The sequence below is a fragment of the Myotis myotis genome, unplaced genomic scaffold, assembly GCF_014108235.1.
Source record: "Myotis myotis isolate mMyoMyo1 unplaced genomic scaffold, mMyoMyo1.p scaffold_m19_p_9, whole genome shotgun sequence".
In the NCBI taxonomy this organism is placed as follows: domain Eukaryota; kingdom Metazoa; phylum Chordata; class Mammalia; order Chiroptera; family Vespertilionidae; genus Myotis; species Myotis myotis.
In genome coordinates, this window is record NW_023416401.1 from 52,447,469 (window position 1) to 52,591,647 (window position 144,179).

At 43.5% G+C, this 144,179-nt stretch overlaps 1 protein-coding gene across 12 annotated transcripts; it reads right to left on the bottom strand.

The window, feature by feature from the left end:
* Positions 1–15,832: 15,832 nt before the first annotated feature.
* Positions 15,833–111,456, bottom strand: ZNF532 (zinc finger protein 532). Of its 12 annotated transcripts, none has more exons than XM_036322065.1 (12): positions 111,146–111,456; positions 109,498–109,579; positions 109,295–109,362; positions 63,986–66,342; positions 53,430–53,611; positions 49,030–49,206; positions 43,713–43,875; positions 39,991–40,272; positions 24,819–24,905; positions 21,261–21,373; positions 19,418–19,565; positions 15,833–17,802 (listed from the first exon to the last, which is right to left on the bottom strand). In XM_036322065.1, the coding sequence occupies exons 2-12, from the start codon at positions 109,509–109,511 to the stop codon at positions 17,311–17,313; spliced, it is 4,083 nt and encodes a 1,360-aa protein (XP_036177958.1). In that variant the 5' UTR covers positions 109,512–109,579; positions 111,146–111,456; the 3' UTR covers positions 15,833–17,310. The 12 variants fall into 12 exon arrangements, with proteins under 12 accessions (XP_036177958.1, XP_036177962.1, XP_036177956.1 ...); XM_036322069.1 differs by having other exon boundaries at positions 109,295–109,404; positions 111,146–111,455; XM_036322063.1 differs by lacking the exon at positions 111,146–111,456 and adding an exon at positions 110,425–110,584 and having other exon boundaries at positions 109,498–110,116.
* Between the last annotated feature and the right edge of the window lie 32,723 nt (positions 111,457–144,179).

Genomic DNA, 144,179 nt, shown 5'->3' on the forward strand with positions numbered 1-144,179 from the left:
TCACTGTAAGATCCCAGTCTATCCACGTTCCCATTGAGAATATTGCTCCCAAGTTTCCCGACGGAGTCATACACTGAATTTCAAAGCAAAAGAAGTGGGCAAAGTTAGCTTCCTTGTGTCATGTTCAAATGAATTTATTGGCACTCAGTTCCACCATTTAAATCTATCAAAGTTAAATGACCAAAACAAGAGACAGGTATGTTCAGATGTCACTCCCTGAGCCTGTGAAAGGACAGAACAGGACTGATAGCTGTGTCCCTAACCCCTCTTCCAAGAAAAAGCCACAGAATGTATCAGTTACTCAGCCTGCCCTTATCTCGGCCAATGGGAAAGTGGGGGAAACTAGCCCAAGGCCAAAAGTATGTTAGCCACCCCCCTGTCTTTGTGTAACCAGACCCTAGCTGCACCCTGCCCTTGCATCACTAGCCCCCGGCCCTCACTCAACCACCGGAATCGGCCAAATCAGTGGTCCGAGTGCGCCCCCACCCCCCGACCCCAAGCCCTATAAATTCTTTGTTCTCATGGGACTCGGGGCTCTCTCGCACCCTATCGCTGTGTGGGTAGGGGAGGCAGAGGGACCAAGCCCCGGGCTTGAATAAAGACTCTATGCTTTTGCATCGGACTCGGCGCTTCCTGGTGATGTCCTTTGGGGGATCTTGAAATCTGGGCATAACACCTGCATTTTGCATCCGAGGTCTTTCTCATTGTTGAGGGAGAACAATGGTGCATGCTCTCATGTTGTCCGATGTGTACCCTCTCATTTGTAGGTGTTCTTGCTCTGGGTAAGTGTATTTTTAATTTCTAGAGATGACTTTGTGCCTCAGATCTCCTGCTTCTACATCTGTCACTCAGTGCTACATGGTACCAAACCCTATGTATAGCACTATGTGTTTTTTCTATACATGCAAACCTATGATAAAGTTAAATTAGAAACAGCAAGAAATTAAGAACAATAACTCATAATAAAATAGAACAGTTATAACAATATACTGCAATAAAAGCTAAGTGAATGTGGTTTCTCTCTCAAAACATCTTATTGTATACTATACTCACTTTTCCACTTGAAGGAAGCACTTTACAGCTTCTCTTTGGCAAATCCGAATTGCCAGCACCACTGCTCTTGCGCTTTGAGTCCATTATGAAGTAAAGTAAGGGTGACTTGAACTCAAGCACTGAGATCCCACAGCAGCCTATCTGATAACCTGGCGAACCTACTACTACTAAGTAACTAACAGGCGGGAGTGTCTACAGCGTGGAGATGCTGAACAAAGGGATGCATTACGGTCGGTGGGATGCAGCAGGACCACTCAAGATTTCATCACATTACTCAGAATGGCCCCAAATGGGAAAACCTATGAATTATTTATTTCTGGAGTTTTCCATTTAATATTTTCTAACCAAGGTTGAGCACAGGTAACTGAGACCATAACAGCAAAACTGAGGCTAAGGAGAGACTACCGCCATAAACAACAAGCCATTGGAGGACAGCCATCTCCCTCCTTGACACAGGGCCAGTGCTGCTTTCACAATCCAGGCATGACTCAGCGATGCTGCAAGCTGGTTCTGGGTCGCCACAATACAGCGAGTATCACAATAAAGCGAGTCGTAATCTTTTTGCTGGTGGAAGGTCTTGCCTGCAATTTGTAAAAATCACAACATCTGTGAAGCGCAATAAAGCTAAGTGCAATAAAACCAGGTAGGCCTGTATGGGACTCAGTAGTTTCAACAGAGGTTGGACGGCCCACAAAACCGAAAGCATTTACTATCTGGTCCTTTGAGGAAAACTTTGCAGACCTCTTGTCTAGAGCTGTGATTCTCTATCCTGGGCAGACATTAGGATCATCTGGGGCATATTTTAAAACTCCAAATGCCCAGGCCCCACCTTCACAAAGTTGGTCAGGGTGGGGCTTGGGAATGAATTGTTTTTTCAGAATTTCCCAGGTGATCCCCGGTGCAGCCAGGCTTGGTCACTGTAATCTTTAGGATTAATTCCAGGCTCCTGAGCATGGTTTCGAAGGCCCTTCGTGACCAGACTTGTTTCTCCAGTCTCATCCTCCCACCCCCGTTTCCTCTGCTGTTGTACAGGATGCACCAGGCCTGCGCTTGCCTCTCCTTCTGCCTGGAATGTCCCTTCTTCCCACCTCCTGGAAAATGCTGAGTCATCCTTTGAGGGCTGGTTGAAGGGTGCTCCCTCTCCCCCCACACCAGGAAAGATTCCAGACTCTTGCTTAGTGTATCACACCGAAAGGCACATTACTATTTACCTGTCTGTCTCTCATGTGAGTGACAGGCTATGTCCTCATTAAAAAGAAACAGAAGAGGAGCTCAATAAACATTTGCTGACTTGAAATAAACTTTGAAAAAATTTAGTTCAATACCCCAAATCCAAGTCCACAAATGTATTTCGAGGTCCTCCCCATGTCAAGAAAAACAACAATTTTGAAAGCTGGATGTAGTTATTATAAATAGACTAAATAATTTCCCAATTCCCTTCTCCATTACTATCTGAGTATCCCGAATTCTGTAGCCTGCAATTCACGGCTCTGGAATTATAGGAGTTGACGGAGACAGAAACAAGAGAGGTGCCAATACTGAGCTTGTCTTCGCCATTAGGTAAACACCTGAAGGATGAATACGAATACAGAGGGATAGTCCATTCTTCACTTTGGAAGAGTAAAGTCTAGTTTTCTTTCCAATTGGTGTTTTGCTCTGTGAACTGGTTCTCTTGGATTGGATTTAAATGATTTTCCAGCTGAGGTTATTTTGTATGCTATACAACTTTTCAATTGCATTAGCTTCCTTTCTGGTTATAAATGCAAATGGACAGGTTGCCCTTTCCCTGCCTTACCCTTAATTAGTTTCTGTCTAGGATCTGAGATGCCTGGCCATGGGCACCATCCAAATCAAAATCCACTGTGATCGTCTCGGGAGGGAGGGACAGAATAAAATAATGATCAATCCCACCTGCTACTTCACATCAGATGGCCGTTGGTCCAAGTTTTCATTACGAAAAGATTAAAAAGAACTCATTTCAATTCTGCTGGGCTAATTGGCAGACAAATTTTCTTTCTCACATGATGGCAATGATATATGGGTATTAAAATGCAGAGTTGATTAATTTCTGGGTTTAAGTGGAGGAGAGCAAGACCTCAACCAATGGTCTTAAAATATGGATGCACTGCTACCATGATGTTAAAGGTGGCAGAAGCTTCTAGAAGGCTAAGCCACAAACAGAACCTGAAAGTGATGATTATCTTCAGCATTAACAGCAAATATGTATTAAGCACCTATCAGATCACTGTGCTATACTGGAGAATTTTAAAAATGAGAACTGAATAGTCCTTGTCCTGTAGCTGATGATACAGGGCATATGCAAAAAAATGCTAACCATCTGTTGCCAGAGATCTTGTTGGTAAGAAAACAATCTGAATGTGCTAGCAATTTGATTTCCAACTTCCTGAAGCAGGCTCTTTGCAAAAAAACCTCCTGGAAGTCCCCCTTGTATCTGGTCAACTATTAATCTTAGACTTGCACAACAAGTATAGCGTGTGTATCGGTGACTGCTGTAACAAATTTCCACAAACTGGGCAGCTTTAAACCACAGAAATGTATTTTCTCGTGAGTGTAGAGGCTGGAAGTCCAAAATCATCATCACTGGGTTGAAATCAAGGTGTCCCCAGGGCTGCACTCCTGCAGGCTCCAGGGGAGAATCTGTTCTTTGCCTCTTCTAGCTTCTGGTAGCCGCCGGCATCTTGGCTCACGGCCACATCACCTTGTCCTGTGTGTGTGTGTCAAATCTCTCTCTGCCTCCCTCTTCCAAGGATCTATGTGATTGCACTTAAGGGCCCACCTGAATAATCCGAGACAATCTCCCCATCTCAAATTCTTCAGCTTAAGTACATCTGTGAAGCTTCTGTTTCCATATAAGGCAACATTCTCAGGTCCCAGGAGTTAGAATGTGGTTATCTTGGGAGGGCCATGTTTCATAATCCAGTTAGCCCAGAAATTTCAGTGGAGCTGCTGTGTCTCCCTTTCTCTAGGATGGGATTCACTTGGTGCCAGCCACTTTTCTGTGCCCCGCTCCAGCACCCGCGAGGAGGCTGGCCTGAGTGAGGCGCCCTCCAGACTGACAGCTGGACAGGAAAAGAGGCAACTTCCGAGAATGCAAATCAAGTAGACAGTCCTCCACTGATGACCGGAGGAGAACAAAGGCCAGCCCAGTGAGTGACTCCCTGTGACTGTCTCCTCTCACAAGGGCATACACCACAGGCCCGGGCTTCCGGGACAGAAGACGAGACACACAGGAGGCAGGAAATAATCATTCCAGAAGACAAATGAGGAAGCCCAGGGGAGCAAGTGATCAGAGTAGGAAGCTCAGCAGCCCAGCCTCCAGAGGGACCTGATGGACCTGGTACGGGACCAGGGAGAAGGGACCTAAAGGGTTAAGAAAGTTTTACAGCAAAAGTAGCTGCTTGGGGAAGATTTCAAGGATGTTAGGAGATGAAAGAAAACAGGAAATGAAGAACCCTGCTGCAGGCTGCTGGGAACCAGAGGTCTCCTCCTCCCCCCTCATTCCATCCCTGAGGAATAAAGGGCAGGAAAATGCAGAAATCATGTGAAACCACAGGGGCCTCAGTATGATGAACACAGTTTTCATTCCACATAAACAGCCGCCCGTGAGAGGCCCCTGGCGCAGACAGCACTCCGAGTGGGTCTGGTTGGACCGTGAGAGATGGCCAGGGGTGGACCTGGTACACCTTAGGAAAAATGAGTTCCAGGGCCTGAGAGTGATTTGCTTTTGTTTTCATCTCAGATCACAAATGCATGCTGTTTATTCCAGCGGGTGTGTCCAAGAGGCCATAGTTCTCTGAGTTTGTTTCCTAGGGCTGTCTTAACAAATTTTCACAAACTGGTGGCTGAAAACAACAGAAATCTGTTGTCCCCCAGCCCTGGAGATCAGAAGTCTGAAATCAGGATTGGTTCCTTCTGGAGGCTCGCAGGAAGAATCTTCCATGCCTCTCTCCTAACTTCCAGTGGTGGCTGGCAATTCTTGGCTTTCCCTGACTTATAGACACATCACTCCAATCTCTGCCTCTGTCATAGAGGGCATCCCTGTGTGTCTCTATTGCCCTCTTATAAGAATACGAGTGGCCCAGTGCATGAAATTCATGCACATTAAAAGGGAATTAATTAGAGGAAATACTTTAATATTGCTATTTTCCCTTTCTCTATAATAAAAGTGTCAGATGAAAGAAAATTAGTAAAATGTATAGGAAAATCTCCCACCTGTCAGAGTCTGGGGCATGCCACGGGACCCAGAGTCAAGTCCCTGCCCACCTGCTTGCACCTCGAAATCACGCGAGACCCAGACCCGGCTAGCCCCACCCCCATCAAGCCCTGCAGGGTGGGGAGCACAGCCTCAGATCCCCCAGCCCGGCACCAGGAGAGGGGCACAGGCTCAGGTCCCCCGTCAAGCCCCACCAGGCAGGGGGTGCAAGGGCATGAAGGCGTGATGACCATTTGCATATTAGCTCTTTATTGTATAGGATCAGCCACTGGATTAGGGCACTCCTTAATCCAGTAGGACCTTCTCTTAATTTGACCATGTCTACAAAGACCCTATTTCCAAAAAAGGTCACATTCGCATGTCCTCTGTGTGTCAAATCTCTCTCGCCTCCCTCTTCCAAGGATCTATGTGATTGAACTGAGGGCCCACCTGGATAATCCAGGGGTTAGGGTTTCACCGTGTCAATCTAGAGGACAACCTACCACCCTCTCCAAGTGGCTATTCTAAATGCTACTAGTTAGCTTGTGAGGCATGGCTGGAGAGGCTCTGGGCCATGGCAAGAAGCTCGGGGAAGGTGTGACAAGTCTATGGAGAGATGGGATCCCTGGGTGGCCGAAGTCAGAGAACATCAGCTCGAGTCCTCTCTGCCAGACCACACGTCTCTGCCTGAATTCCATCCACCCTCTCTCTGCACCTTACTCCCCAGAGCCCCGTCCACTACCAGAGATCCCGCCACTTATCACCTCTATGCTTTGCCTTGGGGTGGAGTTTTAAAATATTATGCAAATTGAACATATTAAAAAGGCATAAGAAAAAAATAATGAAACGCCTATGTTCCCATCGCCCAGCTTAAAAAATAAAACTTGACCCATCATTTGAAATCTGCTGGGTCCCCTGTGGCCTCCCCACCCTAAGCACCCTCCTCTCCGAGGCAGCCTCTGGCTGAATGTGGAGATTCCATTCTCAAGCATTCCTTCCCATCAGCACCACATGGGCGTCTCCCTAAGCAATAGAGCACCATCATTTCCATTTTTAAAAAACTTATATATTGTACATATTCTTCTACAACGTCTTTCTTGGTGTTATTTCTGTGTATTCCCTCCTTACTGATACATGTTGCTCTGCCTCATTCCTTTTGCTGCTGGTTTGTTTGTTTTTTTCCTCCTTTTTTCTCTTGTCACTTATTTTAGGCAGAGATGGAAAGTACAGGCTTGGGAACAGATGACCTGGACTCAAATCCTCTCTCTGCCATTTACTTCAAGCAAAACACATCTCTGTGGCTCCATTTTCTCATTTATAACATGTGGATGATAAAAACTCCCTCCCCATAGTGGGGGTGGGGTGCTAACTGAGACAACTCCTGCCCAGGGAGCAGTGCCTGCCATGAAAAAGTACTCTCTAGGTACCGACTCCTTATTTTTCCTCAGTGTAAAGAAAACAACGCCGAGAACGAAGACCAGAACAACTTGCTGGGCTCTGACGCCTCAGGCAAGATGTCCAGTGTTTTCTGGTGCATTAGAATGAAAATCAGTTAAAACAACCGGAGTTAGTAGTATTTATCATGTATTAAATTAAGCAATTGTCATCTGTCCCATTATGTAAGTCATTCAATTCTGCCTTGGACCATTCATCTTGGGGAAGTTTTCTTAACTAAAAAAATAAAGACTTTTAATTTTCAGGCTCCTACAGCTGGAACATCATTGGCACATGGCTAGAGGGACTTTTAGGGCAAATAAAGCATTAACAAATAAAACTGGGACTAATAATGGCAAGATGTGCCTCCACCTCATCACCGGGAATCCGAGGCAGTCACTGTACCTTCTGGATTTGCTGCCTAGCTTATTGGGCCTAGGTTTGTCAGAATCTTCCCTGTCAATATCACTGAGAGTCGCAGCAAAACATCAGTACCAGCATGAAACTTGAAAATAGCTTTGGGATTAGGAGGATTTATCTTTTCCCACCATCTCATTAAATATCAACTGTAGAATGGCATTTGCTTCAAACCATGTGCTATTTTGAATTACCCAATATTAAGCCCAAACTTTGTTTATTTGTATGATGTGTATTATGCTACTGAATGTTTCCCAATACCAAAATCAATGTGGTCAAAATGGAAATGGAAATCGCTATGATCAGTTTTCTGGCTTTGGAAAGAGTGAATTTCTACATTTTCCCTTGTTAGTGGTTTTCATCAGCATCAACAATTAATCATTCCCTCCACAGAAGTTACCTCACTGAAAGCGAATGTGATTTCCTGCCTCCTTCTGGCGGGAAGGTTACGTGTCCCTTTAGTTGGGAGAATAATTTTGGGAAAACTACAAAAATAAATAAATACAGCAGCCTGACATCCATCCATATCTCATGCAAAGAGGTCTGGAGACTACCGAACATTTCCCAGCCTGAGCCAGTCCACTCACTAACACACGCCTCAGAACTGACGATGGAATATATAACAGGCAAGACTGGTTCCCTGAATCATGAAGCAACTCATTCTCCAAAGCGGATGAAACGTCTAGAAAAAGGAGCAACGCAGGCTATCTTACACGCCAGTGAAACGTTACCAACTTCAATAACAACAAACAGCATCAGACAATATACAGACCATTTCCATCGTAGTCAGAGGTTGGTCTCCAGGAGACTCCTTCTGGCTAGAATTGATACCACTATCCCTATTGCCTTCTGCAAGAAAAATTCTGCCTCCCGCCCCCATTCTTGGCGCAATTTGTAAACTGAGGCTCGTCTTGTGTTCCCCACTGGGTTCTGTGCTTTAAATTCTCGGGAGTTTTTCTGGGATGCCCAGCACTAACCTGAGACTGCCCTGTGTTCACCTACCCAAGGGGCCAGGGAAACCCACTTACTTCTCAGGGCGTATTCTTTGGGCTCCACTGAATTCAGATCAGAAAGGAATTCATCAGTGTCGCGCATGCACTTGAGAGAAATGTTTCTTGCAGGAAAAACAAAGGGTAATTGAAACTGAAAAGAAAACAGAAAAAATAGTAAAGTTGGGGCCATCATTGTCCCTTAACCTGTCAGGATAAAGCTCCCCTCTTGGACAAAGAGCCTTATATTTATGAAACACTGGCCTATAACATGTTGGCGGGGGGGGGGGGGAATGTGACATCGCTCGGTCCTTAACACACAGCGACAAGCTGTGTCTCCTCAGCCACCTGCAAAGCGGCCGAGATGAACACACCATGGAAACCGATTTATACACAACTGGTTATTGTCGAGGAAAGTGGTGCTGCGGCTGTGGGGGCCGCTGGCCACCTGGCTCCTTTAGTTATGCAGATTAACGTGGACGAGGCTAGATTTTCTCTAGTTGGCCCTTCTTGCGTATACCTCTGGGTTTAAAAAATATATTGAGGGTGTTAAGTGGCAATATTTGATTTTCTCCGGAAATGATTATGAATCCAACCTATAAAACATTCGGATAAGTGACCAGCGAAGAAGGGCTTCTCCGTGATCATCCAGGTTTTTCATGCATCTGTTAATGTGTTTGTGGACTTGAGAGCCCCACGGTGTGGGAGGGATGAACTCCCCCACGGAAAGAGCCGCATTGCAGTGGGACCAATAAGCAGGCGCGTCATCTCCTGGGGCTTAGGACTCACATCCTGGGAAGGAAATGAGGCTGACAGAGGTCCACAGGGATGGTGTTCATCTCCTTTAAGAAAACATAGCATGTGTGGGTCTGGATTTCTCAGGGTGTAAATATTGTCTTTCCAGAAAGGCTTTCTTTAAATAGCAACCTCCCTAACTACAGTGAAAATATGACACAAGCCTTGATTACACCATGGGAACAAGTCCGCACCTGTGGGTGGCTGGGACTCCTGGACTTCCTGCGGCCACTGGCTTCCCAGGGGCCAGAGCGTCCCAGACCCCGGCCCTTTGTTTGAGTCCACTGGGGCTGCTGAGCAGAATCCCGCAGACCAGGTACCTGATAACAACAGGCATTTATTGCGGGCACTTCTGGAGCCTGCAAGTCCAAGATCAAGGTGAGGGCCCTGGGTGATCAAAAAGAAAAACCTCTAAAACCTGGAGTAATTTCCAAGCCAGCTGTTGATATAGTGAAGTTATTGAAAATATGAAATTGCTTTTAGCATTCAGTGTTAATTATCCCATCTTTTGTTACCTGGGGGAGGGGACGATATACAATGAGCAGAACACAAAGCCACATTTTAATCTTTAGTAATAGAAACTAAATGGTTTTAAAATACCACCTAAATAAAAAGAAAAAAGATAATCTTACTTTTGGAGAACTAAATAGCCCAACTCCTAAGAAATAAAATTATGATTAATCAAGGTTTAAGGAGACTCATTTGTTTTATGAAGACATTTTAAGCACCTGTATCATGTAAGGAAATTCACTGGGCATAAAAATAGGATAGGAAGCCCACCCGGCATGGCTCAGTGGTTGAGCGTCGACTCTGTATGAACCAGGAGGTTAGGGTTCGATTCCTGATCAGGGCACATGCCCAGGTTGTGGGCTCTATCCCCAGTGCAGGGTGTGCAGGAGGCAGACAATCAATGATTCTCTCTCATCATTGATGTTTCTCTCTCTCTCCCTCTCCCTTTCTCTCTGAAATCAATAAAATATATATATTTTTAAATAGGACAGGGAAAAAAAGCCTCCCTCACATCATTTCCTGTGGCAGCAGCAAGCAGCTCCCGATGCTGTTAGTAATGCCACAGTCATGTGAATCAAGTCACTAGCTCTATAGAAAAGGAAAAGGCATTAGGCATCTCATGGTTTGGTGATGCATTTGTGGAAGCAAGGATTTGTCTTGTCTGACAAGAACAAGGACCAAGCCACCTGCTGGGGAAATGGCAGCTCATGGCTGCAGAATGAAAACGCCTCTTGCGGTGAGAGGAAAGGGCGACCGCAGATTAGAAAGCAGGTGGAGTCCGTGGACCAGCTCAGGATCTTTATCCAGAGGACGGCAGGCCATTCACAGATGAGCATATGTCAGGAGTGGGAAGTGCCAGGAAGGAAAATCATGCGGCGTAAGGAGATGGAGGGTGGTGAGCTGGGTGTGTGCTATTGGTGGGGCAGGCACATTCCAGCAAGGCGACCACAAAGGCTGTCTCTAAGCAGGTGACTTCTGAGCCCACCGGAAATTAGTGAAAAATGTCCATGTGAGAATAACAATGTAGGGAAGAGCATTCCAGGCAGAGGGAACAGCCAGGTCCAGGTTCTGGGAAGGGAATGTGCAGAGTGAATGAAAGGAACAATCAGGAAGAAGTGGGAGAAGGTGAGGTTGGCGAGGTGACAGGATGTGGGGGATGGAAGGTCTGCTGGCGTCTTGTGGTTATTGCTAGCACACACTTCCGCTTCTCCTGGTAAGTCTCTCCTACAGGAACTGACATTGCCACGCTGCTGGGACAGAGTCTCAGAGGGAAGGAGGCATCTCAGCTCTGGCTGTCCCACCATGAGGCTGCAGTCCTGGGTCCAAGAAGGTTCAGAGGTTCCTTGAAAGCAGGCAGTGGGCAGAGAGGCTGAGGGAGGCCCACATTCCTTCCTCCCACATCTTGGTCCTGTCCTTTTCCTTACCAGCAAGTACGCTTCACAAGGTAACTCTCTGTAACCACTATGCCCATTGCCACCTGCCACCAGAATGAACGCATTGGAACTGCCTGCCTCTTTGCATTGCCTGCTGGAGAGTGCAAGCAGGAGCATCGTTTTGGCCATGTCTTGGCCACCCCAGGTCTGCGGTTAGGCTGCCACGGGTCAGGGAGAGTGACCTCTGGCTTCCAGAGCAGAAGACAAGGTCCATTTCTTTATTTTAAGCCTCACTCAAGGATATGTTTTGTATTTATTTTTTTGAGAGAGATGGAAAGAAGAGAAAAAGAAAAACATCAGTGTGAGAGAGAAACATCAATGGGTCGCCTCCCATATGCTCCCCGACTGAGAATGGACTCACAAGCTTGGTACATGCCCTGACTGGGTATCGAACCCACAACCTTTCAGTGTCCAGGACAATCCTCCAACTGACTGAGCCACCCGGCCAGAGTAAGGCCCATTTCTTGCCGAGAGTCATACAATGGCAGCACCTCCAACACTGGAAGGGGATCAGATACTGAACTGACAAAATCAAGAAAATGTCCATTACCCCTGCTACTTAGAGACATCTACGCTTCCCAAGAGAGGGCGGCTCCCTTTGACACATACAGCTCTGCTTCTCCTTACTCTTGTCAACATCACACCATCCTCTCCAATCGGCTGACCTATGCCTTCCTTGTTCTTTTTCATCAAACAAATGACGTGTATTCTCCAGAAATAACCAATCCAATTAAACTTGACTGGACCTGAAGGTCAGAAAATTACCCGTGGGCTAAACTCACCCCTTCTGGAACCGAGCTGGAGGTGTGACACAGTGGATTCTGATCCTGGAGCTCCCCTCGATAAAAATACAGTCCCGCAAAGTACCGTGCTTGGAGCAGACTTGCCACGGTGGCGAAACTCACCACTGTCACTAGCAGGAAAGCTCCAGGACAGCAGCATGCAATAAAACAGCCCAGCAAATCAAATAATCAGTTCCTTTAATGCTACGAAACACTGTAAAGAGTGCTGCTTGGAGTCAGAACTAACCTCACAGATTGAATTTAGAAACTAGCAAAGAATGTGCTCTTCTGTTTCCTTACATGAAATAGCCACTAGGGGAAGGGTATAATTCCAGGGTAAACCTGCTGGGGTTACTAGAAAGAAAAGATAAAAATGGAATGGACAGTCCCTGTTCCAGCTCACAGCCTGCCTATAGCGGGTAAAATGCATGTTGACAAGAAGACAGGCATAGCGCAGACACTTCTGAAAGCATGTGCTAGGCCTCTATGGTCACTGCGATGGCTCCCACTGGTACCCAGATCCATCATGCATCCCACTGTGTCCTGCTTGCTGACATTGCAGACTAGCCAGTGGGAGGTGCAGGCAGGAAATCTTTGCGTGTGATGGGACAGCTACCCTGTGATTTCCCTCACACACCCTCCCTGCTTCACTGGGGCTCTGGCTTATGAAGAGGCCTGGGTCCATGACACCAACTCTGACCTTGAGGGTAGCAATGGCTCCCACCATGGCTAGTCCACCATGGCTAGTCCCCGGGGGTCTCAGCATCTTTTGGTCCCCTCCTGAACTTCTTTAAAATTAAACCTTTGCTATGGTGTTGTGTCTTGCTAAGACCCTAATTCATACAGGATCTAACAGGGGGCACCCCCAGATCTACCTTACCAACAAGGGCAGTGAGCGAGCAAACTCCCAGAAAAACACAGGCTAAGATGATGAAAGCTCCATCACCCAATCAATTGAGCCTTTACTAAGATGTTCACCAAAATCTATTGGGACAGTAGAGAGGGGAAGTGGATGTGCAAAAGGAATGTTGACTCCAATTCAGCCTCACACCCCAACCAGGTGGACTGAGGCTGGGCTCTTCAGAATAAGTTTGGGGTAATGGAGACTAGAGTAACATGTGGCTAGTGCAGAGCTGTGGTAGCTGGAAGAGAGGCTCTTTGCAGAAACATGAGTTTGCATTGTCATATCTCAAAGGTTTATGATGACCTCTGTTGGGTGTGAGATTTATAATTTCAAAAAGAAACCTGAAGTAAACAAGAAGGTGCAAGTGTCCATTTAAGCAAAGAATGAATCATGCATGAGCAGGAGCCCAGTTCTTAAAGTCACTAAATCTAATTCTAAGGTGTAGGCTTACAATTAGGAGCTACAATCCAGTACACTGACAGCATCTGATGGGGGTGTGTGTAACTAAGGGGCGCAGATAGCATTCCACATTTGATGCAACCCTCTATTCTCAAACCATTTTGGGGCTAAATGAATGGTTCTTTTAAGTCATACTTTATTTTCACACACCTTTCCCTCTTCTCCCCTTTTAAAAAGAGATCACAGCATGATGATTATATTAATGGGAATAATAATATCTTAGTCTTGGCCGAAGTTTTCAACAAGAAATTTCTCTGTTGGTCAATGATCTTGGGCTGCAACTCACTAGCCCACTGACCCGGAGAGAAGCGCTGGTCAGAGCTTTGGGTGGGACTGACTCTTTAGACTGGAGTAGGAGTGAGGAATTTGCAGAACGCGTTTCTGGGAGGAAGTGGTCCATGCCATTGTAGCCTAGGTCTACAGTTTCCTGTTTCTCATCAGAAGTCTTTATCACTTTGCTGGCCTTCTTTACTGCAGCACCATTACTTAATGATTGATAGAATCATACAACCACACATTCAAACAAAAAACATGTCTTGTATGTATATCTAAAGTGCAAGCTCTAACTTTGACTTTCACATATCTAAGTAATAATGTAAGTCTTTTGGGCCCTGGCCAGAGTGGCTCAATTGGTGGAGCATCCTCTTATGCACAGAAAGGTTGCCAGTTTGATTCCCTGGTCAAGGCACATATCTGGGGCTGCTGGCTCAATCCCTAGGTAAGGCATGTACTGAAGACAACGGATAGATGTTCCTCTCTCTCCCTCCTTCTTTTAAGCATGTATTTGACTGAGGATTTTAAAAAAATACCTAGGTTTGGACTTCCAGGCTTATCCTCTTTGTTTCTGTCTCCCACAGCATGAAACTCTCTTGATGCTACTTCTGAAATGCTACCTACAACGGCAGCCTCTTCCCAAGGCTACTCCCACCCCTAGGTTAAGCCTTTATGCCACGTGTGTTAGCATCGCTGCTACATTGATTTCAACTTTATTCCTGTCGTGGTCATTGATGCTGTCCAAATATTTCCAGCTTTCTGTCTTTTGGGCATCTGGTAGGATTGCACTTCCTGTTTTCCTTGTGATTTTGTGGGACCATATGACTGGTTTGAGCCAATGAGTTGTGAAAAGTGACAGGGGTCAAAGATTTAGCTGTCCTTTCCCTCTGTGACAGTGAGATAAGGGGAAAAGCAGATTTGAAACACTGTTTCCAATAAGTCCACAATGGACATGGAATGTGAGCAAGAAATACATCTTAAGATTTAGGGTTGTGCCCTGGCCAGTTTTTCTCAGTGGAGAGAGCGTCAGTCCAAGGACTGAAGGGTCCTCGGTTCGATTCTGGTCAAGGGCATGTACCTTGGTTGCGGGTCAATGCCCAGTGCGGGAGGCAACCAATCAGTGTGTCTCTCTCACATCAATGTTTCTCTCTTTCTCTCTCTCTCTCCCCCTCCCTTCAACTCTAGAAATCAATGGAAAAATATCCTCAAGTGAAGTTTAACAAAAAAAATTTAAGGTTGCAACCGTAGCATAACCTAACTTATCCTGATACACTCTCTCCCACCACCCTTCCTAAACACCGTTTCTGGTTAATCTGGTTATGTTGCTCTCCTGTCCAAAGAACTCATCTGTATTGGAGTAAACGCCTTAGTCCATTGTTGAAAGCTTTTTGCAACCTGACCTGAGCTCTGTCAGCCTCAGCAACCACAGCCCCACCAGAGGAAATGGGCTTCCTAAGGATTCATGGAACAAGCCCAGGTTTCTGCCTTTGGTCCGACTATATCCTGTTTCTCTAATGCCCACACCTACAACCACACCCAGCATCTACAATTAGTGAAGAACAGGTAGAATTCACAAGTTCCAATGTGGCTTACTGCTCAGTGTTCACCTTAAATGAAGAATTCATGTCTTTCGTTGGAGCTAAGAATTTTCCACAATGTCCCTTCCCAATTCTGTTTCCCCACTCTGGAACAATTATTAAACTTGTTAGATCTTCTCCTTAGGTCATTCTTGACTTCTAATCTTTGTTATATATTTCATCTCATCTCTGGGCTGTATTCTTGGTAATGTCTTCATGACCTATCTTCCAGTTCACCAGTTCTCTCTTCAGCTGAACCATCCAAATCTCCTAGGGAGACAGCATCCTGTGTTCTTTTTCTACTCTGGGTTTCATATCTTCATTTTGGACCTCAGCACATTTTTTTAAAACTTTCTTGGAGGGTTAACTAGGCATTTAGTAGATGCTAATTTCATATTACCAGGCATTCTTAGGTATTTAAGAGTAGATCAACTTCCAGGTTATCTTATAAAAGTCATAGTGCCACGAACAAAAATTCTAGTAGCATGTTTTGCACATACTTTTTATTTGTTGAATAAATGAATATTTGCCAATATGTACATAAACACAGAGCGAGACTAGATTTAGAGCAAGAATATGGGTTCTAATACGCAAAGCCACTTACCAGCTATGAGGGCTTAGGCAAAGAATTTAATCGGAGCTCAGCTTCCTCAACTGTGAAATTAGGCTAGTCAGACCTGTGCAGCCCACCACACAGGTTTATTGCAAAGTTCCAATGCAGAAACATATGAAAGTGCTATGAATACAACTCAGAGCAATACAAGTATAAATATAACAACAGCAATTGAATGTCAAGTTGAGGAATACTTAATCATGCCCTTGGGTTACATCAATGACCTGATGGCATCAATAAGAAGTGACAAACAGATAATTGCTAATGAGAATGAATATGCCATTCTTCTGCAATATCCTGTAGCCTGTCCCTGAAATTAATCACTTCCTAAGCTTCAGGAAGATGTCACAGTCCCACCATCAATAACTCTCTCACAGAAGCACAAGGGCCAAATGTCCCACATTTATTTACAGATGAAATGTGTTGAATACAGTTCTGATGGATGTAGTGCATAACACTGGACAGCAGCAAGACCTTTTTGAGGAACCAAACATTGACTACAATATATCATGCAAGTATCTATATGTACACAAAAGAATTCCTTTTCTTAAAAAAAAAAAAAAAAAGTACAAAACATGTTTAGGGATAAATACAAGATATAAAATGCCAAAGAAAACATAAACAAACAAACAACAAAATAGAACTCTCCCAGAGAACTGTGAATGGAAGGGACAGAAGAGGACTCTACTGCGCTCCCAGTGAGCAGAGCCCCCCAGTAAGTGTACTTATTGAAATGAGGGACTAAACCCGGGGCTCAGCGCTGATCTCGCGCGGCCAGTGGCCACGCGCAGGCTGCTGCACTGGAAAGTCGGTGGTTGGAGTTGTGCATCCCAACTCTAAGTACCAGAATGTTTGGCAGTAGCACCCAGAACAAAAACGCCAACTCTTTAGACAGCCAAGGGTTAATCAACTAGGAATTTTGTCTTCCTGTCAAGAGCCAGAGAAATACTTGATATCTTTAGTTGTGTCTTTATAATAGTTAATAAATTACATGACAAAAACTTGACTATAGAAATCTATTGGTCTAACGACGTATTTGTAACTTTTACAGTAGTCCAGCCCTTTCGTAACTTTATCTCCTTGTGCTCTTGAAGCCAGCCTTGCGAATCTGACCCGAAAATCACCAGCCCCCACTTTGACCTTGAGGATAGATACCTTTTCCCCGTAAGATGGAATTAAGGAAATCCTCCTTCGTTTGGGTTTCTGGCCTAAGTTTTTATTCACCTGCAAGGCTGCTGCTTTGAACAGGTTGGCATGGCCCGGAAGATGCCACGCGCTGCCCGAGTGCGCTCGCGTCTGCAGTGTGAGCTCACAGACTAGAGCAGGCACGTTGAGGATGGTGCTAAGACACTTAAAAGTCCCTAGGTGTTTGGAGACCAACAATCACCTACAATGTATGTAGTGAATTCTAAAAATTAAAAACACTAAAAAAGGCCTTATCTTAGCCTGTAATTAGTTAACCCTTTTAAATCCATAACATACAAAATGGTTTATTTGAATTCAGGAACTGCCCCTGTTACTAAGAACTCTGTTTTAAAGGAACAATACAAAAAGAAAAATGCTAACCGCCCCCCAAAAAAACCCAAACTCAAAACATTTGCTACTAAATACTGATACAAACATGTAACAAAGAGTATAAAAAGTTTTCCATTTAAATATATACAAACTCTTTTAAACTCAAATACTGCTTTAATACTTATCGAGGATATACATGACGAGGTGAAGAGGGGATGTTGAAAGAGAATATATTGCAACGGCCTAGACAGTACTGTTAACTATTATACTGCAAACTTTTTGTAACAAAAATGTCTTTTGTATTCCAATGTGGACAGGGATCCCCCTTCTGGAAGGTCTGGGGCTATTTCTCAGCCGAATTCACTCTTTTGGATTTAATGAAGGCCATGCCATGTGTCCGCATGTGAGCGTTTAAGGCAGCTTCCGTTTCAAACGTTTTTGCACACACTTTGCACTTCCTGTCAGACACGGCGCCGTCGGCTGCCTCATGCTCGGGGCTGGGCTGGCTCTGCTGGTTCTCCTCCCCGGCCCCGTTCTGCTGGGACACGGGCTGCGGCTCCTTCAGCTTGTGCACAATGAACAGGTGCCTGGACAGGGACACATGCGATGTGTAGCAGAGGCCGCACTCCCGGCACTGGTAGGAGGAGCCGTCGGACTTGTGCTGCGGGATATGTTCGTGGAACTGGAGCAGGTTTTCGGTGGTGAAGCCGCACACAGCACACTTGTGAACCTTAAACACATTTATCTTGAGCTTTTTCAGTGGTTGAGTAATCGCTCCCCTGGGAGGCCTGAATTCTAAAACTGGTTCTTCCAACTTCCGCTTGGGGCTGGGAACCTTTGGGAAAAAAAGACACAACTGAAAGCCGTTCTGCTGGGTGGGTGACAAAGGACCAGCTCCCTTGGGCTCCGAGCTGCCGGGAAACGTGAACTGTGAGTTCCAGGATCGGGGTTTTGTCACGGCCGTGTCTGCCACCCCACTCGAGGCTCGGGCCTTCCCACCCGTTTCACAAATCTGAGTTCCCGTGTTGCCAGGCAGCGCTCCAGCCCAGGGCCCAGCAGGGGACAAACCAGTCCCTGCCTTCATGGAAGGTGGGCTCCAAAGGAGCGAGACAAGCAGCAACCAAGGAGTCCATCTACAGTGTCACACCCAGGAAAACAAAGCAGAGTGTGGAGGGTTGGGGAGAGAGGGGGGTGAAGTTACACATGGTGTGACAGTGACATCTGGACAGAGGCCTGTTGCAGGAGGACGTGAGCCATGGGCCACATGGGGTAAAGGGTCAGACACGGGGGCTGTGCAAAGCAAAGGCCAGAGGCAGGGCCTGTGCCTGGGTGACAGCAGGAAGGCTCCTGGAGCTGGAGCAGGGTGACCGGGTGGGAGCAGAGATGAGGCCAGGGAGGCGCAGGGGCTGGGGGACGGAAGAACCCTTGTGGCAGAGAAAAGGCAGGTATCTTGCCTTTTCTGTGACCGAGATGGAGAGTCACTGGAAGCCCCAGTGGTCTAGTATCTGCTCTTTCCTGCCCCTTCCCCAATAGGTCATACCTTTCTCCTCCCTTTCCAGCTTTCTAGATCTGACCCACATCAAATCCCTCATTTTGCGATCTCCAAAAATCCAAACCAAAGGGACTCTCCCTCCTCCCAGCTGCATGGCCCGACTTTTCTGCCTTGTTCATCTCTGATACACCTTGACCTGCCACTCTACCTCCATTCTTTAAAAAGGCAAAAGATTTATACTCTGAAGAGAAACACTCTTAAATTTCCCTTCCCTCTCCCCTTCCCTTTGGACATCTCTTGAGGAAAAGGATTACAATCTAATGCGACATTTGTCTGGCCTCGACCCAGTGATTAACTCCTTGAAAACACACACAGGCTTTACCCAGGTACGTTCCAGACACAGCACCGTGCCAGAGACAGCAGGATCCCTTAGCCACCAGCTGAACTCTTGGTTACCCTAAGAGCTCTTGGCACCCACATGCCATGTACACAGGTTATTATAGATAGTGCTGTCTAATCCAAGTTCACTATCCACTGATGTAAGAATAAGGCACGAAGTCACCATTCTGTCTTCTTTCATTATAAAGAGAAGAGAAAAGGAACCATCCATAACTTTTATTAGGACCCTATCACAACCACTATGTTTCCAGCTTTATACCTCCCTTCTGGCTAAGAGGCAATTTCTGAGTCAACATCAAATTTTAAAATTTATTTATGTAAGTAGATCCCTAAAGCTATTTCTGGAAGGACACAGACAAAACTTAACAAAAATTACCTTTTAGGAGCAAGAGGAAAGGTCAGTGTGGGTGTAGAGGAAGACTGCCTAGTATTTCATACTTTCATGCATAGTCAGAACTTTTTAAATTGTGTAACTTTAGAAAGTTTTAAATGAAAAGAATGAATGAAAAAAGCAAGTCAACACAATTCTGCCGTAAAGAGAACATCTGCCATGTCTGACCTTGGTATCTTCTTTTATTTCTATTTCCTCCTCGTTGGTGGCTTCTGTCATTTCTTTCAAGTCGGGATCCTTAATCCCATGCATGAGCTGGATGTGCTTCTCCAGCATCAGCCGCTTGGTGAAGGTCCGCCTGGAGTCTGGGCAGTGCCTGTGGAGCCAAAGACAAGGGGGTGACCTGCTTGCTGAAAGGGAACTCACGGTGAGGGTTGCCGTCGCGGCCGAAAGACCTTCACCACCAACAGTACACACAGGGGTCAAGGTGATCTCTGTGAACACCACAATGCTCCAAAGTGAAGTAACAACTTTGGTATAAATCGTAGTTTCCAATTTGTGCAAAAAAAATTTGGCAGCTTTTGTAAAAAGTTTTCTGACCATTTTTGTGTCCATATAGGATCAGTGTGATTTGGTTCAGACGGAGTATGTCTTTTCTAGATTTGGATTATGCCCTACCAGACTTTCTTTTCATCTTCTTCCCAGTCCAGGCCTTCCTTCCAAATTCTGATTCTTTCAATACAATCTCAACAGCTTCTTTTTACAGAGGTTCTCATCTCTCCAAAATCACTCCCAGCTTTAGTGTCACTGAAGAAGCGTCTACGTCCCCGTTTTCCTACCCAAGAAACGTTCCCTAATAGCCAAGCCCACTGGCCCCACAGCCACCCTTCACGGTGCCCAGAGCCACATGGTGCACACGAGCTACAGACGGCCTGTACAGCTTCTATGTGGCTTATGAAAAGTGCCTTAAAGTAACCTTTCATAGCAACTCGCTTTAGGCATGCTCTGTTTGAGTGTGGGATAAAGCTTTTTCACTAATAACCGGTTCAGATCAGCACATACTAAGTAGCTCATGAGCATCTTGAGTGGTGTGACTATCCAGTGTGTTGGCCACGCAGTCCCATGCTTTTGGTGTCTCGGCCAACAGCGTACCGAGACAGAGCTGCCCTGCATGGGCAAGCGGAACTGACTCCAGGACCAGACCCAGCCCATCAGGGCCTCTCTGAACCACTGAGTGGGTCAAACTAACTCCACCGTACAACTGCGACTCAATCACTTGTCCAAAATCCTCACTGATAAAACAGACACCTGTGGGTTAACAGCCAAGAACACAGGAACCCACACAGGCTCCTTTCTAGTTTAACATTTTAACTGCTACAGTCCAATGAAGAAACTGCATGTCGCCCTAGCCCAGTGATGGCGAACCTTTTGAGCTCGGATGTGTCAGCATTTTGAAAACCCTAACTTAACTCTGGTGCCATGTCACATATAGACATTTTTTGATATTTGCAACCATAGTAAGACAAAGATTTATATTTTTGATATTTATTTTATATATTTAAATGCCATTTAACAAAGAAAAATCAACCAAAAAAATGAGTTCGTGTGTCACCTCTGACACACGTGTCATAGGTTCGCCATCACTGCCCTAGCCTGTTTGGCTCCGTGGATAGAGCGTATGCCTGTGGACCAAAGGGTCCTGGGTTTGATTCTAGTCAAGGGCCCGTACCTTGGTTGCAGGCTCCTCCCTGGCCCGGCAACCAGGGCCCGTGCAGGAGGCAACCAAGCGATGTGCTTCTCTCACATCGATGTTTCTCTCTGTCTTTCCCTCTCTTTTCCACTCTCCCTAAAAAAAAAAAAAAAAAAAAAAATCACTGGAAAAATAACCTGGGGTGAGGATTAAAAAAGAAGAAGAAACTGCATGTCAAAACAACAGAATACAATTAAGAAATGAAATCTATAAACTATGGAACAGAGAGGATGGGGATGGAAAACGAATGGTAACATATGAAAAACCTCGGTGAGATCCGCTCAGCCCGCCTGTGATCCCACATGAGAACCCAGAACTTACGAGCAGGTGTAAACTTTCCTGATGCCTTTGTGCTTGATGCGGTTGTGCCGGCACAGGCTGTGTGAGGAGCTGAAGGACTTGTCACACTGGCGGCACGGGTGCTTCTTCATTTGCTGTGTTAGGGACAAGAGAGAGACAGCCACTCAGAGGACGGAAACAGAAAACACTTTAACATTAGGAACAGCTCCTTCCTGGGAGTGTAACTTACATGCTCATACCTGTTAGCAACATGGGCCGGGGTAGCCATGAAGAGGCTAACTTCTACAGAATGAAGCAATCTTTATCACGAGAGTAAAAAATGACAAATATATTTCCCCAAAACACTTGTTTTTGATTGAGCACTCTCACTTATTTAAGAGAAAACATTACATAAATGTTATTTGCAAAAGAGATATAATAAATGTTATTTTTTAAAGCAACTTAATTCTCCAGTAAATGCCAAATCAAGTCATTATGTAATTCATTATCTCCAGAGAGAATATGTCACCTTATCCAATGTGTCATTTTAAATTAAATTTTTGGCTAATGTTAAACCTCTTAACTTTCTCCCACTTCATGATTAAGGAATCATCCCTTATACTATAAGGAAAGAGTTTTCCAGGAGGCCTTTTGTTTTAAATAACACCATTTGGTTCTATCAAGAACACAAATGTTCGAAACCACTTTATGGAGATTTGCCTGTTGGTATATGGAGAGAGAGAGGTGGAGAGAGAGGGGGTGAGAATTGGGGGGAAAACTGGACAGCACAAGAGAAAACTATCAAGAGTCATATAAAAATTTCAAAGTTAAAAGTTTCCCACTTCGGCTAACACATAATTATGTTACCTCGACATATTCCCACGTGAAACATATTAAGTAAAATTAGTGGCTTAACGTTACAACAAATTCTTTGGGTGTGATAAGCATTGCAGTCTGCAATGACACCAGGTATCACGAGTCAATCAGATCAAGAAAGAACTGCCAGCCTAGGAAATGGAACAAAATTTGGCTCAATCCTCATTAAAAATAAGGCTGAAGTTATTCCTAAACCTCTCATGGGAGTATGTTCTCTCAAATAACATTACTATTTTGGGCAATAAAAAGAGATAAGCAAGCAAGCAGCTGATAAGTGGTAACGAAATGATAAATATATCTTTCATAGTGCTTTTACATCCCCTGACAAACCTGTCCCAGTGAAACCATAAACAAAGCTAAGTGGCTGAGAATTTTCAGCATCTACTCCCCCTGGAAGTAGCGGTCACACCAGTGGTCACACCGCTGAGGGGGTGGGGAAGCGGAGGTAAAGTACAGGTTAACACAGAGCTTGGGACACAGAAATCCTCAACAAATTCTCTCTTATTAATAAAAGTAAAGTTACACATCCACATTTCATCTTAAAGGAGTGGAAAATATTGTCTTTAAATAAAGCAAGTCAGCCTGGCAGGTGTTCAAAAGGGTCCTGACCCAGACAAAGGCAAAGGAGGACGATTCTCCTGCTGCAGCTGAAAGCTGGCCCACTGCCTTTCTTGTTTTCCTAAGCGTGTAATCTCTGGGAAAAGGAGGACAAAGCCAATAGCAGCTGGTGCCTCTGAGGCACGCTGTCCCTTCTCCCAAAGGTGTTCCTGCATAAAACACTGTGGTCACACAAAGCAAGCCATCCCAAAACCCCGGTCTCTGAGATTTAGGTGGGCTGAGAACGAACACGACGTTGCATTTAGAATACAGCCGTAAGGGGAGAACCGTCAGTCATGAACTGTGCTTCAATAGTTTTAAATATCTACTAATACATCTAATTCCCTTTGCACTTTGTACATAAGATGGGCAATATCACGATTACCTGGAAGAATCCAACACAAGACATATTTCTAAAAGCAAAGAAGCCTAAAGGAGGAAGGCACTGAAATGTATGTTTCTAACCATACAAGGGGCAAGAGGCCTCAGAGGGACGAACATTGCATTTTCTTTTTAGATGAAGAGCTTAGATTCCACTTTTCATTGTGGTGTAGTTACATTAATAGCAAACCAAAATTTTAATAGAGAAATTTCAATAAAGAAATTCTCAGTAGGTAATAAATTATATGAAGAGCAGTTTAGCTGAATCGGTAATTACTATTTTCAAAGAGATGACAAAATGTGAGATATTGTTCTTTTTCATCATCTTTATTTAAAAAATGCAGAAATGAACTGTGCCAGCCCCAAAACAATGGAGCAAGGTTTCAAAATCACTGGTGACAAGAAAATTACAAGTTTAAATGCCAGTTTCCAAATCAAATCTGCCGTGTTCACAGTACCTAACTAAACAAATGACTTTCTTCTTTGCTAAATTTTAAATGCTAATTTATTTAAAGGTGCTTTAACCTAACTTATTTTCATAACGACATCTTCAATATTATAACAGTTCACATTGTGACTTTATACACAGAAAGCAATTTTTAACAATCAAACAAAAATGGGGGGGAAAAACAGTATTAAGAAAGTGTAAAGTTTATCATGGTTCTATTTTCAAAACTTTTAAGGTCATTTACTTCCTTCTGGCTCCAATATAGGGTAAGCTGATATTAAGGGAACCATGGCCTTTTTATAGTTAACTAAAATCAGAAAATAGTCATGTTTTCCCATTCAATGATTGCTTTGTTTTTACTTGGAACTCTCTGAAGAAATATTGAACAAATATAATAAGCTGGCAGGGACTGAACATTTTTGTAAAACCTTATAGTAAGATATGAAACACTTGGGTCCACTTCCTCCCTGTTTTCCAGTTGTTGACTCTTATCGTCACATTTTGGGAAAGAGAGCATTTGTCCCTCTTAGCAAATTCCTTTGCTCTGAATGCTCTGGCCTGGGCCTCACGGTCTGAACTCCAGGATTTAAAAGGCCCAGAAACCCACTGTTTTCTATGGCACTTGGTGGAAGTGTCTAGGGTTGCCTTTGGCTCTGTCACAGTCATTCATTCTCCGGGCTGAGAACTAGTCCCTCCTTGTCTCTTGGCTTGAAGGCCTCTCTGTGTGCAAGAAGTTAGGGAAGAAAAGTCCCATCTTCACAAATGCAATTGGCTAGCCATCCTCTTCCCCTCTTCCTGATATTGCTGCCTCCTGAGGCTCTGCCTTGCCCCAACATGCAAAAAGCCTCCTTTCTGACCCTCGTGCATCCAGAAACACCCACAAATTTAAGATTATGAGGAACAATTATTCCCAAACCATGCTGACACTTGTCAGCTCTACCCTCTTCTATGAAAAAGGAAAAATCAACTACATAATTTAAATGTATCATAGCAGCAATCCCTCAGAATATAACTCCTAACTGGGCCCTCCCACCACCTGGAAATCTATTCTGCTGATAGACCCACACACGGTACAATCAGTTCTGCTATAATGCTGCAATGTACATATAACACATTATAAATCACTGCACTATGCAACATCAGTCATTAAAAACTACAGGGCTTCCAGCCAAAATTAAGCTAGGGCATAATACTCAAAAAAATCAGTCAGTGGCATATTAATAAAACAGTAGCATGGTTTTATACATGTCAAATGATTGAGAAATATAAGATACTGCAACATCAAAACGACACTTTACCTTGTAAAAGGCTTGCAGTTTGCTTGTGGAAGTGGGGTCCCAGGGCTGTGGCTTTTGAGTTTTGTGAAGTGGTGGAAGAAGGGTTATCTGAAATCGGAGGGTCGGAGGGAAGTTGTAACACCAGGTGTGGACCAGTGTGACTCAACACAGGGAGATGGGGTCGCAGGGGAAGCCTGAGGTGGGGTGTGTTTGCTTATTCCTACACAACTCCAATCCAGTTTTCCATACTCACCTAGTGTTTCTCAGGGATGAAGTCACGTATGAGCAAACTCAGACTTCAGGTTATGCTGCAACTGTCCCCTGATGTATCAATTGCATTGGAACAGATTTGTGTTTCCAGTACAAGAGTTATAATAGCACTGCCTACATATGCACAGTTATTCCCTGCAGCACTGTGTACAAAGGAGAACAAATCTGGGTCCATCAAAGGAGACTTGGTCAAATATAGTCTATACCCTGACACAACAACATTTGTGCCATGTGGTGACAGAAAAGAATGGAAGATCTAAATGCAATGGTATGAAAAGAACTGTAACATATATCATATTGAGAAAAGACTGGAAATTTATGTTCACAAGCTGTGTTCTGTTAGAAATTGTACAAATGAGAACATCTATCTATAATAATAAAAGTGTAATATGCTAATTAGACCGGACGTCTTTCCAGACATTCTTCCGGATGAAGCCCGAGTCCCTGGTGCCTGCCGGCAGCCAGAGGGAAGCCTGGGTCCCGGTGCCGGAGGGAAGCCCGGGACCCAGGTGCCAGAGGGAAGCCAGTGCCAGCAGCCGGGAGAAAGAAGGCTTATTACTCTTGCACGAATTTCGTGCATCGGGCCTCTAGTATATATATAAAAGCCTAACTGACTGCCTGACCCTTTCACCGGTAGCTATGACGCACACTGACCACCAGGGGGCAGACACTCAACGCACAGGCATGGAAACATGGAACAAACTGATGAATCTCAGAGGGAAGGGCGGTGGGAGGAGGGCAGAAAGAGATTAACCAAAGATCTTATGGGCATACTAGAGGCCTGGTGCATGGATTCGTGCACCGGTGGGGTCCCTTGGCCTGGCCTAAGGGGATCAGGCTGAAACTGGCAGTCCGACATCTCCCAAGGGGTCCTGGATTGAGAGAGGATGCAGGCCAGGCCAAGGGACCATGCACCGGGCCTCTAGTATGCATATAAGATGATACTTACATATAGAGAACCTTCAAGATGCATGAGAAACCTGGTGATTTTAGCTAGCAAGGGTAGGGATGAGGCTTTTCACTCTATTCCTTCCTTCATATTGTTTGGATTTATAAAACACGTGAATATGGCACATATCAAAAAAATTTGGTTGCCTCAAAAATAATGTTACGTTTGCTGCAGTATAATCCACAAAGTGTAAAATACACTCTTTTTAATGTAGAGTTCTAGGAGTTTTGATAAATGGATACACTTGAGTAATTGCTGCCACTATCAAGATATACAATTCCATCACCCCCAAATCCCCACATGCCCTTTTATAGTCAACCCCTCTTCTTACACCCAGTTCTTGGTAACTACTGATCTGTTTCTATCCTACATGTTTGCTTTTCCTTTCAAGTGGAACCATACAGCACAGCAGGTAGGTTTTTGAGTCTGGCTCCTTCCCTGGGCACAATACATCTGTAATTCATCCACGCTGCTGAGTGTGTCGGCTGCCCGCTTCTTCTCACTGTGGAGCAGTCCTCCATCATATGGACACTCTCCAATTGGTTTACCCATTACGAGGGGAAGGACGTCGAGGCTGTTTCCAGTTTGGGGAAATTATGAATTGAAACCACTGCCATGTACAGGTTCTGGTGTGAACTCATGATTTTATTTCTCTTGGGTGGACACTGAGGAATGGGCTTACTGAGTCATGTGGTAAATGAAATAAGGAACCCTCACACTGTTCCAGATTGGCTGTGCTTTGCCTTTCCACCAGCAATGGGTAAGGATGCCAACTGCTCCGCAACCTTTCCAACAGTCGGTGCTGCCATTTATTTTCTTGTAGCCATCGTAGAGGGTGGTCAGTAGTATTTCACTGGGCTTTTGATGTGTATTTCTCTAATGACTGATAGTACTAAGGTTAAAAAAAAATCAATTAACAGATGAAACACCTACTATTATAGCTCTTCCTCCAAAGAAAAACCTTAAACTTTACAAGTTTGGGGGGGGGGGGGGGCGGTATTTTCATATCAGGGTGAATTTCAATGCCCTGTAATTTCATTGAAAACAGAAGCTGTGGCCCTGGCCGGTTTGGCTCAGTGGATAGAGCGTCGGCCTGCGGACTCAAGGGTCCTAGGTTCGATTCTGGTCAAGGGCATGTACCTTGGTTGCGGGCACATCCCCAGTGGGGAGTGTGCAGGAGGCGGCTGATCGATATTTCTCTCTCATCGATGTTTCTAACTCTCTATCCCTCTCCCTTCCTCTCTGTAAAAATTCAATAAAATATATTAAAAAACAAAAACAAAAACAAAAAACAGAAGCTGTGAGCCATCATCTCTGCATCCCTGGCCTTCAGCACACAGAAAATACTTATGTGAATGAATTGAATACAGAAAAGAATAACTGACCACACAATTATCTACTGGAATACTATGAGCAGATTCTACCAAGTAATCACAGAGTAACAAATTTAGGATAAAGTGCTGGATACAGAGCAAGTAAGCACTGCTTAGATTTTGGAAAATGGGTGAGCCATGAGCATGTTCAAATACTGAAGATATAGAGGACAAAGGTAAAAGATGAGTCAATGAGCGGGGAGGAATCCAGACAGAAGGAAGAACCAAACTTCCTGTGGCCGGAGATAAGTCGCTATCCACAGACAGGTGCAATGCTTGTTATGGTCAGCAGTGGGCAGGTGAGGAAGGGACCAGGAAATTGAAAGAATTCCTGCCAGGCAGCCTCCGTTTTCCAAGTGAAGAAAAAATGGTGCATCTAGACCAGCCGTGGGCAAACTACAGCCCGCGGGCCGGATCCGGCCCATTTGAAATGAATAAAACTATTGAAAAAAAAGACCGTACTCTTTTATGTAATGATGTTTACTTTGAATTTATATTAGTTCACACAAACCCTCCATCCATGCTTTTGTTCCGGCCCTCCGGTCCAGTTTAAGAACCCATTGTGGCCCTCGAGTCAAAAAGTTTGCCTACCCCTGATCTAGACAATGCAGCCTGTTTTCCTTTCTCTTATCTCTTCCAATTATAAATAACAATGCTTATTGCAAAATAAGAGTAAAGACTGCTTCTAATCTCACCAACTGAAGTCAATTTCTAGCTATAGATCCTCCCCACTTACTTCTTTTCTGAACATGTTTATGTGTATTTACAATGAGTCTATATTATACATATTGGTTTGTATCCTGATTCTTTTCACTTGTAAAACACACAGCTACACATTTGGATGTTTCTACGTTCTTCTCAATGCATGCATAGTACTCTCTTGTACAAATGAGTCATAACTTAGATGTTTTCTATTAATGATTTAAGTTGTTTCAGCTTTCCAGTAATTACAAATAAAAACCTTAGTAGTCAACAACTGTTTCCTTTGTACAAATTTCTAAAAGTAGACTTTCTAGTTTAGAAATTGTAAACATGTTAAGGCTCCTTGAAGCTTCTTGCAAAACTGTCCTTAAAAGGACACCACCAACCTAAGGCGGGGCTTGTTCACCAAGCGCCTGCGACATCAGATCACCAGTCATCGACTTGCCAAAGTAATGGGTACAATATTACAGAGCACTCTGTCTTTCTCTCAATGCCTCGTGACATGGACATCTGCCTGCATATCCCTGAGCCACTTGTATTTCTCCACTGAACTGCCCAATCATATCCTCTCTGCAGTTTTCTGTGGAGTGACGGTGGGGAGAATGGCAGGCGAGGAAGTCAGACAGCAGACTGTACAGCCTTGTAAACCAAGGCGAGGGCTTTGGATCATCCACAGTGTGATGGGAGGACACTGAAGGGTTGAGCAGAATACTATGACCAATGTACTTTCAATGGGTCACTCTGGCTGCCAAGCGTGAGAGCAGAGACCCAGTGCAGAGACTGTCTGCAACAATGTGGGGCAGATGTGCCGTGTGCTGGGCTTGGAAAGTAAAGGTGACATAAGTGGTTGGATTTCATATCTCTAGCAAATGCAGAGCTAATAGCATTTGTGGAAGGGCTAGATGTGGGTGACAAAGGAGAAAAAAGAGGGAGTCAAGTGTCACTCCAAATTCTCTGGCACCTGGTACTAACTAGGAAAGTAGGGGAGAAGCAGGTTTAGGGAAGGAGAGAAATCAAAGGTTATGTCTGAGAGAGGCCCACTGGAGATCTTCTAAGTAGAGATGCTAAATGGGTGGTTAAATTCTAGTCTGAACTCGGGGGAGAGGTCCAGGCCAGAGAAATAAATATGTGAGTCACTAGGAGATGAGCACTAGTAGATGGGTGGCTTTTACAATCATGGGCCTGGATGAGAACTTTCTGAAAGTAAATGGACACATCAACATTCATAAGGCTAGAAAGATGAGCAAGACTGAGAAGTGCGGTCAATGAAGCAGGATAAGAACTAAGAGAAAAGTGTCCAGGAACCTAGCAAAGAAAACAACTGCTTCAGACAGGTCAGACACGATGCTGAGAGAGCCAAGACCCCTGGCTTGGTGACACGGAGTCACTGGGGAGCCCGACAAGAGCAGGCTGTTGCGTGTGTTTTTAATCCTTACCTGAGGATATATTTATTGATTGTGAGAAAGGGGAAGGCAGCAGGGGAGAGAGACAGAGAGAGATTGATGTGAGAGAGAAACCTCAATGTGAGAGAAACATCAACTGGCTGCCTCCCGTACCCATCCCGACTGGAGATTAAACCCGCAACCTACTCATGTGCCAACTGGGAATCGAACCCACAACCTTTTTGGTGCGTGGGACGACATTCCAAACAACTGAGCCGCCTGGGACTGAACAAGAGTGATTTTGGCAGAGTGATAAGAAATTCATAAAATGGAGAAGACCTGGGGAGTCCCAGCAGGAAAGCGATTTCAGGGGGGGTTGTGGTAAAGGGACGCAGAGAAAAGTGGGTTAGGAAGGTAACCTTGTTTGGTTACAACAAGAGGTCCCATGGCCCTCTGTGACTTTGAGAATGTCAGGGAAGAGCTGAAGATGCAGGAGAGAGGGCAGGAGTGTGGCTGCGATGTCCTCCAGAGGCCTGCAAGGGGGCTGAGTGGAGCCCACAGACCATGGGCTGTCCTCCTGGAGGGACAGTCACCCTTAGCAGGGGAGAGGGCAGCACATGTGCAAGTGGATGTTCATTGTACCGAATCTCCTCAGGTGTTACGCAGAATTCAAACTTCTTAACTTTCGAGACTGTCCACAATCTACTCATCAACCCATCACTTTGACTATGTCTCCTAGGACTGCATACACGTTCCACTTGAAACCCCTCAAATTCACATCTCAAGACAATGACACCGTCCTCCCCTGCCCTTCCGAGACAGTCTTCCCTCCCCTGGAGGCTCATTCAGACCCTTCCCACCCTCGGGCCAGCTCACCTCTCAGCTCCTTCCCGACCTCTCCAGCCACCATCCTCCCCTTCTCTTGCTCACATCGCACACAATTACCACAGCCAACCAATGGAAACACACAACACAACATGTTCTTTCTCTGCCTAAAACCCAGCCATTGTTCTCTGGGAGCTCAGGGAGTGGGGCCTTTGGACTTGCTACTAACCACCCCATCCTCCCTTCACGCCCTCCGGAGGGCATCGCCCTCCAGAACTACCCGCTGGCAGTCACCTAGCCTGTGGTGCTGGTTAGTACCAGATCCACACTCTTCTTGCCACTCTGTGCCTGGGGCAAATTCCCTTGTGTCTCCTCCAATACTTCTGGGTAGTGTCTCTTCAGTGAAGTCTTCCCTGAACCTCCTAAACCAGGGGTGGGCAAACTTTTTGACTCGAGGGCCACAATGGGTTCTTAACTGGACCGGAGGGCCGGAACAAAAGCATGGATGGAGGGTTTGTGTGAACTAATATAAATTCAAAGTAAACATCATTACATAAAAGGGTACGGTCTTTTTTTTTTTAAGTTTTATTCATTTCAAATGGGCCAGGCCGTAGTTTGCCCATGGCTGTCCTAAACCCTGCCACCTCCCACGAAACAGGGATGCTCAAATCTCAGCAACCTAGTACCCTCGGCCTACATCCAATTCTTCTTTTCCACGTATCACACATAATTTTCATTTTTAACTTCACTCTATCCTCCTCCAGCCTCTTTCCAGGCTGAACTATATTCTGTTTCTCACTATTTACAGGGCCTCTGCAAGAACCGAGCCGAAATCTGAACTGAAGGCGCCTTTCCCTTAGTATTCAATTATACACACCTTCCGATGCCTCCGAGACTCTGGCTTTACACCCAAACTCCTACTAGTTTTAGTTTTTAAATTTTTTATGCTTTTTTTTCTACCCATTTGTAAGCACTTGCAAGGCAAGAATTGTATTTTATATTTTATTTGTACTCCACAGCAAATTGATAAATATTTATAGAATAAAAGAAAGGCACATACAAAAGAACAAACACGGTTAAAAGTTAAATATTCCCAAAGTATGAATGAATGGATTGTTCTGAAGAGTATCATAATTGCACATTATTCCTGTAATATTCAAGCACCTGACAGATGAAAGAAAGTAAAGACTGATAACATGAACATGTTAAAAAAGCAATAGTCTGTCTCAGCTTTCCTACAGGAGAAAAAAGAGCTGAGTGCCTATAAATTATAACTCAATACAGTTAATTTTTTAAAAAGAAATTCATTGAAGAAACAGGCAACATCAATAGCATAGCTATTCAATAAATAAAAGGTATAATTTTCATTCTGAGAATTCATGAAACTCTCACCAGGATAAATTTAAAAAGAAATGTTTCACAGGTATTTCAGTTTCTTTGTTTATTCTTACGTTAGATTGGGAATAGTCAATATGTGCCCTCAAAACTAGAAAGGTTGCACTGGCCCATTTGGCTCAGTGGATATGATTGTTGCCCTGTGGACTCAAGGGTCCCAGGTTCGATTCTGGCCATGGGCACATGCCCAGGTTGCGGGCTCGATCCCCAGTAGGAGGTGTGCAGGAGGCAGCCTATCAATGATACCCATCATTGATGTTTCTATCTCTCTCTTCCTCTCTAAAATCAATAAAAATATTTTTTAAAAAAACTGGAAAGCTTCCACTCCCTTTATGTAAATATTCCCTACAGTGATAGATAGTAAATCTTAAGAAACAGAGCTGCTCACCTAAACCACCGATGCTCTCTTAGAAAATGGTAGCACACAGGCAGGTAGCCTTCCCCTGAAGTCTGGAATACTGTGTACATTAATGTGGAAGTTCTTACTGAGAGAATTTAATACCTAGGACACTAGTGAGATTTTTCCAGTTCCTGTCTCACAACATCCAGGAATATATAAACAAATGGGTATTTAGACGAGCACAGAATAGGAAACTCAACTTACACACGTGTGAAAGCACCAAGAAAAATAATTTCTGAATGCTAAATGATCCAAGTTCCTACAAATTAGAACTGAGTGTTTTGGGGAAATATTTAAACACAGAGAATAAACTTAGTCCAGTGGTTGGCAGACTTTTTTCTGTAAAGGGCCAGATTGTAAATATTTTAGGCTTTGCAGACCATAAAGTCTCTGCTGCAACTACTCCCTCCACCTTGTAGTTCAAAAGCAGCCGAAGACAAGGATGTGTAAACGAATGGGCATGGCCTTGTTTCAACAAATTATTTACAAAAACATTAATGACTAAGCTGGGCTGTCAACTATAGTTCAAACCATTCTCTCACATGCTATAGAAAACAGGCAAGTCTCCATCCTTCAGAACCAAATCTATTTAACAAAGGAGGTAATCAAGCTCGGTAAAAACAAGTCCTAACTCTAAACAGGGAGAATGGTGTCCTTCTCATAGGACTTGCTCAGAACATGCCCTGAGGACCACCTGTTGCTCTCCGTGCTATTTGGTGAGACACAGAACTGTAATCAATGCACCATAATGAAAGGTCAAACCGGGACAGAAAGGGGTCCTCCACGGTCGGCCGTTGTGCTCCGGCAACAGGAAGAAGGCAAGTGCAGAAAGAAAGCTGGCTTCCTAATGAAGCTGCCAGGATCCTGGCAGTGACTCTCAGAAATACCTGCCAGGGAGGGTGTCAAGGAGGGACCCCTGGAAGGAACACATAGAATGTTTTTTCTTCTCATGTGATTTTTAATATGACCCTTGTGCCCTTTTTAATTAAAAAGCAATCTAAAGAAAACGAAGTCATTGGGAAGGATTTTTTTTTCCTACAATCACTATTTTATAAAGTGGCAAATACTGCTACAGAATAAAAAATTAAAATATACTGTCTGAACACCTAAGTAGACTCTTTGTAGTATAGTTCCACAAGTCAAGACAAAAGAACTAGTCGGTCCTTCTAAAGATAATCACAGTTTGATCAGATGATCTATAAGGAATCTGTTAATAACTTTAAAAATAAGCAAGCACAAATATAAAAAAGCTAAGCTTAAAACTGACTGACAACAGTCCTGCGTGACGTACTGATTTCCCAGCTGTCTAAATAAACCGTGTTAATTAATGACCTGAAGGTGTGAAGCACGTGATACCACCAGGAGAGAATCCGTCAGATGACTATGGCAGGGCTCCTCTTGTCTTGGTGTTGATCGCAGTTTTGCAATTGCTTGGCTTCAAGTGGATATGAAGGAAAGAGCCTTTCTTCCCTGACAACCTTCCAACTCCTTATCTGCAGCACCAGCGCGGGACCCAGTGGACATTCACGTGGCCCTGCTGCGTTAATGACTTCGAATCTTCTGCCTTGCTCCAGGCTCAACCCAGGCTCCGCTCCTCCCCTGCCAAATAGGAGCTTGTTCCCACTCATAACTTGGGGTGACTGCTGGAGAACCCACACCCGACCCTAAGACGGAGGGGAGGCCTCTGGGTTCTGAGGCAGCCTTTGGCGCAGGATTCACTTCTGAAAAAGGCCTGCAGTCCTTCTGGGTCTGAGGTTTTCCCACCTGTGAGCTGAGCGGGAACTCGTGACCTTCCAGTGTTGTTGATGTTACGATTCCTTATGAAGTCAGCTTCGGCCAGAATGGCCGTAATCCTTTCACATCCCCACTTTTGGCATTTAAAATTATTGTCTGGTTTTGGGGGGCTTTGAGGTAATACTAACTTACAGACACAATCATGTGCTAAATTCTTAAAATCTAAAAACCTGATCTGTGCCAGCTGGATTTAGAACATATTTTCCTAAAGAAATTATAAATTAATGTTGCATTCTTGGGCAAGTACATAAAAGCCTACCCATGTAACAACAGAACCACGAAATTAGACAGATATTCTAAAACCTGACAAGATTTCAGCACCCAGTGAATGAAGAAACCTAATCCCACAGCAAAACTGGGTTCTTTGAGTCATGAAAGAAGCTACTTTCCTCCCTCCCCCCTCTGCCTCAGTGGATCTACACTCCACCTGCCAGGGAGGCCACACCAGGAGGGAACCTGGGCACATCCAGGACTGAGGCTTGACAGGTAACAAGGGGAGGGGCTTAGGGGGCATCGGTCTGGTTCTGGGGCAGGGAACAGGGAGAGGCCAAGACTTTGCCAAAAGGCAAGCTTCCGGTTCTATGTGGCATGAAGAGACAGCAAAATGCCACCTCCAACAAAAAGGGGGAGGAGGAGCTAGACCCACAGCAGCCACGGGACAGTGAAGCAGAGAGGAGGAAAACCGTGACGGTGACAGCAAGGGAAGTCAGTCGCTGGCAGTAGGCGATGTTTTTAATAAGAATATTCTTAAGCCAGCAAGTCCGGGTACATTCACCCGAAGCAGACAGAGACGGCGGCCAAGTCTCCTATTTCTCCTGTCTGGCTATGGCACCAGACCAGCATCAGGGGAGTCTCTACCTCCTGAGGCCGAGGTCCATGTGAGAGATAAACAGGAAGGGCCCAGGGGGAAGTGTCTTTGGCGGTCTCCAAACTACCAGCAGCCCTGGCAGGCGGCGCACTCACAGCAAAAGCGTGCGTGTCTGTAAACACGTTCCTCACTGCCTCCGGCTCTAGCCAGTTACTGCTCACTCACCTGGTGAGGCCTGACTGCAGAGCCACAGGAGCAAACTCCAAGCGTAACACACAACCTGGCATCTGTAGGGCCAGCACGTTAGCTGATCTTCTAATACCTGTTGAACCAGTCTGTGCTGACCCAGTCCCTTTGGGCGGTCATTCAGGCCAAAGGCTCCCATCTGCCAGGCAGCAAGGTAAAAGTGAGCTGCGATCTTTGGTTACAAAAAGGGGTGAGCCTAACTGGCCACACTGCCCATCCGAAAAAGCCTGGCTCACCAGCACTTTAGTGAACTCACTCCGAAGTACTGACTGAGAACACCTGGAGTCAGGCGGGAGCCTCGCTCTCGAGTGTTTCCCCAGAATTCTCTGAAAGTCCTTCTACAGGAAGAGCCTCTGTGTCCCAGGGAGCCCACTCCAGCGACAGCCAGCCCCAAACATGTCCCAGGCAGCGGCTGAGACGCCTGAGCCTCTCCAAAGCACCCACGACTGTGCAGGAAGATTGACGCAGTAAATTAGCAACAGCAAAGCGCTATTAACTACAACTGCAACTCTCCAGTGAGGCGGCAGGTCCCAAGTGAAGAATATAAGGCTGTTACACTCAACATTCTTCCAAAACTACAAACACACATTCGTTTATTTGATGACCGCATAAGCCAGCGGTTCTCAACCTGTGGGTCATGAACCCTTTTGGCGGTCGGACGACCCTTTCACAGGGGGGTCGCCTAAGACCATCCTGCATATCAGATATTTACATTACGATTCATAACAGTAGCAACATTACAGTTATGAAGTAGCAACGAAAATAATTTTATGGTTGGGTCACAACATGAGGAACTGTATTTAAAGGGCCAGAAGGTTGAGAACCACTGGAACAATTTTAACCAAGACTGACCATAACCTTGATCAATCAAAGTGACGATGGATGGAAAGCGCTATTTGCTAACTGTTCTAAATCCATACTGACAGATTCAATGAGACTAAAATTAAGCAATTTTTTGAAATGCCAAGCTTTTCTGCTCTGCAAAGAGCAGACTATTCAGCAGAGCGTTTGAGGAGTCTGGAATGAATCCATGTCTGCTGCTTACAAGCTGCAGAACCTAGGGTAATACATTTCTGAACCTTCCCTGAACTTCCTTTCCTTGTCTGTAAAATGGGATTAGGCACAGCATGTACCTCATGAGCCTGTGTGATGCATAGATGAGATAATAAACAGTGCATGCCACATGGTAAGCCCTCAATCAGTGTTAACCAAACTGTTGTTATCATTGTCATCATCACCTTCCGATTTAGCACAAGGCACCAAAGCCATCCATCGGTATACCATCATAGTTCACTGGCTCGGAACATTTACATGCTGTCCTAACAGTGATGTTACCCTGGGTGACCCAGTAAAACCAGATCTTTCCAACAACTTCCAGCCTGGTGAAGCAAACAACTGGGCTCTCCAGAGGCATTGAGCCAAATACACTTCAAATCCCTTACTGTGTGTAGCATGTTTCATACTTCTCGCTCATCTTAAACCCAGAAGGACTGGCTGGAAGCTGCTCATCACCTCACACGCAGTTCCCTAGATCTTGTACCTACAGCACAGGACACTGTGCAGTCACTAAAGCATGTATGACTTCTTTAAAAAGAAGAGGAAATTACGCTGGATGTCTTCCCAACCAGCACCCATGCTTGATCCACTAATTCAAGAGTTATGTATTGGCTTACTCTGTGCTAGGGAGAAGCTCCTAGAGCAGCCGTGGGCAAACTACGGCCCGCAGGCCGGATCCGGCCCATTTGAAATGAACTAAAAAAAAAAAAAAAAAAGACCGTACCCTTTTATGTAATGATGTTTACTTTGAATTTATATTAGTTCACACAAACACTCCATCCATGCTTTTGTTCCGGCGCTCCGGTCCAGTTTAAGAACCCATTGTGGCCCTTGAGTCAAAAAGTTTGCCCACCCCTGGTCTAATGGGAGAGGGCCCCCTGCACAGAGTTGCAAGCACATATTAGGCGGCACACGCTGCCATGGAAAATGCAGGAAGAGGCCTCGACTCAGTCTGAGGGAACCAAGAAAGGTTTTCCTGATGTCGAGGCTGAGACCTGAAGGGTTAAGAGAAGTTAGCTCCTGAGAGGTGAAGAGATATGACTAGAGAAAGAGTAGATCAGAAGGCAGCCAGGAAGCCACTGCACCACTCTGCGGGCAACAGGGACACCACATTTTACACAATCAGAACTGCTCTTTAAAAACCTCTTTCTGGATACAGTGAAGACAATAATCCAGGCAAGAACACAGATAAATGAGTGAGCTAAAGGGGAGTAAGTGAATGGACGGGGAGAGGGCTGGATACCAAGCTCTGACTGCAGAAGCTTGGGGGTGGGGGTGTAGGTTCCTTGCTGGGCAGGCCTCAGGCTCCTGTGAATGATCCAAGAAGCTGAAACACTTGATAAGCCGTCAGATTCCAGAGACTGGAATGCAGGTAAGAAATCACAGCTGGAGACAGAGACTTGGAAGTTACCTGCACATTTATATGAAAAGTGAAGTTATGAGAGTAACTGAAATTCCTCAGAGAGAGAGACAGTTAAATGTTTCCAGGATAGAAACCATGAAAAACCCAGGAGAGTGCAGTGTTCAACACTTAGGGTAAAAAATGCTTTTAGGAAAAACTGCAAGTTGTGTGAAATAGTGCAGTGGAGTCAGTAGAGGTCAAGTCCAAAATATGTCCACTGGAGTCAACAATGAGGTCATAGGTGAAGTGAGTTTGTTGACAAAGGTGAAGCTGAAACCCAAAGGTGTTCAGATCAGGGGAAAGTGGGAGTGGAAAAGTGCTTGCTTGGCTGTCTGAGAGGAGGAGGAAAGACAAAGTGCAGAAGATTTGAAGTTTGGGGTTTAAATGGAGGAGAGATGACATAAGCATTCTGATAGGAGGGAAGAAGAAGGGGAAGAGATACAAGTGTGTCTGCAGGCAGGGTGTGTGGAAGTGGAGGTTCCAGTCTGGCTCAGCTTGGCAGAACTCACAGGCTAGTGCTAGCTTCTAACTCATGTTTAACCAACCTTCTTTTCAGTTCACCAGCTTATAAAGACACTGCCTTCCCTCCCCCACCTCCCTTTAGTTCTTTCAGGAGGCTATGTGAACCCAATGTGAAACTGTAATCTAATCTGATGTGCCTTATTCCAAAAGGCAGGGTCCCAACTTCTTCAAAGCTAATCCTAAAATCCTACTAAGCCAAACATTTCCTCTGTGATGAATGGCCGCACAGCATGCTGGCGCACACGTCCGGGTCAGGGCAGGCTCCATGCTGCCATCCAAAGCCAATTGTTTAAGTAAGTGTTACATTTCATCTTATAGTCTAGATCCAGTTATTGTCATATGTGTAAGATAAAGACAGTTTGGGAGAAAAAATAAAGAAACAAAGAATTCTGAAAAGTCTAAAACGGTTACAGAAGTCTCAAACGTACAAGAGATGCAAGGACCGGACTGCTGGCTAATTAGATCTGCTTCTGTAGTAACATTTGTGAAATCGGTTTGGGTGCCAAGGAAAGACTTCTAGAATCATTAACACATCCGGCTGTAAAATAACTACTGGTATTTACATAGATGGCTTATCACGTATTGACCCTCAAAAACTACGTAATACTTACAACCCATGTTTTGAGAGACTCTGGCCTATTTAGAGAGCCTGATGTTGAGATGATGAAATGAGCAATGGGCTACTAATGCCATATATATTCCGTAAGCAACACATTTTTATATGAAGAGATACTGAATTAAGTATAGTTAGACCAAATGCAATAAAAACATTTTTATGCTATTTGTGATCACTGTGACTGATGTAGTAAAACGGTAGCTTCGTGAGTAGTTCTAATAAATGATTTCAACAAATGAGATTACAAAGCAATGCTTAAAGCGCTTCATGTAACAGGGATCTAGTATATACCAATTACAAATCAATTCCTAGGCACTCTTTACACAGGTTCCCCAAGGTCAACTATGTGGTTTAACTGGTTTAAGTTAAAGTCGTAAAATGGTTTCTTTCTTTATAGTGTAATGTCTCTGGAGCCACTAATCAATTTTAGAATCACCAGTGGGACAAGCTGGTACTACGTACCTCTGAGTGCAATACATAAAGAATACAGCGCCTGTGATGTATTCCTATCTAAAAATTCAACCTGAATCTAATTAAATTTCTAGATACTATGGGATAAAGAGAAACAAGTTAAACAGTATCAAAAGGAAGCCATTACCCAAATCCAGAAACTCGGGCGACATATATCCAATTTTTTGAACAACTCAACGGCACATTAAAAAATAAGGGGGGGGGATGAGGTCACATAAGTAATACCTTAATCAATAAAGAAATTAAAGATTGAAAAATAAAATAAAATAAAATTGCTATAGAATAAGAGACATTTCAGTTACACAACAACTAATGTAAAGCAGACTCTCTCTGGATGCTGACCAGAACAAACCAACTTTGAGAAGGTCATAATAATATTAAAAAATAATCTTGTTAGTTCAAGTCTAACAATGAGCATTTTTTTAAAAAATTTTATTACTTGGAAATGTGTACTTATTATCTTAAAGAGAGAAAGAATATACAACTCAGATTTATCAGTGATTTTGAGTTCCAGAGCTTCTCCTAGATACTTTACGGATGAGATCCCTCTTCCCACTACCAAACTCAGGAAATAATCACTTAAGTCATAAAATGCTACTAGCAGTTTTCAAAACATCCACTTTCCTTCTCTCCTTTTTTCTTTCGTATTTGTCATGGGGCTAAGAGGTAAATTCACACATTTTTTAACTTTGGTTCACCTTTGTTCTGTTTCCTCACGAATGTGGTAGATAGCTCACAGCCAGCCTTGGTCGGTATAAGTAATGGAAATTATTAGCAAAATCACAGAACAAGATTGGAAGGGCTCGGATATGTCCCTTTTATAGATAAAGAAACTGAGGCTGAGAGACACTGAGTGATTTTTGAGGTCACCCTACTACTTACTGACAGACGCAAGCCAAGAACCCAAGTCCTGGAGGTCTGTTGGTGGGTGCGCTTCCTTACACCCAGGGGGCTGGGGCGGGGGTGGGGCTTTCACGCGTACCTTCCCGTGCTCCTTCCTCACGTGGGAAATGTAAAGATCTCTTTGCGTGAATAGGCGGTCACACTCCCAACACGTCCACCCAAGGCTGGCCACTTTCTTGGGTTCCATTGATTTCTTCACAGGAGACGAGGATTTCTTTTCCAACATCTCTTTCCCGTTCATGGATCTGACGTCCTCCTTGATTTGATTTGCTGAATTTTGAGTTGCGGGCTTAATGCTCAAAGGCAAGTTTATACCCAAGTTTGGAGGCCCTTCAATACTTTTCAACGATCCATGCATAGACTATGTCATAAAAAGAGAAGAAATATCTATCACAAATCACACCACTAAAAGCGAGCGCATGTGGGTTATCTCAATGCATAGGACGTTCACATGTGACTTACATTCACTCAGAAATAAATATTCATATATCAAGAAGAAAACCTAAGCAGAATATGTGCTTTAAAAAGATAAAGAAGTAGTATCTGAAAGTCAACTAAATATGCATTTCTAGTTCAAAACTATTTTTGAAAAGTTATTTGCTTATGCCGTTCTGAAACTGTTTAAAGAAGGACTTCAGTACTGAGTCCAGATTATTCCTGGCACTCCCAGTCGGCACAGGGGTCTTCCTACAACAGAGCACCTCTGGGAAAGAACATTTCACTCTCACATGCTGGTAGGTGTTCGAGGCCCTCAGTTAACCAACTTTAACAAATACCTCAGACCCATACGCTAACAGCAAACCCTTCTCCTCCCTTTCATATTTTTGGAACACTTGTAACAGTTGAGGGGTTTGCTGGAGTTTGGGGGGTCATTTTAATCTCCGTGCACCCTGTCTAAATCCATCCTTTCTTACTGATAGCACCCAGTTTGAACTAACTATACACAGTAGATACTAACTATACACAGTAGATACTCAGAAAGCCTTTTTTGAGTAGATACTCAAAAAGCCTTAGCTATTTATCCTCATTATCCTCAATAGCTATCTTTAGTTAAATGCTCAGGATTTAAAGTTCGAGTGTGTTTGATTCTAAAGAGGGCTCACATTGTTTTTTGTTTTGTTTGTGTTCTAGAAGCACGGAGTAAAAGCAGACAAAGGAAGCGAATCAGCCCATGCCTCCCTGTGGTTTCTCTTTGCCTTGAGCCTCTCCTTAGAGCAGTGTCCAGGCTGTGGCCAGCCTCCAAGTTCTCAGCCGACAGAGACATGACGGGCGCGTCCTCTGAGGCCCCTTAGTGCAGGCAGGTCTCCCAGGTGCTGGCTCCGGCTCACGTTCTCAGGCCGGGTCTTCCCTAAACAGAGCCGAGAAGTAGCCAGCCTTCCTCAGTTCTGCTCACCCCAGAAGGGAAAGGGGTTCTATAACTTTCTCCTGAGCAGAGGTTACAGGTCCACCCTGTCACAGGGGCCTGAGCTGCATGTCCCATGTTCCTTGGCAAAGAGAAATCTGGGGTGAGACGGGATGTCTGGGCTCCCTAATACTGTGCTTTGCTTCCAGCTTCTGGCTTTTTACAAAACAGAAGCCCTATTTTAACAGTTAACCATTTAACCCCCCAAAAACTAAATCCCAGACCTAATAAACTTTCCCTACATTTTTAGGCAAATGCATTTTTACTGAGAAGTTGAAGAAAGTATTAAAGTATTCTTTTATAAAATAACCTTATGGTGCTAGAGAAATTACAGAAAAGCAGCAAAAACTTCTGCAGTAACAACAAGAGAGCAATGGAATGTGTGCTAGAGAATTTCTAACTTACACATCCTATTTTCACATGGTAAGTGAAAATAAGATTATTTAGTTAAAACAAATTTTTTAATAACAGAAATTCAACTTAATTCTTTCAGAGTTGAGTTTTCCTTACCTCCAGTCACAATAAATAACTTGAAAGTTTACTTTGAATGTAAATGCCAACATGGAATAAACCTGCATTTCACTGGAACTAAGAAGTGACATGAACTGGGTGAGACTGGGCAGCTAGAGACCTGCCTTTAACGCATGTGGGGAGACTCTGCTCCTGTGCTATTCCTCCCAATTCCTTCCTCACGACGAACTGACCAGCACGGGCATTAAGGAATGAAAATAAATTCACAAGGGCTATGTACATATCTTAAAAATAACAAAAACAAGGTGCCCCTAAAACTTGATTTTCATTCTCACCCATCCCAAACACACCGAGGCGGGGTAGTATTTAAAATGTATAAAACATACTTGAAATGAGACCATTAAGTGAGCGGTCACTCCCACTATTTTCGTATCATGTCCTATAAAGGTTCGGATGCATGAAAACAATGCTTTCCTCCTGCAGCCACAGATTCTACCCCTCCTCTTCAGCCTCTATTTCTTGGGACCTTGTATTCCTCCAAGTTCACTATTCACACAGGGGAGACCTTAGCCACCAAGTCGATGATGACCCACTTCCAGATGTAAAGGTGAGTTCCAGAAAGCAAACACCTTAAAAGCCTTTTAAGGAGTAACTTTCCTTTGCGTCCCCTCCCCCATATAATATATTAAAATATTTGGGTCTAATCCCAATTACCCTACTTTTTTTTTTAACAGTTTTCAGTTTTTCCTGATCATTCATTATGCACTGTCAAGACAGTTTTATAATTTTAGCAAAACCTTTAAATATCCTAAGAGGATTGCACTGTACTTCAAGTGAGAATGATGAAACACACCACCCGGCCCATGTGCTTTACTGGCCCTAAGAATGTCACACCACCACTACCTTCGCCTGGCCTCTAAGGCGCAGACTCATGAAGACATGAAGTCCTGTGCAATAGGCACTATGCCCATGGGCTCACATATGCACAACACAGGAAATTTCTAGGCTTAACTGCCCATTCATTTAACTAAGATGAGACTAAACTAATTCAGACTTGATTTGCTCTTTCAATAAATGGACCTTTTTGTGTAATATATTAAAACAGAGAAAAACTAAGGAGAAAGAGATTGAATTCATGATAATATTGAATCTGTTGTTTCTCTTTATTTTAAAAAAGTTAAAGTCACTTTAATCTCTGAGAGCTAATGGATATTCTCTCCCAATCACATAGGAATAAATTTGTTTTACCTACCATAGTGGACAGCTAAGAGGCTAGGACTAAGCTCAGTCCTTCGTGAGTTTAAAAGGCTGTAAAAAGATTAAAATGTCCCCTTTGAGGGTTAGAGTTAGTAGTCCAAGTTGGACATTTATTCATTTCATTAACTGAACACCACCAGGTGCTAGGCACTGTGCTGTATCCTGGACATTTCATAGTCAATTTACATGCAACCTTGACAGAAGGGGGGAAAAAGACTAAAGATGCAGGTGCATCAATTACAATGCAAACTTAGTCACTTAATTTCAAGGGAAAACCTTCATTTTTCCAAATACACCAATATTTATACATATCAGACAATTTGTCAGAGTCCCTTTCTATTTCTAAATCCTATACGCCAAGTTTCCAAAAAAGTGAACTCACAGTCATCATTTTCACCTGCCGAAAAAGAGAACCCTATCACTTTATTATGATTTTAAAATCAGTGCATGCATTTGTTACTTTGTGTTGGTCTTTCATGGTATGCAGATGAGGACTTGGGAATAAAAGCACCCTTCAGTGGAGTGAACATGTACATTGCTCATTACCATCCAGCATCCATCCCTTCCCTCGACAGCCCACATGCCTTATGGTAATCTGCTGCTCACCCTTGATTTATGACCAATGGATGGATCTGGGATTCATTTAAAAGACATGAGAGAGACGCACACACCTTGATATGGTCCATCATGAGTTGCTTCTGTGCATATAAAAGAGAACAGTCTGGACACTTGAAAACAGACACCTTCTGGTTTTCGATGTGTTGGTCAAAGTGGCGATACAACAGGGTTTGCAGGGTAAATACGGTGTCGCACATGGAACACTTATATATTATTCTAAAACAGAGAAGTGCATGGACACGTCAGTCAGCCCCCACCGCTCAAACCAAAGGAACTTTCATCTCATCTCAAGACTTCCGGAGGCAGCGGCAATGAGAACACATAAACACGGTAAGAACAAAACAGTTTAGCGTTGAAATAAACTTTTGAAGGCAACTGACATCACTCAAGTGCAGGTCAATCTTAATATTTTGGGCAAGGACTTAGGCACATTTGCTTAGAAGTCTAAATGAATGACCATTTAGGACTTACAGATCTACAATGGACAGGTTTTCATAAGGTCTCACTTGGCAGTTAGTAAACACTGAGCAAAATCACCACTGATGCTTTTTTTTTTTAAGATCAGACAAGGAATGCGGCTCAATGGTGGTGCTCTAACCTGAAAAGATTTTGAGGAATGCACTAAGTAGGCCCACTCCCGTAACAGCCCCGTAACAGCTCAAGCTGTCACTTGTGCCAAGTTTTCACTTGGACTTAGTAGCAATTTTACACTTGAATGTCAACATTCTGTTCTTAACAAAGAAAGCCCACAGAAAGGAAAATCCACACTGCAACACCAGAGTGTGCACTGAGCTTTCACTGGCTTAAAACACGCACGTCCATTGCAAACGATTTCCGTACCTCATGTTACTACCAAGCAGCCTCCTTAAGTTAGTTTTAAGCTAACCTTAAACCTCCTTAAGCACCTTTAACCTTCAGGACATAATACATTCTATCCAATGACACCTTCCACAGAGGCTCAGGCAAGAGCTGTCCAGAGCAGTGAATGTTCCTAGACTCCTGGCCATAACACCTTCACCTCCAGTGAATGTGACGGGTCACCTGTAAACACCCCTGCCCACAGTAGGTCGCCCACTGTTCCAGGTCACCCTGGTCCTTGGGGGAGGTCCTGGAAGACCTCTGTCTCCTTTGAAGAATGATGAGAGTAGGTGCAAAGTTCTAGGGAGCAGCTTAGGAAAATGGCAGAGAAACAGTGACTGAAGGTGAAAGAGATGAAAAGGGAACGCTGAGGTTTCACCTGGTATTTCAGCAGCAAAGCTAAAGAAAGGAATGCCTCTTGTATCCACTTGTCTTTCCTCTCAGGGCCTTTTCAACAGAACACTTCTCATGTACCCTCCACCCTTGCTGTGCATGTATTTGTCCAAAAATTACAGATTTAACTCCCCCCCCCCATAAAATTTATAAATTTAATTGGAGTGAGTGACATGTTTTTACAAGGTCTTGACATGTTAGTTTGGCACAGAGCACAAGCACCCTTGATTGGGACGGGGGCAGTTTATAAGATCAGACACAACTTCACCAGACTGCTCCAAGGTGGTACACTAACATGCCATCATTAACTTCGCCAGACATGGCAAAAATGATCATTTCCTCACTGCCTGAAACAGCTTGGATTTTTTAACAGTCCAGTAAATAAGAGCAACTGTGTAAAAATGTTGAAATTATGTTGCAGACATATACCAATGACATGGAAAGATTTTCATGAAAATTAAAATAACAGGTAACAAGACAGTATGTATGATGTGGTTACACTTTTTAAGGGGGTGTAGAAAAAGAACAGAAGGCATATATCTACCATCATCTCTGCTGGATGGCAATACACGTATTCCTTTCATTGTTCTGCTTATCTGTATTTCCTGATGTTTCTGTAATTAGCATACAGCAATAAGGGAAAAAATAGCCTGAAGAAAAGAAGTAAGATTACTAGGTAGGCTACGAATTTTCTCAGGATTCTATTCTTACTTTTAGAAATAACTACTTCATGACAAATGGCATAGCTCATTTTATACATTCTCCATTCCTTTGGAGTAGGGCTTTGTTTGGTTTCATTTGTTGCCTTCTACTTAATAGCAAGGAAAGTATAAAACAGCAGAGAATCATTTACTTCGGCTTTTTTCAGGGGAACAGGTTGTTAACATATTATCAGAATTCTGCCCCACAAACTGCTCTAAACACAAAGGGGAAATGGTGACACCAACTGCACTAGATGATGCGGTAATGACATCAGCATGACAAGGACTGGCAGGCACAGCGGGTCCCCAGTGTGACGCAGGGAAGATTCCAGCCCAGGGTGCACTTCCTGAGTGCATGAGCAGCTGTTCCAGATGGAAAAACGCTGATGAGACAGGACGATTAAATGCAACATGGGGTCCTGGATAAAAGACAATGTCTCAACCACTGCAGAAATTTTCATGGACTCTGTGAATTGGTTGGGAACGTAATCGATACTGAATCCTGACTGGGAGGCAGAGGCAGAAAACACTCCCATCTTTATGTCATGATGCCCAAGATTCCTACACAGGAGAAAGACAGCCACAGAGAAGGTACGAAATGAATGAAATGGAGATGCTGACAACTGGGGAATCTGAGGGATGGGGTGCAGGGGTTCTCCAGAGTGTTCTTCCAGCTTTTTCCTGTAGGACAGAAATTATTGCACAGTAAAAACTGATGCTAATGAACCGCACAGGGACCTCAGACACACAGGGACAGAATATGAAGATGAAGCCAACACAGTGGAACCACCACAGGAGCCTGCCCGGCAGTGGAGGAAAGGCAGTCACAATGGGAGACCTGTGCTCACAGATCATCTAAACGGGTGCAGCACGGTGAGGAGACCATGAGGAATGCAGGGTGTGGGTTCTCAGGGGTGTGGGAATGGCAAACCAGAAAGTGTGCTTAGTCCTGGATGTCATAAGGCTCAATGAATGGCAGAGGAACTAGACTATAACCAAGGAGGGAAGAAACTGGAAGGGGTAGGGAGAGGGGAAGGAAAGAAGAAATAGAAAGTTAAAACCAAATACCCACACCCAGGTCCACTGGTAGCAACCAAAACTCTCCAGAAAAGAGTGCTGCCCTTGAAATGGGTATGAAAACAAATGAATAAAGGTTCTAAGCTCTGATATCCCTGCCACAAGCCTCCTCCATCACAGACTGAACTCAACCAGGTGCACTGCACTCTCCTGAGCACCACACGCTGCCTTGGGAACTCATGCTGCAGCCGCTTCACAGGACACTGAGGCTCAGCTAGAGCAGTGGTCGGCAAACTGCGGCTCATGAGCCACATGCGGCTCTTTGGCCCCTTGAGTGTGGCTCTTCCTAAGCCTTAGGAGTACCCTAATTAAGTTAATAACAATGTACCTACCTATATAGTTTAAGTTTAAAAAATTTGGCTCTCAAAAGAAATTTCAATCGTTGTACTGTTGATATTGGCCCTGTTGACTAATGAGTTTGCTGACCACTGACATCTGCTTGATGCCCCCTGAATCCCAGGGCCACAGTTCAAATTCTGCTTCGGCCCACTCCAAAGTCCTCTACCCTGCAGCTACAGTGGTTCTGCATGTTTTCTTTATTAGGAACTTGTTCAAAAACTCTTTGTTCTTATACAATTCTAAACGCTGAAGTTCTCATTTACCCACTTACATACATTTGAAGCTGGCAAATAAAAGGACGGCCCAAAGCAGCAACAGAAACTGCTGTCTATCAGATGTTAAGGAAAACACAAAAGCAAACGGACACAAACTGGATCACCATAAAATCCCGTATGGACACTGAAAATGATCTCAAATTACCCAGAAAAGATGAAACAGTGCTCAAAGTTTCCTTGTATACAGCAAGGAAGCATGCCTGACCTTACACTGAGAAGCAAGGAACAGAGCACTGGACAACACCTGGCACATAGTAACACCACATAAACGCATATTATAAACCTGGTGATATGCCTGTCCAGGTGGCTTGGTTGGTTGAACATCGTCCTGTGCACCAGGTTTCGGGTTCAATTCCCAGTCAGGGCATATGCCTAGGTTGTGGGGTCGATCCCAATTAGGGCTCAGCTGATCGATGTTTCTCTCACATCTCTTTCCTCCCACCCCCACCCTCAGGTGAAATCTACAGCTATGTAGATTTCATATACATTTCAGCAATGAATTTGTTTTATTTGAATAAAAAACACAATCTAAAACTTTATTCACTGGAGGGAATGACTATATTACTGTCCAGCAATCAGAAATCTTGCTACCATGAACACTGAAAACTAAAAAAATTCACTAATGTCCATCTTCAGAATCGACACACCAAGTTGTATATGGATCCCCTGACTTATAATCTGTCTCATTTTGAGGATCTACAAAAATTAGAGTGAAGGTCTTATTAGAATAAAATTCCGTATTATCATAGTTTTTAGTAAACATAGTCACTTCTGTAGTTTTAGTCAATAACATTTCCCCAAAACTAAAATTACAATAAAAGCCAAATATATATAATATGGCATATCGACATACTCTCTCCCTAAATTCTCCTTGATTATGGAGTTATGGGCAAATATATAACAACAGATGTGAGGCTGCCAATCTAGTCTCACATAATCATCAAATTCCATACTGCCACAAATAATACAGGGGCAGGGAACCGTGGGCAGGAACTAATGCTACAGAGCCCCCCACACTCCGTACGTGGGGGCTGTGTGCTAGGTAGGCATTTTGAACCTAACCTCATTTTTATCCTCCCTCAAATGCTGGGACATAAGCATTCCCCTCCCTTAACGGGAAAAACGGAGTTTGAGACGAGGGTAAGTGATGGTCCAAGTTCACACAGCTGGTGGGTGGGGGTGGGATTCTGACTCCGGTGCCCATACTCCCTCTTCTTTCCTAAGCCACTTCTATTGTGGGCAGGCAGCCCACAATTGTCTGCTGAAGCACCACTTCATCACGAAAGACACACAAAAAGCAAAAATTGATAACACCAAAAGCGAGACTAAGGCAAAAATGAAATTTACTAATCAAGGACATACACTGGCAATGAAATTAAATTCCATAACCACTGTCTTAAGTTGACTTCGTCTTATCAATGTTCCTATGAAAAGTGTGTACTGTAAGAAAGAAACTATGAAAACATCGAAGGATGACAGTTTTTCATAGTTTTCCTAGAACGTGTTAAAATTATCTAAGGAAAAAGACAGAAGTGATAAATACAATAAGGGACATTTTGGACAAAGATGTCACCAGAAAAGAACTGAAAGATTTAGGGAGCTATGAGCATCAGAATCTGCCTGGTGGCATTGTTTTTCTTATCTTAAGTTGTATTCCATGGAACTCCTACCTCCTCTAAAGCACTAATAAATTAGTGGAGTACAAGTCAAAAGGCAGTGTGACTTACTTTGGCTCTCCTATCTTGATGCCAGGATGTTGTGTGTAGGCATGGGAATGTGTGCTGGGGGCAGACTTAAACGCCATTGGACAAATAGAACACTTGTAGAAGACTTCACAGTGAGAACCTTGGATGTGAGACTTCAGTGCGGCCACATCAGAGTACACAACATTGCAATGTACACATCTGTTAGAAAAATAAACACAGAGTCATTAGCACGAGACCATTACACGGGTGTAACTTAACTGGGTAAAAACTGAGTAAAATGAACACATTTTAAGTTTCCAATAGCTTTCTGGAAGTAGGTTTTGTTTTTTTCTAAAGATAGAACATCAAATTATTTTTATGTAAGGAAGAAGGAAGATCATGAAGAAGAAAAATAAAACTCAAAAGGTCTATTTTTTTTTTAACATCTTTAAAGTTTCTAGAATTGGATGTCCAGACTCCAGACTGTGGTGAGACCAATGGATCATGGGGGCCATGATCAAGGCCAGGAACACAGCAAGCCTGTCTTGACTTCTGGCTTTGGAGGAGGCTCCTACATGCTGGATTATGTAGGAGGGCCCTGAGGTTCCTCCCCACCCCCTTGACCCGATGGCATATCCAGCGGAAGAAATCTCCCTATCTAATCCTATGTGTCATCATGGAGGGACACAGAGGAACACATGAGCGCTGGGTCCGAGGCCAAGGCCACTGTTCCTGGTCCAGACTGCTGTGGTTAATGTATCCGGAGGTTATGGGTGCCCATTAGGTAACGAAGGTCAACCACCTAGTTTGTCTCCTAAAAAATAAATTTAAGTCCACTCCAATTTAAGAAAAGACATGAACGATAAACTTCTGAAAAACCAACATCTTTAAATAAATTGTCTCTAGCTAACCTCTTTACCTCTTGAATTTCTAATAATTCAATTACCTTGTTTCTCGTTCCAATCTACTCCTACAGAAACACACTGTAAAATGTAGATACATTTCTCCCCAACCTCATCTTTAACACTCAAGGACTCCTAGCAACACTGAGTGTGTGTGACCATTTGATGACCTGATTGTCCTTCTCTGTTGACATCAACTATGTGAATGGGAAAGCTGACCTGAGGAATGAAGACTGCAGACAGGGCCTGCCTTCTAGGAGGCAGAGCTTAGTGACGGCTCTATTAATCTAAGGTACTTCTATTCTTAGATCCCCCTTTTGAATTCCTGGAGATACTCCCAAAGCCTCAGGGGAATGGCATGCTCTGAATGACTAGTGTTCTATAAAGCGTGCCATGTTAAGCTTTGCAAGCATTTTATAAAAACCATTATTAATGCATTAGCATTTTAAATGGCTTAAAGCATATTGTTTAGCAGCAAATACAGTAGCAACACTAAATAACATCAGGAAATAATTAAGGAAAGCTCCCCCATCTTGTCTACTTTTATTTTAGGCAATAAAGCCACCCAAGCATACTGAAATTATTCCGGGTTAACCTGAACTTGTGTTGTCTTGAACAGGTTATTATTGATCCTCTCTGGGCTGGTTTCTCATATTAAAATGAGATCTTTTTTTTTTTTTTTTTTTTTTAGTCCTTCCCAACCCCAGAAGTCTGTGAACCCCATGAAAGAGAAAGGTGACATAAAACAAAACCAGATGGGTTACTAATGAAACAGAAGCACCCTCTACACCGTGAGTCATACACAAAAGATTTTTCCCATAAGGGGTAGAAGGGTGGTATTCAAAGGGCAAAAAAACAAGGAAGGGCCTAAAGGAACAAAGAGCTCATTCTCTGAAGTTGCCTGGAGTGAAAGAGTAAATCCTCAAGAAAATCAATAGGATATTAAAGAATCTACAGGTGATAAAGGAGGTGGCTAAGGCTTGGTCCAAACAGCATCATGGAGGCCAAAGGAAAACCCTCTGCAATGGAAGGAAAGAAAGAAGAGAGAGAGTTGCAAAATAACTGCCAAGGCGTGGGAGAAAGGTTCAGGGTAACAAGAGGAATGTAACTAAGACAAACAAAAGTCAGAATTTGAAGGGGCCACACAGTATCCTAATGCTACTAAAAATCAGTCTGTTAATATTTAAATCCTTTGTGTTCTGGGTATCAATCAAGTTTCTCTTAATTTTTTTATTTTAAAAATGTTTACAGTATAGAATCCAATAAAATTCCTCTTTCTAGATTCAGATCCAATGAATCGAGAAGCAGGAAAGTTCAGAGAAATACTTGACTTTTACCAAATCAACCACAAGCTAGAAGCGACCCCCCTCATTCTGCAGGAGACGCAATATGATCAGGAAAGAAAATGTGGCACACTGAACCTGAAAGAGACCAAAGAAGACCTGGAGCGTGTTAGATTCCTCTGCCAAAAGAAAACAAAATAAAACAAAACAAAAAACCCTAGAAAGCCAAAAAGAAGAAAATATACAAGGCCAAGGGGCTGCTGCGTGAGCCCCAGTCCAACATTAGACCGGACCATTATTTAAAACAGCAGGAAAAAAAACTAAGATCAGGCCCAACCTGCGTGGCTTAGTCGTTGAGTGTTGACCCGTGGACCAGGAGGTCACCGTTCGATTCCGGTCAGGGCATATGCCCAGGGTCGCGGGCTCAATCCCCAGTAAAGGGTGTGCAGGAAGCAGCCAATCAACGATTCTCTCATCACTGACCCCTCTCTCCCTCTCCCTTCCTCTCTCTGAAATCAATAAAAACATTTTTTAATTAAAAAATAGTAAGATCAAATTATTTTCTATCATCTAAAGAGGCAAACATGAACGAAACTTCAGAATACACAAATACACAGTATTTTTACAACTACTATAAGCCCCATGTCCAGAAAAAAAAATCTATACTAAACACAAAAAATTTTAGGTAAAATTCAAGACCCCAAATAGAAGCAACTCTGTGAATGTGGCAAAAGGGGGGGGGGGGGGGGGGGGGGGGAGGGAGCTTCAAAGTCTCTGTTTTAAGTAGGAAAGGTATCAGGAATAAGTAAAGTTATCGATGTCCCACTTTCTGTATTCATTCCAAACTAAGTTTACTTTCATTCTATTCAAAAAATAAACAAAGCGTGTGAAGAAAGTTTGGCACCTGTTAAAAGAAGAGCACTCAGAACATGTTGTCCATCACTATCACACAAAGAATCCAGTACAGGGACTTTCTATCCGTGGGGAAAGAACCACGGCATCATTGTGTGCAGATTCTGGGGAAGCAAGGGCACCTCCCATGTGTGACTTTCTTCCTAAGCACTTAGCATGCAGTTGATGACCCTGTTTCACTCTAACATCCCAGTGGAGATGGAGGAAGCATCACACCAATTTTATAGACAGGGCACCAAAGAACAGAGATAACACGAATTAACACATGACTAGCAGAACTGGTACCCAAAAACTCTGGTTTCTTAACTTCGAAACCCAAGGTTTTCTACTAGGGTAAATCCCAACTCATTAAATATTGTGCATCACAAGTCTGGAGGCATGAGGCTAAAACATGAAATAATGATGCCATAACCAAAATTTAACTGAAATAAGACTATCAAATATACCACTGGACTTCATTTTTATAGATCATAACTGTATTACAACTAAAAAAAAGTCACTGTATATTAACAGTCTAACTTTGAAGACACTAGGCAACCAAATACTTAAGTTTAAGACAAACACACAGTACAGTTATACCTCTATTAACAAAGACACTGTGTATCAGCGACTGGTTTTCTTGGTGGGCCTTCACTGGGTCAAAATATAAAAGGCACAGGCATGCATGTTCTCCACTCAGTGGAGAACCAAGTTCAAGTGCCTCATCAATCGATAGTAACTAAATTAACATTAGATTCGTCAGATGTTGCAAAAGACACATCTGAGCATCGTAGGGGACAGTGAAAGGGGCTCTAGTCCAGATGTGTGGAGAGGGAGAAGCCTGGGCAGAGGTGATGGAGAAGACGGACTTGAGAAGGTTACCTGGGGTGGAAGGCGCTTCCACAAAGAGAGATGTTAGGAAAGAACATACACCCAATCTATTATCATGACAAAATAAAAGTAAGGAACCATCACACCCTTTCTGATTGAGAGAGGAAAGATTAAGAAGTACAGACATGCATGGTATTGTTACAGGAGTTAAAAGGCAAAGGAAGACATAAAAGTATGCTGGAAAGGGCACAGAAAGAAAAGGCTGGAACAGTCGATCAAAGCCAAACCTGCCACATGCACACTTTTGCCCGGAAGGCTCCATTCACCTTTAGGTGTGTGTGGGCCAGAGGGCCACGTCCACATTCAAGGATTCAAACAGATCAATTCTACCACAGACGAGCTCAGTTCCCAGAGGATCTGTTAATCGAGGTATCACTGCATGACCCTGGACACAATATGCACAGACCACTCCAAATGCTGTGCGGTTAGTAAGTGAACAAGCTTTACTTGCGCATTAAGTCGACGAAATACTGACCGAAAACCAACTCTCCGCGTGTAGTGCAGACAGTTCTTGGTGACGTGGGTCTGGAAGTGCACCGACCTGCAGATGGCCCCGCACTCGGGGCAGGTGTAGGGAGATTTGTGCTGATGGATTCTCTGGTGGGATGCATAGCTGCACTGGTTGGGAAGCAGCATCTGGCAGATAGTGCAAGTCTTCTAAATAAACCAAAGGGGGAGACAGGGTTGGTCCTACGAAGTACTTTCTAGCACGCAAAGAAGCTTGGTTAGACCTCAAAATCTCTACACAGCGGACATTTCAAATATGACGATAACTGATTCTAAGCCCAAGGAAAAAGCAAAACTGAAAGTCACATGTTCAATGAAAACTTCCTTACCCTGTAAAGTAAAAATAACATTTACTAAGTAGTCAGGCTCATCCCAAAGTATGAAGAGAATGTCAGCTTTAGGTAGAATTCCAATTTTGTTACCTTTGCATTTTAAGTGTAAAGAAGAGGTAGCAGAGAGGTGTTCTTGCAAATTATGTAAGCAAATCAACATGAATGTGTAAATACAAGTTTATGGGCATCTATCTTGACAGTAGTCACAGTTCTCACAACTCAAAAAACGGTCTTTAAAATAATAGAAATGAATTAGAGCCTAATCCAGATTAGATATGTGCATTTTAAATCACCTCAGTTGTTTGCAATCTGAAAAACAGGGATGCAAAAGAATGCCACAGCAATTAGTTGTGTGTTCTTTCTTTTGTTTGTTTGTGGCACATGCACTGATCTCTAAATGGATGATGAACTGGACATTATATGGCTTATAAGTAAAACCAGTGAAGTCAAGTTCAGAAACATAAATTTAGATATTAAACTGAAACTTTAGACAGAGCTTAAAATCTAATCACATATGAAATGAAACGGAGACTGATCATTAAGTAACCAGGGAAAACTGAAACACTATTTTTCATCCCTTAGAGGTAAGCACTAAACATGGCATATTTTTAAAACTTAAAGTAAATATAAACTGAGGGCTTACTACTTCCATTCCAAAAATAAACCTAACACAGCACAAGATAAAATGTGTTGGAACACTATTTGGATCTTCATGCAACAAGTGTCTACTATCTTCTAAAATGTACAATTTGCATTAAAGTCTGTCTTCTTAAAAAGCCTCACAACATAGGCTCTAGCTAAGGTTAAAATGATCTTTTAACTGACAAAAGAATTACAAATTTTTTAAGGAATTTTTATTCTTTTAGCTTTTGAATCAAGCCCAAAAATTAATGTTTAAACTTCTGAGCAACTCAGACTAAGAAAAAAAAAATCAGAAACTCACTTGAAAATTCTTTCTTGTTTTTCTCCTGAAAGAACTAAAATACAAAGTTTATCCCACAAAATGTTTATTATAATCACAGAGTAAGAACATTACAGGCAGCTTTGACGAGGTTAGCATCATTAAAAAATACCATTCCTTTTCTAATAACAATATACCAAAGGTTAAAACAAGCCACGCCAAAGAAAACCAATCAACAGATTTGTTAATTAATTATTAGATCCTGTTAACATCTACCTTATCACAGGTACTCATTTGTTTCTCTGAACTAAAATTTTCTACTTTCACCACAATCATTAATCTCAAGCAGTGAATTATAATGTCTGAATTTCCACAGCATCTTAGAATGTCTTGCACTTACTTGGGAATAAAATCAACATATTCTATACTAAAGGCAAATCATATTTCATTTATATATATATATATAGATACTAACTCCATTCTACCATAAGTCAAATGATGAACTACACACTTTAAATAAATACATTTAAATACAACATCTCATTTAGTTATCATAATAATCTATGAAGTAGACAATATGATGTCATTTTACAGATGAGGAAACGGGGTTTGGAGAAGTTAAGAAACTGCCACAGCCCCACAGTTAGTAAGTAAGAACCAGGATGTGAACTAGACGCTGACTACTTCCAAGGCCTGTGACAGAGTGCTCGTGAGGGGGTGTCATGGGGGTTACAAGGAATGAACAGACACAAATACACAGGAGAAACACTATTAGCCAATACCCCTGAATACCAACGGTGACCATTATGTTAGCATTATAGGTGCTCCCCCTCCCTCCACAGCTTCACTTTATCAAATGCATTGTGGTGAAACTATTTTCATAATAGGGGAAAACAGCAATAAAAAGAAAAATCTACAAAGGAGACAAAGTATGTGTTCCGTAAAAACTGAGAAATCTTTCACATTATCCCTCATCAAGATATGTATATCCTTCACAATACACATAAAATTCACAATGAATTATTTAAATGCTCTTCCCTATTGGACATTTATACTAGTATGTTTATAAAACATATATAACTATATAAAAACTTATGAATGTGTTGGTGAAAAAGCTTTGTTTCTAACAAGTTAACAATAAAGTATCAAAATTATTCAATTCAAAACAGGTTTTGTAAGTTATTAAGTGCTCTTTACAATAGAAACCTGTGACTACAAACACTGAAAAATGTTTAGAGTTTTGGGGTCACCCAAACACCAACATATCAGCCCCAACTTCTCTCACACCAGTTCTTCCTGTCAGACTGTGTACGGGGTGGTCCCCCCACCGCCTTGGGGCTCTGTGAGAGCTGGGTCCAGTTATTACTCCCAGCACCACGCCAGCCACTGACCAGCTACAGGAATGTGCATGATCCACATCCACCAGGCAAGGCTCCCCACCCTCTTTAGACGCAGAAGTACCAGGAGAAAGTGGGAGCCAGTGTGGACTACAGCCTCAAACCAAGATGCTTTCATATTCTGCCATGATTGAAAAGGGAGCACTGGCCACTGGAAATCACGCTGAGGACCTCAGGTTCAGTGTGCACATACACATGCGTATACATCCGTGCACACACACTGTATTTTCTCCCACATCCCTGCTGCCACGCCTCACCTCCATTCCCCTCTGAGAAAAAGCATGCTGTTTGGGTTGTAGACATTTCTCCTAAATGCTTGGTGCGACATCCATAGCTTTAAAGTCACGTAAGCACAGTTCACCAAACTATACGCACAGTTCACCAAACTATACGTCCTCAGATTTTAGTCACCGTGCCTGTTTAGATAACATTGTAATCCCTGCTCCTGAGAGAGTGGTGATGCAAAGGCATGAGTCCCATTAGCTTCTCTGGGATCCTTTGCATTCATGGCCTTGACCCCCTTTTCTGGATTTGGGGGACATATTAGGGCAGAGGAGCAGGCCAGGATTTCTGTGGTCTAAAAGAACATAACTTTCTTTCCATTTTTAATTTAAACAAAGAAACTACAATATATCTTAAAATTCTAACTCCCTACAAGTTGAGGCTATTTATAAGAGGACAAAGCAATTTAATGTGACAATACCTGCCTTTTGATAGAAAAGAGTAAAAGTACTGAAAAGGTTTAAGTGTCTTCTGACATTTTATTTACATCATCTAAAAATGGATAAACGTTTTCAGAATTTAAGCTAATTTCTATTCTGGGGCAGACTCATTTGCTCAGAAAACTGCTACTTTTTCAAGATAGTACTTTTCAAGTCAGGAAACACGAGAAGCTACAGGAAAACAAAGCTGAAAAGTAATCACGATCTACACTTGACAACTACTCGCATTGCGCCTTCTCTGCCCACCTTGACACCGAAATCGATGGCTGCCTCTCTCGTGGGGGCTGTGGGGTCGGGTACCCTATGGCCCTCTTAAGGGTTCAGGGATGTCCAAGTAACAAGGAAACAATTCTATGTGTTTCCATTCATATTTTGTGGAGAAAAATAGGTACAAGGGGAAAAGTGATAAAGGCTAGAGATACGTGAGTTAGTACAGCATATTTATGCCTAAATCCCAGAGATCAAAGACCTGAGACAGCAGGAGACACTGCATCTAAAGGTCAAAACAGCCAGCTTTACAGCCAACCCAGATGCGAAGTAAGCTGTTTCTGCCTCTTTAACAGCAGCTCTATAATCTTCTGTCTATAGCATAATTACCAAAAAATAATAATAATGAAGCACACTTGTTTTCTGGCTTTCACATTCACACATCTTCACAATGACAACGCACAGAAAGCATTTCATTTCCAATATCACTTCAACGGAAATAAGGATTACAGCAGAAATGACTATATGCCTTTGTTCCCAGAGCTCGTTTGGTTGTGATGTTTTTCCCCTCAAATTATTCTGCTGCAGTAAAAATCCCTAGTAAGAGTTGGCAGTAAAATGGGCAAATTTTCAGAAAACAATATGGTCAACGCACAGAATCCATTCAGATAATAATCAGTGGAGTACAGAGTTAAGTGAAAGGTTGATAACACTGAAATATATACTAAGATGGGCCTCACCTGACTAAAATTAAAATGCAGTATTTCAGAGAGCAGGGCCAAAAACCAAAAGTCCTGAGCCTTCAGTTAATGATGTTTGGGGCGGGCGAGGGAACCAAGGCGGCACCAGTTTCCAGAAGCTGCCTAAGCAGAGTATTTCTAGAAACGAGGGCTGGCTGGGCTACTCAAGATAATTTAACGTACTTGGTACATTGTATTGACGATGCCCAGAAAGTTCCTGCACGAAACTGAATCCCTGAAAATGAGGACCAGGACAGGTAAGTCACCTTCACCTGCACTCTTGCCGCTGGCCTGGATGTAACTCACGAGTCAATTCTCAAATGATTCCTACGGTCTCACACCGTAAAATGTTGTGTCTATATCACCGTTATCAGCATGAACCAGGGAAGGAACAATGAATCAGAAGTCATGCCTTGAGTCCCAACTATGCCACACACTGGGTATTTGTATCTTCAACTGTAAAACACAAGGGCTGACCAAAGGACCTATAACATCCAATTCTATGGCTGATGGAGACTCTACAAGAAAACTGATTTTGCCAATTTTTTAGAGGTCACTGAGTGCGCTGCCAGTCTGTACTTGGCTAAATTTAGCCCTGGTTTCACGGAGAGGTGAAGCGATGACATTCTAATACATTTAAATATTAATTATTAAAATTAAAGTTGTCAGCTCTTCAATACTTCATGGAGAGCAGGAAAGCTTCTCTGGCCCCTTCACCTACTCCTCTATTCAATGTGTCCCAAAGCGGGGGTCATTAATCATATAGGTTGGCATACAACTCCAACCGGGGCAGATCAACTGATGTCCAACGTCTGGTCGGTGCCCGTGTGCTCTGTTTTTATTGCACTGCGTGGTCTGGTGCGTCTGGGAAGGGAAGTGATCCCCCCATGATGTCCTGCCACCTCGTCCTCTCCTTCAGCTGCCTGCTCCTGTGAGAGATAAACAGATGCAGGCAGGACAGCTAACCCAGACCTAAGCATGCTCGAAGTATTACCCCATATCATGTACCAGAGTGTGACAGAATTCCACGACTTGGACTCGAGCTCCAGCTAAACCATATATTCCAATCCTACTCTTAGCTTAGACCTGTCCCTGAGGGCCTCTGAGCACAGGGCCAGGTAGTAACAGAGTGGCACTGACCCACTGAGGCAATCATTGCTTTCACAGAACATCTGTAAGAGGAGGAGCTGCTGCTGGCAAGTCAGAATTCAGCAAGTGCCATCATAGCCTTACTCTATCCCATTACATACTGGCCAAGTCCCACAAGGCTAACCACGCAGGTACGAAAGATGGTGAAGGAGATCTGGCATGTACAGACACAGCGGGGCAACCAGAGAGATCCTTGGCTGGTTCAAACACGTACCCTTAGAAAACTCAGAAAAGGATCTGATCAAACCATAAACAGGAGTCCAAATATCAATGAGTAGAAAATGAAAGATACAAAGTGAAGGAAGATGGTGACTGCACTAAACCAAGAAAAGGTTGTTCTCTAGAGGAAGGCTGAGGTCTCCAAGGTTGGAGGCCACAGATGTCAACGGGGTGGAAAACAGCTTGACCGCAGTCCTTTTACAGGTGGAGCTAAGGAAAAGGGATGTGCACTGAGCAAAGGAAATGTCTGAGAGTCAGAAGAGAGACTCGGGGAGTCAGATGGAATGCTGTCCTCCCCGTTGTTTAGTTCCAAAAACAACTGAGCGTCACTGGCTGAAGCCTCGGGCAGAGTCCAATGATGTAATTCCAATTTCTCCTTGAAAACAGCAGCGACTTTCAGGCATTTAAACAACAGAGTGGAACTTTCACTTCCAGGAAGAGATCGGAAGTCCCTTTCCTTATTCCTTCTACTAAGCACAACTCAAACTCCCGGGCATTGTGTATAAAGCAAACACAAGCCTCTGAAAGGCTGGGAGATGGGCAAGCTGGCCAGGGAACCAAGGAATGACAGTGTGTAGAAGACTCATAATTACAAAATAATAAAAGAAATCAAAGAAGATGTAAGTAAATAAAGAAATATTCTATGTTCATGGACTGAAAGACTCAACGTAAGTAAAGATATCAATTCTCCCCAAAACTGATATACAGGTTTAATTTAATTCCTATCAAAACCCCAACAAGATTTTTTATACAGATTGACAAGACTATTCTAAACTTTTTTATATAGAAAGGCAAATAAACTGGAATAGTTAAAATTTCTGAGAATAAAGCTAGAGAAATCAGTCTACTGGATTTCAAGACATTTTACAGTTATAATTCATATGGTGATATTGGTGAAGAGATGGACACATAAATCAATGGTACAGAATAGATAACCCAGAAATACCTACACTAATATGTCCAACTGAAATCTGACAAAGGTGCAAAAGCAATTCAATGGAGGACAGAAAGCCTTCTGGACAAATGGTATTGGAGGAAGAGGACATGCATGGGCAAAAATAAATAAACAAACAAGCCTCAACCCAAGTCTCCTACCTTTTACAAAAATTAACCCCAAATAGATCACAGGCTTAAATGTAAAGCTTAAAACTACAAAACCTTTAGAAAAAAAATAGGATAAAAATTTCAGGATCTAGAACAAAGAGCTCTTATAGTTGAACAAAAGCACAAGCTATGAAAAAAAAATTGATAAACTGGACTTCATCAAAATGAAAAACTTGCTCTACCAAAGGCCTTGTAAAAAAATTTTTTAAAAGCAAGCCACAGACTGGGAGAAAAGACTTGCAACCACATATCCAACAAAAAAGACTAGTATCTAGAATATATCAAGAATTCTTAAAACTCAACAGTGGGGGGAAATATCTAATCTGAAAAGGGCAAAAGACATTAAGAAACACGCCACCAAAAGGATATACAGATGGCAAACAGATGTACGAAAAGATGTTCAAAAGTATCAGCTATTGGGGAATCACACACTAAAACCACAATGAGCTATTACTACACACCTATCAGATGGAGAAAACAGGAAAACACCACCAAATGCTGACAAAGATGCAGATAAACCAGACCACTCAGAAACTGCTCGTGGAATATAAAATAGTGTAGCCACTTGGGAAAGAGGTGTTTTTTTTTAATATAAATATGTAATTACCATATGACCCAACCATTGCACACCTGAGCATTTATCAAAGTGAAATGAAAACCTATGTCCACAAAAAGCCTGTACACAAATGTTTATAGCAGCTCTATTCATATTAGCTCCAAACTGGAAAAAACGCAGCCATCATCCATCCTTCAATGACTGAATGTTTCAACACCCTGTGGTACAACCATATGATCGAATACTATTCAGCAATAAAAAGGAATGAACCACTGATACATGCAACGACTGGAAGAATCTCCAGGGAATGATGCCGAGTGAAAGTCAATTTCAAAAGGTTATAAATGGCCTGGCTCCATTTATACAGCATTCCTGAAGTGAAAAATTAGAAACGGAGAATAGATTAGTGGTTGCTATGGCTTAAAAAGGGGTGGGGTGGCTCTAAAAAGATGAGAGATCCTTGTGGTTATGGAAATACTCTATATTGACTGCATCAATGTCAACATCCTGGTTATGATATTACTAGAGGCCCGGTGGGGGCTTCCCATCAGCCGGCCTGCACCCTCTCACAGTCCAGGACCCCTTGCTCCTTACCACCCACCTGCTCGCTGCTGCTTAGCACTGCCAAGGAGCCGGAGAGGCTCCCACCACGACTGCTGCGCTCGCCAGCCATGAGCCCAGTTTCTAGCTGAGCAGTGCTCCCCCTCTGGGAGTGCACTGACCACCAGGGGGCAGCTCCTGCATTGAGCATCTGCCCCCTGGTGCCCAGTGTGCATCAAAGCAACCGGTCATTCTGGTCGTTCTGCTGTACTGGTATTTTGTTACCACTGGGGAAAGTAGATAAAAAAAAAAGTATACAGGATCTCTCTGTATTATTTCTTACATGATTCCAAAATATTCAAAATAAAAGGTTTCATTTTAAAAATGGAATGATTTGAGAAGACCTGGAACATAAGCACAGGACACTTCAGCATCACCAGGTAAGATTTTGAAATCATCAGGGTATTCTAAGTAGATATTGGGCAGGAGGAAGGGAGAGCGGGATATCCTTGCTGCCAGTCAAGTAACACACCTTTCTCTAGACCCAGTTAAGTCAAAAGGCAATGAGTGAGGGCTGGTGGACCTGTTGGTCTTGCTGAGGCCCCAAGGTCACACACTTGAACCTTCAGAATCAACAGAGGCAGCAGGGCCGGTTCACGAATCCGTGTGGATGACTCTCAAACCAAATCCCCTGTGCAAACACCTAAGGAACCCTGCCCAGGAGAAACCTCGGGCAACTGCAGGCACAGTATCTAAACTGCCCTGGGGTCCCGTTCAAGAAAGGACGGCAGGGGTGCGAGCCATGGAGGGCTGTTACAAATGCGAGGTACTCTATTCTTTCTCAGTTCACCTGTGAGCTACCGAGAGGCTGAAGGTCAAAGGAGAGACGGATGTAAATTTAAATCCATGAATGTTAGGGACAACAGAAGAAAGAAGGCGCTCAGGAAAGACTGGTACCTGAGATGTCATTAGTTCAACCTCTAAATTTTGTAAGAAGTCACAGCAACAGTTCGCTGCTGAATGGCGTTAGCACTTTTAAGTGCTATTCTCAAAGAAGAAACTGTTTATATAAGTGGATTTTTTCCCCATTTGAATTTAAGTTCACAAATTGTGAACTGGCCAATGGTCATGTGGACGGCAAACTAGAGAAGGTGAGGTGAAGATTTTCTCTCTTCTTTCTCCTGTTCTTCCTGTCTTCAGCCCCACCTCCCACTGCCACACCAGGGGACATGGGTGGGCAAGGACCACCGTAGCTTTGCTAACTTTGAGGCTAGTCCAGCAAGAGCCACAAGGATCCCACCAACCTCCTGGGCTGTGGGAGAGATTTTAGGTGGGGAAAAGGCAACAGAACAAACAGAACTAAAGACGTGAGATTGTTTGTTTCCTGCTTCCTTTTAAGATGGAAAGAAACATTACCCTGTTGATGAAGTAAGGACAAGATAAGAGGGCGCTCATACAGAATCCACACATTCTCACTAGGACAAACTAAAGAGCAACATCAATCACCATCTTCTTGAACTTGGTGGACACATGACTCTTTCGAGTGTTTTACTATCAGAGCCAATGAGACATTTAACATCCAATGCTGTAAGAACATTCTCAAAACTCTTTATCACTTCCATTTCCACTAAGCTGAAAACCCAGGAGAAAAAATTGAGGTATGCTCGATCTTCTGTTCTTCAAATTCAAAATACTGTAAAGAACTCAATTCAGTCATAGCCCTTGGGAAACTATCATGGGGATATTGGAGGCAAATAAAAAGAAAAATCGGTTTGCCATTGTGACTTCATAAACAGAAGTTTGAGTCCCCCTTCCAATTCTAGTATGGACAATAAATCACATGACCACTCTATGCTCAAATATGTTTCATTCAACATGTCCAACTACTTCCAAATGATAGGTATCATGTATTTGTAAAACACATTTATCTAAGAGCCAAAAACTGTCCATGGAGAAAAGCAACAATAGGGATAAGTTGGCTGACATCCATTGTGAAATGTATTTCACCAACATCAACCTGTACTTCGCTAAAACAAAACAACAAAAAAGCTGCAAACAAATGCAAAGGTATCCTATTTAATGGTGATAGGTTTCCCACCCATAGCTTAAATTGACTGTATTAAAAAATATTACTGAATATACTTCAAGACCAATCAGGCAAACCATAAAATGGGTACCAACTAGGTATGTTTAACTACAAAAGACAGTAATTGTAAGTAACAACAGGAACTTTTAAAATACCAACATTGTCACTAATAATTAAGGAACATTGGTGATGCAGCCTGACTCGAACCCTTAATTCAATGGGATGATACTATAATTAGCTAGATCTCGGATTCCCTACATATATTCCAATGATCCAACAATTAAGAACTCCATTACTAACCCTAAATCTTAGGTGCCATAACTCAACTAGTACATAGAGTTTCTATCTGTTTAGGAGAATCAACTTCCCCGAAAACATTCATGTTTCACCATTGTTCTCTTCTATGAAAACAATGCTTCCTCTCTCGTCTACGTGCATTCATACATCCACACGCATCCACACACCCCCTTCCATTTAACTGAGCTCCCACCCCCAAAATCAAGGGCATTGTATAGAACACTCATGTCTACAGATTCATCACGGAAACACCAAAATGTAAATGATACTCTACTTGTCCACTCGTATCTGCAGCCTGCTGGAAATGCGTAGCCAGCGATGTCTCGTCCTGGAACACTTCGTTGCACTCCAAACATTTCAGACTATGCCTGCAGAGCTTGGACGGGTCTTCGTCTAGAGGCATAGCTGGAATGATGGGCGTGCTTGAAGGAGCTGATATGACGGTCCCAGTTATACCAGACTGGATTTTGGTTACAGTGTGTGTGCCAGCCCCCACAGAGCTTGGCAGAGCGGAAGATGAAGCAGAAGTATTGCTTGTTGGAGAAACAATCATTTGATCTGCTGGGACGGGCTTTAGAATCAAGTGGGAGCACTGCATTACCACCCCCTTCTCCTTGTGCCCGCGGGCATGGGAGAGGAGGCTGCACTTGTTGTAGAAAACAAGGTTCTTTGTACAATGATTACACGTCACCTCGATGCGCACACTGCGTCTGTCGTAGTGCTGAGTCAGACTCTTTTCCAGAGCGAAGGAGTCACCACACTCCAAGCACTTGTACCCGCGGGTCGGCAACGTGATGCCTGCGTTAGCAGGGGGACTGAGGTTGGGGATGTAAACTGGAACGGGGTTGACACTGCTCAGCACCTTGTTGAAAGCTTCCACCACAGAGCTCTGCAAGGAGGACACCACCTGGACTCGAGAAACTTTTTTGGGTGGTTGTGAGACAGCTGCATTGATTATTGCCTGCTTTATTTGCTGCTGAGGTTTGGTTAGCACTTGGCGGAGCTCAGAGGTGGCCTGGGCGCCCTGAGGCAGAAGGTTAAGGTTGGCGAGGTGCACAGTCTTTGGCACGAGTTTGGCATTGGCCAGGCTGGATGCCGGCACCACAACGGTTTGCTGCTGGATGGCGTTAGCAGCTTTAATGATGGCGCTGCTGGCGCTCTGAACAGAGGCAGCAGATATGACTGTGGCTTTGACCGTCGTGTTGTTAGCAAGCTTCAAATTAATGACTTGAGATCCCGCTGTCTTCACAGCAGACACTGGGAGGAAGGCAGTTGCCACGGGCTTAATAGTGACCTGCTTGGGGGTCAGCTCTGCAGGGGCAACTGCGTTGGTGATCAGAGCAGACTGCAGAGGCGCTCTGGGGGGAGAGGCAAGGACGGCAGCTGCAGCTGGAGATGACAGAAGCGACGTCACAGAAGCCATCACGGGCCCTGTATGCTCAGGCTTTTTTCCAGAGTCAAGATCAACTTCTGGCAATACCCTTGTCACTGTTCTCTTTATTTCCCCAGATGACGTCTTAATGGTTTTGATGCGGACTTTGGGAATTGCTGGTGTCGATCCTGCAGGGGACGACGGAGATCCCTTGCTACTGTTTTCACTTGAAATGCTCCTGGGGCTATCCGGCTGCTTCAGAGACACCTTCTTCGTCCCATCGATGAGACTCTGGGACTCAGGAGACTTTTCAATGGCTCTAGGACTATCATTGACTTCTTTTGGTAATGGAGAGGGTTCCCGTGAATTGGTCACTGGCTCTTTACTGGCGCCTGAAGCAGCCTTTTTAGCACTAAGAGCAGCGATGGCAGCTATGCAGGAAGAAAGCTTGGAGGATGGCTTTGACCTTGACGGAGCCACGCCGCCAAGGGTGGTGTCGTTCTTCTCAGTGCTCAGCTTCCCGTCATGGACCCTATTTTCAAGCACCTTTTCAGAGTTTTCCTTCAATTTATCCTCGACTTTTCTGACTTTAAAAGGTTCATAAACACTCAGATTTATAGAATTTGTTTCTGTTTCTCTCTTGACAACTTTGTTTTTGTCTACATTGCCTGAAGTAGAGATTCCAGTTTTGCTTAAGTTTTCTCCTCCAAGTGCCTTCAGTTTATCATAGTCCTGTTGGGAAACAGACCCCGTCAACACATTCGATCTAAAGCTCGAATGCAAGTCCTCTTTATCAGGGGGGTCATCCACCTCTATCTTCTCATCATCGTCAAACTCTTCAGCACTTGAGATAGGGCTAAACTGGCTGAAAGCGGAGTCTTTTAGAGTCACCTCTGAGGTAGGCACATCTCCTTTCAAGGACTTTGACCCATCTTTACTGTAGCTGTCCAGAGAGGATGCTGTGAGGAACCCATTGTGTAGGCCATTGCCGGTGGGGTGACCATCTTTCTCTGAGCCCTCAGAGGAATCAATGTTCCGAACATTCTTAACAATAACACTGACGCCCACGTCAGAAGAGGATGGCGTGTGGGAGTCGTCCTCTCCATGAGCGTTCTGCTTGATGTGGCTCTCCTGGTCATCGTGTCCAGATTCAATAGCTGCTTTAGGATCGACCATATCTGGGATGTCAAATGCTGCCAGGAGGTCATCAAAGTCTGGGGTCTTCATATCCCCCATGGTCATGAATTTGATCAGATGTTCTGTTAAACAAACAGAGTAATTCTATCAGCAACTGGCATTTCGTAATGAGGAGAAAAATACCCTCTAGGATTTATATCAACACAGTGATGATTACCAAGAAGAGCAAGTCAGTAACTGCACAATTATTATAATTACAGAAAATTCTGAGTCAAAGTGAACACATTTTCAGAGGATATACGGTATATAAAGCCTTGATAATTGTAGCTTCAAAGGAATTCCTCCAAAATGCCGCACACCACATGATCAGTGTGGCACCACTCTAACAAGAATAAAATTGATCAAAGCTCTTATCTTAAGAAAAGCAGGTTTTGGTGTAACAACCAGAAAATTTATCATTTACCACTGGATTCATTACACACAAAAAGCTACTTCAAACATATTTTGATCTTGACGGCATTTACTTCCACTGGCAAAATCATCACTATTATAGTCACCATCGGATTTGGGCTATCAAATTAAAAGAAATGTATTACAATAAAAAAAACAATGACAGATAACCATTTACCCACAGGAGAAACAAGCATCCCGGCCCACCACAGCACAGCTACTGCTAGTCAAGTTCCATCTAGAGCTTTTAAGAAATCCCTCAGGTAGGTGCTGATTCCATCTGTTTTTATTTAATCCTTGTTTTCTCTACTCTGCTAGGAAAAAATACCATCCTGGCAGAAAAGCCCAGCATCCCTTCCTTGTCCCTCCCTAGCTCATGGGTTTTAATGGTTGAGGTGACACATAACTGTTTCCTAATTACCACCCTTCGGACACAGTTGTGCAAGCAGCTGTGGCAACTGAGAAAGACCCCACCGTGCAATGACCCTCAGTGCAGACCTGAGGACTGCAAAGCCGGGAGGGCAGGCCCTCTCTTTTACCCGGAGCTGAATATGGGTGCATAACATTCTACAGAGAAGTGTTCCCATTTGTGTCCACAAAGCCTTTGTGGTAGGACAATTTTAGAAAAATGGGCACAACTGTTACTAAAGATGAAGGATATATAAATACATGAAGTGCCAAGGGTCTCTAAAGGGTGCCCTTTACCCACTGCAGAGAATGCATAATCGTGGGGTTCAGATAAAACTTCCGCTGAAAGAGAGATCTTCATCCTCCCGAAGGCCCAGAGCACTGCACCTCATGCTCCTTTCTGGTATGTACTACAGTGTGTGCACTTGTCTCTTACCTATGGGCCTGTCAGCACCTGTCACACCGCAAATGCCAGATAACTAACCCGCCACAAGTCAGGGGCCAAAACACTAGATTTATAACAGAACAGGTCTGGAGCCAGCTCTGAGACCCTAAGAAGTGAGGGAATCTTTGGGCCAGTTCCTTCCTTCTACAGTGGTGGGAGGGAGGCAAGCATCTAGGAAGAGAAGGAAAGAAGGAAAGGGAAGAGGGGGGATGAAAAATAGGAAAGGCAAGAACAGGAGGCAACAATCAAGGTCAGAAGACAAGAGGGTTATAACTGATTTTTGGCAACTTTCAATGGAAAAATTAGCCTAATTGATTCTTCAATTTTTCTGTTATTCCTCCTTTAAATCACTAAGAAGTGTTCTTCCACATTTTAAAGTAATAATATACTTTCTTGTACAACCTGTAAAAGATCCGTCATCCCTAAGAAAAGTGATGACACAAAGGTCAAGGTTGAATTTTCACTCAGGTGACAACATACATACCAATGAGAACTCCATAAGCTCATCATCAGCTGCTAAGACACCCTCAGCATACTCACTCCCTCTGGGACACGTCCAAACACTTCTAAGAATTTGATTGGGAAAAACTACTGATGAAGATTTAATAAACACTCACGTAAGGAGCTGGAGAAAAAAAATCACCTTCCACTCACATGTCTCAGTTAATGTAGACCTAAAGAAGCATCACATTGCAGTTTCTAAATGGAATACTCACAATAAAACCACTGTCAGCAAAGCATCCCTGTGGTCTATCTTTCCCAATCACGGTGATCCAAGTTGTAGATCAGATTTCAGAGACCTCTGCTTTCATAGAATCATGACCCATGCCCAACCCCAGCACTTATCCACAGCTTGGACCAAGCTCTGGAAGTCACAGTTGTGGTTGGGTCCTCTAAGTGCCTCCATCCTTTCTTTACAGCTACCCTGGATGTATGTCATTTGCCCTCTCTTTACGCAAAAGATGTCATCCAGTTCCACATCATTCATCCCAGAGGGCCATCAGTTCAGAAGCAAAAAGAACATAAGAGACAATTCAAATACTCATAGGTAGTAGGCCCAAGACACAACCATAAGAAATGATAAAAGGTCACCACATGAAACCTTGAATGATTGGCAGTTCGGATCAGCAGTGCAATACTTGGAAGATCAACGCATGATTCTTAGTATCTCCTTCTCCTGTTTACATGGTGGGGACCTGCCTGACCTGTCTGTGCACAGGTGCCCCAGAGCAGGAAAAAACCTTTAATCAGTGGTAGGATGTTGCTCACTATGCTGCCTGTATCTTTTCCTATCTGCCCAAGTAAAGCAGAGTTAAGGTTTGGGAAGCCCCAGCCTGCAATCCCCCCAAGGGGTTGAGAAGACATTCCTGATTCAGGAGCAACTCTGTTCTCTGTAGTAATCCAGCCACCCTGCTGTCTCGATCTCCAGTATCACCTTTCCCTTTCTCTTGAGGGAAAAGGGTGAACCCAAGGGTAGAGCAATGAGACACCCTTACAGGTAAGAGGGAATTAGCTGTGGTTTAAAAAACTAAACCTCCTAGTTCACCTGATGGAATCCTGACTGACACGTAAAAGTGCACAATGGGCATAAAATACTGAGTGCAGGGAGTGGGGGCATCGACAGTGCATCACACTGAAACCCAAGACCACACCGTGTGGGTGGAGTTGCCTCTCAGGGTTGTAAAATTAATGTAATAAATACTGCTCTCTGTAACTTCACACTTCTCTTTTTTGGTTTATAGAAATGTTTTTCATACCCACAATCACATCGTCCTATTACCCATTACCTTCCCACATTTGGGAAGGCAAGAGCAAATTTTCCACTTGGGAGAAAAAATAATTTTAACTCCCACTTCATTTCTCACTTATGTGAAGTACAAAGAGAAATGCTTATGTTTGCAAATTCTCTTAATTTTTTCCCCAATTCCTAAGTAGTAATCTTTTAGAAATAGATTCCTTTACTTCAAAGCATTACAAAAATAAATCTTAGTCGTCTCTTAAAAAATAACATAAAAAGACCTCAAAATTTGAGCTTCTCTTGGCCTCAAGAGCTTGATTTTCAAACAGAATTAGCTTTAGTCATTGTAACAATGTCTTTCATTTCATTTACATGCTGTAAAATATATCTTCCTTCAAAAGCACTTACAGTCTTCTAATGTAAGGCTAACCCCCATTTCAATAACCTGCAATTCACTAATAGATTTGTGTTCAAGGTAGAATGTCCTGTTACCCAAAAACATTGAAATATCTGGGGGAAAAGGCTAGGCCTGTTTACAGAAAAGGAAATTGAAAGATCTCAAGTGTGTCATGTGATCTCTTTATTTCCTCCTATGACACAGACAAAATATTTCCTTTCCTACCAAAGCCTCTTAAAATTACAGAAAGCTGTTTCATCTTTGTTGGCAAAAGTCAAAAGTTATCAAGTCAAAAGAAAGCCTCAAGAAAAACCTATTCACCCCTTACTTATACTTACGGTTTGCAATAAAAAAGGGAGGAAGACTGTTCATAGAGCTGTTTCCCAATTCCAACTGAAGAATGACAGCGTGAAAGGCTCAGGCATTACTTAACCATGGACGCTAACTTCAATAATCCCAAAGAGACATGCCCAAACCCAACCAAGGTTCTGCCTCCAAAATGAATACACAAGGTCATTCTGAACAGTGAAAACACATCAGCTTCCCCATTTAAATGGAGAAGCTAACATTTGCTTTACCAAAAGTCAATAAATTCTAAATCCTAAAGAAAAACAAAGTCTATTGGCCATCATGACAACACTAGAGGCCCAGTACACGGAATTTGTGCACTCGGGGGGTCCCTCAGCCAGCCTGCGCCCTTTCGCAGTCTGTGAGCCATCAGTTAGACATCCTTTGCGCTGCCACAGAGGAGGTGGGAGAGGCTCCTGCTGCACTCACCAGCATTAAGCCCAGCTCAGCGCTTCTGGCTGAGTGGCACTCCACCTGTGGGAGTGCACTGACCACCAGGGGGCAGCTCCTGCGTTGAGCATCTGCCCCCTGGTGGTCAGTGTACGTCATAGCAACCAGTCATTCCACCATTCGGTCTATTTGCATATTAGCCTTTTATTATATAGAACTAGTAGCCCTGTGCACGAATCCGTGCGCCAGGTCGCTGCCACCCTCCTGTAGTTTCCCCCGCTCCCTCCTCCCTCCCCCACCCCCATAGCTTGCTGCCCTACTCCCTCATGTAGCTCTCCACAGCCCACTTGTACCTCGCTGGCCCACCCTCCTGCTGATCTGTGATCTGGTCATGATGCACTCGGTCATTACGCCTTAGGTGTAATGGCTAATTAGCACATTCCTCTCTTATTATATAGGATTATACACACTTTCCATAAAATAAAGGTAATAATACTATTATTCTTTTTGGGGTCTATATCACTTTTTTTTTGTGCAGTATCTAGACATTGAAGCCCTCAACAGATTAATGATCTAATTCATGTTTCTATCCTTATTATCTTTCCTTCACATATAACATGTTTTTATGACATGTTAATATTATGCTCTGTTTACCATTTATTTTGTTCCTCACTGAAAATGATTCCAGCACCCGTTTTTAAATGTCTTCGAGGGACTGGTTTCTCTGGTCTTCCACATTCAAATTCTTGTTGTTCCCATTACACTAGTACACAGACCTTTGAGCTTCCTCCATCACCAATCTTTTCATCTTTTGCACTTTCAAGGTTCTCTATCATTACATCTCTTCAACCACAAAAAAGAAGGAACGGAAGGGAGGGGAGGAGAGGAATCACATCTCTTTCCTGTTGACCTTTTGCTTCTGCCCCACTTCAATCTGAACTGCTGATGAGTCCCTGCCATTGCATTCCAAATACCAAGCAGGTTCAACAACACAGGCCAGCCTCATGCTTCTTCAGTTTTCCTAAACCACCTGGGAATACACATCAGTTTTGAGGTGTGTGTGTGGGTGGGTGTGTGTGTGTTTGTTTTTTTAAAGAATCTGATCAGCTACTGAAGAAGGTGTTAAGAACCTTTGCCTTGCTTCTCTCTAGGAAAGTGGGTGGGGGGAGGAGACTGGGTCCCAAAACTGATGGATACTTGGGTTTCAAAATAATAATAATAATAATACAAACACATACATATACATACATGACTGTCTAAGTGTGGATAGTTTTGAGGAATAATAAACAATAATAAATTGAACTATGGACGGAATATAAGAATTACATGTCATTTGAAGGCCCCTACCAAGTGACAAATAGCAAAGAAAGTGCTCATTTTATCTTTTGTCCTCCACACCAATCAGACCTTGAGTGAATCTTGACAATCAGCGAGCACTTTGTAGGTCTGCGAAGAACGGTGTGACACATCATATCATCTTCCAGCCCCGTGGGTGGGGACCTGATTACACTGCCCCCAAGGGCAGAAGAACATTTTCTAAACAGCATACGCATGGTAGCACACCATCTGTGAAGACAGCTCTTACATAGATGAAATGAACAGAATATGCATTTAATTCTGTATGCATTAACAAGAAATTAGTAAAGATCTCCTGGCAGCTCAGTTGTTTAGAGCATCGTTCCAATATGCCAGGGTTTCGGGTTCAAACCCCATTCAGGGCACATACACGAGTCAACCAATGAATGCATAAACAAGTGAAACAATAGATGGATGTTTCTCTCTCTCTAAAAAGCGATAATTAAAAAAAGAAAATAAATTAGTAAATACAATTGCTGTGTGCTAGAATAGACATCTACTTGTTAAGTAAATAGACATTACTATACAGATAACTCAGCAAGGTCAGGCATGTTCTTCCTCAGCTAATACCTAATATTCCTGATTGGAACAGAACTGATATGAAAGTTCAAGCTGCTTCTGGAAATATAAACTCAGAGTCATGGAAGCAGGGCACAACCTTGGGAAACACAAGAATAAAACCAGCCCAGCCCTTCCCTGTGGCTGTTCACTCTTACCTCAAAACCTCCCCTGCCCTCCTCTGTCCATCATTCTCCTGAGGGGACCAGGCCACCACAACAAATGATCCCTACACACCCCTCAGCCTTATCAGCTCAACCTGCAATTCCTGGCTTACTTCTCACCCCCACTCCCACCCCACCCCAGCTCCAAGCATTCATAGGTCTAAACAAAACTCAGCCATAGAGCCTTTGCTTTGTCCCCTTGGGTTCTGCAGCTGCCAAGAAAACCTCCAGAGAAGGCTGTGCAAATCCCTGCTCCGTATTCCCGGGGAGTACTCAGTGTCACTTAAGCTCCACAGTCCTCTTCTCAGTATTAACTCCCACCCTGCCAGGAGACAGGGGCTGTTTCTAATCTTTTCCTCTTACCTCCTGCACGCCTTGGTCTTTTTCTTCCTGAAGTCAACCTCCAAGACAACAGGCCTCAGGCAGGCCCTCTCTCCACACCCTTCCTTCCTACAGATCTTGTTGGGTCCTGCAGTTGGCCTGTCCAAGTTGATCCTCCTCCATGAGCTTGTCACCCTCCTCCTGTGCCTTTGATCAGTCCTATCACCTCTACCTGCTGGCATAAAAAGACCTCCCTCAACCTTCACCTGGTGCTGTCTCACCAACATGCTGCCTTCGAAGTCAAGTTCTCGACCCATGGGACAAATCCTGCCCCTCCCAGCTCCTTCCTGGCCCCTTGCAATCCACTCTCCAATCCAGGAGGAATTGGGGGGAGTGATGGAATTGTTCTGTATCACAATTGTGGGGTTGGGTACACACTTGTTTGCATTTGTCAAAACCCAGAGAATTTATTGCATGTAAACTGGAGGGGAAAAAAGCAACCAAAAAATGAGGGAAGGCCCAAAATGAAAGACCAACGAGAACAAAAAACCTAACTATATTACAAGTGAACAACATAACCATGCTGAAGAGAGTAGGGGAGAAAAGAACTAACCAAAGCTACTTTGGAGAACAAAATTCTGACTGTATATATACTGTGGAACAAATCAAGTTTGTAATCTAGTTAGCAGTATTATACCAATGATAATTTTTTTCAGTTGTGGTGTGTTATAACTATGCCAGGCAGCTAGGGAAAACTGGGCAAAGAGAACATAGAAACTCTTTTATATCTGCAACTTTCCTAGGAGTAAAAATTATTTCAAAATAAAGTTAGATGCAATTTAATAATGTAAAGCTACTAAATGAAATACAGCAAGTCTCAGGACACTCCCCAAAGGGCCCATTCCCCTTCTTTGTTCCCTGCGCTTATGCTGTTACCTGTGGCCTTTCAGCCGCATTTCATTCTCCAGCCGATCGACCATCCTTCCTCCCGTGCACTCCTGCGCTCCGCAGTACTGCCACGAGCTGACTTCTCCCTGACTCACTGGCTGTGCCCCTCTCCCTGGGGGGTCCCTTCAAACCTTCATCTACTTTTGCTCCAAGGCAACCTCACAGCTCCCCTGGTCACGACAATCACATATAGTCACGGAACTCACTAATTTCTACATTCAGCCCTAATGCTACCTTAAGAGCCACCTTCCCGGTTGCTGGCTCTATATTCTGCTTGGCTCTCCCAACCATCTGTCAAACTTTCACCAAAGCCCTTATGTTCCCTCCCAACCTGCTCCTCCTCTAGTCCCAGCTGTGTAACGTCAGCGACACAACCTTCTTTAGGAAAAAATTGGAAACCCTCAGGCAGCATTTCACACACTGCGAGGCAGAGACAGGGTTCTGAAGGACCCACTTGGCTTCCCACTAACACGAGACGAAAACAGTAAATGCTGGATTGTTCTCCACTGAGCAGACTGTTCTCAGGTAGGGCAGCCTGTACTGTGCAAACAAATATTATAAATCTCTGGAAAGAGGAAAGCAATAGTTCCCAAATTCTGAGCTAAACACAGGTCATTTTTTTTCTGATACATGAACAGAAATGCCAAAATGATTTCCTCAAAGGCGCCACCAATTGTTGCCACCGTTATACATTAGTTACTTTAAATGCATCATGGTCCCCCTCCTTCTCCCCCCCCCCCCATTTAAATATTTATTACCTGACATCTAAGGCGGCAAAATGACAGCTCATTATATACAAATTTCTGTGTTACCGATTACAAAGTTTAAACTGTCTTCCATATGGCTTGCTCACTAGTTGTAAAAGAAATTCTTGTCCAGTAAATCACAAATGAATGCATGGAAGGAGATGATGAATTTCCTATTTCTTTCTTTCTGCAGTTCTATGGAATAATTTACTGACCTACACTCTTGTTACTTAACTAATAAGCAAGCACATACACAACCCATCCATACAGCATCCGAAAATGAATGAGTTTCTGTGGACAAACTCTGGTGGAGAGAATGGGCTTTTAATGTCCCAGCTACAGGAGCACTAACAATGGTGGAGGGCACAAGGCCTTCCCATGCTGTTCCGGTCCAGCACTGACATCCCCTCCTCCCTCTGGCTTCTTTGTGTGGGAAAGTTTTCCCCCTGAAAAAATGAGGATAACAGCATACATCGAACCCCAGAGACAAGGAGGGAAGGCTGATACTTAGATATTTAGAGGGAGCCTTGTCATAACACAATATACCACACAAAAAGCACAGAAAGCGTAAAATTCAAACAAGGAGTGGCCAGTGGCAGAGAATTTCAATGAAGGTTCCCACTCTTTCCATCCCACAAGCAGCCAGGAGACCTACCTGGCCAAGCAGGTGGCCGCATTCTGGAGAACAGTGTGTGATCATTAACCTTCCTCATCACAGAGCATCTGGATTTCAGCAAGAGAAGGAAAGAAGCTAAGGGGCAGCACTCTCAAGTGGGAGGAGGGTACTGAGGGGCCAAGGTGGGAGGCCAGGGCTCACCTTGTCCATCCCAGAACTCATGGGCTGAGATGTGAGCCCTGGTCACAGTCAGAATTAGAGGCTGAGACACAAACGACCCACCAGGTCAGGACTAGAGAGGCGGACAGAAGAGCTGCTCAGATCAGAGGCGCAATGGCACCATCCTCACCTGACCTCTGCCACCCAACGACAACAAAATTGAAATTTACAGACACAGCACTTCAGCGGGTGCTCCACTTCCCACAAAGAGCAGCAGCAGCCACCTTGGCTGAGTCACATCTGAAAGGACTCGGAGTCCCTGTGCCCTGCAGAAGGCGGAGCTGTCTCCGTCCTAGTCCTAGCTGGGCTGGAAGTCAGAGAAGGTGACCCCTGAGAGTCTTGCTTCCTCCAAATCCTCAGAACCCTTGCAAGTAAGTTTTCTCCAAGGGGGTCCCGAGAACCATATCAAATTCTAAGTTTTGACTCTTCAAGGTAATTTTTTTAAAAAATCAATCAATAATTAATGTGATGTGAGGAACAAAAAAGAAAACATATGCCTCTATCTGTTTTGAGACATGGCGTAAAGAGGAGTATATTCATCTCAGCTTACAGTTTACTAACACTTAACAGCAGGGGTCCTCAAACTTTTTAAACAGGGGGCCAGTTCACTGTCCCTCAGACTGTTGGAGGGCTGGACTATAGTTTAAAAAAAAACTAGTCGGCTGCTAAGCAACAGGCAGCGGCGGCAAAAACACCCAGCGGGCCGGATAAATGTTTTCGGCGGGCCGCATGTGGCCCACAGGCCGTAGTTTGAGGACCCCTGCTTAACAGCAAGAAAGTGGTTCTCAGATAGGGTTTCCCATAAAAGACAAATATGGGGGAAGCAAAGAACAAAGGGGATCAAATATGTGGTGATGAAAGACGTGATTTTGGGTAGTAAACATACAATGCAATATAGATGCTATATCAGAATTATATACTTGAAACCTATATCATTTTTATTAAGCGATGTTGCCCCAATAAATTTAATTTTAAAAACAGAAAGATATGGAGGAGATAGTACATCCCAAAGATGTGAATTTTATATTGTCCCCATTGCCCACACTTTACTTATCTCCTTCATGTAACCACCTCACGGCTGTTGGCAGGCTCTCCGATCTCAGCTGGGCCGTAAACAAGGAAAGAGAAACTCAGATCTCTAGTTCCCTGTCCATGTTAGTTCATCTGCTTATTTTGCCTTGATGAAACCAAATGCTCAAAACTTAATAAGTTTTTAATATCTCCCTACGGTTCATGAATATGTAAAATTCTTGGAAACTGTAATAGAAGATACAAGTCACAGGCCAAAATATCATTGAACCAAATTCAATCCAAACTGATGCCCAGATTCCTATGTAGTGTCAACAATAGAAATCAAAACACATTAAAAAAACAAAAAAAAATCAGCCTCACTCCCCATCTAAGGAATAACTTTGTATTGACCTAGACTTCTAAAAATCTGACAGCTCGCCCTAGATGATTTGGCTCAGTGGATAGAGCATCAGCCTGCAGACTGAAGGGTTCCAGGTTTGATTCCAGTCAAGGGTACATACCAATTGCAGCTTGATACCTGGTCAGGGTACTTGTGGGAGGCAACCAATTGATGTGTCTCTCTACATTGATATTTCTGTCTCTCCCCCTCCTTTCCACTCTCTAAAAATAAATGGGAAAAAATATATCATTGGGTGAGGATTAACAACAATCTATAATAATGAAAGCATAATATGCAAATCGACTGAATGACCGAACAGCAGAACGACCATCCGGACGACCACGCTATGACAGGCACTGACGCCTGGCCAGCCAAGGCAGGTGCAATGTGATTGGCCAGGGGGCCCCACCATCGCCCCGCAGAGGGAGGCCCAGGCCAGCCAAGCGATTGCACCCCACACCTGTAGCCCACAGAGGGAGGCAACCGGTGGCTAGGGAGAGGGGGGCAGCAGTGGGGACAGGGCCAGCTGCCGGCAGCCGGGGGAAGGAAAGCCCCGATAGGCCCTGATTGCCGGCCAGGCCTAGGGACCCTACCCGAGGGGTCCCACATTGCAAGAGGGCACAGGCCAAGCTGAGGGACAGACACACACACACACACACACACACACACACACACACACCATGCACGAATTTCGTGCACCGGGCCTCTAGTATAATAATAATAATTAATTAATTTAACAAAAATCTGATAACTATAAAACCAAATCTGGGCCATCTTGTGGAAAGAGCAGATAAGAAAGTGAGTCATGTGAGGAGGTGAACCTGGCACCAGTGCCACAACCAAAAATGGCAAAGACCACCTCAGTGAGTAGTTCAGTCAGTTAAAGCATCATCCTGATACACCAAGATTGAGCATTCGATCCCTGGTCAGCATAACAACAAATTGATGTTTCTCTCTCTCTCTCTCTCTCTCTCTCTCTCTCTCTCTCTCTCTCTCTCTCTCAATTCAATAAAAGTTTTTTTAATGCAAATACCAAGAAGTGAGGACTACCAAGCACCCAGTTCTTCATTTCTAGCACCATTCTCCACTAACAGGAAACAGGGGTCCTGGAGAAATGGCGATTCTAGGATTGTGCAGGAAATGCACAAAATGAGCCTGGAGCACCGGTGGTGCCAGAAAGCAAGCAAGAGCTCCAAAACCAACAAATAAAACAAGCAACATTGTGAGGGGCAGGTCAAAGAGACAGACACAGAGGTCAACAGAAAGAGCTCCCAATGGCCAACACTGGTATAATTGAGCAACAAATAAAACAGAATTAGATTATAATCCAAAGTATAAAATAAACAAGAGTCCATACTGATGGAAATGATTGAATGGGGAAAAGCAGACAATTCTGTGCAGGCGAATTCCAAATACTTATGTAAATGCCCCGCCCTTATGGAGGTGAGTTAATGCCCACTCCTTAGTGACTTTCTTCCAAAGAGGACAGTTAGAGAAAGGGGAGAGGTAAGAGTAACTTTACAGTGGAGACAAACACTACCTCAATGAGGTGACCAAGGTAAGCACCAACAGTGGTAAGTCATACGAATGGAAGGTTCCCTTGACGTGATGTTAGGAAACATTGTCCAAGCCTAACCACCAGAAAAAAATCAGACAAATCCCAATGGAGGGACACTCCACAAAAATACCTGACCGGGTACCCTCATGAAAAACGAGGGAAGCCAACAGAAGCCTCAGGAGACATGAGGACTCGATGCCATGTGACATCCTGGATGAGATTATGGGACAGAAAAAGGACATGAGGTGGAGACTGAGAAAATCTAAAAATATGTGGACTTTGGATCTTATAAAAAGTAAGACAGAAATGATGAATAGCTAAGAGGGTGGGGAGAATTAAAATGCGAAGAGCTGACAGGAGCAGAAGATGGGAACTGCAACCGTTCTGCTTCTAAAGGACATTGGTGAAGGGCACTACCAACAAGAGATACTTCCTAAGTGTTTCAATAACAGCTCTGGCTATGTGGACATTGAGTTCCCGTTTCATCCCCTTACCAATGAGCTGCTTCAAGGTCAGCCACTGACTAATGTAAACAACTTAGGAACTTTTAAACCGAAATTTACTAGAAACAGAATTTCCCAAGTTTGCATTCTCCATGCTATCTGGACACAAAATGATTCACAGGATCTTCAGCAATGACAGCCAGGCCTAGTCTGTAGCCAAACATGATAAATAATTATTTGGTTTCTCTTTCTGCCCGATGATGGGCAACATGACAACTCAATCACTGATAGTTTAATTTATAAAACAACAGCTTATAAAAACTAGGTCCCTCCTAAAGATTTGGTTGTATGGGCATGTGTAAGGAAATTAATCGTTTACCCCTCTTGCCATCCTTCAGGTATCGTATAACAAGGCCAGACTTTCCTTCCACAATAGCAATGTAACTGGGTTGTGCCGTTCAAAACATGAGCAGTCATAAAGGGAAACTACTGCTTTCTGGTATAATTTCCCAATCATATACTACAATTCACATATATCACAAAACCAATTAACTAATGGCCCACACACAGGAAAACAGAACAAGGTACATTTTTTTAAATTTATTGATTTGAGAGAGAAACATCGATTTGTTGTTACTCTTACTTATGCATTCATCGGTTGATTTTTGTTTGTGCCCTGACCAGGGATCGAAACTGCAACTTTGGCATATCAGGACGATGTGCTAACAAACTGAGCTACCCAGCCGGGCCTGAGTAAAATATACATTTAATTTTTTTTATTGTAATAAAATACACATACCATAAAACCTGCCATCTTAACTATATACAATTAATTTTTAAAGTGTGTTTTTATTGATTTCAGAGAGAGAAGAGAAAGAAACATCGATATGAGAGAGAAACATCAATCAGCTGCCCCCTACCAAGTGCCAGGACCAGGAATCGAGCTAGTGACCTTTGGGTACATGCGATGATGCTCAACCAACTGAGCCACACCAGCCAGGGCTATAATTTTTATATGAAGAGTATACAAAATAATAACAGCAAAAATGCTACCTAATATTACTAATTGAAGACATGCTGAGGAATAAAAACAATTAGTTGAGCTGTCCAATTGTAGACTGCAAATTTCTTTTAAAACCTCTAAAAGGCCATTTCTATATACATTACACACGTTATCCAATATTAAGACTTTAGAGTTCTGGTATTTATATTCACTAAACACCCACACTTCATACAACAATCACTTGCTTCAGAGACTCAAATCAAATTTTGTTTTTTCCTGAAATGTTTACTTAAAGTGCCTGGGGGACATTTATTGCCAGATATCCTACAATCGTTTAAAACAGTGCTTCTCAACTTTCCTAATGCTGCGACCCTTTAATATAGTTCCTCATGTTTGGTGACCCCCAATTTCTTTGTTACAAATTGATCATAATTAAAGCATAGTGATTAATCACAAAAACAACATGTAATTATATATGTGTTTTCCGATGGTCTTAGGCAACCCCTGTGAAAGGGTCGTTAGACCCCCAAAGGGGTCGCGACCCACAGGTTGAGAACCGCTGCTTTAAAACATCTGCAACTGAACTCACCATCTACTTCCCTCTTTCCAGACAGCTATTCCCAGTCACTTAAACTAACAATTTCACCTCCAACTCTTCCCTTTCACCAAAACCTGCCCATTTTCCTTGGCAATGTAGTTTGAATCCATCCTCTTTTAATCCCCATCCCTCCTCTAGTTTTGGACCATCTCATCCAACATCTAGACAAATATAACACCCTGGCTTTCTTCATCCTATCAGCCAGATTTGCCAGATCAGTCTTTCTAAAGCTCTACTTTAATCACATCTATCGCTCCCTCTATTAAAAATCCTCAAATCGCAGTAGCCGGTTTGGCTCAGTGGATAGAGCGTCAGCCTGCAGACTGAAGGGTCCTGGTTCGATTGTGGTCAAGGGCATGTGCCTCGGTTGCAGGCTCCTCCCTGGCCTGGGCCCTAGTCGGGAGCATGCAGGAGGCAAGCAATGGATGTGTTTCTCTCATATTGATATTTCTGCCTTTCCCTCTCTCTTAAAAAAAAAAAAAAAATTCTCAAATCACCTTTCAAATTAAGTTCAAACTCCTTGGCCTAATTCCAAGGACCCCACTCAGTCAGAGCCCAGCCAGCCATTATTTTGCCTCAGTCTCCCTTTTGTGGGTACACCTTTCCTTGTGGGCCACAATATTTCTTGACCCAGGATGCTACACACACACACACACACATACACACCAGCATCGGCCACGTATGAAGAACCCATTTCTCAGGTTTTTCTGAAGGAAGAGCCTCAATTTCCTCATCTTTAAAACAGGACTAAAAAATAAAAGAGAACTAATAGAAAAAATAATAAAAAAGAGAACTAATAATAATAGCCATATCATAGGGTGTTGTGCAAGTGAAAACAAATTATATGGAAAGCACCAAACATATAGGCATTCAAATATTTTCTTCCTCAGTTTGTAAAAATAATAAAACAAAGTAGAAAAAAAAAGGAAAATGGAATAAATGTTTCTGAAACAAGAAAGTGAAGTAGGTCAGCCTGGACAGGTAGCTCGGTTGTTTGGAGTATCATCCAAATGGGCCAAGGTTGCAGGTTTGATCCCCGGTCAGGGCACATGCAGGAGTCAACCAATGAATGCATAAATAAATGGAACAAGTCAATATTTCTCTCTTTCGCTCTCTCCCTTCTTTTCCCTAGATAATCAACAAATTAAAAAAAAAATTTTTTTAAGTGAAGTAGGTCACCAGATTGGAGGGAGGCATGGAGGGATGGATGAAAAAGGTGAAGGTATTAAGAAGTATAAACTGCTTCTTATAAAGTCAACGGGAATATAAAGTGCAACAAAGAGAATACAGTCAACTAGAGGCCTGGTGCACGAAATTCATGCACTCGGTGGGCAGGGGAGTGTCCCTCAGCCTGGCCTGCGCCCTCTCACAGTCCGGGAGCCCTTGGGGGATGTCCAACTGACAGCTTAGGCCCGCTCCCCGGCAGTCAGACATCCTTAGCGCTGCTGCAGAGGCAGGAGAGGCTCCCGCCATCGCCGCTGCACTTGCCAGCAGTGAGCCTGGCTTCTGGCTGAGCGGCACTCCCCCTGTGGGAGTGCACTGACCACCAGGGGGCTGCTCCTGCATTGAGCATCTGCCCCCTTGTGGTCAGTGTGCATCATAGCGACCGGTCATTCCGCTGTTCAATTTGCATATTAGCCTTTTATTATATAGAATAATATTGTAATAACTAAATATGGTGCCAGGTGGTGGGTACTAGGCCTGCCGTATGATCACTTTGTAAGGTGTATAAATATCTAATCACATTGTACACCTGAAACTAATGTGATATTGTATGTCAACTGTAATTGAAAAATAAATTTTTAAAAATAACGTGAATTAACAACAATAAAAAGGAAGTGAAATAGTTTGAGGTAATGATGATAGTTTGACCAAAGGAAGAGGAGCATTCTTGGGTTCCACCCAGAGCGATGGCACTGGTTTCTTATTACGCTTCATTTCATTTCAAAATGAATGGCCTTTGTCCTAATGTGGATTTGCCCCCAAGGCTCCTCTGGGGATCAGCCATTGGCAGGGTCACCTGGAGTTCACACATGGAAGGAGTACAATTTCCTCTTAAATGGCAGTAAAATTTAAACTCACAAAGCAAAATACTTCCAATGTCTTTCTGACTGTCCCATGACCCTTTTCTTAATTTCAAAACGGTCTTCCCAGTCAAGCATAACCAAGGCTGGCTGTGATCCCCACTGCTCCTTGCCTAACCCTGGCCCAGCCCCCACCTCTAGAGCATGCTCACCGCTGACTGGCAGCTGCCCAGACCAGGCCCCACAGATGGCTGACTGCAAGTCCTAAACCAACATTCTAGGAAAAGCTACAGAAAAACAGCAATGGACAGACTGGGCTTGGAGAAAAGACAAAGCAAAAGTGGGCTATGCAGTTCTTGTCTTGTTGTAGAGGCATCTTCCATCGCCAGCTAATTCTCTGGAAAGTTGAATGGCTGCCCTTCCTGCTGGGAAAAAGGGAGGCAGCCTTGGAGGTGAGAGAGGGGAAGACCACGGCCAGGCTAGCTGTGAAAGCAGGAGCCACACAGGAATCCCAGAGGTCCAGAATGGGGGACAGGGCTCCCTGCAGCAGCCCCAAGAATGGTTAGCACTCATTCAGGACTATCCCAAAGACCTTGCTAATGCGTGACTCCATTCCCACGGTGTAATCATCATCATTTACAACAGGTGCTGATGTTTGGCTGCCTTCTCTCTCTAACTGGTTCAGTTAGACCCCAAAACTCCATTTTCTAAAACTGCCCATAGAAATGCCCGCCAAAGAGCATGAGAGCTATGTAAATAAATGCATGAGAGCTAGAGCTATGAAGTCACTGAAAGCAACAACTACTTTCACACAGCACCATAGCACAAAGCCTCCACTTCTTCAACTCCCGAGACACTTGGGGGCTGGATTCAAAGGCAGACCTTCCAGCTCCCAAGTCAACGACCAAATACTCTTCAAGCACTTGAAAATTGCTAGAAGCCAAGAGGACATGATGGCCAATGATCTGGGCTTGGCAATTCCCAGCTCCAAAAGGTCAGAAGTTCAAGTCAGGAAAAGATATTAAACAAGGAAGAGGGAGACAGGGAGAGGAGGAGGGGACAGAAGAAGGAGGGAGGGAGGGAAGGAGGGGGGAGAGAAAGAGAGAGAGAGAGAAAAAACAGAGGAGGAAAATTCCCATGTCTGTCAGAGGGTCCTTCAGTCAGTCCTCAGAATGCATTAGTAGAGAACAGGCACAATGTTATTGGTATTTTACTCTTTTACACATGGCAAAAATTCCCCATGAAAGAATGCTGACTGAATTCATGAGCTTCTTTCCCTTCCCTTCTGGAATTCTATAAAGATGACATTAAAAGTATTTTTAAAAAGATAAAAATAGGCAAATATGTAAGACAGACTGGTGGTTACTCAGGGCTGGAGGGAGGGTGAACTGGGGAGTGATAGCTAAAAGGCACAGGGCTTCTTTTTGAGGTAATAACAAGGTCCTAAAATGGCCTGGAGATGGTTGCCCTCTGAATACACTAAAACCACAGAATGTTAAGTTATAAAGGGGCAAGTATGTGACTGCATTCTCAATAAAACTGTTGCCAAAAATTAACTCTATGCCCAAAGGGCAGTGAGAAAAGAGTCAAGGAAGAGGACGGTGGAGTAGCCACTGAGCCAGGAGAGTCAAGGAGTGAGTTAGGCCCAGCCAGTGTGGTTCAGTGAGATCACATGAACCAGGAGATCACTATTCAATTCTTGGTAAGGGCTCCATCCCCAATGGCGGGGAGGCGGGGGTACAGGAGGCAGCCCATCAGTGATTCTCTCTCATCATTGATGTTTCTCTCTCCCTCTCCCAAATCAATAAAAACATATATATTGAAAAAAAAAAGGAGTCAGGTCCCAAGGCTCTGCTTGAGGCGGCTATGGTGATGGAGGATGTTAGTCAGGCCTGGAAGGAGCCCTCGTGTGACCTCTGACCCTCTGCAACCTGGGTCAGCTAGGGACGAGCAGCAGTGAGGTATAAGACAGAAAGCCTGGCCTTCAGTTTCCTCCACCTCTAAGACCACAAGCCAAGCTTATTCCCCAGGCAAAATGGCCAAGTCTCCCACGAAAAGCTCCAGGGAAAAAATTCCAGATGCTGACTTGTGGGGCCCTGCATTGAGAGTGCAGCTCCATGAATAATCAGAGAAGCCCCCCAAAAACCAGGTCTCACCTGTACGGGCAGAGCTTCCAACCAGCTTTTCACAGCCTCATCCTCAAAGATCGCCAGACCTGTGTGAAAGCCTCCAGCAGGAAGAGACCAAAATAAACCACAATAAACAAACAGAAAGAGGACAGAGCTGCCATAGACAGGGAGAATATGCATATAATAGTATCCGCAGAGAAAAAAGAGGAAGCTATGATGAAGAACCCAAAGAACAAGAAGGAAATTACAGAATATTAAAAACTAAAATAAAAAATAAAACAGGTTAAAAAAAATAGTAAGTCAAGGAAATCAGGATATACCCAGAAATTAGAACAGATATCCAGATAATAGGAGAGAAAAGGCATAAGAATTACAAATTCAATCTAGTTGGTCCAACATCTGACTAATAAGAGTTACAGGAAGAGAAAATGCAGAGAGGATATTATAAAGAAAAAAATACAGGACTATCTCCCAAGACAAGTAAAGGAGCCAAGTCTGGGATTGAAAGGGCCCTCACAGGGCTGCCAGATAAAACACAGGACGTCCAGTTAAATTTGAATTTCAGATAAACAACAATTAATCTCCTAGTGTAAGTATGTTCCATTGTTTATCTGGGCATCTTGCATTTTTTGTTTGCTAAATCTGGCAACCCTCTACCTCTGACGGCCCAGCACAAGCAAATGAAGTCAGTCCATATCATAGCAGTTACAGAACACCAAAAAATTTAACATGAGCAAAGGTGCAGGGCTTGCCCAGACACTGCTGTGAGAGCTGTGCCGAGTTAACTTCTGAATCCTCACCACGGCCCAGGGGCACTAAGCACCTTTGCCTCCAGACAGAAGAGCCTCTGCCCTGGAGCCTGCGGGGCTTACAGACAACCCACTTATCTCACAGACCAAAACACAGACTTGTTTTTTCTTTCCACTCTCACAGAAGAGTTCTGTTTGTGTTATTTTGGAAAGGGGCTGCATGAATGGGGATTATGGGAAAGGGGAAGGAAAATAGATGGTGTGTGTGCGTGTACAGATCGGACTCTGCCCCAGGTGCCAGGGCTCTCTGACTGCCCCCTGCACAGATGGTACAGGTTTGGGGAGGTGCTTACAATGTCAGAAAAGTCAGGTGTGGGGGAGTTCAAGCTTATCCTGGATGAAGAAACCAGCCCTCTCTCCAGGCTCCCTCAGTCTGCAGTTGAGTCCACTGGATCCAGGCCCTGCTCCCACCTGGGCTGGACTCACTCAGCCACAGGGTTGGTCCAAGGATGAGGGTGTCTTCAGAGCCTGGGTAGTGAGGGAGATGCCTGAGGAGTAAGCTTGCGTGGGGGTGGGGCCAGGCCATAGATACTGCCTGATTTAAACCTTTAAAATATTAAGGCATATGGTATATACCTTCTAAATATTTAAATGTATCTTTTAAATATTTCATTATGCCTTTTAAATATTTAGCCATCTGGTCTCCCTTTGTACTCTTGCCCCTGCAACATTAAGGGCAGGCCTGAGGCCATTACTGTTATTATTATTATTCCTGTTTTATATATTAGGCAGAGAAAATGTAAGTATGTTGCTCAAGGACATATGGCCAAGAAATAGTAGAGGATGGAACAGAACCCAGACCTTCTGCCTCCATAGTCCCGGCTCACAACTTCTATCAGAACAGATAGTCGGGAGGTAACAACTCAAATAAAGAAGTCCAAATTTAGCAGAGTAAGTATATTATAAAAAAGTCAATTAACAGAAGAGTTCATTTCAAAGAGTTGAAATTAATTGCCTTCAGGGAAGAGGACTGGAAAATACTGCTTGATTTTTTTAAAATCTATGTACATGTATTTGCCAAAAAGTTAAAATTGTTAAAAAGAGATAAGTAACCATCTTAACTACATATCTATTTCCTCAGTGTAAACAACTCAAAAATCGCTCTGCTCCTCAAATCTCATTTACCCAAAACCAAATAAAACATACTCATGGGGCCCTTGCCGGTTTGGCTCAGTGGATAGAGCATCGGCCTGCAGACTAAAGGGTCCCAGGTTCAATTCTGGTCAAGAGCACATGCCCAGGTTGCAGGCTTCATCCCCAGTGGGGGGCATGAAGGAAGCAGCCAATCAATGATTCTCTCATCATTGATGTTTCTAATTCTCCTTCTCCCTCCCTTTCTCTCTGAAATCAATAATATATATATATATATATATATATCCTATCTAATAGACAAACATGGTAATTAACTGTACCTTCGCTACCATTGCCATTGGCTGATCAGCGTGATATGCAAATTAACCACCAACAAAGATGGCGGCTAACTTGCATACTGCAGGCAGGGCAGGACACTGGGAGCCACCATCCAGGCCCCCGTGTGCGACCCCAGGAGCCGCCGGAAAGCCAGGCCGCAGGCAAGGCGGCCCCCCGGGACCCAGGAGCCCCTCGGCGAGGTCTGCAGGCGAAGCAGCGATCAAGTTATGAGGGGAAGGTTGGGGGGGCGGAAGGAGCTACAGGAGCAGCTCTGGCCAGAGACTGAAGACTCCGGCTGGAGTGAGGAGCAAAGACTGAAGGCTCCAGCCCCAGTGAAGACTGTGTCCAGAGCGAAGATGGAAGGAGGTGGCCAGAGTGAAGGTCTGGGTCCCAGGTGCCAGAGGAAAACTGGTGCTGGCAGCCAAGGGAAAGAAGGCCTACTGCACGAATCTTTGTGCAATGGGCCTCTAGTATATATACATTTTAGAAAAACAAACAAACAATGTAAATGCAAAGCCGGCACAGTAAGAAAATGGTTCACTGATTGAAACCCTTAGGGTGCTACTGCATTAGTGTGGTCCAAAACAGTGAAATACAGCGAATGCCTTCATTTGCCACAAGATGTTATATAATTGAAAACCCAGGAAGTCATTTTTAATGAAAAATCAGGTTTCATGAATATGCAGGAAGAACTTTTAAATGTATTTTTCTTTTTTCTTTTTTTTAAAAAATATATATTTTATTGATTTTTTACAGGGAGGAAGGGAGAGAGAGAGAGAGTTAGAAACATCGATGAGAGAGAAACATCGATCAGCTGCCTCCTGCACATCCCCCACTGGGGAAGTGCCCGAAACCCAGGTACATGCCCTTGACTGGAATCGAACCTGGGACCCTTCAGTCCGCAGGCCGACGCTCTATCCACTGACCCAAACCGGTTTCAGCGTATTTTTCTTTTTTAAGGTCTCTCTTACCTAACCCCAATGCATTTAGAAGATCCTTACTTGGTGAGAGTTAAAAGTAAAAGGAAGGGAAAACAGAGTGGAGAAGAAAACCTTTCAGCATCCAACTACTTTTACATTATCTATCTATATTAAGTACACAGCTTATAAAATTATTTAATTCAGAAACAGCTGAACTGTCTCATCAAACAGCAAATCTAAGAGCATATATAATGAAATATTAATAACAAGTCCCCCTTAGACGAGGCCCAATATCAAAGAGAACTCCCAACCCAGAATTTTTCATGTCTCTGTTCAAACCCTGGGGGGTAGAAACAGAAAGAAAAAGAAAAAGGCTTACAACCTCAGACATGACCCCCAAACAAAGCCATGGCCTTTGAAGAACATAGTCTGTACAGCCTTTTATGTCTCCAGCTAAGCAGGCTGCCCATTGTAAAAGGTAAGGTCACAGGCTGGGACCCTGTCTCCCAGCTTGTTCTTTTGCTGGCTGATCTTCATATGCTCAACTCCTCAGCCTAGTCTATCTTCCTATTCACAGCTTCCTGAAGACAAGTCTCTACTTGATTAATCCCAACAGGCGTCAATCCGTCCAATGTATTGGTCTTTTTAACAGTTATGTACGTCGTGTGTTGCTTTATTTATATAATGCCTCTAAAGAAGGACTTGAAGTAGCTCAGTTAAGAGCTACATTCATAAGAACCAAAATGTGTGCAGAGGGGGAGGAAAATAAAGGTATCCACACACAGATGCTTATGGCTAAAAATGTTCCAAGTGTATGCTAACCCCACGTCCCCACCTTCCCATCCCAGACAGCAGACACGTCACATAAAAACTGCTGCACTTTCCACTTAATATGAGGGGCCTAAAATAGGCAAGTTCATTGAAAGTAGAAGAGAGATTACCAGGGACTAGGGAAAGAGGAAGGAAGAGTTATTGTTTAAATGGTTCAGAGTTTTTTGTTGGGGGTGTTGAAAACATTTTATTGAGGGTGATGTACTTATGACACTGTATCATATACTTATGAATGGTTGATATAGGTTGTGTATGTTTTACCACAATTTTTTAAAAATGCCATAATGAAGAAGGAAGACAAGGTACAATGAATTTAACAATGTTGATTTCAGACTGAACAGTTTTCTCAGTGGTTAGTGTCAGCACACGGACAGAAGGGTCATGGGTTCAATTCCCATCAAGGGCACCTAACTCAGCTGCAGGTTCCCCAGCCCCCATAAGGACTCATGCAGGAGGCAATCAATTGATATGTCATTCTCACCTCGGTGTTTCTCTCTCTCCCTCCCTCCTTCTCTCTCTCCCTCCCTCCTTCTTTTTCTCTCTCTCTCTCTCTCTCCCTCCCTCCCTCCCTCCCTCTACTCTCTAGAAATCAATAGGAAAAATATCCTCAGTGAGGATTTTTTTAAAAAAGTGGATTTCAGAAATGTATTCTAATGTCTGGTATCCTTTTGCGACATCTTTAGGGAACTGGGTTGATAAATATCAGCAGAATGTTACTAACCTTTAAGAACCAGAGTCTAAGGGGTGGGGAGCCTTGGTTTTAAGCACTTACTCATTTCTGTGATTTAAATACTCCCACCATGATACATTTCAAGCTACTAAAACAATGTCACTGATGGAGTTGAGAGGAGCATGCAATGAGCTGGTGAGTCGGTATGAGGCTGCTCCAACACTCTCTTCATCTCTGTACCCCAAAATATACCCTGTTTGTAGAGATAAGGAGAGAAGGAAGATTCTAGGGACAAACGGTTAAAGTTTTAACTGGTTTCCTTATCAAAAGACTTCCCCAATCTTTATCCCCACCCCTTTTGAGATCTTTAAAGAATAATGTGCACTTTGAAACACAAAGGGTTGGAGTACCTAATATTTACCAAATATTCTTGCCCTCTAGACCTTTTTTTCTCATAAGACCACCTCAGAGGTGCTGTGTGCCTTCTGGGAAATACCACCTTCAGGAAATGAGTCTATATCATTTGCAGCCAATAAGGAGACACCACCACAGCAGCAGAGATGATAGGGCATCGGAGATGCACACTCCCCTGCAGAGACCACCATGCCAGCTGGTGTGCCCGGTTAGGCAATCCGACTGGGGCAATCCAATTTGGATTGAACTTTAGTGACAGTTAACACAGAAAGCCCAATTAGAGCCTCTGTTCTTTGGCCCATTGCCACAGGGATATGGGGGAAGAAGGGGAAAGTTCAGGCACAATTTCTTTGGGCCTTTCCTTTGGGATGGTAACTTTTCTCCAAGTCCCACAATGCATCTATTATGATTCCAACTGCCCCCAAAACCTTAATGTACACTAACTTCTAAAATATGCCAGGCAGGGCAGAATATGAGCCTAGGTAAAACTGCCAAAATACCTAGAAAAAATAGATGTTACTTCTGTTCATAAAATGCCAAGGAATACCCAGACGGAGTAGCTCAGTGGTTGAGCATTGACCTATGAACCAGGAGGTCAGGGTTCAATCCTGGCCAGGGCACATGCCCAGGTTGTGGGCTTGATCCCCAGTATGGTACATGCAGGAGGCAGCAATCAGTGATTCTCTCTTATAATTGATTGATTTTTTATTTCTCCCTCTCCCTTCCTCTTTGAAATAAACAACAAAATGCCAAGGAGTACCTGACAATTGAGGAAGACTTCAAGTCTGATGGAAGTAAAGTGGGTAAATGGAGGATCAAAACTGCAGAAAAGGCAAATGATTAATTCACTTCTTAGGGAAGAATAAGAAGGTCAATCATCTTTTCTTTTTTTTAAAATATATTTTATTGATTTTTTTACAGAGAGGAAGGGAGAGGGATAGAGAGTCAGAAACATCGATGAGAGAGAAATTATCGATCAGCTGCCTCCTGCACACCTCCCGCCAGGGATGTGCCCGCAACCCAGGTACATGCCCTTGACCGGAATCGAACCTGGGACCCTTCAGTCTGCAGGCTGACGCTCTATCCACTGAGCCAAACCAGTCAGGGCAAGAAGGTCAATCATCTTAAAGCCTTGCAAGTTAATGCCCAAACCAGCCATGGTTTGTTAGATTTGATAGTAAGAATATTGTTTCACTTGTTTTATTACTTAAACCCTTCCTAAAGAGGAAAGGCTTTCTATAATGAAAATCACATATTTATACTTCTTAGCAAAAGTGCTGAGAATGATCAGGCAAATGATGGCCAGTAAGAACAAGAAAACAACAGCAATCTACAAAGATACTGGCTAGACAAAGATGAGCTATGTAGCGTCTCTTCCTTCCCTAAGTGGTCAGAATCGGAATAAGAGGAAACAAATCTATCTCACTACCAAAGACAGTAACAGGACAAGGAAAAAGCAACAATCAACCCAGGGAACATTTTGGGGCCTTTCCAGAAGGATCAGGGTATTCTGGGACCACCTCGCTGATTGGCAGTTAGGTAAAAATGTGCCACCATCCTACCTCATGCAATCACTGCTTACACACATGAGAGTGATAAGCCACACCCTTTAAAGATAAACAAAACGTTAAAATCAACCATTCCACAGGTAAGCTAGGCCTCCAAGCAGTTCTACTATATGAAATAAAAAAATGTATACAGCTTCCCAATTATCTCATTTCTGAAAGTTAACCATGAACTTATTTCTCAGAAAAAATTCAGTACCTCACAGAACTTCTAATTATTCTTTTTCTTTTCTTTGAAGCACAAATCAGAAATTGCTGATTTGATAACCTGGAATAACCAACTTGCTCTCAGTTTATTGACAAGCATTTCTGAAGACTTTCTATGTGCTGAACACTGCAGAGATGGTAGGTCCCATCATTTCACCCACCAGTAGCGGAATCTTGAGTTTTTCTGTGAGTTCTGCTTCAGTAATGGCATCCAGCTTCCTCTATTTCATGCCCCCATTCTAGGACCTTCCAGCCAATATAACCAAAATCTCTACGTGAGCAATGCTACTCCATTAGAATCACTCTTAACTTGAATGTCCCAGTAGCATCTTGGAAAAGAGCTTTATTTAGCCAACAGGCTACCCATGTATTCAAAATACTTTCTAATCATGGGTTTTTAAAACATTTTTATTATGAGTAGTATATGCTTTTTTGCTAATACTCTAAACCCCAGAAGTATAAGCAATAGAAAGTAAGTCTCCAGAAGATGCACTCATCAGAGATAAGCTCTGCGAACATTTGGAATATAGACTTCTAAATGAGTACGTAATCATAAATACATATATATAATTTTAACAATGTACCACAGACATCTTTCTATGTCTATGCATGTTTGCAACATGTCACAGACATATGTCCATGTTAATTCAACATATACATTTGTTCAAGTGTACCCGTTCAAATATAGATTTTTATATTTTCTAAAGAAATTTTGCCAAAGCAAGAAATCAGAGAACTTCCCTTCCTTTGAGAATTCTTATAAAAATAAGAACACTTCAAAAAATAACCTTTAAGGCATACAATGTTGTTTCACCCATTTGCTTTAAAATTCTGAAGATATATTTTTAACTCGTGATAAAATGAAGGATGAGGGAAACGGGGACATTAAAATCATTTACTTGTGCTCTTAAATATAACCTTTATGTTTAACATGTCTCAAAGAATAACTTACCCATATGTCTGATATTTCAGTACTCTTTTTCTTTCATTTCTACTAAGGCATCTTAGCCTTAAGGAAATCTTATTTAAACAATAAATTACTTTCCCCAACTCAAGGCAAGTGTGAACCCAAAAGTTCAATAAGGCAGACTGATTTCAGCTGGCACTTAATACCATATCATGCTAAGATGAAAAAAGAAATAGGTATGGTCAACAAGAAAAAAGGACTGGTCAGGAAGAATGAGGTAATTAGTAAACTTTGTAAGGTGGCTTTAGTCAAACTTGTTATAAACAAATTCTCATTTTAAGTAACAAGTCTTAAAACATGCAAAATCATAGACCAAAATCAAGTATGAGAAAACTTTTTAACCCTATTTATAAAGCATAATCTGTTTTATCTGATTTTTAAATGTTCATAAGTTCAAGGGTCCCAGGTCCCTCTCTAAAGAAAGGAGCCCTGTATCTACCAGAAGGGACAGGTCACGGGAAAGAGGAGGAGAGAAGAGGAAATAGAGAGGAAACAGAACATGCAAAGAGACATTCACATTTAAAACAGTGGGTGAGAATAGAAGTAGTACCTGACATGCCAATCACATCATACTTCCTATTACATTTAAAATTTTTCAACAAAGAGAGGGAGAATGAATTCCTTTAACAGTGCCATTCAGAATCATGGGGATTTTAGCAAACAGATACTAGGTACAGTTGAAGGTCAAAAAAGTAACCAGAAGTCATTAAAGAGGTAATGGCCACCCTTTCCTGTAAAACAGCAGGGAGGAAACTGGAGCCCAAGGCACAGCAACTGCCCTCTGGTAGAAGGAAAGCAAATGCTTAGATAAGCCCAGGTCATAATATGTATTGATGACTTTATTTAGGATTTGGGATTTCTTAAGCACCTGCTCCACGTCTGAAAAATGTCCTATTAAGTAGAATGTACAAATTAATCTGAGTGCTGTTTTCTTAATAATTGGATTTTATTTAAAAATTCAAAGATATAGCCCGGCGGGTGTCCCTCAATGGTTGTTTACCTATGAACCAGGAGATCAGGGTTGGTTCCCAGTCAGGACACGTGCACAGGTTGTGGACTCGATCCCCAGTAGGGGCGTGCAGGAGGCAGCTGATCAATGATTCTCTCACCATTGATGTTACTCTCTTTCCCTCTCCCTTCTTCTCTGAATAAAAACATTTTTTAAAAAATGAAGATATATATGAAGAGGCAAGTAAAAGTAACATGAAGAAAAAGGATATAACATCAATATATAGTACATGGCTCAAGAACGACAACCTGATGGAGTTAAGGTTCACCCTGAAGAAGTTGTCCTCTTTCTGGTGACAGCCACCTGGAAACAGGAAGCCCAGCAGTCTAGTCACCTCTACCCAGCTAACTTCAGGGCTTGTAACTCAGTGTTATGTAAGTGGTGGGGAGGAATGAAACATCCATGAGAAAATATGGTCCACAATTGGCTGACAACGGGGAAAAGAGAAGGAAAAGTGTGAATCATATACATTTTTATTTTTAAAAAGAAAATTCAAAATTAAAATATTTTAATAGCAAACACGTGATATTGAGCCATGACAGGGGCCATTCGAAGTGGTTCTTTACATTCACATGGAGTGGACTAATTTAGTTTGACTTTCTTTTGTAGTTTGCTAAAATCACAAGCAAGTTCCAAAAATGCCCAATTTCCACTACCAAGCAGGAGTTTTATCCTGAGTCTGCTTGTACAAAAGTAAACATCCTATAAAGACTGTGTTTTATCATTCAAACGTCCCATAAAGACTGACTAAATTCCCTTAAAATATACTGGGTTTTCATAACTTAGGTCAGAGCATAATTCCAAAAGTTCTAGGGAAGACCTAAAGTTCTCTTGGTCGAGGTACTGATTTCTGGGAGTATTGAACAACCACAAAAGGCAACGAGAATAGAGAATAGAAGGGCAGTAAGAGCCCATTTTTGAAAGCAAAGCACTAAGCTAACAAAAAGCCCAGTTGTGGAAGACTACTTTACTCCCAAAGCCCTGCTCAAAGGAAAACCAATTTGCATGCAGTTTCCACTCCTCTGCCCTGTGGGACTCTTGGGTGAGGCAGCCTTCACAAAGCTGGCCGCCTCAGTCACTTCCTCAGGAAGTGGGACTGACCGCAGCTTCCCCGGGCTCAGTGTGGCTCCAGCATTGAAAGGGACTTGGATTTGGGAGAGGACACTTTTGCTATTCCTGAAGGACACAGATGCTCCTGCTTGCTCCGGCTCGGGAGTTCTGCTTTGCTGTGTGATTTTCTGGGCAAGCCCAGATGGAAGGTGACAGGTCCCTCACTGCTGCGGCAGACCAGTTTCTTTATCCTCTTCTCCCACCAGACCCCCTCACCCACCATGACATGCAGGGTGCTTGCTGGATCATCCTGTGACTAAACTTGCATCAAACATACCCAAATTAAGCACCTCCAGTCATTCCGCATGACCACTGTTTTCTTTTTCTTGCTCCAGAGGCAAAAATAGAATCATGCTGACTACTTACCATGAGCGCTAAGGTTCTTGGAACAGTGGGATATCTACTTACTGAATATACAAAGCTTCCCAAAATACATGCCCCTGTTTTTCTTTAGAAAGCAGAATGTAAACTTGAAGGGCAGGACTGCCCTCAGGTTAACATGTCAAAAGGTGACTCTGCTAAAAAAATCAAGCACCAAACCATTGCACACAGACCTGACAGCTGGCAGGGTTCTTCCTGCCCAGTGCCTCCTCGGCCTCCTCGTGCCTGCACAACTGTATTATGGAATAAGGCCTCTGGCCCAGTTATCTGGCTGTGTTCTCCCCAGGAGTGTCCTTCATTTCACCTCCAGGAATGCCTTTGGGAAGCAGGCAATCTCCCTGGGGTGACCATCTCTGCAGATATCTGGTTTGGGACAGTAAAAAGCTGCTCCGGGCAGAGCTTGTCCAGGCCCCAGCTGAGTTTGCGAGCCAATGAAACAAAATCTTCAGCTAAGGAGATGACTGCAGAAGTCTGTCTCTCCAACAGCACAGCACCCCCACAACCAAAAAACTCAAGTCCAGAAAGAAAAAACCTGCTCTTTCCTTAGTTACTCCAAAGAAAAAAGGGCAAGGGTCCTATTTGCCATATCATAGGGCACAGGGGCAGTATTTTCAAGCAAAAAAACAAAACCTTCCACAGTGAGGGGCATCTGTATAAAAATAACCCTGGAAAATACATAAATGTCCACCAACAGGGAAATTAATAGATCAATTATGCTACATTCCTTTTCTTAATTGTGGTAAAATACACATGATATAAAATTTACCATCTTAACCATTTGTAAGTATACAGTTCCACTGTGTTTAAGTACACTTATTGTTTATGCTACATCTTTTTACGGAGTACTATGCAGTCATTAAAAGTAAGGTAAAGCTATTATAGATACTTATGTTGAAAAATCAAGATATACCATGGGGCGGGGGGGGGGGGGGGGAATCAGGTCATAAATATATACACATTAAAATTTTTAGCCCTAGCTGGTTTGGCTCAGTGGATAGAGCGTCGGCCTGCGGACTGAAGGGTCCCGGGTTCGATTCCAGCCAAGGGCACATGCCTGATTGCAGGCTCGATCCCCAGTAGGGGACATGCAGGAGGCAGCCATCAATGATTCTCTCTCATCATTGATGTTTCTATCTCTCTATCCCTCTCCCTTCCTCTCTAAAATCAATAAAAATATATTTTTTAAAAAAAAAAATTTTTTAAATAAGCATATTGCATTTGTATATGTTTACATATAGATACATAAAATATATGTGTGAAATTCATGGAAAGGCTTCGGGTGCACATCATTTTGACAAGGGAATGATGTTTTTCAAAGTTCATCCACCAAAGTGTAGGTGTGCGTTTTCAAAATCTGGTATCTACAGGGACATAGTTGGAAGTTAAAATTTCCTCTGAACTTAGGGATAGTCAAAATCATCAATCTTCGCAAATTCCATAAAAGGTACTATTGTACAAGCTCTGTCTCCCAATGGATAGGCATTCTTTTAACTAAAAGACCCTTGTGCCGAAATTTACTAATTCGTCAATGAGAAATTCTGAAAGGGTCTGGTCTGAACCTGTCACCATTAATAAACTTCAGGAAAAGTCATTACAGCCTCTGCTTGAATTGGGTTATTCAAATAGTTTCACGATGAGAAAGCAAGGGGAAAAAAGTCTAAATTCCTTCCCTGTTGGATATAAACTGCCTCTTTTTTTTTTTCTTTTCTTTTTTTTAATGAAACATGTTTGGTGAATTCCAATATTTCAAAACTAAGAAATCACTCACTTATCCATTTAACTACTAAAAACAAAAGGATTCCTGGATTAGGAGGAAAACTCATAAAGGATTTAGAAGCATTCCTTTGGAATTTTATAAATGCCACATTTTTTAGTGGCATCTCTACAATTATAGCTTGAAGCAAATATAGATTTTCTAAACTAGAAGAGATATTTTGAGTACAAAAAGGGGGGCTTCAAAGTAACTTTCTTTGGTCACCTGCTGAAGCCTTCTAAATTTTTATACATAAATCTAAATCCCGCACAGGACTTTTGTCCCTGAAATGCTCTAATCAAACCAGCAGCTCTACTTTTGGCTGTGTTCTTTCTGATTTTACCCATAATTTTTCTTTGTTTTAAATACTAAATTTAAAATATTTGCAAACTTTTTAAAAAAATATATTTTTATTGATTTCAGAGAGGAAGGGGGAGGGAGAGGGAGAAACATCAATGATGAGAGAGAATCATCGATCGGTTGCCTCTTGCACACCCCTACTGGGGATCAAGCCCACAACCCAGGCATGTGCCCTGACTGGGAATCGAACCTGGGACCCTGAAGTTCACAGGTCAGCACTCTATCCACTGAGCCAAACTGGCCAGGGCTGCAAACATTTTTGAGACTTCCAGGACTAGAAGCATGGAAGGGAAAATGAGTAGCTGAAGCTCTTCTTCACTTCTCTGGGGTTTTACAGTTCAAAGACACTTGCTTCCCTGAGGTCTTACTTGTGGAATTTCACTCCCCAAAGTTTGGAAGTATTGTTCTTACCCCAAGGCTTTAAGACCATGGTTCTCAACTGGGGGGATTCTGCCCCTCCACCACACTAATAATTAGCAATGTCCAGAGACATGTTTGGTTATCACAACTTGGCAGGGGCAAGGGGTGCTACTAGCATCTGGTGAGTTAGTGAGTGGAGGCCAGGGATGCTGCTAAACCTCCTACAATACAGAGGACATCCCACAACAAAGAATTATCCAGCCCCAAATGTCAGTGGTGCTAAGGTTGAAAACTCTGTTCTAAGGGAACAGACTTTCCCCTTATCATCCTGCCTTCTTCCTACCAAGACCTAATCCTACTAAAATCACGATAAACCTGCTCCCCTCGTCATCCGCACCAGAGCCTTTTAGCATGGAGATAGTGGCAAGTCACTGGTGCAGCTCACCACCCCTACCCCTGCCCTCTCCCACCAACTGAGGTCGGGTGTGGACAAATGGACTCCCCGCATAGTTATTATAACCCTTCTTATATTGCCAAATGAGGCCATCGCCTAATCATTAAGCAATTCTTGTCAGATACCTATTTTACTTACAGGTGGAATTATGAAATGTGGTACTTTCATCTATATGTTATAACTGAAAGCATCCCCCAAAGTTATCATCACAACATGCCTACTGACTGTTGACTTAAAATAAATTTATTTAAAAGTTCTCTTCCTAGAGTAGACAGAAAATAGAAAAAAAAAAAAGAAAAGAAAAACAGAGAAATAGAACTGATGACATCATTTTGTCAATCACTATATTCTACCCAAAGGCCCTCTCTCAAGTTTCATTCATTTCACCTGAGACAAACATCAGTTTGGAACAATGTTCACCCAGGAATGCTCCTCCTGTTACTAAACTTCCCACCAAAAACAGGGCAGAAGGAATTAATTCTACAGTCTAGGAATTTGGGAAATGCTGGGTTAAATACATACATGCACACACACACACACTCACAGCCTTCTTTTCTCCAGGCTTCTCTGAACTTCCAACAGGCATCTTCATTACGGGGATCCAGTCTGAGCACTACCCAAGCTTATTTGAGGCTGGAAGCTTTGGGAGTGAGACATCTTTGGGAGACACTTGAAACAGGTTTAAGAAAGTACTCTCCCTGAGAGATAGTATTAGGAAATACGAGTGCCTTCTGGGGTAGAAAGTGAGGGAGATGCTTCCTGCCCACGTTTCTCAACAATGCTAACTCCATGTTTCTCCTGGAAGTTCCTCTCCAGGGGCACCTCTGCATCAGCCCAAGGGAATACACCTCCAAATTTGGAGGAAGAGCAATAAACAGGTATTTCTAAAGGGGCCCTTGTCTTCAATAAAACTGAGCACAAAAGCCCTGTTGGGCTGGTTCAGTGAGTACTGTCGAAAGGAAACTATCGGTGTTGTAAAATGCACACGCACGCATACATATAGTGAAGGAAGGAAAATCGGGAAAGGGAACCAGGTAGCAATGTTTACCTATTTTCAGTAGCCATGGCCACAGCAGTGTCAGGGAACAAGCAAGACATCCCTTCTGGATCATGTCAACAGGGGGAATACTGGTTGACCCAGTAGCAGTGGCTATGAAGCTCGACGACATTTGAGCCTATGCCCATTAGCTGTAAAAATTATACCTGTAAAACCACAGTGCACTGCAGTGGCTAACGGCATGGGCTTTTGGAGTAAGACAAATTGAACCGAGTCCTGGCTCTTTCCTTTAAAAGGTACATGGTTCCAAGCAAATTACTTAACTTCTTTAAGCTGGCTTTCTCCAGTAAAAAAGGAAATCAAATCTACCTCCTGGAGTTATTGTGAGGATTAAATAAAACAACCTAGGTAGGTACTTACCAAAGTACCTGGAATACAGTAAGTATTTATTAATGTGAGTTATTATAGTATACAAACAAGGTCAGGAATAGGGTCCTAGCATAGAGAGCCTAGAAGAAATCAAGCCACAACACTGATGCTCCTAAATAGGTGATGATAACAAGACAGGTGCCATCAGGAATTCCCAGCAACCACATGGGGTATAATGATAATGTCCTTCACTGAAGTGCCTCTTGGAGAAAGGCAGCCCAGCGAGGTCTTCTAAGATGCGGAACAAATTTGTCCTAGCCTCTACGAATGTGAAATTAGAGCACCATGTAACCAGAGAACTTACAGCTAAATTTGAAACTCCAACAGAGGTCAACAATATCCTAATGCTCAAGATTAGAGGAATGGAGTTTTTTTTTATTTTATGAGTCATCTACATCAAAACCACTAAAGCATAATTATTATTACTCAACTGCTAAACTATGTGTTTAATCTTTCCCAAAATTAACATTGGCCAGACAGACCAGACTTGCTTTTTTGCCAGAAGGATTATATACCTATTAAGAGCCTCAAACTACACCCCCCCCACACACACACATACACACACCCCACATACCCCTAACCTATGAGAGGCCTCAAATACACATCTACATACCCGTAAGACCCTGAACATTATGTATTAACTATTCCTCTGGCTGTTTTGCCAAATTTCCTACCTCCAGTGTCTCAGTCCAATGCATTACTCAATCAACATTTGCTATGCATTAACAGAAGAAATACTGAAAGCTACACATTGTTTTTGTGCTTTTGAGTAAATAGAAAAGATCCAATTTCTACACTCAAAAGAGCTCATTCAGCCCTGGCCAGTGTGGCTAAGTTGGTTGGAGCATCATCTCGTGCACTGGAGAGTCATGGATTTAATTCCGTCAGGGCCCTTACAGAAAGCAACTGATCGATCTCTCTCTCTCTCTCTCTCTCTCTCTCTCTCTCTCTCTCTCTCCTCCCCCCCCTCTCTAAAATCAATAAAGACTAGTGAAGATTTTTTTTAAAGTCGACTTTTGTTTTTAAAGAGTTCATACCCTTTGGCTACTATACTGAGGTATAGATTTCAGGGTCAGAAAGACCCAGGTATGAATGCCAACCCCCACACTGACTGGCAACCTAGCCTTGGCATATTTGCTCATTTCTCAGAGCCTCCAATTCCTCAGGCATAAAATGGGTTAAGACTTTCACTTGTCAGGTGCGCTGCGAGTCCTAACCATCCAGAAATCAAAAGTGGCTTAGCACAGACAGTTTCCTTAGCTGCACGTTCCAGGGTGGCCAAGTCACCCTTTAGCTAATCTTCCTTGAGACTCTTGTTTTTCAACATTTCCTGGCTCAAAATCTCTGTCCTAGCCAGAAAACTGCTCAGTGTCTGCTGCACATTTTCTTCCTGTGCCACGTGTTAAACTTCTCCATCACTTCCCTCCTTGGCTCATCTCTCTCTTTTTGTCAAGCTCCGTTCCTCTTCCTTTTCACAATTCTACCCAAAATTCATTTTTATCAAAATCTCTAGAGTCAATCTTTCCTTTTTTTGTATTCTTCCCCCCACCTCTACCCTTAGAATCCAAGTAAGCATATTAGAAAACAATATAAAAATTAAGGACACAAATTCAATTCACTTATGGGCAAGTTATTTCTTGGCAAGAGTGAATTAAGGCAAAGCTACAGACCACACTCCTGAGACAGTGGCGTCTAGAAATTCTGTATTCTAGGCTATAAGCAGAAGAGATGAAAGACAGAGCAAACCAAGGAAAATCCACTTACCACTGAAATAAACAACAGTGGTCAACAACGTCTTTTTCATACATGAACAAGAGCATGTTCCATTAAAAGGCAGACCCCTTTCATTGCCTCCAGCTTGTTAAACTTAGCTAATAAACACATATAAATCATTTCTCATTGCCTTTACTCATTCACTCAAAGGCTATGAGGATGTCTGAACAAAGGCAGCTACCAGATTTTGCTCTTACAATGACATCCTCCAGAAAGCATCTCATTATAAAATGAGGAATGCCTTGACATCAGATAGCTAATTGCACTTGTCTGTATGACTCCTACTGTACTGACCCTCAGGGGGTGTCTCACAAGCCCACTGAAAACTGTCACCCACTTAGGGTTATCAGTAACCCTGCCCTCCCAAGCCACAAGCTGAATTAGACCAGGACCAATGAGATTTTGGGTGTATGTAATCACTATGTATAATGCCAGCTGGGTACTGGAAATATCAGGGGGAATACTTTGTAAAGTATATGGTTGTCTAACCACTATGCTGTACACCTGAATCTAATACAAAATAATGTTGAATGCAAACTGTAATTTTTTAAAAATTTTTAAATAAAAATAAATAAAATTTAATATGTATAAGAAATAAATAAATAGATGAGGACATGGCAATATACGAGCTATGGGACAGCCATATGCACAAGAAAGGGAACACAGTTCCCCCAAGGCAAAGACACAGACAACCAAGGACCTGGGGCCCTGGAAGGAGCACAGATAAGCTGAGTGCAAGAGGACATCGGAGTTCCCAGCTTTCAGTCCTCGTGACATTCCAGCATGCAATCAATCTAAAAAAATCTATTAATGAGATTATTTCACATTGCTTTTTGTATAAGTCTTCAAAACCTGATGTGTGTATCTCAATTAGGCCTAGCCACATGGCAAGCGCCCCATAGCCCTATGTGGCTGGTGCCTATCATACTGGACGGAGCAGTTCTAGACACAAAATAATTCCTCCTAGATCCCTTGGGTGCCTTCTGCACTCAATCTTCCATCACCACCGAATCCCAGTAAGTAGATATGAGTATCTGGTCACTGTCGAGCAAACGTGGGAATCAAAGTGCCAGGGGAAAGGGACAGATCAAAGGCATTCGCAAACCTGCCATACTTTCACAATCAGGTTGCTTTTTAAAATTCTGACCAACAGAAATTATACCAACAGACAGACAATGTTGATTATAGCCACTCACTGGGCTGAATTTCTCAAAAAGCTAAGAACACTGAAGTACAAGATTTATAACTACAAAATTCATGCAAGATTCCCACCTACAAATGAAAATATAGTCAAGCAGGAACAAGTACATAACCGCCTGCCCACATTTCGCCCACTTTTAACCAGATACAGGGCAGTTGTAACTGAAGACCTTCAGACAAGGCAAGAGACTCTCATTGTATGTTTCTATGGTGCCCAAAAAATAAATAAATCCACTTATAAATGAGATCAAAGGAAGGCCAGAGGAAACAACACACTCCTAGACCGAAAAAAAAAGAATGTTGAGCAAAAGCCCTTTCCCAAAAACAGAAGGCTGCAGAAGACAGAATAGCCAAGGTTTTAAAGGGTTTACTGCCTACCACACACTCTGTTTAACACTTTATATGCATTTAATGCTAATAAAAAACCCTCCAGAAAAGTATGGTTTATTTTAAGTAACTCTTTCTAGGTCCCATAGCTAGTCAGTGGGCAGAATTCAGATTTCTGTTTCATTGAGGGTTAGGCAGAGGCAACTGAAAATCTCCGTGGCCTTACCCCCGATTTAACTACAACACCAGGCATAATCAGTTCTCAAGCTACAAACCTCAAACTACCTTTGGCATTCTTGCTATGTTAAATCAGCAAGTGTAATAGACCAGCTTATCAATGAGTGAGGCTTCATTTGAATAACTCATGGTTTCAGGTTCACATGATATAAGGATTATAAATGAGCTGATTTATATACCATCGAAATACATATAATAAATTTTGGAAGGCAGAGAGAAAGTAATGATGCAACAGCCTTAGACTAGAAGCCCAGAGTGCTAGGTTCTAGTTCCAAACCTGCTACCCACTACTAAAAACAGATGACCCCTCCTCCCACCCCAATATGGGCTCAATCACTTGTAAATATTTGAATTTCCTAACCTAGTAAGTTTTTCAGCAATCTAATTTTTATCATTGAGATTCCTGGGAAGAATTTGTTCCTCATAGAAGAAAACTACCAAAATCAACACCCATTAGTAGGCTCTTGAGTGAGCCTTTGGAAAGCAGGAGTTTATGTTCTAAAAGGAAAACATTTAAGACCTATCTTCAGGCTTCCATAAATCCTTCAAGATGTCTGGAATCTCTAATTATGTAAAGTTGTAATAATATTTGACTGAAAACAAAACAATACAAAGCCTGCATTTCGGACATGAAACACCACCGACTAGAGGCTACTTATGTGGGGCAGTTAAAAAGACCAGAGTTTGCCTAAAAATTACTTATTTCAGTCTCCAGGTTTAGATTAAGCAGAATTTGCTCGCACACCTCATTCTTAAAACAGAATTTAGAACTTTCCATCTGTAGACGATGGTTCAAAGGACTCTCTAACCAGTGTTTGTTTATTGTTGGAACAAAAGATTTTTCTCAACACCACTTTCAATTTACTTTTTCTCATCCCTTTCAAAGACTAAACAAAACAAAAACACCTCTTTGGTTCTTCTCCCTTCCAACTTGTATCCTCACCCTAGTACCAGTAAAAACGTCTGTCTTTTCAACATGCTATTTCTAGCACCGTCTCTGGTGTAGACACAGATTCTCTCTCCATGATGACTCAAGTCAGGGAAATCTGGCTAATTACAAGGGCCCTTACTGGGACTCAACCGTCTCCATTACACATTCTCACCTCTACCATCTGCCACTTCTAACCTGCACATCAGTGCTGCTGAGCACTTACTTGCCTGAGCCCTCTCTCCAACTCCCCCCCTCTTATCTCCATACCCCTAAACAACTCTCATGATTTCCCCATGTCAAATTGTGCTCCCCCATGCAGAATAGCCTGGTAGTGAGGAGCAGGCTTCCAAATTCAGCCTCTACTACCATTTATGAGCTGGCAGACCCTGGCCAGGATCTTTGTCTGTTTCCCCACCTGCACCATGGGGATAACAGTACGTAGCTAATCTCATGGTTTCAGTATAAATGACCTAACATATAGAAAGGCCCACCATGGCGGACTGCAGTGTCTGCAGGTATTAACTACTAAAATTTTCTACCTGTCTGGCAATGTTTGGCCCTCTAACTTCCTGAAGCATGTATCTTAAGTTCTTCAGCCACCCTCCTACATTCACTTATGGTTTTACTATATAAACCATTAAACCCAACCCTTTTCCACCTTTTAAGATTTATTTCTGGTCTATGCTAAATCCTCCCAACCTACACCTCCAGCCCAAACAGATCTGGGAGATAAAAGTCACCCCCACAGACAACCCAAACTTGAACTCACTGTATCAAGGCCACCTCCACCTTCCAAATCTATTCCGCCTTCTAAATCAGGATCTCAGAGACATAAACAACCAGTGGCAAGTAATCTCCGAGAGCCTTCATCCACCTCTTCCGCCATCCCCAGCCATCCCCCATATCTCATCGGGAACCACCATAGGCCTGCCTGCCCCCAAGGCAGTCACCACCTACCACTCCATCCCCACTGCAACACCTTGGATCACGCCCTGGGGCTTCTCTCTTAGATTCTGCTTGCATTGGTCCCATCATGTGACCTCTCTGCCTCCCGCCTGACCAGCCTCCATGCCATCCTCCCGGGGACTACCCCAGGACTCAAATGGACTGTACAGAATGACCTTCAGAAGTCTGGCCTTGACTGCCTAAGCTTCCTCTATTCTCCCACACCGCACTCCCCCAAACCACTGTCAACACCAAGTTCCCTCAGTGTCCTTGACACACTGTTCCACCAGACTCTCATTCTTCCCCCAAGTCTTTGCCTGCCTTACATATTCTTACTGGTCTTTCGTGGTTCAGCTCAGAAGCTACCTCTTCAAGGGCTCCTCTCTGGACACATGGCATTGGGTGGCTCATTCACATTCCTGTCATAGCATCTGTGGGCTACTTCCCACTAATTTTTCTCTGAATTCCTTTCCTTCCGGTACTCCCAGTGCCTAGCACAACATGTGGCACTTAGTAAACAGTAAGTATCTGTTAAGTAGATGAAATAATCCCCAATTTAACATCACTCCCCACTTCTTGGGGCTCTCCCTGGTCTACATCACCATAACTTGGTCTATTTGTTCTTCCCGATCCTGAACACTATTTTATCCTCTAAAAAAATAATGTGCCTCCAAAATCAACCTATTTCATTGCTTTGCTATTGCTTAAGTATTTTTTACTTCCTTAAATGGCATAAAAGCTGAATAATAACTTCAAATGTTAAAAAAGCACCAAGCCCTAACCGGTTTGGCTCAGTGGATAGAGCACCGGCCTGCGAACTGAGGGTCCCAGGTTCGATTCTGGTCAAAGGCATGTACCTTGGTTGCAGGCACATCCCCAGTAGGAAGTGTGCAGGAGGCAGGTGAATTGATGTTGCTCTCTCATCGATGTTTCTAACTCGCCCTTTTCCTTTCCCTCTCCCTTCCTCTCTGTTAAAAACCAATAAAATATATTTTTTTAAAAAGCACCAATATTTTGGCAGTCAATAAATCAGACAAATTATGATTAAGTTGTTTGCACAACTAAGATGTCAACAAAGATTTTCAGTACCACTTTCCAAAAATTTTATTCTATTATTGTTTGGTGTTTTACTGAACCTGAAGACAAATGCAAAAATTAAACTGCCAAATGTTTCTGAAGAGATTAAAAATAACTGCTGTAGGAAACAAAGAAGGTTTTACCACTTGCAGTTTTTTGTTTCCACTTTTGGCTAATTCCGATTAGTTCTGGGTTATAAAGCATGTCATCCTGTTAGTGAGTGGTCTATTATCTCGGTCATCTCTCATGTGTCTTCAGATAATGTTCGCTACAATCTCCTACTTGAGAAGTCTTAACTGCAGCTGACTGGATCTTTTTGTGTGTGTAAGCTGTGACGAGCTAAATTTATTTTCATTCAAACTTCTAATTCTCATGTATTTACCACATGACCCAGCCATCCCACTCTGAAGTATTTACCAAAGAGACATAAAAACTAATCTTCAAACTAAAACCTGTATGCAAATATTTACAACTTTATTCACAATCACCAAAAATTGGGAAAAACCCTGATGACCTTCAACTGGTGAAAGGAGAAAAAGCTGAGGTACACCCATACAGTGGCCTACAACTTAGCAACAAAGAAGAACCAAGTATGGATATACACAGTAATATGGATGAATCTCAAATATTTGTATGCCATTCTGGAAAAGATATAGACATAGGGACAGAACCAACCAGTAGCTGCCTGGGGATGAGTCTGACTGCAAAGGCACATCAGGAGGACAGTTTTGGGGCCAACAGAACTATTCCTTATTAACAGATAATGGTGGCAGATACACAGTGCTATATGCTTGTCAAACCCAGAGAACTGTACACCACTAATAAATTTTACTACATGTAAATTTAAAAATTAAAAATTTTTCATTATTTAGTCATGACTTGGTTAAAGATCCTCCCCTAACTCTAACACAAAGGTGTGGATTACCTTAACCTTTACCGTGGCAGCTGTTATTGTTTTATTACTGAATTGTATTGATTAGGAAGAAGAGATACTGAGGGAATGAGGAGGGAGTAACCCCAGATCTTTTCCAGATACTTCCAGTTTCCCTTGTATTGGCAACGTCTGCTCCAGATGCACAGCCAGATGGAGTTCTACCAAGGACACAGGGAAGGTTATTTAAAACCAACAGAAGACAGACTATACCCCACAGCAATGCCCAAGAAAGCACTTCCAGGGGAAAAATAAAGAGGTTGGGAGAAGAGAAATCCTAAAATTCGAACCCATCCTGGTCAAAGGGTTAAGCAGAAAATCCCATTCCCGTGCTGGCTGCCTCCTTCCTAGACCCTCCTTTAAAAAGGAGTCAAAGCGGGTGGGGGCGGGGAACCTCTTTGTGACAAAAGAGGGAAAAAGGAGATAGCAGAGCCCTCCAGAACCAGGAGGCTGAGTTCTAAAAGCCCTGGATCCAATGTTCTTTCACGTGGAAAAAATTATTCTAAGTAGGCAAATGACAAAAACAAGCAAAGGGTTCGACGGCCAGTGACACTTTCTTTCCAGTGTACCCTCTTCAGCCAAACCCACACATTCCTCCTGCAGAGGAGATGGCCGCCTTGGGGACGGCTGCAGGCAATCCCGACCAGGCGCGGGGCTGCGGGCTCCAGGTGTGGCTGCCTCCAAGGCGACAGGGACAGCCACACACAGGCCCAGCCCGTGTATGGCTGCCACCCTGTTCCCTCCAGGCTCTTCCAGGAAAGCGAATGCTAATGCTGTTGCTGTTCTCCACACTCACACTCACATTCCCAAACCCAGAAAACTCTTATCCTCTCCCCCGGGGAACTGGGCTGCCACATTGTTAGAGCTCAGCAGGAGACCGCCACCTGAGACAGACCTCCATCCAAGATGAGCTTCCCCGATTGCTGCCCTGGAGAACCAGCTCTCCAACCTCACACTGCATTTGCAGCTGGAAAGACCGGCCTAAATGCAAAACAAATGCTATTTTTCAGGAGGCTTCTGGGGGAAGGGAAGGAACAAAGCTAAAAACCAGAGAGAGAGTAAACCAGAACATTCTGTGACATACAATGCTTTACAAAAAGGGCTTTTAAACATATTACCAAGAAAGACTCCTTACAAGGGCGGTTAGCTGTCAAAGTGACATAAAAATCACTGGTTTTCTCAAGACAGGAGTGAAGGACTAAATTATAAAACAGTTTCTTGTAGCAAGCTAATTAAGGTTTATCATATTAGCCATCTGAGTTTTAGTTGGCACCAAAAAGGCAGGAGCAGCACATCGTGCAACATGGACCAGGATGTGCTTTGCAAGCAGATTTCTGCCCACATTCAGACACAGCACCTCTGGCAGTCCAAACCATTGCAGAATTGAAAACCAATTTCAGCACAGTGATTTGTCAAGAATTTTGTTCCATCATGTAAGCTATTTACTGGTCTATCAGTCCGAGATTACATTTATCTCTATTAAATACTACACAAAGTACTCTGAGCTGACCATACACTCCCTTTTCCCTTTGCCAGTTTTTTCACACACTGGATGCTCTGCAACCGCACGGAATATTTCTGAACAATAAAAACCCTTGCATACTTGACACCCTCCAGGGCAGATATTCTGCCCACCAACTGCAAGCACACAGCCAGTTCTAAGATCCTCAGCATTTCTGAAAAGACTCAGTTCTGCTGACCGCGAAGAGGAACAAAATACCCTCTTCAGAGTAGAGGAGAAATTTATTTTCAATCATGTCTTGTATGGGCTCCCCTTGACTGTACTGTTACCAAACCAGAAGACAGAACCAGCTCTATCTGTTGATGACATCATATTGGATGTGATTCTGGAGCTGCTGGTTTCCTGTTTGGGGAAGTGGAAGTTCTTTTCACAAGGAACCCCAAGGCAAAATGTTTAGTGTTCCCCTGTAAGCTCTCACTGCCTTTGTTCTTCCCTTGGCTACATTCATTCCTGCTGTCTTCTCTCTTCTGCAAAAACTGTGATTCTGGAGGGTGCACAAAAATGCCAGCTCAAATCTAACCTCCATCTCTTAAGGCATTAGACATTTTCTGCCATCCACTGCTGTAAAGCTTTGCGTTAACAGGCATCTTTTCACAGATGAAGCCAGACTACCCGCTTTCCTCCTGGTATAGCATTAGGATTCCACATTAAAATGTATGCCACAAATAATCCCATGGCAAACTCACTGTCAACAGCCCCCAAAATCAATAAAAGCCATTCCACCACTTGACTCTGAGTGAAAAACCTTTCAGGTTAACAGAGAGCAAGGTAAAAAGAAAGGTGATGAATGAAAAAAAGGCAAATCTACCTTCAGACTTCTCAAATCCCCAAAAAGGTGGCGAAGCTGCCTCAATCTGGCGAAGTCCTTTTTTTGTAATCATCGGGAAAATACTACATGTGTGCTGCTTTAGTCTTAATGCAAAACAGTGCATTCTCTACAAGGCCCTGCCGCCTACCATCCTCTAAACTTGCTTCTTTCCAGGCCTGAATCTTCTAAATGATTAGACACAGGCCATTTAATGAGGTCATTCTGATTTTGCCTGGATAGGAATACCATCATAAAGTCACTCTAATTCCATTAAAGGTGGATAACATTAAGAGTAATTCTTCTCCACTTAGAGCCCAATATCATTTCCAAAGTACCAATCTACTGTCTGTGTCTGAATGGACCTTCAAAGAAACACTTAAATTCATGCTCAAAATATCATCTCTCACCTTGTGAACCTTGACCTTTGGGAAAGACTTTGGACCAGTGTTCAGTTACTGTCACACAGTGGCATTCTCTGCAAAGATGAAAGGGTTAAAAGCAGCCACAGTCAACAGGCCTACAAGGGGGGGGAAAAAAAAAAAGACAGCATGTATGCCTTACAGCATCACTGGAAAGCATTTATGCTCATTTTCTAGAACAATACTGTTACCTTTTGGCCTTCATAATAGTCAGAAGTATCCCCAACACCCTTTAGTAGCTTCTAAAAGGAAAAGCACAAAACAGAACATACCCTGCAAGAGAAAAAAAAGCATGCAAAGTAGCAATCTCCAGCAACAAACAAACTGCCATTACAAATCCATCAGTTCATTCTGGTTTGGTTTTGTTAAAAATGAGAGAGAGAGAGAGAGAGAGAGAGAGAGAGAGAGAGAGAGAGAGAGAGAGAGAGAGATTGCATAAACCAAGTGTCCCCACCCTAGCAAGTCACATTTTTTTCTTTAATAAGGGTCATAAATCTCAGCTCCTTGTCCATCCCTTAAGCAAAAGAAAAAGGCAGGAAAAGCCCAAGTAATCTCAGACCTTGCAAACCTGCACATTTCCCCCATCTTCTCTACACAGGCTCTTTCAGGACTCCATTAGCCACATCCCAGTGCTGTGTGGTGTCTAAGTGTGCATTCACATACTGTGTTGGGATGGTACCTTCCTGCAAGCGCCTCTGCTTTTGGCTGCCATGGAGGGAGGAAGCTGCTATCCCACTGTAGGAGCTCAGTGACTGCATTGTGTTCAGGAGCTGATCTGCCTCAAACCAGTCTCAGCCGGTTCTGGTCACCCTACATAAAAAAGCTATGGCAACCCTCGCGGAGTTGCCAACAAGTCCCTGAAAACCGTCGGCACGGGGGGGCTCTCGCAGGGGGCTGCTCTCCCCTCGGAGGTCTTCCCGAGGAGGGGCAGGTCATCGTGTGTCCCCGGCCGCCACACCAGCACCCAGTCTTGGAAAGGCCCACCTCGCGAGCACCCCAGAGCCCCTCAGGGCCCATCCCCCACCCCCTCCCCCCGAAAAGCCCACCGCAGACCCTGGGGCCCGCTCCTTCGCCTTCCCCCACTTACCTCCCACCACCTGGCTCAGATCTTTGTGTACCTGTGTGTCAGTGTGTGTTCCCTGTGTGGGTGGCTGACAAAGAGCCCCCGGGAAAGCCATCTATGTGTGTCTGCTCACACTGGACGCGTGGGCTGCGGGAGCCGGCCTCGGCCTCCTGGCTGAGTGGTGGTGGCTTGTTGACCAGGCTCCTCGCCGCCTGTCACCCCCACCCCACCCAGCCCCCTCCTCCGGGCCTCTCCCTCTCCCAGCCCTGTCACCACCGCCAGCAGCCCCCCCAGTCTCCTCCTCCTCCGACCTTCTCTCCTTTCAGGCACCTGGGGGGAGAAGTCCCCATCCCTGCACCTCGGGGCAGGAGACTGGAGATGCCTGGGGTGGGGGCAGGGGGCACGAAGGGGCAGCGGGGAGAGGGGCGCAGAGGCCTGGGGCAGCCCGGGGCGCAGCCGGCGCTGGAGGGAGGAGGCGAGCGCCTGGCTCACGTGGCCCCCCTCTCTGGACCGGCGGGGCCTAGCCAAGCCGGCTGGTCCTCGGCCCCCCAAGAAAGCCGGCCGGGCGCGAAGGCCAGCGTCCCCGAGGCCGGGGTGGGCCAGGCCCCGGCGGTCCAGCCCCAGGGCCTGAGCCTCACGCGCTCACCCCGAGCCGCGGGGCGCACGAGGGGCCGCGCCCCGCCTCGCCCCGGAGCCCACCCGCGCCCCTGCCTCCGCGGCCCTGCGCCCCTCGCTCGCCGGCCGCCGGGGCCCCCGCCCCCCGGGCGCACACCCACCCCTTCCCGGGTTGGCCTTCGCCGCGGTCAAGCCCGGGCGTCTGGGCCGCAGCTCCGATGACCTTTGTTCAGCGCGGCGCCGCCGGCGGCTGCTGCTGCTGGGGCTGCGGCTGCTGTCGTCGTCGCGGCGGCGGCGGCTCCATGTTACGGGCGTGTCATCTGCCTTCCCGCGGCCGGGGTCTGTGTGTGCGTGCGAGGTGGAGCGGCCTCGCGCCGCAGCCGCCGCCGCCGCCGCCTCCCGGCTCCGGCTCCCGGCCGCCCCGCCGCCGCCGCGGCCTCGCCGTGCGCCCGGCCCGGGCCCCGCGCCTCCCGGGCGCCGCGCTCTAGGCCGCGCGGTGGCGGCGGCGGGGCGGCCCGCCTGGCCGGGGCCTAGGGCTGGGGGTGCGGGCCCTGCGGCGGTGGCTCGGCCGGAGCGGCGAGCGAACAAAAGGGAGCGCGGGAGAGGGGGAGGGGGCGGCCGAGGGGGGAAGGGAGGGCTGGGGAGCCGGAGCCGGAGCGCGAAGCCCGGCGGCCGGCGGACGCCCGGGTGCCGCCGCCGATGCGAGAGGAGCCCCGCGGACCTGCCAAGTCTCGCCCATCTGGGGCTGCTGGATCGCAGCTTCGCCCCGGAGAGCGGGGTGGTGGTGGTGGTGAGGGGATGGAGGGAGGGCTGCTGCTGCTTTTTTTTTTTTTTTTTTTTTCAAACGACATGTCAGGCTCACCCAGTCCTTGCCATGGCCCCAAGCCGCAACTTACTGGAGTGGAAGGAAGCAAGGCCTCGCCAGAGCTGGTAGAGAAGGACCGTGAGCCTCCACCCGGGATCTTGAAGCCAAGGTGGTGTTTGTGATCCTCGCAATGGTGGCAAATCAGTAAGAAGAGAGCACGCTATCTTCGCATAAATGCAGTGGGAGATGCTCCCTGGAAGTGGACGAAGGGGCTCTCTTCGCTGGAGTTCGTGGCTGGGAGCCCTTTTCGCCTTCAACTGAGCCACAAAAGAATGGAAGACACCCCCTGGGGTGGGGAGAAAGCCCTGGTGTAAAAAAGACACGTTTTTGCTTTCAGAGAAAAAGCCACTGGGGCCAAATTGAAACATGGCATGTTCGGTTCATGCAGGGTTTTTTTGTGTGTGTTTTTTTAATGGGGGAATGATAGTGAGTAAACAAGTAATAGCTAAATTCAAGGGAGGTGGTGTGCAAAGGTAACAAGCACATATTGTGCATACAGCAGGTGGCCATAGCCTTCAGGAAACAAAAGGATACATATGTATAAATAAACCCCCTAAAGCCCAGAGGTGCATATCGTCAACACGTCCGACAGACACAATATATTACCACCACATCGGGACGGCTGTTTACCCAGCCCCGTGTCCTGGTTCCTACGTGGCTCACACACCTGCACTCAATGAGGTCTTTTAAAACGAGAAGACCTATTCCAAGCTCATTGTGCGTACCCTAGAAATCATACAAAATAGAAGGATCTGAAAAAAATACCACCATAACCTCCTCAAAAGGCTCACTCCTGTTGCAGTGAAAACTCCCAGCTCAGGAAGCGTTTTTTTTTTTTGGGGGGGGGGGGTGCTTTATTTTAAATTAGGCTAATTGCTTAATATTTGCAAAGTGCTGGGAAGTTGTTTTTTTAAATCTCAGTGTGCCTCTCCTTTGCATTCACTGCCATTGAGGAAGCCATTGTTCGTGGTGGGGACACGGTGTGATGTAAATTGAAGTAGCAGTTTTGCTATTTAAGGCTTTTCATGTAAATGAGCCAGATGATTGTCTCACAAGAAGAGTTGTTGGTCTTTCATTTCAAACAGCAAATTGTTTGGAGTTGCACATAAATTGGGGCACATATTTGGAAAGACCTATGTAATCTGCAAATGTTGCCAGCCACGGCCTCACATTTATCACTGTTACAAGATGATGAAATTGAATCTCATCTTCTTTTAGCCTGAAAACGGTGCCAGTACTCTGTGGGTTGAGTTTCAACTTCACCTGGGCTTGATTTCATTTGAAAGGAGGCCTTCTTTCTTCTCCTAAAAGTGGGCCCTTATTAATATGCATGTGAAGAAAACATTACATGCATTGAATAATATCCAAAGACCCGCTTATCGGAAATCTTGATAACGCTACACATAGTACAATATATGGAATTTCATAATGTGCACACCACAGTAAATCCTAGGTTTCCTAGATTTGAAATCTTTGTTTACTTCAAATGCAGCCTTGCCCCTCCCCCATTCCCTTCCCTTAAAGAGTTGAAAGCACAGCACAGCAGTGTTTGAACGGTCAGAATTGCACTAAAGTCTGAATTGCTTATCAGAAAGTGTCCTGGGTGTAGAACTGCCTCCTGGCTTCATAATGCCAAATACTTTTGGAGCAGGGCTTTGTGCAAAGCCCAGTGTTTGGGTCCAGCCTCAGCTGGAGGAAATTAGTTTGAAAGCACAACTCATCATTTGCAAAAATGGCAATAGATAACACTGCGTCTGCTTTAAAAAATATATAAACAACCCAAGGTAGAAGATAATTTCTTGCAGATTATCTCGGTTCTATTTTTACAAAGAGGATTTCAGAGGAACCCCTCTGCCAGGTAGAACAATAGTTAAAAGCAAAGCACCCATCTTAGTCCATTTGATGAAATAAGTCCATGTCACAGGAAAAACAAATTTTAGTGTAAGGTGTGTTTTTAAAAAAAAAAATAACACTACCCCTCTTCCCAAAAAAAGCAGTACAAATGTTCCTTCTATTATCCTACATATGTAAGGCTGTCTTGGGCACCACTTCGCGCTGGGCAACAATAGAAGAAGTAATTTGACTGCAAAAATGAAATAAGCTATTATTTGAGTGCTGTAGATAAGAAAAGACAGAACAAAGAAATGTTATTCTTACACCAAATAGAAACTAAAGGAATCCCAAACCCTTTTGGATTCAGTTGTTGCTGTTTTTATTGCTAATGCTCAGTGTCAGAGTTTTTTCTCCAATCAGCGTATTGCAAAATCACAGCTCTTTTTTTTTTTTTTTTTTTTTTTTTAATCCTTGTGTGGTTTGAAGCCAGCTTTGCAGGCATATATAGATATCAGTCTACACATTCTCCCTCCCACCCCCCACCAAATTCCACTATGAAATTGGGAAATTCCTTTGTTAGGCAGAGCACACAAAGGTGTGTTCCTTGAGGGGAAGGAGTAGAAAAACAAAGAGAAAAGCCTTTTATCTCACCATCAAAAGTCCTTGCAAACCCTCCTCACCCACCAGCCAGCCCTGTGACTGGAGCTACACATTTTTTAGCTGAAAACTAAGCTAGGCCTACGCATTTATAGAGTTTAATATGTTCCATTTGTTGGCATGTTTTTAAAGGAATTATTATACTGTTCGACGCTAAAATTATAATTTAAAGATCTCTAGCTGAATGGCCAGCAAAAAAGAAAAGAAAAGAAAATGGATCTTTTATATTTAACATCAAAATAAAAGTAGAAACAGTATTTTTTTGTATTTTCTAAAAACATACCCTTGAAAGAAATAATAACCAGATTTGAATGATTATTTGCCGAACAAATAAACTGAGGGGAGGTCTGGGAAAGGATTTCCCTTATCCTTTGTTAGTTGATTTCACCCAGATATTGGAAGGGGTGGGGGGTGCATTCTGTTAAAAAAAAATTTAAGAGTTTATTTGAACAAAAATCTATGCTAATCGGGGCGTGGCCAAGAAGTGGTTAGGAGTGCTCCACCTACAAGAAGCCAAGGAATGAATGACGTAGCGAAGGTGCAGAAACAAAGGAAAGACATTATTTGATTGGCTACAGCGGAAGCCTAGTTGGCTGTTTGTGATTGGTTGTCCTTAATGGTTTTGATTTTGTAATCTTGAGGTATTTACAGACTTAGATTTGGGTTTGTTCGTGGAGGTCGCCACAGTATCAGAGCCACCTCAGTCTAATGACCTCCTTGTTTCATTAATTTAGCTCAGTGGTTCTCAACCTCCCTACTGCCGCGACTCTTTAATACAGTTCCTCATGTTGTGGTGACCCCCAACCATAAAATTATTTTCGTTGCTACTTAATAACTGTAATGTTGCTACTGTTATGATTCGTAATGTAAATATCTGATATGCAGGATGTATTTTCATTGTTACAAATTGAACATAATTAAAGCATAGTGATTAATCACAAAAACAATATGTAATTATATATGTGTTTTCCGATGGTCTTAGGCGACCCCTGTGAAAGGGTCGTTCGACCCCCAAAGGGGTCTCGATCTGCAGGTTGAGAACCGCTGATTTAGCTGTTTCACGTTGGGCCTATCTTGATGACATCCTAAGTCCTGGCTATGGGACGGATCCACAATTCTTTGTCTCCTACTGTCTCTTTAAGCCTAAATGCTGGAAAGGCAGCCTTGCCCAATGAAGGAGAAAGGTTGGGACCGAGGGAAGTGTTGTTTTAGCCATGGCCAGGTAGTTCGGTTGGTTAGAGCAATGTCCAGATACACCAAGGTTTTGGGTTCAATCCCCAGTCAGGGCACATACAAGAAGCAACCAATGAATGCAAAAAAATAAGTATAACAACAAATCAATGCTTCTCTTTCCCTTCCTCTTTCTCTCTCTAAAATAAAAAATGTTTAAGAAAGCATTGTTTTATGAACTCTAGAGGGTCATACAAGAGCCAGAAGGCATGGGGCTTGGGGGATCAGCAAAGGATTCTTCAGGAACTATGGTTCAAAGGCCAAGGTCTGTTGAGAAATTTGTAAGGTTCCTTAACCCTCTGTGACTTTTACATTGTCTCTGGGTTTCTTTGAAAGGAACTGGTATTGGGGCTTGTTTCCTACTCTTTCAAGACCTAGAGAAGGGGAAGAGAAAGCTAGAAAGGTATCTGAGAAAAGGAAAGCCAATCGGGCATAATCTTTCAAGGAGGAGAAGGAACACACAGGAATGGGACTCAGTTCCACCGGAGAATGAATCTCGTTGGCCACCTGCAAGACGGAGGAGACCTGGGCACTGAGTACATGAATCTATTCTACACTTTTGCATCCACCCCTAAAACCCACCATCTGTAGCAGTTCGCCGAATGCGTTGCACATCCCATAGTTGAAATTAACTAGTTATTTGTGAACTAAGGAATGGGTAATAAACCTACAGGCCCCTAAAGTAAAGCATGTCCTAAAGTAAACGAAAGATCTTTTGCCACTGCAGTAGATACTGTAGTGCTTTGTCTAGATTCTAGAACCTCTCTTCAGGGTGTACACCCCCAAGCCCTAGTTGCTGAGAATATTAGCTGCTGACTGCTCACAGCTGAGCCCCTCCCTGCAGATCGCCTTGGCTACAGTCTTGTGTCAGTTCCTGGGAGCTGTCTTATCCAAGTTTACACCCCTTCCCAGGGAGCAGACACAAATAATGTAGAGATACAAAGGCTAGGACTTTTGCCTTAATTTGGGCCCATTCAGAATGGACACCCAAGCTCCAGAGTCCCTAGTAAATCAGCTGAGGTCTCAGTGTCCATAGGATTGTGAGTCAACTTTTTCTTCTGCCTAATTCTGCCTCTCTCACAGGTGGATTTCCAGAGTCTATATTCAGGAAACTCAGCCCCAGGCATCCACCAAGCAAAAACCATGTCCCATTGACACCACCGTCTAGTGCAGCGGTTCTCAACCTGTGGGTCGCGACCCCTTTGGGGGTCAAACGACCCTTTCACAAGGGTCGCCTGAGACCATTGGAAAACATATAATTACATATTGTTTTTGTGATTAATCACTATACTTTAATTATGTTCAATTTGTAACAATGAAAATACATCCTGCATATCAGATATTTACATTACGATTTATAACAGTAGCAAAATTACAGTTATGAAGTAGCAATGAAAATAATTTTATGGTTGGGGGTCACCACAACATGAGGAACTGTATTAAAGGGTTGCGGCATTAGGAAGGTTGAGAACCACCGGTCTAGAGGCATTTACTCCTTCACATCTACTCCATCGCCACGTCTGTAGGTTCTACCGCCTAAGTATCTGTTCAATCCCCAGTCAGGGCACATACAAGATTGGAATTCCTTCTCTCCATGTCCTTCACCCTGACTCAACCTCTGGCCTATCACCTCAGTTTGGAACTGATCTCCAGGCCAGCAACCTGGTCAACTTCTAATACATCCTCCACTGAAAACTCTAGGAAACTTTCTAAAGATATCCTCTTGTCAGCCCTCTGCTCAAACCTTTTCATATCTCTCTATTGTTCTGAGAAAAATTCCAGACTCAATAAAAGTGACTTAGAAGGCTCTCCATAATTCAGCCCATTTGCCCGCCCACATCTCTTGCTTCTCCCTGGGGAGCACACGAGACTTGGTTGGAAAATTTGTAAGGAGGACATTCTGATAAAAGGGAAGTGTGTGGAAGGCCGCCAGGCCTGTTTATCAGAATTCCGACTGAGGGGAGATTTAGGGGAGTGTTGAAGGCTGCACCCTTAATTATTCCTTGACCTTTCCAAACAAGTCTGTGCATGTGCAGACCCCTGGGTGTTTACTGGAATCCTTATGCTCAATCCCTGGATACCCTTGCCTAGAGGACAATGTAAACACATGTGTCCTCCCAAGATTACTCACCCTGTTGATTGCATCTAAAGATAAAAATTCCAATAAAAGCCTAAGGAGGCAGGCAATTGAGGCTGCCTGGTCCCTTAGCCTCTCTTTCACAGCAACCGTTGTGTAGGAGTAATCCGTTCATCAGTTGCTCAGGGTCTGCTGGCCAGCCCTGGCGACATTCCAAGATCCAGTCTTGTTGAATTTTTTGTTCTTTGAATGAGACCAGATTGCTCTCACTGTCAGGTCTTCACATTGCTGTTTCCTCTTTCTGGAAGACTCTCCCCACCCTTCTCCAATCCCCTTCATCTACCTCCCATTTATCGCTAGGTCTAATTTTATGTCACTCACTTGGAGAAGTCTTCCCTGACCTTATACAAGCTGCCTATGGGTGCCCCCTGACATGCGTCCCTAAGTTGTTCTTTTCATGTGACATTTAAGGTTGATTTGGCTCACTCCCCATGAAACACAAAGCCTGTGACGTCAAGGACAATAAAGGACTTTGGCTCAATGAAGTCTCCCCAACGCCATCACACACAGACATACTTGAAAATTAGGTGTTCATGCCCTAGACGGTTTGGCTCAGTGGATAGAGCGTCAGCCTGTGAACTGAGGGGTCGGTCCCAGGTTTGATTCTGGTCAAGGGCACTTGCCTGGGTTTTGGGCTCAATCCCCAGTGGGGGACTTGCAGGTGGCAGCCAATCCACCATGATTCTCTCTCATCATGGATGTTTCTATCTCTCTCTGCCTCTTCCTTCCTCTCTGAAATCAATGGAAATGTGTGTTTAAAAAAAAAAAAAATTAGGTGTTCAGAACATCAAAATTTATTAAATGCCTACATGTTTTTCTTTCAATTATGTTTAGAGATGAGATTATGAAATACTTTATAATTTTTGCTAAACTTAATGATATATTTAATGCCAAAAAGACCAAAATACACATAGCACTGGTTATTTCTAGAAAGGTAGAAAACACAAATAGAAGCAAACAAATGTTAAAATATGAAAATAACCAGAAATTATGACTGCAAAATAAAATACATTCATTTGTCAGCAAACAGTTGGAAGATGCTTAGAAAATATTGCCATAGATTTGAAGAAACATGTATCAGAATAAATTACACAGTGTGGGAGGATTGCTCTACTGTTGAAAGAAAAGTATAGCTATTTCTAACATGCTGTTGCTTAGAGTATATGCTTGATCCTGTTCCAATGATGACATACCTGAAAAAACTTATTTTTTACGAACCACTAAATAAAATGTTTAGCAGAGAAGTTATATATTCTTAACAGTAAATGGTTTTTTTAATCAAAATAATATAGATTTTTTAAAATATATTTTTATTGATTTCAGAGAGGAAGGGAGAAAAAGAGAGAGAGAGAGAGAAACATCCATGATGAGAGAGAATCATGGATTGGCTGCCTCCTGCATGCCCCACCCTGGGGATCAAGCCTGCAACCCAGGCATGTGCCCTGACCAGGAATCAAACCTTGACCTCTTGATTCATAGGTGGATGCTCAACCACTGAGCCATGCTGGTTGGGCTAGATTTTTTTTTTTTAACTGTAGTAATAACTAGAAAAGCAGCTTTTATACAGGAATTTAAAAGTCTGGGATTAAATAACAAAAATTCCAACACACAAAAAATAAATCCAGAAGTTCATAGATTGCTACCAATCATCAGAGAGGTTCATTTTATTCTTAGGGGCGGGCAGTGTAAGAAGGATTTCACAAGAGTTCCTTTAAGAGAACTCTTGGCTGCATTATGAAAGCTGAGGCATGACTATCACAATCTTTTGTGTCACCCAGTGGTTTGCTGGCTATGTTAAGGCAGAGAACTTAGCGTTATTCGTTGCCCTTTTAAAAAGAGTAGCTTCAAACTTGCTGACCTTTTCTTTTGGCAAATGCTGTTTATAATATGCTATCTGGCGGATATTTTGTTAGAACAAAAATGTGTAGCGTGTCTTTTTGAGGTAAAGATAATATTTAACCACACACACACACACACACACACACACACACAAAGATCGCTTTTAGGAAGAAAGTCGGGCTATGGAGAGAGTATTTTAGAAACAGAAGTTGTGGGGGCAGGCTGGAGGGGATCAATATGGGGGAAAAGGGTGTATATGTAATACTTTCACCTTATTCCACCTTGTCCATCCCAGACCATCACATATAGGCTTAAGTCAACGCAACTGGAGCACATGGAAAATTCAGAACATAAATCACACCATGACCAGTTGAGCTACCTCAGGCACTAGGCACACTACTCAGCAGCAATGCAAAAAGGGGCTACCCACGGGTCTAGATTCTTTTACCTAGTCCATCCTACTCTTAGCTCTAAACACAAATTAACTCAAGAGAAATCAAGACCCTTTTTCTTGGGTATAAAATAAACCCTCTGGCCCCTTTTAAGCTGCTGCCTCCCTTTAAAGAAATTGTAGTGTGAAAGGTTTTCCCTATTTTGAGAATTCTGCATGAGGCTCCTCACACCAGCCCCTCCTTGAAGTCCTCTCTTCCCTTAACTTCCAGGACACCTACCCCCTTTCCATAAAGACCATTCCTTCTCAGTCTTTCTTCTCAGTGGATTTTTCTGCATCCCTGTGTGAAATAGGGATTTTCTCAATATTCTATCTTTCACCCTCTTTTCTAAATCTCCACTTCTTGGGAAAACACATTAAACTCTCAAGTCTCCAAGTATCTCTCTCTCTCTCTCTTTTTTAATTCTGACCTTCTTTTTATTTTTTTAAATATATTTTATTGATTTTTTTACAGAGAGGAAGGGAGAGGGATAGAGAGTTAGAAACATTAATGAGAGAGAAACATCGATCAGCTGCCTCCTGCACACCTCCTACTGGGGATGTGCCTGCAACCAAGGTACATGCCCATGACCAGAATCGAACCTGGGACCTTTCATTCCACAGGCTGATGCTCTATTCACTGAGCCAAACCGGTTAGGGCTCAAGTATCTCTTTATTCTAGATTCCCAGATCTGTGTTTCTGGCCCTAGTATTTCCCCTAACTTCAGATGCCAATGAATTGCCAAATGATAGACAACTAGCTCCCACTCAAGCGGTCCAAAACCATACCTCCTCCTGTTCCATCCTCCACTGCAGACATGTCACACCATGGCACCACACTCCCTTCTCAAACCCTAGTCCTACCACACTCCTCCTTCCACACCCAAGAGGAAACAGCTGCCAGTTCACTCTACAGCCTTTTCAGCAAGCTTGCCCTCTGTTCCTGCCCACATTGATGTCTTGGTTTAAGCTGTAATCTCCCACCTTTTCCCTTACAGAGACTTCTTAACTAATCACTAACCACCTATCAACCAATTTCTCCTCACTAAACAGCCCTTGAGCAACAGATGAGCACATTAAATGCACATAAACTATGCTATTTCTTTATAAGAAAGAGGCCCTCTGGCCCTAGCCAGTTTGGCTCACTGGATAGATGCTGGGGGCCTGCCACAGCAGGTCCAAAGGTGTGGATGGAGTCGGCAAAGAAGGAATGACATGGAGACAGCCTTCAGGTGATCATCATGGCGAGGTTCCTCTTAGCCAGGTTTTAGCCAGGTTCTCTAGCCAGGTTCTGTCTTTATTGTCTTGTTACATCTGTATTTATACCAGTTGATTTTAATCCTGTCAATTTCTATTCCAAAGGTTAGGGCATTTCTTATCTCCATTCCCTAACTTCAGGGAAAAATCCCTACCTAGGGAAACAACCTTTCTTGGAGAGGTGACCCTGGCCAAAACACACAGCGCCAAGAAGGGGAGCAAACACACCAAGAACAACAGTATGCCATATACGCCAGGTTCCCCGAGACATATGCTGTGCAGATGTTTCTTCCCTGCAGCAATCGTGCCAAGCAGCAAGGATGGACTGGCTTCCGGCAGATAGAGTGTCAGTCTGTGAACCCCAGAGTCCCAGGTTCCATTCCAGTCAGGAGCATGTACCTCGGTTGCAGGCTCCCCGCCCTCCAGGCCCTGGTCAGGGCATGTGTAGGAGGCACCCAATCTATGTGTTTCTCTCACATCAATATTTCTCTGTCTTTCCCTCTCTCTTGTACTCTCTCTCTGAAAATCAATGGAAAAATATCCTTGGATGAGGATTAAAAAACAAACAAACAAACAAAAAAAGAAGCCCTAACCGGTTTGGCTCAGTGGATAGAGCGTTGGCCTGCGGATTCAAGGGTCCCAGGTTCGATTCCGGTCAAGGGCATGTACCTTGGTTGCAGGCACATCCCCCGTTAGGGGGTGTGCAGGAGGCAGCTGATCGGTATTTCTCTCTCATCGATGTTTCTGACTCTCTATCCCTCTCCCTTCCTCTCTGTAAAAAAATCAATAAAATATATTAAAAAAGAAAAAAAAGAAAAAGGCCCTCTTTTCAAAAGCTGGCTCCCCAAACATGATAAGGCAACACTGTGTTTAAAACTTACCAGGGCCAGGAGGAAGAATACCACCTCCCTAGCCAGTTTGGCTCAGAGGATAGTGTCCACCCACAGACTGAAGGGTCCCACATTCAATTCCAGTCAAGAGCACATATATTGGTTGCAGGCTCCATCCCAGGCCCTGATGAGGGCATGCAGAAGGCAACCAATCGATGTGTCTCTCTCACATCAATGTTTCCTGTCTCTGTCTCTCCCCATTCCCTCCCACTCTCTCTAAAAATCAATGAAAAAATATCCTCAGGTGAAGATTAACAACAACAACAAAAAACCCATCTCAAAAAACTTGAGCAGTGTCTCAGAGAGAGGATGGTAAGGTCAGAATTTACTGGGTCCCCAGCCTGCATGGCTCAGTTGTTGAGTGTCAACCTATGAACTAGGAGGTCAGGGTTTGATTCCTGGTCAGGGCACATGCCTGGGTTGTGGGCTTGATCCCCAGTGTGGGGTGTGCAGGAGGCAACCAATCAATGATTCTCTCTCATCGTTGATGTTTCTATCTCTCTCTCCCTTCCTCTCTGAAATCAATACAATATATATTAAAAAAATAATTTATTGGGAATTGGAAGCTTGGTTTCAGGTGAAATTGGCTAGAAGATGTAAGAGCCTGGGATTGGTGGACAAAGCAAGCTGAGGACATTGAGGTGAGGGATTTAAAGAATCCTAAAGCACTAACTATCATGTTTTTTAATTGAAGAGATGCTGGCCATGAAGTGTACATGCATTGTACATTGGAGAAGTTGGGTTATCGGAGAAGTTCCTTAACAACAAATAATCAAACCAATTTCTTGGGCGGGTAGTCCTGGAAGAATAAAAAATGTTAATTAAGAAAATAAAATAGCCAAGTCATGTTAACATAGATTCTAAGGTGTAGTTTTGGTTTTCTATGCCCACTGTGGGAGGATGGTAGTCAGTTCGGGGTCTCAATTTTGCCCCTTCAAGGCCTTGCTCATTTTTATTTTATTTTTTAAATATGTTTTTATTGATTTCAGTGAGAGGAAGGGAGAGGGAGAAAGAAATAGAAATATCAATGATGGGAGAGAATCATTGATTGGCTGCTTCCTGCACACTCCCCACTGGGAATCAAGCCTGAAACCCTGAACTGGGAATCGAACTGTGACCTCCTGGTTCATGGGTTGATGCTCAACCACTGAGCCAACCTGGCCGGGCAAGGCCTTACTCATTTGATTCCAGCCTCATCTTCCATCTCATCCATCCTGTCTAAGGTCATAGTGTCACGTGACTGGAGAGGAAAGAGAGGGCATACACAGAAGTAGCCCAAAGCCTTCCTTTCTGGAACACACTAAATAATAAAGCATTTGGATAAATAAGAAAAATATCAATAAAAACGTCTGATCCCTTTATCCTTAGCAAATCCTTAGAAAGTCTTGCCATAAAAGAGGAGGGAATTCTTGCCATCTATAAAGCCAAGACCATTGCAGGAATCCGCCATGGTCACATGGGCAGGATCTGAGGGGCACACAGGGCAGATCTGGGAAAAGACCTGTTTTGATTGTTATTCTCTTAACTTGCTTATTTTGTGTTAAAACACTTCCATTGTTTCTCTGAGGAAATAGGTCACAGAAGAAAAAGGTTCCTTTTTTATTACTGGCTTAGCTAAGATGTGAATATGTAAGCACTTAGAATTAAATAGCAAAAGCCCATGAACAAATATAAAGCCAGGGAAGGCCTCCCTTGCCTTAGAGCTGAGGGTCTCTAGGTCGCATTTGGGAAAACATTCTTATTGGGATCCAGGGCACTTTCTGACAATGGATGCCACGGCCATGAAGTGTACATGCATGCGTGGAAAATAATAGGGACACTCACACATACCAAACTATTACGCTGGTAGGATGGGGTTTAAAGCAAGCCTTCCAACCTGCCTTTGGAGACCCCAGCTGTACTCTCTAGCACAGAGCAATGTACTAGCATAAGGCCCCAAAGGAGCCCTCATAGCTTCTGGTATAGACCTTTGCGGCTGAATTCCATTCTCATGTCGCATTCAACAATTCCCCATATTACTCTGCTTCCTTCCCATTCTTTGTTCTTTTTCACCCCTGACCACTTAGACTTTGATAAGCATATTATAGAATTAGCATCTAATATGAGGGGATATTAGAAATGTGGGATGACTCAGAGTTACACCAGCCCACTTCAGTGTTAAAGAATAAAAGAGAGACAACAGGCCAAACATGGAGTCACTTGTGCTAAGCCACACATTAGCAAACCATGACTGAAAATCTAACCTAATGGTAGTTTCAGCCTCTCCCAGGAATGTGACCTTAACCAGCCAACCTGGAATTACCTGATCAGCACTAGTGAAGTAATCTGCATGATAGACACCCCCAGCCCCACAGCCCCCCACCCCACCTCCCACAAAGAAAGGTGACCTTTCTTAAAACAATCCACTCTGTTGGAAACTTCCTTTTTCCGCCCCCTTTTGCCTATAAAAGCTTTTTTGTACAGCTCCTTCTGTTTGCTAGATGAGCTACTGTGCATTTCATGAATCATTGAATAAAGCCAATTTGATCTTTAAATTTATTCAGTTGAATTTTGTTTTTCAATATCAGTTATTAAAAGCTTGCTGGTGCAGAGACCAATTCTTGACACTGGAACTGGACCTCAGGGCCTCTGAATTGCTATTCCTGCTCCCTTGGATGTCCTTTCCACAGTTACCTACCTGCCTGGTTCCCTCCCTCACTTCATTCAGGTCTCTTCTCAGTTGTTACCTGTCAGAGCTTCCCTGACCACCTTCACTAAAATTGCATTGGTCCATCCCTATCTAGCCCTTTACTCTGCTTCATTTGTCCCATTACATTACTGTATATTTAAGATTGCCAAATTAATGCATGCCATCTTCAGAACCTACTTACACTAAAAAATTATTTATTGTTCATCAGAAATTCAAATTTATCTGGGTGTCTTGTATTTTTATTTGCTAAATCTGGCAGCTGTGATTATGTGGTAGGCAATTAGACATAAGCAGAGCAAGGTCAATGGACCAGTTACAAAAGGTCACCTCGGTGGAACATCCCAGACACCTAGCAATGAAAACGAACGGGTAGAGCAGATATTGGAGATATTCAAGACCTTGTCCCTAAGACCCCCTCTCCACCCTAGAATGCCTCTGGTCATGCAGGCCAGATTCTCCTGATCTTTTCTCCCCTGGCATGTGGTTAGTCATGTGGTAGACCCCCACCCTTAGAGGAGAACAAGGGGGCTGGAGGAAAGCCCCATCTAACTTCCATGCAAGGGCAGAAGGCAGGCCCTGGTAGGTCATTTTGAAGAAGAAAGCAGTTAACTCCCCTCCCAGGGTTTAAAAGTAGCCCTAGTCCACTCCCCAGGGAAGCTCTTAGAGCCATGAGCTCTAAATTTCTCTTCCGGTGTACTTTCTCTTCGCTTGCCCAAATACATTTTCTCTACCAAGTTTGAGTCTTGACTTTGAATTCTTTTCTTAGCAGGAACTCAAGTACCGAGTGTGAACCCAGGTTTGGTCTGACCCCACCTACAACAATTATATTGCCTCTTTAATTCCTTTCCTTCCCATTGGGACAGAAGCTGCATGAGGCAAAGGTGTGGTCTACTGGATTCACTGCTCTAAGTTCCCAACATCTAGTTTTCTGCATGCAGCATTGGAACACAGTAGGCACTCATAAGTGTTCAGGGGTGAAGTAAGGAAGTACAAAGCAATACAGCACCAACTGAGGGCTTAGTGCTAACAGGGCAACACATGCCACATTCCCATCTGGCCTCTGCTGTTTCCTTGGAAAATTTTCAATTATAACGGGGATTCCAAGGATGAAAACATTTGCTTTCTGGTCCAGATACTGGATTAAGAGCACCAGTACATACTAAACTGGCAAACCCCAGGCAAAGGACAGCTTATAAATCCTGATACAAATCGGAATCGAGCCATACATCGGGCAGTAAAAACAGAATCCCCCTTTTTTAAACACACCCCTGTCCATTCCTTGTCTGGTCCAGTATCCCATCTACAATCACCAGCTTTTCTTTCCCAAGTGCATTCACTCTGTTATTCCTCTACCAAGCTGTCGCTCCCATAAGCTAGAAAACAAAACTACACCCATCAAATATTGTCCTCAACAGCTAGTCTTTAAAATACTTGGACGACATGCCAAGGGTGATCGTTTGGGCAGCTTCATTTGATGTTCTGACAACTGAGAATTGTTAGTTTTGACTCGGTTACTTAGAGCAGACTTTGTAATTCTCCTCCAATCACTCATGTGTATTTACTCAGCTAAGTAACTCTTGTGACCCGTGGCATTCCTCTTATGGGTCTTTTCCAGAGGCAGGAAGCCAGAAAGGTGGTTGGAAGCTCAGAAAGCACAACTCTTTTACCCAGCAGCAGAAAATAAATGCTTCTTGTCATGGTGTGAATTTTGTTTTCACCCAGAAGGAAGCCAAATTTTCATAGTATTCTGCCTGTCCCTCATCCCACCTAGCTGGAAGAAATAAACAAAATAACTAGAAAACATCTGCCTTTACACAAATAAGTTACCATATGTTTTTTTTCTTGCTAATTCCTTTTTTATTGAATTTATTGGAGTGACATTGTTTAATAAAATTATATAGGTTTCAGGTGTACAATTCTATAATAAATCATCTGTATGTTGTATTATGTGTTCACCACCCCAAGTCAAGTCTCCTTCCATCACCATCTTGCTAATTTCTTTTTTATGTATCTTTTTAAAAGATTGATTGTAAAATGAAAGACTGAGAGAGAGAAAGAGAGAAAGAGAGAGAGAGAGAGAGAGAGAGAGAGAGAGAGAGAGAGAGAGAGATACTCATTGATTTGTTGTTCTACTTATTTATGCATTCTTTGGTTGCTTCTTGTATGTGTTCTGACCAGGGATTGAACCTGCAACCTTGGCATGTCAGGATGATGCTCTAAGCAACTGAGCTACCCAGCTGGGGCAATCTTGCGGATTCCTTAAGCTTGGCTGTGCCTTAACCCTACTTCATAATTATAAGCAAAGTATATCTCACTACTTCTTGAAGTAAATGACCAAATACTAATAATACAGGAAAGTGAGATTGCTACTGAAAATCTGCAAAGAAATTTTTAAAGATCCAAAAACAACCTCCAAAAGAAAAAATGAAAGCAGGTGCAAGACCTAGACCAGTTAGAAGTGAGATGCCAAACACTGGGCTGTTGCGGGCCTCTTATGAGTCTACTAAGTTCTGTCCATCATAATGATATTTCTAAAGTTCATAAAACATTCTCTTTCCTTCATGGCTGAGAACCTTTATGCTCTCGATAGTTGCCCTAGAACATAGTGACGCCTTTAGCATGCTTTGGGTGCATAGGACTCTTACTCTCTGCTCTTCCGTTGTTCTTGCATATGTTTCTCCCACTACTTCAGTTTTCCTTGACATGCCAGGAGTCACATCTGCCTTTCCTAGGAAACCTGCTATCGTCAGCTCCTCCTTTTCTAATCAGTGATTGAAACCAAGTAACCAGATTTGTAAGAACCATGACTCAACTAAGAGAAGGAGCTCCAAGCTGCTGGAGTTTCCATCCTCTGACAGTTGGTAAACTTCCCCCTCCCCCTACATTCCTCAGATGCACCTTGCATAGCTGGCTGCAGGATCCTATCTCAGACTCTTGTGCGAGTTGTAGTGGCAACAATAATGCCCAACACTTAGGGAACACTTACTCTATGCCAGATAACATTCTAAGAATTTTGCTCTATACATACTATCTCATTTGACCCACACTTTCACACAAACCCAAGAGTTGAGTCCTGTGATTATCTCAGTTTACTAATGAGATTAGGGAGCTTTCTCAAACACGCAGCCTTTGGGGTGGAGTCAGCATTCAATTCTAGGCAGTCTGGCTCCATGTCCGTTGACCACTACTCCATGTGGACTCCAAGCTTGAAAGTCCTGGGTCACCGCAGCCTGCCTTTAGCTTTTCCTCTAGGCTCTACTTTTTATCAAGCTGTGGACCCGTCTCCTAAATCCCAAGGCTCTTAGGATAAAATCCAACTCCTCCTCGTGTTTTACTCAGCCCTCCAAAATCCAACCCTGGCTTACTTACCTCCTCAGCCTCTTCTCAGGCCCAAGTCCCATGGCGAGGCACACTCCCAGAGTCCTTCAGGGTCTCCTGTTGGAAGGAAGTCTTTCTTGCCTTGTGGGCTTTGCACCAAGGCGCCCAGGTTCTCTGCCTCTGCCTGCTTAACTCTTACTTATTGCTCATGCTGGAGCTTGGAGCCCACTTCTTCTGGGGAGCCTTGGATACCTGGTCACTCCAGCTAGGAGTTCCAAAAACACCCTGTATTTCCCCAATGATTGCATTTATTTCACAGCCTGGGGAGCTGCTGGGGGGGAGGGGAAGGAGGGCAGTGGGAGGGTGGTTACTTGTTTGTCTCCATACCTTGTAGAGTATAGGCCCTATAAGGGCAGGGACTCATGTGTGCTTTGCCATTATATTCCCAAAGAGCCTGTCACATGGCAAGAGTGACAGTAATCATAGGTAATGTTTATTTATTCATTCATTCAACAAGTTTATCAAGTGCACACCATACCCAAGATTTCCTCACTTAATCCTTCTTCAGGGATGACTTCATTTAATTTTCATAACAACTCACTGAACAACCCAGTCTATAGATTAGAAAAGTAGATGTAGTTCATTCTTTTTTCTTTTTATATATTTTTATGTATTTCAGAGAGGAAGGGAGAAGGAGAGAGAGATAGAAACATCAATGATGAGAAAGAATCATTGATTGGCTGCCTCCTGCACACTCACCACTAGGGTTCGAGCCCAAAACCTGGACATGTGCCCTGACTGGAAATGGAACCGTGACCTCCTGGTTCATAGGTCAATGCTCAACCAATCCGGCAGGTCCTTTAAAAGAAAAAAAAAGTATCCAAGGTCCCACTCAAATATATCTTTATTGAATTGACACATGGGTGGATAAATGAATCGGCACTGGTCCAGATTAGAGGTATCCAGACTGGGATACCCCTGAAACAACTCTGAAGTTAGGGTAAAAGTGCCTCCTTAGAGGTGAATTATTAAAACATCCTATATAATAAAAGAGAAACATGTAAATTGACCATCCCTTTGCTACACTCACCAGCCAATCAGGAGTGAATATGCAAATTAACCCAACAAAGATGGCGGGCTAATTTGCATACACAGGCGCCAGGAGGAGAGCAGAAGCGGGAGAGCTGGCAGCGTGGGGGGACATGGCTCCCTCAGTTGCTCCCAGCATGGGGAGCACCAGGAATTCTGGGAATAATAGTTCTGATGGCAACCCCAGGACCGGAAGTGGAAACCCAGAGCGTGGGGAGCACCAGGAATGCTGGGAATCGTAGTTCTGGTGGCAGACGGATCTCCTAGACCAGTGGTCAGCAAACTCATTAGTCAACAGAGCCAAATATCAACAGTACTTCTTCAAAACAGACTCACCTAGGCCGAAAACCGACTTCTGCGCATGGGCCACGAAGTTTCAATCACACTGTACATGCGCAACCGCACGTGGTATTTTGTGGAAGAGCCACACTCAAGGGCCAAAGAGCCACATGTGGCTCGCGAGCCAGAGTTTGCCAACCACTGTCCTAGACCAGTGGTTCTCAACCTTCCTAATGCTGTGACCCTTTAATACAGTTCCTCATGTTGTGGTAACCTCCAACCTTAAAATTATTTTCATTGCTACTTCATAACTGTAATGTTGCTACTGTTATGAATCGTAATATAAATATCTGATATGCAGGATGTATTTTCATTGTTACAAATTGAACATAATTAAAGCATAGTGATTAATCACAAAGACAATATGTAATTATATATGTACTTTCTAATGGTCTTAGGCGACCCCTGTGAAAGGGTCGTTTGACCCCTAAAGGGGTCGCAACCCACAGGTTGAGAACCGCTGTCCTAGACACTAGAGCAAAGTGAGCCTGGAGCAAGTTACTATTGCTGTGGGGGATGGAGGGAAAGCAAAGCTGAGAGACATAAGTAAAATCAGAGTGTCTAGGAAAAATTAAAGGGAAGATATCCTAAAACTTCCAGGAAATCTCCACCAGTGAAGCAAAGAAAAAAAAAATGCCTATTATTCTGTGAGCAACAAACCAAACTGGGTTGGGGGTCTCAGACAGTTCGCTCATATGATTGCAAAGACAGACAGAAACTCCCGATTGGAGAGGGCTCCCCTGAGGGCTCCCAGATTGGAGAGGGTGCAGGTCGGGCTGAGGGATGCCCCCCCCCCCCCCCGAATCTTCCTGCACCAGGCCCCTAGTGTAATATAAAAGATCTGAAATAGGCAACGGTCCCTTAAGAGACAAAGCAAGACTACACTGTAATCTAATTGGAGGTATTAGCATATCTAAAGAAAGAATATGTCAATCAAAGAGGGGAGGGGGTGGTTAGCTTAGAACCTTGGGAAAATAAGCTCCAGTGGGAAGCCTGCTTTGCTAGCACCTAACCCAGAACCTTCCCAGCAGGAGGCACAAGCTAATGTGGAAGGTGCAGCCCTGCCAGGAGAGGATGCCCAGCTTCATCATGCTTACCTCCCCGAGGAGTTCCTGCCTAGCCAGCCACTGAATATGATCGGGCTTCCGCCTGGGAACCTAATAATAGCTCCTGTGAATGGCTACGCAGCCTGTGCCAGGCACCTTGGTAGCTCCTTGTTGCATTTAGGCCTCACAGCCCAGCTTCCAGCAGAGCATCCTAGGTCTGGGAGAGCTAGAGGACTTGCCAAAGGCCACACAGCAGATATCAGAGGTAAAGAAGAGCTGGTTTGAATCCTCGCAATATTACCTCTCCTCTCCCTTGCCTGTACCGCCCACAGGAGCATGTCTGGACCACAGAGCCCTGCTCTCTTTGTAGAAAATGACTGAGCTGGCATTCTGGTTTATGCCCTACCTAGTGCCGGGCTGCTTTCAGTTACATCTTCCCTGAGCAGTGAGTTCATGTCAGTTTCTTGAGATTGAACCTTCCGCAGCACTCCTCCTCCGCCCCCTAAACAATTCACAAGAACACAAAGGCTCCCACCCTCTATGCCTCTCCTGCCTCCTGCCACCTGCCTGCCTGTGATTGCTCGCTTCCAAACCACCACCACCATTTCGGGGAACCTGGCATCCTGCTAGGGACAGAAGGTAAAATAAATAAATGGGGTGCTTTCCTCAAACCATTTAAGGTCCAACTGTTCATTTTCCTAATGAAAGGGACAATCTGTTAATAATAACAGCAGGATAGTGGGTATAACCCAGAACTGACCAGGCAAAGAAGACGTATGTCCTCCTGTGTACTTGGGAGTCACTCTGGAAATGGATCTAAACACAATAGATCATGGCCCCCCCCCCCCCCCCCCCCCCGGTTCCCCTGCTCCCTTTGAAGTGCAAGTTAGGTTTAGAAGAATCAGCAAACCATTTTAGCTCAAGCTCGGGCAGGCAGCGGTGCCTGATGAGACATTTCCCCAGATCTATAATAGACAGGCCTTCAGGGGCGAGAGAGCGGTACAGTGAGAAAAACAGGCGCCGAAACCCTGTGACCTGTTCTGTTCATCCCCTTCTCTCTGCTCTCCCTGGCTCTTCAAACACCCATGCCTCATTAAAGACAGAAAACCGTCCTATTAGCCCAAATGCATGGAAACATATTCATGATTATTCAAATGATCCTCCATAATATAAGCAGCACTGTCTTCATAAATATTCATATCCACTGTGCTAATCACTGTGTAATCTCCCAAGAGGGTGTGCCTCTGTAATCCTCTTCCCTTTTGCCCTCTCTTCTCTCCTCCCTTTGTCTGATACTCTTTTCTCCTCTCCTAAGCCTCCTGAGGCCTTCCTAGGTCTTCAGGCTCTCACTCAGGGTGAAGATATTGCCGGTTCTGATCTAAGGCACTCTTCATTTATCTCTGTCTGAAGATTATTCTACCAGAAGCCTTTCGTTTTCTGTAAAGCAGGTCCAATGGAGGCTCAACAGCATCAGTGCTTCCCGATTCGCCCCATAGTAGATGAGAGAGCCGCTCTGCACACTTACAAATGGGCACCCGGGGGACCCCCCAGGACCATAACACCTTGGAGTCTGGTGCAGGATAAGGACAAAGGAAACAGCACTCTGTAATAACTGCGGAAGGAAATAGGCCCAATAGAGGTACTACAAGGCAAAAGCTAGCTCTTGGGAGCACCTGTGTGGGAGCAGGGGGAGGTCTCTGGGGGAGCCTGGAGAGAGGGGGCAGCTCAGGGCTGAGTGGCATTCAGAGGCTCTACTCCAGTGATGTACCTGGGCAGTTACACACAGGATCTTGAATCCTCATCTCCATGTTTGCCACCTTCCTAACTTGACCATCTGTTAGTGATTGCAGCAACCATGTGCGAAGTTAGGAAATGAGCGTGAATTCCTAAGGCGGAGCCTGAGGGAGGTCCCTCTGATGACTCAGTGGAAGTAATCCTCTAACTCAAGCTCCCCTGGATCGTGTTTTCAGTCACTGAGACTTGGCACCATGGCCAGGAAGAGCCCTAATTCACTCGAAGAAAGGCATACAGGTACATAAACTCAGAGAGCAGAGCACAGGCTCAGTCACATCAAAGTCCTTTGCTAGTATTACCCGTAAGGTCTTGTGCATTTGATGGTCAGCAAGTGTCTAAGCCATTTGTATCCTTTGATGTTAAAAGACACAAGGGAAGAGTCACAGTTAAGGACTTTGGAAATTCTGGAATGAGAATAAAAATAATAAAATTAAAGGGAAAGCCCTGGCTGGTTTGGCTCAGTGGATAGAGCGTCGGCCTGTGGACTAAAGGGTCCCAGGTTTGATTCCAGCCAAGGACACATGCCTGGGTTGCAGGCTCAGTCCTCCCTCTCCCCCCCTCCCCCTCCCCCCTCCCCAAGTAGAGGGTGGGCAGGAGGCAGCCAATCAATGATTCTCTCTTATCATTGATGTTTCTATCTCTCTATCCCTCTGCCTTCCTCTCTGAAATCAATAAAAATATTTTAAAAAATTAAAGGGAAAAATACAATAATAGCAGCTAAAACAACTTCTAGACCCAGATAAAAAGTTTAAGTACTCTAGATTGTATGCTACTCTAAGATGCAGGGAAATCTCACTCTTGTCTTTAATTTTACATCAGAATCATTTTACTCTTCAAGCTTTTTAGGGAACGAGGAAAACCCACTGTTGCTTACAGTTTGAATAAGAATCATTTTACTCTTCAAATGAGAAGCAAATTGCTTCTAAGTAGCAAAAATGTATACAATAAAAATGAATTGAAAATAGTTTCTAGAGCAAGATTCAGAGTAATTTCATTTGTCTTCTCAAAGGCATGAAAATAAGACAGCTTGTCAATGAAAGCCTTCTGGTTCTCTTTGGAAAGGGAAATACAGAGAATGCTACCACAAGAGAAAAAGGATGCTGGTGACAAAAACCTTATCAATTTTTCACGGTCGACTTGTTAGTGGTTTCAGAGAGGTAAAGAATATTATTTTCTAATCCAAAGAAGTCTCCTACCTGAGATTTGCAACATTATTTCTAATATCAACATAGCTTTCTCTTCCTAGGAATTGTCCCACAACCGCGAGTCCCTGATTGATTTAATGAGATTTACACAAAGAGAGTTGTCAGTAACCACAGAAACAGGGCAGGGTTTTCATAATGATTGCGCTTGAATTGTGTTCCAGTCTGAAAAGAGCCTTTTTAATTACAGGGTTTGGGGGCTGGGGAAACCGGGTGTAAGTGAGCAGAAGGGGTGGCGGGCGTGGATGTAGTGTTTCACGGCTAGAGACTGAGAACTCTTTCATCTATTTAAAAAGATGGCAGGTGGGCTCCCTAACAAGTCTTAGCCTCAGGACATGGTTTAACCCTGGAGAAAACGTTTTTCTTTTTCAACCCTATGTATGTGCTGGTTCTTCACTTCTTTAAATTGCAAGCTCTTAAAATAGAGCTTAGCAGGCCTGGGGGAGTGGAGGAAGGTTCAGCTGAGGACAGTTCAGAGGGTTGAAATACCTCTGTAAGACAGGGGTCCTGGAGGTCTCAGCTTAGTCCTAGGCGGCCAGGCCCAGCATCAGCAGACCCAGGCAATGTGAAGCTGATGTTGAAGCCTTAGCCCCAGCCTTCTGGTTAACCAGCACAGGAGCTGGGATTTTTTGTTTTAATATATTTTTATTGATTTCAGAGAGGAAGGGAGAGGGAGAGAGATAGAAACATCAATGATAAGAGAGAATCATTGATTGCCTGCCTACTGCAAGCCCCCCACCTGGGACCAAGCCCTCAACCTGAGGATGTGCCCCCTCCTGGAATCAAAGGTTGATTCCAGGGACCTCCTGGTTCATAGGTTAACGCTCAACCACTGAGCCACGCTGGTTGGGCAAGAGCCGGAATGTTTTTAACAGTGTTAGGTAGTTTCAGCCCATCCGAATTTCTCTAGTTTAATCTCTCACCTCAAGCTTGAATTCAGCAGTGGAACTCATTTTGGCAAGAAGCACAGTTTAGTTGATATGACTGTCAAGTTTTATTTATTTTATTATTATTTTTAAAAAATATATTTTTATTGATTTCAGAGAGGAAGGAAGGGGGAGAGAGAGAAAGAAACATCCATGATGAGAGAAAATCATGAGAGAGATCCCCACTGGGGATCAAGCCCACAACTGAGGCATGTGCCCTTGACTAGAATTGAACCTGAGACCTTTCAGTTCACAGGCCTATGCTCTATCCACTGAGCCAAACCCACTAGAGCAGTGGTTCTCAACCTGTGGGTCGCGACCCCTTTGGGAATCGAACGACCCTTTCACAGGGGTCACCTAAGACCATCGGAAAACACATATATAATTACATATTGTTTTTGTGATTAATCACTATGCTTTAATTATGTTCAATTTGTAACAATGAAAATACATCCTGCATATCAGATATTTATATTACGATTCATAACAGTAGCAACATTACAGTTATGAAGTAGCAACGAAAATAATTTTATAGTTGGGGGTCATGAAGAACTGTATTAAAGGGTCGCGGCATTAGGAAGGTTGAGAACAACTGCACTAGAGCAAAGACTGTCAAATTTTATGAAAGAGACCTTAACCTAGCCCCAAATCAGGAGAACCTATAGGAGAAACTCTCATACCCTAGGTCAGGGGTGGGCAACCCTTGGCACGAGTGCCAAACATGGCATGCCAGTAACTTTTGCTGGCACGTGAAACTCTCTCTTATAATCTTCCATTTACAATTTTTTTCTTAATATCGACTTTTTTATTTTTCAGATAAATTCAGTGTAGGTGCATCTTAGATAAATAAATAATTTTACATAACATGTATACATTAAAAAATAAATGTATTTTTCATCATCATATACTGTGTTTTTGTCACTCGAATGAATTTTATTATTTCTTCAAGGTTTTTCACATATGTACACCTTAAGAGATATCAAGTAGGCGTAACATGTTCTCCAAAAATTAGGGTTGGCACGCAGAAGAATTTTGAGTTGGAGATTTTGCTGGTTTTGGCACGCACTCACAAAAAGGTTGCCCACCCCTGCCCTAGGTTGTCTCAAAGCCTTAGAGGAAAAATTATGTTCACAGCAGCACCTCCCCTTAACTTCCTCTTCTTTATATAGTACCTCCTCCATCTTTTTCTGGGTAGAATCTCCACGTGGCTGACCATGGCTCATGTACAGGACTGCAGTCCTTTCTTTGTCTCCAATAAATCCTTTTTGGTGACAGAAAACCTAACTGACTTTTGTCTGATGGTTGACATGATTGTTCAGTCTAGGACTAAATCCCAATGCAAAAGGCCAGGGCCCAGACACCTCTCCATGTACGAGCTTGCTTGGAGGTCCAGGGTCAGCTCAGCATTTCTTTGGGCCCCTATCTTCTCAGGATCCACCCCTCCCACCATTCTTTTTACTTGGGGACCCTAGTGGTATCATGAGCCAAACAGGTGACAGTAGAATTTAACCTGGCAAGAAATTCAGTAAATTCCAAAAATCTGATGCCTTGGATTTTTAAAATTTTGAGCTCATAATTATATAGCTCATTAGAAAACAATCAGATCTAAACATGCATTCTTTTTTTTTTTTTTAAATATATTTTATTGATTTTTTACAGAGAGGAAGGGAGAGAGATAGAGAGTTAGAAACATCGATGAGAGAGGAACATCGATCAGCTGCCTCCTGCACATCTCCTACTGGGGATGTGCCCGCAACCCAGGTACATGCCCTTGACCGGAATCGAACCTGGGACCCTTCAGTCCGCAAGCCGACGCTCTATCCACAGAGCCAAACCGGTTTCGGCTAAACATGCATTCTTTATGTATGCCAATAATCAATCTGAAAACTCCAAGGGTACCATTCAGTTCCCTCAACACATCTGTGTGTATCACCTGATACAGACTGATAGGAATGACCTCGAGCCTGAGCTGCAGCAGCCACTCACAGGTCTGTTAGATCAGGATTAGCAGGTGTTTTATTAACTTAGAACAGGGGTGGGCAACCTTTTTGTGAGTGTGTGCCAAAACCAGCAAAATCTCTGACTCAAAATTCTTCTGTGTGCCAACCCTAATTTTTGGAGAATATGTTACGCCTACTTGATATCTCTTAAGGTGTACATATGTGAAAAACCTTGAAGAAATAATAAAATTCATTCGAGTGACAAAAACACAGTATATGATGATGAAAAATACATTTATTTTTTAATGTATACATGTACACTGATAGTCTGACAGAAAACTTTATGACTCCATTTGACATTATCAGTGGGTCTTTTGCTGATGCATCACTGATGACAGAGATTTTACATCAGGTTTATATTTCGTGACCTTCAGAGATAAGCACGAGCTACTACTTTCATCCGTCAGGCTACTCCTATTATGAGACTTAACAAAATTCATCACTGAGAACAAAGTTTCACAAGCGTATGTGGATGAAACCAAAACACTGGTCGGATCTAGGAAAGCAGGGAGAGTTAAGGCAGAGGCATAGAAATTGCTCTTCCCCTCTCTCGTCAATCCATGTCTATGGTCTTTAAGATAACTTGTTATGTAAAATTATTTATTTATCTAAGATGCACCTACACTGAATTTATCTGAAAATAAAAAATTCGATATTAAGAAAAAAATTGTAAATGGAAGATTATAAGAGAGGGTTTCGCATGCCAGCAAAAGTTACTGGCGTGCCATGTTTGGCACGTGTGCCAGGAGTTGCCCACCCCTGACTTAGAGTAATACTTATCTCGAGGCTTGACACTCCTTCTCCTCCAGCATCACTAATCTGTGAGTTGACAAATTCCTTACGTTTTTTAAATCCATAGTAAAACACATACCTTATAACAAGACAAAATCTTATTCAACTTTTAACTATCACCAATGGGCATTAACAAAATCTTTTCTTAAAGTCCTAAGAAAAGGAAATTACTACTTGGCCATCTCACTTGTAAGAAAGAAACTAATGATACTATAGAATATAAGATTGATATGAAAAGTCAATGAAATGACATTGGAAAGCCGCATGGCACAGGGCCTGGTACAGGCATGATTAATAGATATTAGTCTCTTTCCTCTATTGCAACAGACATCGCTGTTCTCACAATTTAAAATAAAAAAGAAATCAGTGTTGCTTATTGTTTTAAGATATAGTCTATTAGTAAAACATTTGAAGTGTAGTAAAACCAACAGATCAGGAAACAACTGCCATTCAAAAGATATCTTATAACAGTTTCCAAGAGGAGGGGGGGGACACCATGATGGGGGAAGAACATGAGGAAGCCCAGGAGGCAGGGGTGGGGATGGGGTGACTGTGGGCAAGAGCCTTGATGGTGGTTTCTGTAGCAGGGAACAGGCAAGGCAGGGTCAGCAGGTTTAGGATTGGCTAGTTTGAATAATGTCAGCAGGTTTAGGAGTTGGTTGCCTAGTACTTGCCCCTCCCTCAGAACATGGATTTAAATTGATCCTATGTAATAAAAGTCACTGGAGGGGATAAGCCCTTGTGGAATTTCATAGAAGTTTTGTTTGTCGAGGCCCAGGCCACTATCCTCAGGCCCAGAGTGCCTGCATGGACAGCATGAAACTCAGACACCTGTGCTGGGATGTGTCTCAAAAAAGAATGGTTTGTAGAAAAAAAGGGGGTTGGGGGGAGTCCCCATGGATTCCCTGAAGGGAGTGGCAAAGGACAAGAACACGTCCCTCTGTGTCTACCATTTCAACAGACTGATGACTTGGCCAGCAGACCATTTACCGCAGTCTGCTTTGACACTTACGCTGTTACTGGACATGAATACTTCGGCATTCTGGTCTATGAATGGGTCTCATGAGATTTGGCAGGGGGGAAACCTGGTCACCCTGGGATAACTTGATAAAATTCCTCAACTTGCAAAGTTACAGCTCAGAACTAGCTTTCTCTTTCTTTCCTGCCCTACACTGAATTTCTGGAGTTGCCAATGTTAGGACACGGTGATAGTTTGCATGGTGGGCGGATGGCAGGTTGAGGGAGAGGGAGGAGGCAAAGATAACACCTAGGTGTTAGGCATGCAAGCTGGCAGGCTAGTGCTGCTGTGCACAGAGCTAGGGAACGCCAAAGGAGGACCCGCTCAGGGTAAAGACCATGAGTGTGCTGTATTCCTTGCAGAGCCCAGCACTGCACCTCTTGCATCATCAGATGTTTATTGCTTGGTTAAGCCATAGCCAGGACCGGTTACATAATCTGTGGGCCCAGGGCAAAAGGAAAATGCGGGACCCTTGTTAAAAAATGATTAAGGATTTCAAGATGGCGACCACAGAACATTAAACCAAACACAGGGCCCTCCTGAGTCGCAGGGCCCTGTGAAACTACCCAGGTGTCACTGCGCTGACTCTGGCTCTGGGAAGACAACAAGGAAAAGGATAAAGTCTGGTTTTCACAGAACTCATAAACTGTGAGGGTCAGAGAGATGTAAACAGATGGTTACAAAAATTGTCCTTATGTTTAAGAGATACATGTGAAGACATTTGTAGATGATATGATATATGGGCTTTGCTTTAAAACAGTGGTTCTCAACCTTCTGGCCCTTTAAATACAGTTCCTCATGTTGTGACCCAACCATAAAATTATTTTTGTTGCTACTTCATAACTGTAATGTTGCTACTGCTATGAATCGTAATGTAAATATCTGATATGCAGGATGGTCTTAGGCGACCCCTGTGAAAGGGTCGTTCGACCGCCAAAGGGATCAAGATCCACAGGTTGAGAACTGTTGCTTTAAAATAATTCTGGGGGAAAGGAGAAGTGGGTGGAGGTATATTTAAAACACCATTGCCAATATCAACTACAAAAAGAGAAAATGCTTTGAAATGATAAAACACTATGAAAAGCAAGCCATTACAGGGGGGCTTTGACTTATGAGTGTCCCGACTAATGAGTTTTTCGAGATATGAGCCGTCTCTCGGCCGATTTTTTGCTTTGAGTTGCGAGCTAAAATTCAGGTTACGAGCCAGCTTCAGATACCCCACCGCTAGTTGGCGCAGCGAACGTCACAGTGAACGCCACAACATCAGACCAGCATCACGTGTCTCACTCGTTCACTTTTTGATTTGACATACGAGTAATTTGAGTTATGAGCTCCATCACGGAACGAATTAAACTCGTAAGTCAAGGCCCCACTGTATTATTATTACCACCATTCTTGTTTATAGAATGCAATCTCAGCTAAATGATGTATGTAGTTATCAATTTTATCACTAAATGCCACCTCCTTGAGTACTTCACTTATCACTGAATTAGTAATGATTCAGCTTGGCTGGGAGTGACAGAAAACCCCCCAAAACAGTGGCTTAACAACAGAGACAAATTGGACAAGTAAGCAGTCATCTTTAAGAAGTCTTCAGGGACCAGTTCTGATGGTCCAACATGGTTGCATCAACATTCCAAACATCAAGATGCAAGAAGGAATGATGAGGAAGAGAGAAGAAAAGGGTTGTGAGCCACACAACCTTATCCATCTTTCCCATTGGCCAGAACTTAGTCATTGGCCACACCTGGCTGCAAAGGAGGTCAGCAAAGATAACCTATCTTGGGTGGCCATGTCCCCTGATAAAATTTGTATTACAAGGAAAGATGAGAAAATCAGATATTGCAGGAAACTAGGAGACTCTGCCTTACAGTGTCCCCATTCCTCCCATTGACTTCTAGCCCATCCCCACCCTCTACTCCATCCTCCAATTCTCTGGACTTCAGCAGTTACATGAATCAATAAGATGCTCTTGAATAATCCAAGAAATATAGCAGGAAATACTTTGATGAGTGCAGTTTTATATTAAAAAACTGATTTTAATACCTTGCTTCATAGTAAAGGGCTTCAAGGTGAGCTGAAACAGAAAAACTTGTGCATATAACTATGAAAATTAAAAAAGGAGTTTTGAAAGGCATTGATTCAGTTCTGTAGCATCTCCTAATTCAATCCCCCCCTGAATCAAGTCAGGGTGACAGTGTTTTAAAATCTGTGCCTGCAGAATTTTAATTTATAGAGGGGACTGAGTGACCATAGAGGCCAATACCATTGAAAGAAGACTTTTATTATTTGCATTTCCTGAGAGAAGAGGGCATTCCATGCCATGCAGGGGCACAGGGAAACACCAGGTTTTGGTCAAATGGACGAAGGGGAAAGCTGAGGCCAGTGCCATTACTGTGTTTTCTGAAAATAAATGAATAAATAAATAAATAAATAAATAAATAAATAAGGCAAGGCAGGACAGGATAAACTGTGTAGGATTTCTAGTTTGAATCATTCCAGCAGCTCTGGGCTACAGGGGTGGTTTTTAGTTATCTTGTACCTGGCCCTGGGGTGATTTAGGGCAAGGAAAATATTGACTTGGTGTGTGAGAGTTAGATAAGGAAGTCACTGGGGCTATAGACTAAAGATTGGTTGGTTTGTATATGAAAGCTGTACTGTTAGGTAAATTGCTATTGTCTTTAGGAATTAGCTAGCCCTGGGAAGGGCAGTGTCTCCCTGAACCTATAAGCCCCCCTCCTTCCAAGATGTCAAAACATTGTAAGATACAGAAAGCAAAAAACATAATTTATGCAGTTAGAGCTAGAACAAAGGAATTGCCATCACCAGGATTAGTGATTTTCCATCAACAATAGAGGTTAGGGGCTTCTCTGTCTAGGACAGTGATTTCCAAACTGTCTTCTAACAGCCTTGGAAACTTTAAGGAAACTAATGTTGCAGTCTGGCCTGAGTTTAGTTCAGCGTGTAGCCATGTGACTTGGAGAATAGGAAAAACTCCCTCTACCCTGGCTGGATAACTCAGTTGGTTAGAGCATCATCCTGATTCTCCAAGGTTGTAGGTTTGATCTCCCTTTTCTCTCTCTCTCTCAAATCAATAAAACTTAAAAAAATTAATTATAAAAATCTACCTCTAAAGCTCAATTTCTTTATATACAGAACTAGAAGCCCTGTGCATGAATTTGTGCACTGGTGGGGTCCCTCAGCCTGGCCTGTGGGGATCAGGCCGAAACTGGCTCTCCAACATCCCCTGAGGGGTCCCAGATTGCAAGAGGGCGGTTCTTGGGTGACGCACCCAAAATCGGGCTTCCTCCTCTCCAGTTTTGGGTGCGTCACTTGAGAACTGCAGCTGCCAAGTCACTGAAGCTCAGCAGTTCCTGTGTTGAGCGTCTGTCCCCTGGTGATCAGTGTGTGTCATAGCTATCGGTCAGAGTGTCTGCCCCCTGGTGGTCATTATGCATCATAGCCACTGGTTGGATGGTTGCTTAGGCTTTACATAGAGAGATGGGCAGAATATCTATACAGAATTGTTGTGAGAATTAAATGAGAGCATATGTGTAAATGTAAAGTCTTAGAATAGTATCTAGTTGTCTTTTTTTTTTTAAGAGAGAGAGAAAGGAAGGGAGAGGGAGAGATAAAGAAACAATGATGTGAAATGTGGGAGAGAAACATCAATTAGTTGCCTCCCACATGTACCTTGACTGGGTATCAACCCATAACCTGGGTACGTGCCCTACCTGGGAATCAAACCAGTGACCTTCTGGTGCACAGGATGACGCTTAACAAACTGAGCTACCTGGCCAGGGTGTTTTTGTTTTTTTTAAATTAAATTCACTGGGTGACACTAGTTAACAAAATTATGCAGGTTTCAGGTGCATAGTTCTACAACACATTATCTGTAGACTATATTGTATGTTCACCACCCCAAGTTATTAGTTGTCTTTAAAGATAAACTGAGGCATATTAAAAATGTTAAGAGTTTGAGAAAAAAATTGTTTTGAATCAGACAATGCCAACCAGAGTGGTTAGGGTTAGAACTGGGGTTCTTTGGCAGATGGCTTGACCATTGGGAGTTTAGGGGAATACAGGCAGAGGCCTTCATAAAGCTACAAATGTACACACCTCCAGTACAGCAAAGCATTCCCCCCTAAAATGTAATTGTGCATTGGGTGGAGCACTTGCTGAAATATTGTGGCCTAGACAATGTAGCGGAAAAGGCCATGTCACATCTAATCTGATCCTCCACTGGATTTTACTCCATAGCCTAGCCTAGCCCAATCTCCTCCCCCCACCCCCACAACTGAAGAATCATTACTTTCTTGCCTGGCTGGCATGGCTCAGCAATTGAGCGTAGACCTATGAACGGGGAGGTCACGGTTCGATTACCAGTCAGGGCACATGCCTGGGTTGTGGGCTTGATCCCCAGTTGGGGGTGTGCAGTAGGCAGCCAATCAGTGATTCTCTCTCATCATTGATGTTTCTATCTCTCTCTCCCTCTCCCTTTCTCTCTGAAATCAATAATTTTAAAAAAAGAATCATACTTTCTTAAACATCCCCAATTTCTCTTCACTTCCAGGACAATGCCAACCAGAGTGGTTAGGGGGGCTCCAGGAACGGGAGCTGGGGAAGTCTCTTTTGTAGAGAAAAGGTGGAAGCAAAGCAAGGAACTTACTGATTGGCTCTAGTGTAAAGACTAGTTGGCTATGAGTGATTGTCCTTAGGTTTCAAATTTGTCACCTTGGGGCATTTATAGGCTTAGATTTCGATTTGCTTACAGAAGTCACCATGGTGTTAGAGCCACTTCAGTGGCATTGTCTTCTTGTTTAATTAATTGAACTGTTGTTATTATTGACACTGTTATTGGCAACAGTTTGATTACGCAATGATCTAGAAGTACATCAACAATGGGTCATTTATTTACTCGGCACCTATTCTGTGAGAGCCACTGGTCCAGGCCCTAGAAAGAGGTAACTGACCAAACAGACAGAGGTCCCTGCTGACCTGGAGTTCACGTTCTAGTGGGGAAACAGGTGGTAAACACAGGGATGAGTAAATGCAAGCGGGATGCAGAACAGTCATGAATACAGCTCTGATTCTCTCACTGTGTGACAGTCATTTGTGAAGGGTTTTCGTGCATCTTCCTATGTAATCCTCAGGATAACCCTCTGAGGCAGGTTATCATCATCCCCATTTTACAGGTAAGGAAACGGAGACTCAGAGGAATTACGGTGCTAGTAATGGCAGAAACCAGATTCTGTTCTTAGCGCCGATGTCATGCTGCCCTTTGTTTTCTGTTTGTTTTCCTGTTGTTGTTGTTTTTTGTTTTTTTTTAAATACAACCTCCAGGTAATAGGAGTAAAATTGTATTAATCAAGGAATCTTTAAAATGCAGCTCTTTGTAGTAATTTATTGTGCACATGCTCTTAAGAATATTCCTGAAAGAACACTTTACCTAAATTAAGCCTATTTCTGGGAAAACTACTTAATCAGCTTGTGTCCCTGAAGCCAGAAGCTCCGAGTCAGGCTGCTCTAATGAGTGGCTTAATCAGAGGTCTATTTAGTTCATTTTTCTCCTGAACTGAGGTTCTTTGGCAGAGGGCTTGACCATTGGGAGTTTAGGGGAATACAGGCAGAGGCCTTCATAAAGCTACAAATGTACACACCTCCAGTACAGCAAAGCGTTCCCCCCTAAAATGTAATTGTGCATTGGATGGAGCACTTGCTGAAATATTGTGGCCTAGACCATGTAGCGGAAAAGGCCATGTCACATCTAATCTGATCCTCCACTGAATTTTACTCCATAGCCTAGCCTAGCCCAATCTCCTCCCCCCACCCCCACAACTGAAG

Coding starts and splice junctions, on each gene's coding strand:
- ZNF532 (XM_036322065.1), bottom strand. Junction 53,612..63,985: donor CTGCAGATACGAGTGGACAA/GTAGAGTATCAT, acceptor TGGTTTATTTAG/AAGACTTGCACTATCTGCCA. Junction 40,273..43,712: donor TCATGATGGACCATATCAAG/GTGTGTGCGTCT, acceptor TTTATGACATAG/TCTATGCATGGATCGTTGAA.